General features: G+C 45.6%; 5 protein-coding genes and 1 long non-coding RNA gene across 6 annotated transcripts; 4 read left to right on the plus strand and 2 right to left on the minus strand.

Annotated features, from left to right (window-relative positions):
• The first annotated feature begins 50,365 nt into the window (after positions 1 to 50,365).
• On the plus strand, positions 50,366 to 54,174 carry LOC136516904 (receptor-like protein kinase HERK 1). Its single transcript, XM_066510405.1, has 2 exons — positions 50,366 to 50,946; positions 51,101 to 54,174. The coding sequence occupies exon 2, from the start codon at positions 51,449 to 51,451 to the stop codon at positions 53,945 to 53,947; it is 2,499 nt and encodes an 832-aa protein (XP_066366502.1). The 5' UTR covers positions 50,366 to 50,946; positions 51,101 to 51,448; the 3' UTR covers positions 53,948 to 54,174.
• A 188-nt stretch (positions 54,175 to 54,362) lies between these two features.
• Positions 54,363 to 58,823, minus strand: LOC136516908 (serine/arginine-rich splicing factor RS2Z33-like). Its single transcript, XM_066510409.1, has 7 exons — positions 58,709 to 58,823; positions 57,766 to 57,917; positions 56,324 to 56,363; positions 56,057 to 56,152; positions 55,702 to 55,892; positions 55,451 to 55,615; positions 54,363 to 54,984 (listed from the first exon to the last, which is right to left on the minus strand). Exons 2-7 carry the CDS (start codon positions 57,909 to 57,911, stop codon positions 54,864 to 54,866), a joined length of 759 nt encoding a protein of 252 aa, XP_066366506.1. The 5' UTR covers positions 57,912 to 57,917; positions 58,709 to 58,823; the 3' UTR covers positions 54,363 to 54,863.
• Positions 58,824 to 64,446: 5,623 nt separating this feature from the next.
• On the plus strand, positions 64,447 to 65,594 carry LOC136519133 (uncharacterized). The gene is made up of 3 exons (XR_010774697.1): positions 64,447 to 64,634; positions 64,718 to 65,033; positions 65,120 to 65,594. It is a non-coding gene; the product is annotated as an uncharacterized lncRNA (long non-coding RNA).
• Positions 65,595 to 73,810: 8,216 nt separating this feature from the next.
• LOC136518831 (stress enhanced protein 1, chloroplastic-like) lies at positions 73,811 to 76,264 on the plus strand. Its single transcript, XM_066512521.1, has 3 exons — positions 73,811 to 74,057; positions 74,163 to 74,323; positions 75,862 to 76,264. The coding sequence occupies exons 1-3, from the start codon at positions 73,937 to 73,939 to the stop codon at positions 75,964 to 75,966; spliced, it is 387 nt and encodes a 128-aa protein (XP_066368618.1). The 5' UTR covers positions 73,811 to 73,936; the 3' UTR covers positions 75,967 to 76,264.
• Positions 76,265 to 78,458: 2,194 nt separating this feature from the next.
• On the plus strand, positions 78,459 to 79,673 carry LOC136518409 (NAD(P)H dehydrogenase (quinone) FQR1-like). Its single transcript, XM_066512067.1, has 2 exons — positions 78,459 to 78,858; positions 79,007 to 79,673. The coding sequence occupies exons 1-2, from the start codon at positions 78,836 to 78,838 to the stop codon at positions 79,629 to 79,631; spliced, it is 648 nt and encodes a 215-aa protein (XP_066368164.1). The 5' UTR covers positions 78,459 to 78,835; the 3' UTR covers positions 79,632 to 79,673.
• Positions 79,674 to 101,111: 21,438 nt separating this feature from the next.
• On the minus strand, positions 101,112 to 103,686 carry LOC136516430 (fasciclin-like arabinogalactan protein 2). Its single transcript, XM_066509824.1, has 2 exons — positions 103,185 to 103,686; positions 101,112 to 102,260 (listed from the first exon to the last, which is right to left on the minus strand). The coding sequence occupies exons 1-2, from the start codon at positions 103,536 to 103,538 to the stop codon at positions 101,367 to 101,369; spliced, it is 1,248 nt and encodes a 415-aa protein (XP_066365921.1). The 5' UTR covers positions 103,539 to 103,686; the 3' UTR covers positions 101,112 to 101,366.
• Positions 103,687 to 144,179: the final 40,493 nt, after the last annotated feature.

Raw genomic sequence — 144,179 nt, forward strand, 5'->3', positions numbered from 1 at the left:
TCAGTGACTCAAGCAACCACGGCGGTGCTACCCTCACTGACCGGCCACAAAATGCATCGATGGTGACGCTCCGATGAAACAGACCTCACCAAAACGATCTTCTACTTCCCACGAACCGAACTCAGCTATTAGAAAGGAACAAGGTGCACAAGAGACACCTCCACGCCGGGCATGGCGGGCTGAGCACGTCGGTGAACGGCGTAACCACGGTGACGATATAGTAGGGACTAAAGGGAAATGGTCTTCACATTCAGGAGCTCACCGTGATCACGTAGGTAGACTCGGTGAAGGCAGAGGCGCACTGGATCGATGGGACCACGTGAAACCGAGAATGGCGGAGCTCCGGCCGGACTCGGGGAAGACGATGTCGCACGGTGGCGCTGGACTTCCAGGAGCAACACGACCAGGCTCGGGAGGAGCAAGAAGATGAGGTGGAGCTTCTGGCCAAAGCAATTGGTCCTAGGCACTACGTCGAGAACGAATGGCGCGAGCGCGGGCAAGACACCGGCGGCGAGCAGTCGACGGGAAAACTCCGATTGACGACGACGTACTCCTATTTATAGCAAGATGGAGGGCGTACGGTGATGACAGCACACGGGCGAACTCGCCACGGAGGTTTGGGCATGTCACTGCGCATGAAAGCGGTGAAATCCGATCGGCGGTGACCTCCGCGTGGCGCCGGCGGTAAGCAGAGAGGTGGAGATGATTTTTGAAATAATTACAAAACTGCCACTGCTTCCATTTTTCAAATTACTCCCAAATTTTCTAAAGAAGTTGAAAATCTCCAAAAATGAAAGTTGTTCAATTTTTCAAACTCTACAACTTTGCTTCTAGAAATATTTTCAAATTCTGCCTCCATTTTGAAATTTGAATTTGGGGTGCATTTGAGCATTTGAATCATTTCAAAATTACTCCAAATTTTATATGTAAACTTGAAAAACTTTGAATACCAAAGTTGATCCTTATAAAATAATCTCCAACTTTGCTTTTTGCCTCAGCCCCAAATTCCTCATGGATTTTGAATTAGTTAAAAGGGGCAAAAAGGACTTTTATAATTTGAAAATGAATTCAAATTTGATTTGTCTTCCTTTTACTTAGATTTTGATTTTTGACCAGTAACATGGCCCATTAGGGTTATTTGAGTCAAATGACACATGGCCTCACATGAACACATGAAATTTGACCCTTGTGGTCATGATCTATATTTAGGGTTTTTGAAACACATTACATGAAATAACAACATTATGAAATAAACCTCATTTAGTGAATGCATTCAAAACTTTATACTATATGAATGCTTTGCAATGCACATGATGACATGTCAAATTTTTGTATTAGGTCAAAACACTAGAGGTGTTACACAACATACACTTGACAAATGAAGATGTGCCCATCAAGCTTATTGGTGACTAGTGTGGTGTTGACCTTCCCAATGATGAAGCCCTTCTCAATGAGGAAGTCCCGAAGGTGCTCATACCAAGCTCTTGGGGCTTGCTTAAGCCCATATAGTGCCTTGGATAACCTATAAACATGATTAGGATATCTAGGGTCTTCAAACTCGGGAGGTTGATCAACATAGACTAGTTCATTTATAAAGCCATTTAAAAAATCACTTTCCACATCCATTTGATAAAGTTTTATTTCATGATGTGATGCATATACAAGGAGGATACGGATGACTTCTAATCTTGCAACCGAGGCAAAGGTCTCTCCAAAATCCAACCCTTCAACTTGAGAGAACCCCTTTGCAACTAGTCTTGCCTTGTTCCTCACAACAACACCTTGATCATCTTGCTTGTTTCAGAACACCCACTTTGTTCTAATGACTCTTACACCTTTTGGCCGCTCTTCAAGAGTCCAAACTTCATTGCGAGTGAAGTTGTTCAACTCTTCATGCATGGCATTTATCCAATCCGGATGTTGAAGAGCTTCTTCTACCTTAGTTGGATCAAAGCAAGAGACAAAAGAGTGATGAGCAATAAATGAAGCAAGTTTTTGAGATCAAGTCATTACACCCTTTGATGGACTCCCTATGATGAGATCTTGTGGATGATCTTGAAGTAGGGGTGTATTTCTTCTATTGACCACTTGAGGGGGGGGGGGTTGTGGAGCATCAACATCTTGTGCTTATACCACCATTTGTTTATGGGAGACATGAGTATCTTCATTTTCTACTCTCTCATCTTTGACATCATCTTGTGGCACACTTGATGAAGAAGGTGGATCAATCACTTATACATCATCTTCATCATCTTTAGGCTTGATGTCTCCAACCAGAATGTTCTTCATAGCCTCCCTCAATGGTTCATCACCTACATCATCAAGATTCTCATGTGCCCCTTGGGAGCTGTTAGATTCATCAAATTTCACATCATATGTTTCTTCAACCAAGCCGGTGGCATGATTAAATACTCTATATGCTTTGGACTTTGATGAGTAACCAACAAGAAAACCAATATCACAACGTCTTTGAAACTTCCCTAGGTGTTACTGCTTCTTGTAGATGTAGCATTTGCAACCAAACACCCTAAAGAAGGAGATGTCTGGCTTCTTCCCATTGAGCAACTCATAAGGTGTCTTGCCAAGGAACTTTTGAAGGAATAGGCGGTTTGATGCATAGCATGCGGTGTTGATTGCTTCCACCCATAGAGCTTCGGGGGTGTTGTACTCATCAAGCATTATTCTTGCAAGAGTGATCAATGTCCGGTTCTTCCTCTCAACTACACCATTTTGTTGAGGAGTATATGTTGCAGAGACTTCATATTTGATTCCAACTTCATCACAATAAGCTTCTATGTTTGTGTTGTCAAACTCTTTCCCATTGTCACTTCTTATCTTCTTGAGCTTCACTTCAAATTCATTTTGTGCTCTCTTAGCAAACTTCTTGAAGCAAGATGCAACTTCGGATTTGTCATGAAGGAAGAATACCCATGTATACCTTGAATAATCATCAACAATCACAAGACAATATAGATTTCCTCTCAAACTCTTGTATGTTGTTGGTCCAAATAAGTCCATGTGAAGGAGTTCTAGCACTCTTACGGTTGACATGAAAGCTTTTGTTGGATGAGTATTTGCAACTTGCTTGCTGGCTTGACATGCACTACAAAGCTTGTCCTTCTCAAACTTCACATCCTTCAACCCTCTCACCAAATCATTCTTCATAAGCTTCTTGAGTGAGCTCATCCCAACATAAGCAAGTCTTCTATGCCATAGCCACCCAAGTGTTGCTTTGGTGAATAGGCATGTCTTCAAGTTTGCATCTTCGAAGGTGAAATCCACTAGATATAGGTTATTGTATCTAAATCCTTTGAATATCACTTGTCCATCATCCTTCTTAGATACAACAACTTTCTTCTCGGTAAACAAGCATTGGAAGCCAAGATCACACAATTGCCCAATGGATAGCAAGTTGAAGCTCAATGAAGCAACATATAACACATTGGAGATTGAATGATCATTTGATATTGCCACTTTACCCAATTCATTAACCTTGCCCTTTGAATTATCCCCAAATGTGATTCTTTCTTGTCCATCTACTTCTTCATCTAGTGAGGTGAACATACGAGGATCACCAATCATATGTTGTGTGCAACCACTATCAATAACCCAATGACTTCCATCGGTCTTATAGTTCACCTACACATAAGAGATCAAGCTTTAGGAACCCAAACTTGTTGAGGGCCCTTCACCTTCTCAACAAGTGACTTTGCCACCCAAATTTTCTTAGGCCTATTCTTGTTGGGAGGACCTAAGAACATCACTATCATCTTTCCACTAGAATCCTTTCTAAGCATGTAGTGAGCATTGAAGGCAAAGGGTCTAGCATGCTTGGGCAAGGGTTGTGGTGGTGGAGTTTGGCACTCATGAGCAAAGTGGCCTTCTTGTCCACACTCAAAGCATCTCTTTGGCTTTGGCTTTGATTGCTGTTGTTGAGCTTGAGCCTTCTTCTCTTTGTTTACCATGTACCCAATGCCACTTCTATCCATCTTCATGACAGTGTTCATTAGGAGCTCACTTTGAAGATATTTGCCACTAGTGAACTTGCTCAATCTAATCTTGAGATGCTCTTTTTCCAACTTGAGCTTCTTGTTCTCTTCCTTGAGTGCATCACTACTTTTATCTTCCCTGAGTGCAACCTTGTTTCTTTCTTCCTTGAGTTTCTTATTTTCTTCTTTTAGCTTCTCATTCTCAAGAATCAAGTTGCCATCATGATCAGGAGTTTCTAGCACAATGGTGTTGTGGGTTTTGAACTCTTCAAACTCTTTCTTTAGCCTTTTATTGTCATGCTTGAGCTTGACATACTCATCATAGTCATTGCACTCAACCACTTGCTTGCCTTTGCCATAAGATCCTTGCTCAATGCTCTCATCAATTAGATCATCACATTATGTAGCTATATCAATCTTAACAATATCATTAGTGGCATCATGTGGTTCATTGGGTAAAAATTCTTGAGCAATAACAAGGGTATCATAATTAATCTTAAGAGTAGTGTATTCATCTTTTAGCTTGTTATGGCTAGTGATGAGCTCTTTGTGCACCCACTCAAGTTTATCATGTTTATCTTTGAGCTCTTTCTTAGAAGATTTGAGCTCCTTGAGTTTGGATGACATAGCATCATTTGCTTCTCTAAGCTCAACACTAGCCTTTTTGTCTATCTCACATTTAGCTAAAAGAGAATCATTCTTAATTTCAAGCTTTTCATTTTTAGCTCTAGTCTTTATGATGATCTTAGTGTATTTATTTAGTAGTTTAGCAAGATCATCATAACTAGGTGACTCATATTCATCATCGCTATCACTATCACTATCATCATTATGAGCATGATCATCACCACTACTATCATCATCATGTGATACCTTTCGTTCACCTTTGGCCATAAGGCATAGGTGTGTAGAGGATGATGGCGATGGTGGTGGTGAAGACAATGAGTCAATGGCAATGGCGGCCACCTTCTTGTTGTCACTTTCATCATCAGATGATCCACTAGATGAATCAATGTCTGTGAGCCAATCACCGACAATATAAGCCTTTCCACTCTTCTTCTTCTTGTGGAAGTCCTTCTTCTTGCCATCTCTCTTCTTGTATGGCTTGTTCTTTTTCTTCTCATCTTCATCTTCATTGCTTGAGTCATCTTTCTTGCCCTTGTTCTTGTTCTTAAACTTGTCTTTCTTGGGCTTTGTGCATTGGTGAGCTAGATGACCAAGTTTGCCACAATTGTAGCAATCCATCCTGGAGATTGGCTTTCTTCTTGAGCTTGTGAAGAACTTCTTCTTCTTGCCATTGAACTTGATGCCACTCTTGTTGAGCTTCTTTAGCATCTTGGCAGTCTTCTTCACCATGAGGGCAAGGCTTTCATCATCAACTTCATCTTCACTTGAGCTCTCATACTCAAGTCTTGCCTTGCCCTTCTCTTGGCTAGCTTTGAATGCTAAGTCCTTATCTTTCTTCTTGGTAGAGGATGAGACATCTTGTGGCGTGATGTGCATGTACATTTCATGAGCATTGATCTTCCCCAAGATTTGTGTCGGTGCAGTGGCGGAAAGATCACCTTGATGTAGTACAGTCACAATATGCCCATATTTGTCAATGGGGAGGACACTCAAGATCTTTCTTACAACATCAGATGGTTGCATTTGAGTGAGTCCAAGCCCATTGACTTCCTCTACAAGAACATTCAAATGTGAATACATCTCATTAGCACAAATGTCCTCACGCTCACTCTTCCCCAAGAGTTGAGCTTTTTCATGACAAGATGACAACATTCCTCATGCTCACTCTTGGTTCCCTCATGGAGAGCACAAATGTCCGACCATAGTGCATGGGCGTCTTTGTGGTTCCTCACCCGATTAAACACATCTTTGCAAAAGCCTCTAAAGATGGTGTTTCGAGACTTTACATTCCACTTCTCATAATTAACCTCATCGCCTTATAGGTTAGTAGCATCCCGAGGTTTTAGGAAGCCTTGTGAGGTGGCTCTAAGTATGCCAACATCTAGAGCCTCTAGATACGCCTCCATGCGAATTTTCCAATACGGAAAGTCATCTCCCTCAAAGATAGGAGGAGGTCCATCCCCATAAGACATCTTGCTCTAAGCGGTTAAGCCTAAAAATGTGAGCATGAGGCTCTGATACCAATTGAAAGGATCAAGATGCCCAAGAGGGGGTGAATTGGGCAAATTCTAAATTTCTTCGCAATAATTAAGTCCTATGGTTAGCCCAATTAACCCCTTGTGCCTAAAAAGTGTTTCTAAGTGTTCTACCGCACAAAAGACTTGCAACCTAAGTTCCAATCCTACTCTAGCATGGCAATTCTAAGAATGTAAAGACATGAATTGAATTGCACAAAGTAAATGCTCAAAGTAAATGCTCAAAGTAAATAGAGAGGAAAGGACGCGGTGATGTTTTACCGAGGTATCGGAGAGTCGCCACTCCCTACTAGTCCTCGTTGGAGCACCCGCGCAAGGGTGTAGCTCCCCCTTGATCCGTGCAAGGATCAAGTGCTCTCTATGGGTTGATTCTTTGACACTCTGTCGTGGTGAATGACCCACAACCGCTCACAACATGAGTTGGGTCACCCACAAACTCCGCCAGGTGATCACTAAACTCCCAATCACCACCAAGCCATCTAGGTGATGGCGACCACCAAGAGTAACAAGCACGAACTCTCACTTGACCACGACAAGCCTAATGAGAAGGTGGATGCACACTTTGCTACTCTTGATCTTCACTAATGAGGTCTCTCTTGGATTCTCAAATCTCAATCACCTCACTAGGACCTTGCTCTTCTTGGCACTCTCTAAGGTGTTTAACAGCTGTTGGAATGAGCAAAAGTGACTCCACACATGAGTGGAGCTTCTATTTATAACATGGGCTGAAAAACAAACCATTATGTGCCTCTACGGGGTGACCAGACGCTCCGATCATGTTGACCGGATGCTCCGGTTAGTACACCCTAAACTCCAGGGTTTACAGTGTGACCAGACGCATTCGGTCATGATTTACCCTCTCTAGAACCTTACTAGAAACGACTGGACGCTGGATCTCAGCGTCCAGTCACTTGACCTTCTAGCGTTCGGTCACACCAAATGATTTCACCTTAGTTAAATGAACTGACCGGACTCTGCACCAGCGTCCGGTCACACCAAAGCCAGCGTCTGGTCAGTATTTGACCCTCCATTCACTTCCAACTCTCGATCATACGTGAATGAAGTTTGCTCCATTAGATCTTAGGCATATGTAGGAGCTACCTAGCACTAGTTTTAACAAGTGTGCACCACACCTAACTCACTAGACTCACCTAGGTCAAGCTACCCATCCATACCCCCCTTAATAGTACGGCCAAAGGAAAAACAAAGTCCTAAACTACTCTAAGTGTCTCTCCAACTCCAATCGACACTTAGAACTAGTCATCCTTAACCTTGTTGTCCATCCTTTGAAAACCGAAATGATTTCCATCATAGGGGCATGACCATCTCCATTGCCCAATCGATCTCCATTACCATGATCTAACTTAATTGCCTCTACAAAACACACGTTAGTCATAGTAATCTTGTATTGTCATTAATCACCAAAACCCAACTAGGGGCCTAGATGCTTTCACATGCAACCTATCATAGTTCATTTGCATGAAAGTAAAGCACTAGTAGCAACATTATTGCATGTCTAATAGGATTCTACGAGGTTGGGTGGGATGTGGCACCTATTGACTGATTATCTTCGAGATCCTCAGTGTACTCATAGTTGTTCACCTCTAAGTCCTATTGTTGTTCGCATGTCCTTCCTCCAATGGGTTCAGGTCCGATCATTGTTATCCTCGATGCAACTACCGCAATAGAGCGACAAACAAGACAAAAGAGCAATCAATCCCTAAACCAAGAAAGACTGCAAATAAAGAGGCAACAACACTTGGGAAGGTCGAATAACACCAAAAGAACACTAAGAGAAAAGGACTTAGCCCTCGTGGAGGAAGTCTGAGCTTTGGGCTGGAGAGAAACAGAAGTGGTTGCCTATTAAGTACAAGCTCGAGTCACAGCCTAGCAAGTACTTCTCGGGCTGATCGTGTCAACCTGTATGGCTTCACGAATAATGGCTTAGACCCTAGCTCGACTTAAGAAAACACCATGAAAAAACAAGGCTAGCCCTCATGAAGTGAGTCCGTTTTCCTCGGGCTAAAAAAGGGCAAGGGAGAAAGTTGGCTAGGCACGTCCATGTCACATTGTTGGTAGAGAAGGCACTCTAAGGGTTCATCGGGTCGACTCGCATGGTTCCAAGAACATGATATAGATGCTAACCTCGCTAACTAGAAGTGACAGCCCGGTCTTTGATACGATCATCATGGTTAAAAATGGGATCGAACAAAGTGGGCTAAGGGGAAAAGGAAGCCATCCTGGTCTCTCTCAATTCATACGCCATTATAATTGATGAGAACCAAGAGAGGGTGGAATGGGGGAGAGAAGAGAAGGGAGGTGGTCTACTTCTTCCAATCCACACACCATGGCAAGAGACGGGGCATCGAAGGGAGCGACACACAAGAGAACACGAGTGCCCAAACTACTTGAAGGGTACCATGACCTAGGTGCACTAAATGCACTAAGACATCCCTAGGGTTCTTAGCAGTGTGGTTGTCACCGCAAGAACAAAGGAAATGCTATGTTCTAAATAGGTACAAGCATAGAAGGGCTTAAGCACGACAGAACCAAAAAGAGGGGGATTCGGGATTCAACTTTATTTGATCCACTCGCCATAGCAAACGATAGGAATCAAAGGAATGGAATCAAGAGAGCAGTAAACACCAAGCAAGTGAAGGGCTCAATCCACATCTTACTAGATCGACGAGGATTGAGAACAAGATAGGAGAGAAGAATGGTATCCACACTCTTTCGACCAACTCGTCATGGAACGGACTAAGGTTGGAAGAAAGGAGACACAAACCCCATGGTCTCTCGATCCACACCAACTCATAAGGCTCCACAACCTAGATGCACTTAAATCAGCACAAGGCTATTTCTATGGTCCCTACCAATGCGGTTGTCACTGTGAGAGCCAAAGAAATGCCATGGTCTAGGTGACGCAAGCATATGAGGTGGTTAGGAGGAAAAGAAGAGCAAAAGAGGTAGAGCCCGATGGTCATGGCAAGGCAATTCATGGCCATTAGCTCCAGTTACATGAGTTGGCACCCATAAGTCCCAATGGTCGTCCCCTTGTTCATCTCTTATAGACTAGGTCACGATGGGCTCATCATGTGCGGGTAGGAAGTGCACCGATATTGAGTCCATAGTGGCCACGCCCTAGAGCCATAGGAGGGGCCGACGATCATGGAACTACAAAGTCAACTAAAAATGAGGGGTCGAGTTACACTCGACATCATGGCCATGGTGGGATGAACCCATGACCAAAATGTTCGAACAAGGTATGACCCCTCGACCGGCTTGAAGGCACGGTCCATAGACAACAATGAGCAACACACAAATAAACCAACGACACAAACCACAAAATGGAGTAGCACATTTCCGTAGCACAAGAGATAGACACCCTAGCATAAGAGATAGACCGGCATGAAGGCACAACATAGGCATATATAGATAGATCATATGCAATGAAATGAAAAGTGGAAGCTTTGTCGATGTCGAAGATGGCATCAATGGGGTTTCAAAAGGTTGACCTTGGAGGTGGAGGGCTGCGGCGGCGCATCCGGGCTTCCTACGGCCAACTATAGCAGGCTCTGGCCAGTGGTGGCCTACTGCTCAGCCAGCTGTGGCTAGCTGGATATGGCTATGGCTAGTTGTAGGCATGCTGGTCATGGCCATGAGCAGCCGAGAGGTGGCTATTGCTGTTGGACATGGCTGCTGCGGTGAGGAAGGGGTCCGGCAAGGTGGTGGCTAGGTGGTAGTAGTCTAGCACCTCCTATACCTGGTTTTGCAGCTTGATGAAGCAATAGTGAGGCGCAGGGAGGTGGTGTAGAGGAAGCAGATGGCCAACAATGCAGGTAGCAAAAGCGTTGGACTCCGGAAGCATGGATGACAGGGTGCACGGGTGGCTGTAGGATGCCGAGGAAGCGGTTGTGGTAGGAGCTCATCATGGACGGTGTAGCTACCCTATAGTAGTGAAGGAACGTGGCACAAAGGCCAGCCTTAGATAGGATCAACAACGAGGAAGGGGGAAAGGTAGGGGCTTTAGGCCATAGTGGCTCACCAATGGAACGTCGGTGAGGTGCTAGGTCGCCGGGGTGACTGTGTCGTTGCCGAGGCATGAAAGGTGTCAACTTGATGGAGTAGAAGGCAAGGTCGAGGTGGTGGAGGGACGTGGTTGGTCAAAGACTTAGACATCACAGAGGCGTGTCGAGGTGCTGGTTGAGGACGACATCGGTGTCGTGGTTCTAGATGTGACCAGGCGAGGTCCGTGCACGATGTCATAGTTTGGCTCGATGGAGGGGTTCGGCACGATGGCATTCGGTGAGGTGGTGACTGGCTCAGCATCGTGATCTTGGTCAGAGACAAGGTAAGCTCGGCGTAGAGCAGGAACGACAAGGCAGGCTTGGCATCATGGGGCTTCCATGTTAGGGTGGTGAGGTCATGTTCTCGATCATAGACTTTGGGGTGCAGCGACGAGGAGGAGGTACAGTGTCAAAGACGGTCACCATGGTAGCGATGACGTCGTGGTGGTGGCATGCCCGGTGGTGGTCTGGAGGTGGAGGCATGACATTGGGCGACTCTGCACCGTGGCATTGGTGGGGAGGCATGGCATGGCTTCTGCATCGGTGGTCCTCAGCATGGGGGTCAGGGAAGGCCATGGTCGGTAGATGAGGTCGCATTGCTGGGGCTCGGTGGTGGCACTGTGGCGAGGTGAGAAGGCACGACCGGCAAAGTGGCAGCAGCGGCCATGACTAGCTAGAGGAAGAAGGGGAGGTGAGAAGGCACAAGCTGTAACATCCTAATGGGCCAAAGTGGGCCCAATTCAATCCAGCCATGGGCCGGTGGCACTGTAGCAGAACATGGGCCGATTACTGAGCCATGTATGTCGGGACTGGACGTTACATTTGGTATCAGAGCCGACTCTCGAGGTTTCACGGGCACATGGGGACGACTGCGCGAGCATGTTGTGTGTGTGTGCGTGGGCCCATCGTGGACACGGCATGGCATACACATGCACGGCACGGGGCCACACAAACGTGTTGAAGAGAGGAGGATCCTGGATTAAATGTCCCGAAAGGGTAAGCTGATCTGGCATTCGACGGGGACGTCGAATCTTTAGGGGGGGTGATTGTAACATCCTAATGGGCCAAAGTGGGCCCAATTCAATCCAGCCATGGGCCGGTGGTACTGTAGCAGAACATGGGACGGTTGATGTAGCATCCGAACTTCGGGGTACTGTACACCGAGCACTATTCATCCGAAACTAGGCCAGCCGATTTCGGTGGTACTGTTCACGGGTTACTGTAGCACCGCGGAAAAAACACTGCGCAGCCAGTTAGTACCCTACTGGAAACTCTGAATTCGCTGGATCGACTTAAATACCAGGGCCAGGGACGCGTAGTAACCTTCGGTTAACCGTTTTGAACGAAGCGAGGACGAAAGTTCAAGCGGGTTGCTACGCGGGTGGGACCACTCCTAGGAAGAGTGGGCCTGGGCCATGTATGTCGGGACTGGACGTTACACAAGCGGTGGCTGTGATGTTTTATAGCGTGAGCGGCTAGGGCTCCAAGGGCATGGATGGTGATCCTTTGCATCTATACCAAGGCGGGGTGCGTGGCGAGCATCCATAGGTGGTGCTAGGCATGGATGCCCAAAAGCAATGCAGGTGCACATGGGGCTTCTCCCGCTCGGTGATGGTGGTGCCTGGGGAGCGGGGCACTCTCTAGGGTTTGGCAGGGGCATGGTCGGCTTGGGCTTGCAGGGGCTTTGTTTGGGCCTACAGGGGCTGAGTGGGCTAGCGGGTTGTGGCTTCTGCATGGGCCAATAGCTGCTTGCTAGGCTCACTCAGGGAGGAGGGAGCTAGGCCTTTAGGGTGTGGGGGAGGCCTAGTCCAAAGTGGAGGGCTAGCTAGGCTACTACGCCAGTTGGGCCAATGGGAGGAGAAGGGGAGCATGAGCTAGGCTGCTTGGAAGAATAAGGCTAAGGCCTAGGTGATGGTTTGGGCTGGCGAGTGAGGGAATGGAGGGAGAGTGAGTGGGCCAGCTAAAGGAGAGGGTTGGTTGGGCCAGATGGGAAGAAAAGGAAAAGGGAATTTTCCTTTTATGAATTTTGACTCACGGGATTTGATAGAAATTCAAAAGGAGATTTGAGGTGGATTCAAAGAGATTGAGAATAGTTCAAGGGGAGAAAGAAAAGGATTTCCCAATTCCTTTTTGGAGACAAGAGATAGAGGGTTTTTCCCATTTTGCTATGATGATTTGAGAGGGAATTCAAAGGGGGATTTAGAAAAATTCAAGGAGAGAAGGAAAATGATTTTTCCTTTATGAATTATGATTCAGGGGATTTGAGAGAGAGTTCAAGAAAAGGATTGAGAAGGATTCGAAGGGATTGGAAGTAATTCGAGAGGAGAAGGGAAAGGGTGTATCCTAATTCCTTTTTGGTAAAAGGTAGGAGTGGTTTCCCATGTATGATTCGACAAACTTGAGAGATTCGAACGGGATTTTGAGGGGACTTTGCTATGGCTTTGTGCACTCCAAACAAAACACAAAACCCAAAACTAATTCAAGAACAAGGCACACACCTACAATCAAATCTAGATGGATGCAATGGTTTAGTGGTAAATCCTTCTAGGTTTGACTTAGCGACTACATGATTCACACACTGCAGGAAATTTTTTAAAAAACTCGTATTTTTGGTTGCACGAAAACCCGGTTTATTACAGTTAGTCTTTGAGAGCTTGCTAGTTTGGTTAGTGTAGCTCTTTAGTTAGTCTTTGAGAGCACACTAGCTTAGTGAGTAGTGACCTAGCTTGTATGTGATAGTGATCATAGCAACTAGAATTGTTGGGTAGGTGGCTTGCAACCCTTGTAGAGCTAGAGCAAAATTGCATTAAGCCATTTGTTATACTAATCAATTGCTCTAGTGCTTTGTAGAGATTTTAAATGGGCTATTCACCCCTCTCTAGCTACATTAGGACCTTTCAGGGTATCAGAGCTAAGGTCACCATTTGATTGAAGGCTTAACAACCTTAGTGTCAAAAGATGGCTCAAATTGTGTTCAACCATGTGGGGGCAAACCATTGTTCTTTGATGGTACATGCTATGACTATTGGAAGAGAAAGATGAAGATATATCTTGGTTCAATCAATGACCAAGTGTGGGATGTGATCGAGAGTGACTATGTGATTCTTGCTCTGGACAATCTCACCAACACCGACAAGGCCAACAAGCAATGCAATATAATGGCTCTCAACACCATCTACATTGCCATTGATTCCAGGATGTTTGAGCAAATCAAGGATTGTGAGAAAGCTAGTGAAGTGTGGAAGAGATTGGAGACCTATGAGGGCACACCGGCGGTGAAAAGTGCCAAGCTATACATCCTCAAGGACAAGTTGACAAGCTTCAAGATGAAGGATGATGAATGAATTTCAGAGATGTTCCATAGATTGCAAGTAATTGTCAATGACTTGAAGGCTTTGGGGGAGAAGATCAATGATGATGATGTCTCATCAGTTCTTGATGTGCTTACCTCCTAGATTTGAGACATTGAGATTGGTCATCATTAGAGGAGGATTGAAGCAACTCACCCCTAACCAAGTACTAGGTGGTGTCATGACACAAGATACATACCATGTGGAAAGGGAGGGGGTTGACAAGGATTAAAAAAAGGAAGATGAAGACAAGAAGAAGAAGAGTGTAGCATTTAAGGCTAGCTCATCATCCAAGAACAAAGGCAAGTCAAAGAAGCAAGAATCAAGTGATGACGAAGATGCTAGTGACATTGATGATGAGGCCATGGCTCTCTTTGTGCGCAAGTTTAGCAAATTCATGAAGAAGAAGGGCTATCATTCAAGAAAGAGAAGAGATAACAACAAGAGCAAAGAATATGTAAGAAGATGCTACAATTACAAGAGCCCGGACCATATTGCGGCGGATTGTCCCTACAATAGTGAAAATGATGAGGATGAGAAGAAGAAGCAAAAGAAGGAGAAGAAAGAGAAAAAGATGACCTTCCAAAAGAAGAAGGGTGCTGGCTATGTGGTGATGTGGGATAGTGATGCTTCTTTGGAGGATGATGACTCAAGTGATGATGACAAGACATCCAAGAAGAAAGCACTTGCAAGCATAGCCATCAACAACAAGCCTTCCATCTTCGACACTTCATCAACTTGCCTCATGGCAAAGCCCACCAAGGTAAAATATGATGATGATGCTTGTGAAAGTGATGATTGTAGGAGTGATGACAATGATGATGATGAGGGGGACTCCAAAGAGGCTCTCATGGACATGTTGGAGAATGCCCATACATGTCTTGAGATGAAGAGAAAGGAGTGCAAAGAATTGTGCAAGAGGATCAAATCTCTTGAGCAATCCTTTGATGAGCTCAATGCTACTCATGAAAGTCTAAGGGAAGACCATGAGAAGCTTGGCAAAGCTCACTCTAAGCTTAAAAAGGCTCACTTCTCTCTTCTCAAGCAAGTCAAGGAGGAAGAAGCCAAGAAGGAGCAAGTGATTGTTTCATGTGATGTGGGACTAACATGTGATATTCTTGATGAATCTTTTTATAAGCCCATTGTTGTAGCACTAACACTTCTACTTCACCTTTGAGTGATGGTTTCACTTGTGATGCCTCACTAATGGTAGAAAATGAGACCCTTAAGAAGGAGGTGAATGAGCTCACTCGTGCCTTAGGCAATGTCTATGGTGGAGATGCCCGCTTGCTAAAGTGCTTGGGTAACCAAAGGTTTTCTCTCAACAAAGAAGGATTAGGCTATACCCCCAAGAAAGGCAATGCAACCTTTGTCACTCCCAAAGCTAGCTTTGTGAAGGGCAATGGTTGGTTTTGCAATAGATGCAAGCAAGTTGGGCATATAGACCAATATTGCAAGACTAACAAGAACAAGCAACCTAATGTATCCTCAATTAGATTTGATTCTTGTTACATACTTGTTAAGGGTGCCAATGGTGTAAAGGCTAAGTTTATTGGTACACCAATTATGGGCCCAAAGAAGAAGATCATTTGGGAACCAAAGACCTTGGTAACTAACGTTCAAGGATCCAAGCAAGTTTGGGTACCTAAAAAGAATTGTTCTTTCTTTGTAGGTCAATTATAAAGCCAGAGGAAGGCATTGGATGCTTGATAGTGGGTGCACACAACACATGACTAGTGATTCAAGAATGTTCAATTCAATCAATGAAAATGATAGCAATTAGATTGATAGTATCACATTTGGTGACAATGGCAAAGGCAAGGTCAAGGGACTTGGTAAGATTGCAATATCCAATGACTTGAGCATTTTCATTGTGCTACTAGTAGAGAGCTTGAACTTTAACCTATTGTTGGTAGCTCAATTGTGTGATCTTGGTTTCAAGTGCATATTTGGTGTGGATGATGTAGAGATCATAAGTGTAGATGGCTCTAACGTGATATTCAAAGGATTTAGATATGAGAATCTATACTTGGTTGATTTCAATTATAGAGAAGCTCAATTGTCAACATGTTTGCTCACTAAGTCTAGCATGGGTTAGTTATGGCATAGAAGGCTTGGTCATGTTGGCATAAAACAATTGAACAAATTGATTAAGCATGATCTAGTTAGAGGCTTTAAAGATATTGCATTTGAGAAGGATAAGCTATGTAGTGCATGTCAAGCCAGAAAGCAAATTGGAAACACACATCCTAAGAAGAGCATGATGAGCACATCTAGGGCATTTGAGTTGTTGCACATGGACTTGTTTGGAACAACCACATACACTAGCATTGGTGGAAATAAAAGTGGATTTATGATTGTGGATGATTTTACTAGATATACATGGGTGTTCTTTCTTGTTGATAAGAGTGTTGTGTTTATAACCTTGAAGACATTCATCAAGAGAATTCATAATGAGTTTGAGGCCACCATCAAAAAGGTGAGAAGTGACAATGGAAGTGAGTTCAAGAACACAAGAGTTGATGATTTTTGTGATGAGTTTGGGATTAGGCATCAATTTTTGGTCAAGTGCACTCCACAATCAAATGGCCTACTTAAGAGGAAGAATAGAACTTTGATTGATATAGCAAGATCAATGTTGAGTGAGTATAATGTGAGTCATTCATTTTGGTCCGAAGCAATCAACATGGCTTGCTACTATAGCAACCGGCTCTATTGTCACCCCATGATGGAGAAGACACCATATGAGCTCTTGAATGGAAGAAAGCCTAACATTGCATACTTTCGAGGTTTTGGTTGCAAATGCTACATATTGAAGAAAGGCATAAGATTAAGCAAGTTTGAGAAGAAATGTGATGAAGGTTTCTTGCTTGGTTACTCAACTACTAGCAAGGCATATAGAGTTTGGAATTTGGCTAGTGGTACTCTTGAGGAGGTTCATGATGTGGAATTTGATGAAACCAATGGTTCCCAAGAGGAAGATGAGAATCTCGATGATGTGAGAGGCACTCAATTGGCTAATGCAATGAAGAAGATGGATTTGATGACATAAGGCCTAGAGAAGTGATTGAAGTTGAAGATGATAAAGATCAAGTGCTCGCTAACTCAAATGTGCAAGTTGACACAAGTCAAGCTAGTTCATCATCTCAAGTGCAAGATCAACAAGTGGCTAGTACATCATCTCAACCAAATGACCAACCAAGTGCAAGCAATCAAGTTCAAGTCCTCCAACCGACCAATGTGGCAAGAGATCATCCCTTAGACTCTATAATTGGTGATATCTCAAGAGGTGTGCAAACAAGATCAAGATTAGCATCATTTTATGAGCATTTCTCATTTGTGTCATCCATTGAACCTAAGAAGATAGATGAAGCTTTGAAGTATGTTGATTGGGTCAATGCCATGCATGAAGAGCTAAACAACTTCAAAAGAAACCAAGTATGGGAATTAGTTGAGAGGCCTAACGATCACAATATGATTGAAACAAAATGGGTCTTTCGTAACAAGCAAGATCAAGATGGGATAGTTGTAAAAAACAAAGCAAGATTAGTGGCTCAAGGTTACACTCAAGTTGAAGGTCTTAACTTTGGTGAAACATATGCCCCGGTTGCAAGATTGGAAGCAATTAGGATCTTATTAGCCTATGCTTGTGCCCACAACATAAAGTTGTACCAAATGGATGTAAAGAGTGCATTCTTGAATGGCTACATCAATGAAGAAGTCTATATTGAGCAACCTCCCAGTTTTGAAGATGACAAGAAGCCCAACCATGTTTACAAATTGAAGAAGGCTTTGTATGGTTTGAAGTAGGCACCTAGAGCATGGTATAAGAGATTGAGGGATTTCCTACTCTCTAAAGGGTTCATCATGGGCAAGGTTGACACCACTCTCTTCACCAAGAAGATTGGAAAAGGACTTATTTTTATTGCAAATCTATGTTGATGACATTATCTTTGGATAAACTAATCAAGATTTTTGTGAGGAGTTTGGAAAGATGATGGCAAGTGAGTTTGAGATGTCTATGATTGGATAGCTTAGTTACTTCTTTAGTCTTCAAATCAAGCAATTGAAGAATGGTACATTTATGAGTCAAGGCAAGTACATCAAAGACATGCTCAAGAAGTTTGAAATGAAAGATGCAAAGGCCATTAGTGCCCCTATGGGGACAAATGGAAGCTTAGATAGTGATGCAAGTGGCAATATGGTGGATCAAAAGATGTATCGGTCTATGACTAGAAGCCCACTCTATATGATCGCATCAAGGCCGGATGTGATGTTTAGTGTATGCATGTGTGCTAGATTTCAAGCCTCACCAAGAGAAAGTCCTTTGAAGGCAACCAAGAGAATATTGAGGTACTTGAAGCATACACAAAATGTTGGATTGTGGTATCCCAAAGAAGCAAAGTTTGAGTTGATTGGATATTCGGACTCCGATTACGCAGGATACAAAGTTGAGAGAAGAAGCACATTGGGCACATGTCAACTATTGAGAAGATCACTTATTTCTTGGTCATCAAAGAAGTGAAATAGTGTTGCACTTTTAATCGCTGAAGCCGAATACATAGCCGCCAGTAGTTGTTGTGCACAAATTCTTTGGATGAAGGCCACCTTAAATAATTTTGGAACCAAGTTCAAACAAGTGCCATTGCTATGTGACAATGAGAGTGTTGTGAAGCTCACCAATAATCTAGTTCAACATGCAAGAACAAAGCACATAGATGTCCGCCATCATTTTATTAGACATCACCAACAAAAAGGGGACATTTCAATTGAGAATATGGGCATCGATGATCAACTTGCCGATATCTTCATCAAGCCACTTGATGAGAAGAGGTTTTGCAAGCTAAGGAATGAATTGAACATACTTGAGTTCTCAAATATGTGTTGATGCACCCCCATTATATGACATGCTTGATTGACATGTCATTCATCCATAAAGGACTTGTTTAATCCATCTAGTCATTCCTCACATGTCTTAGGATCTATTTACACCAAAATTTGGGAAGAGAAGAACATGGGAACTCGAAGCTTCTAAGATTGTATCATCAAGGGATCGATCAGATGTGAATCGACATCAGCCGGTTTTGATGCGGTGTCAGAAATCGGCTATTTTATAGATGATGTCAGCAGATAACATCAACGGATTATGTACAGATGGCGTCGGGGGAGGAAAACATGTTGGACTCTACAAAAAGGGAAAGATTAGGGTTTAAGTTATCTTAAGTTAGGAATGTTTTCTCTTATACCAAAGATTGTAATGAGTCGTACTTGAGTAGGATTCATGTTTAGGTTTCGAGTATAAATATTGGACCCTGGCTATTGTAAAAAACATCCAATCAATCAATATCAATTACTTTTTTTGGCTTCACGCCAACCCTTAGGAGTAGGAGTATTGTAGATCTCGGCGAGTTCTTCAACAAGTAGGGCTGCATCGATCCGGTCGACCTCCATTTTGTCTATAAGTACCGTCATGGCTTATACTTTTGTTTGTAAGGCTGCATCGATCTGGCCAACCTCTTACGAGCTCTAGTATAAGTTAGTTATCGATCCTTATCTAGTTCAAGTATGGCTGTATCGGTTAAGTTTGACCTCCATTGCTCGAACTAGATTAAGGTCAAGTTATCAGCTCTACCTAAGGGTGGCATTCTTCAGGTAGATTCATTAAGTTACCGATCTTGTTGATGTTCTTGTCGTCTTTAGTTTCAGCAATATCAACCTGCCCGATCGAGATCGATCTAGGTCAGCCTCACATCCTTTTAGTCCATCGTTTATTTTGTCACATTGCGATGGTTCTTACTTTAAACAATGGATTATGTTTTATCGACTGTTCAACTTTGATCTTGATCATGCATAGTACGCAGCTAAGGCATGTCTTATCTTGAGAAGGTTTACTAGCTAGTTGAATCTGGTCTATAGCTTGCTATTATGGCTATAACGATCCGGTCGATCCCCACTGATAGCACTTTAAATCGGAGTATGCTAGTTGGTAGATTTGCTTTCGACTAAGCGTGACCTTAGCTGTTTGCTATGCCTGCATTGGCTAAACAGCCAATTGCCAGTACTTTAACGCTTATAGTGTGTCTTCATGATTATGTTAAATGTAAATAGATATGTTTATTTTAAAGGTTTGATCTGTTATCTTTATCATGGCTGCCATCGATCCGGTCGAACCCCACTGTTAAGGGTAATAGGTTAAATTTGATGAGTTTATAGATCTATCCATGTTAAACAGTTGATTGTTCACATATTGTAATCCCTTTTCTACCTAAATCGGCTATTTTAGCCTATTCGCCTGTGCTTTCACAGATATGGCGTGCTTTCATGAACCTATTGAAGTACGATCAGTTCTATAGATTTTCTAGTTCTAGATTACTATCATCATCATAGCGGCATCGATCCGATCGAACCTCACTGTTGGTGGTAATGAATTAGATCTAGACAGTTCATAGGTTTGTTTATATTAAATAGTCGATTATTTGCAAGGTATATCCCTTTTTACCGAATTCATTGGCTTTATACCATGTATTTGATCAAATCTAATTTAGCCAGTGATGTATCTTTGACACATACATGTTAATAGCTTAAGGGAAAGAGTCATTAAAACTGGGTGCATTGTATTTGTTACTATAAAATCAATCATAAATCACAAGCGTTATCGTCCTTAACAGTCGATTTCTTCTCGTGTCGGCTATTTAGTCGATTTTCCCGTCTAGCTGCTCCCAAAGCGGCACACTTGGAACTATCTGGGAAAAACTAGCATGTTCCACCCTAAATTACTGATAAACTTTCTCTTCTTATCAATTGTAGGTCAAATTGACTGGCATGCCCTTAGAAATTCATAGGATCAACTGGTCCTGTGATGAAGCTAGGAAGATCTCCATATCGTTCTAGCTTGCTGCGTGTCCACCCGACGCGGCTACCACATTTTCACACTGACACGCATTCTGGCACACCTAGTGGGACCCCACAATCGTCATGACAGCTCACGATAATAGAGACATTCTTATGGTACCTTATGAAGACCTACCTAATGAGGATAAAGATATCATCAGTAAAGCTATAGAAGAATTTCAGAACAAGTGTCTGTTGTCCTACACCAAGACATGTGACAACAAGGTCATCCAAAAATATCCACTACCAAGAGTTTTAATGCATGAACAATCAGATACAGATGAAGCTGATGATAGGTGTTTCTTCATAGATGTTGTAAACAAATCTATTCATGATGCCATGTTGAACCATAATACAGCTTTCTTGAACACATTCCACAATACCATGAAAGAGGTGTTTCATGGATGTCCAATTGATCAGGTTGGACCAGCTTATTACAACATTCCACATCTATCGACTCAGGGGACTAATCAAGCCAGTACTAGCCATCAAGAAGCAGCACTAACTAATAATGATGATGTCCAGGCAGTTCAGAGCTTATCTAAGCAAGTTCAGGGTACCGCTACTAATCAGATGCAGTATAATCCTGGATCGTCAGTGCAGCATATGCAATAGCCGATGGGGCAAGTTTAGAATCAAATGGTTAATTTTGGCACAGTAGGCCAAATATCATCGTCGGCTCAAAAAATAGCACCATCAGTTCAAAGAATTCTTAGAGATACTGATCCCAACTCTTACAATCAGAAGCTGTAAGCAACAAATTAGCAAAGAACTCAACAGATAGAAATTCCACAAGGATATCATTATGGAACATATTACAATACCCTTCATATGATTCCAAATCTAGGGTATCAAGGTACCCAAAATTTTAATCCACAGATGGGTCAACAATTGCAAAGAAATCTAGATTCAAATGCTGATGAGTTGTTGCTCAGAGTGACTGAAATGATGAAGAATCAGTTCAGTTTGAAACCAAAAGGGCAGACCTTTTCGTACAAACGTCCATATCTAGAGTGGTATGATTTGGTCACTCTTCCTATAAATTATAGGCTCCTGGAATTTGCTAAGTTCACTAGTCAAGATAGCACAAGTACAATAGAACATGTCAGTCGGTATTTTACATAGTTGGGTGAAGCATCCATTGAAGAGGCTCATCGAGTTTGTTTCTTCTCCTTGTCCCTGTTAGGACCAGCCTTCACTTGGTTTTTATCATTGCCGGTTAATTCCATTATCAATTGGACTGACCTAGAGAAGAAGTTTCATACATATTTTTATACTGGGATAGGAGAAAAGAATATCACAGATTTGATGACCATAAGGCATAGAACTAATGAATCGAGTGCTGAGTTTCTTCAGAGGTTCTGAGAGACCAGAAATTTGTGCTTCTCATTGAATCTAACTAATGATCAGCTAGCTGCTTTAGCTGTTCAAGAAATGTTTCCAACATGGAGGGAGAAGCTGCTTAGGCAAGAGTTTGACAATTTAGGTCAGTTGGCTCAATGAGTGGCAGCACTCAATAGCCAATTCTAGAATATGCACAGAGATACCCGATTCTTGAAGAGTGCCACAATTGTTGAAGCCTATAATCCATATTCAGTTGATGATGATGATGAGGACGATGAAGAAGAGATTGCTATGGCCAAATGGAATTGGGGCAAGAAGACAGTGATGGTGCCAAATCCTTGGGGAAAAGGAGTTGAGGAGAGCTATGATTTTGACATCACAAAATCAAACAAGTGCTTTGATTTCTTGCTTGAGAGAGGACATATCAAATTGCCCAACAATCATGTTATGTTATCTCCTGATCAGTTGAAGCATAAGAAGTTCTGCAAGTTTCATAACGCTACTTCTTATTCTACTAACGAGTGCAGAATTTTCCAGCAACATATATAGTGGGCAATTCAACAAGGGAAGCTTAAATTTGATACACCTCGGAAGATAAAAGTCAATGATAATCCTTTCCCAAGAGATCAGAATATGATCGATGTTAAGTTGCTCAAAGAAAAAACTAAAGTCCTAACATCAACCAGGGCAAAAGAAACTAGAACCGTCGATCCAAAGATGCAAATATCGACTAATGAATATAGAGAGATTAAAAGGTGTCATGACCAACAGAAGAGCCGATATGAGCAGGGAGAGATGTCAAGGAACGGGGTGATAAGGCCACATGTTACATCTTGAATTTTGTTGAATAAATGGCAATGGCAGAAAGAAAAGGATTATCAGCATTGGTTAGAAGAGAAAGAATACTAACATTAATAAGAAGAGGAGAGGTATGAAAGAAAACAAGCTGAATCACATTGAAATTGTCCTTTTTCAGACATTGCTTGAATAAAGGTTTAAAATTGCCTACCAGAAATTATTGCCTAGAGTTTAGGCAATCTCAAGCCAAACATCGGTCTATCCGTGCTCAAAATGAGTATCATCATAATAATATGGATCGACGCTTAAAAAATAGAAGTGTTCACGATCAGCTTGAGAAGCGAGTTGTTGATCAAAACTGGGATGATTATGAAAAAAAGGGTGATGAGGAAGAATATGTTTGGCAGGAAGGGCAATGGTGTCTAGGAGGTTTGACAAGAAGCCAGAAAAGAAGGGTACAATGCCTAAGGAACAAAGAGCTAGAACAGGCTCAGGCATCTAGTAGACCTCAAATGTGGCGTGCTAAACAAACAGCCGATAAGGGTCAACCACCGGCTAATATTCAAATGGTTTTTTTGTTGCAATCAGAATTTAGAGCTCCACCAGACAAAGAAGTCTATTTAGATTTTGATGAATCAGAGTATGAGGAAATAGTTGCCAAGTTGATAGTCATACAGCAAACTATATTCGATAAGCCAATGAAGCATTGGCACTTAAAAGCTTTATATGTAAAAGGTTTCACTGATGGGAAGCCGATGAGCAAAATGTTGGTGGATGCAGGTGTTTCTGTTAATCTTATACCTTATACTACTTTTTGCAAGCTTGGCAAGGGACCAGGAGATTTGATTAAGACTGACATGATGCTTAAGGATTTCAGAGGTAATGCATCCAAGTCCAGGGGGCAATAAACGTCAAATTGATAATTGGAAGTAAGACATTGCTCACCACATTCTTCATCATTGATGGAAAAGGTTCATATAGTTTACCCCTTGGTCATGATTGGATTCATGCAAATTGTTGTGTACCACCGACTATGCATCAATGCCTGATTCAGTGGCATGGAGATGATGTTGAGCTAGTTCATGCTGATGATTCTATGAGTATAGCAACAACTGATCCAATGTATTGGGAACTAGAAGACTTCAAATGTTTTTCTGGCAAGCTATGGGAAGGAGGCTTCATTAAAATCAATGATGAAAGCCAATAGCCAATCCAAGCAGTCAGCTCTGAGAGTTTGTTTTAATGAATAATCTAATAGATGGTATAGATGGTAAACTAGGACATGGCTTTACAACGGTCGATGAATTAAAGGAAATAGATATTGGCTTTGGAGATAAGCCTAAGCCAACGTATGTTAGTGCTAAGTTGGATCTTGAGTATAAGCAAGAGTTGATAGATTTATTAAAGGAATTTAAAGATTATTTTTCTTGGGAATATTATGAGATGTCTGGTCTAAATCAATCAATTGTTGAACATCAGTTACCAATTAGACCTGAATGTTGGTTGTTTAAACAAGCTCCGAGGAGATTTAACCCAAATGTTCTTGATGATGTCAAAAAGGAGGCTAAAGAATTACTAGGAGCGAATTTTTTTCGACCGTGCCGATATGTAGAGTGGATATCGAGTGTTGTTCCTATGTATAAGAAAAATGGGAAGTTAAGAGTTTGCATCGATTTCAGAGATCTGTACAAGGCTACACCCATGGATGGTTATCCGATGCCGATAGCCAATATGTCAGTAAATGCGGCAGTCGGGCACAAGGTTATTAGTTTTTATGGGCGACAATGCAGAATATAATGGCTAAGGAAGACAACTTTTAGGTGCCCTGGCACAATCGGCTTATTTGAATGGGTTGTAATGATCTTTGGTCTAAAGAGTTCTAGTGCAACTTATCAAGAGGCAATCAATGGAAATGTTTGAAGGAATATTATCCTAGCATTTGGATTAATATTTGACAGCTGATTTATTCAATCATCGGCTCTAATAGCCGGTACCAGAATGGTATCGCCTTTAGCCCAAAAATTACCCCAAAAGAGGGAAAAGCCAATACGATATGTATCGCCTGTAGAGCAAAAAAACAACATAGAAAATATTATGGTATACACAAGACATTACAAAAAGTGCACTAAGATACGATCATAGAAAAATAGAAGACTTTATTCATTGATTAGTTTTCCCTAAGTACAAACTAGTCAAAGACATTGTTTATCACATCCTGAGTGGATGTAATGTCCACGATGGCCTCCACCATATCGACGAAATCCTTGATCAACTCCTTGTGCTCCTCAAGGCCATCATCCATAAGGAAACCAGACTCCATGGTATGGAGTTCATACCTAGTCTGACCCTACGCCACAGCCAGCGCCACTGATGCACCACGACAGACGCCATGGAGGGTGATCTCCTAGACATGGGCCAGGATGTCATGGAGGCGGGCATTGATGAAAGGGCCCCGAGCATTGACGGTCATTGTAGCCGCGTTCGCCACTAGTTGGAGGCTCTCCAACTGCACCGTCAGGGCTGGCAATCACAGAAATAAAGAAGATATCAAGGCAAAGATAGTGAAAATTAGAAGAAGAGTTTTCTTGGAGTTCATCTTACCTGCCACCATGGTGTCAGACTCGGCCAACCGCGCTCGAGCAACACTGGCCTCTTCCTTGGCGGCAAGGAGGGTAGCTTGAGAAGCCGCAAGGCAGATCTCAAGCTGGTCGTTCTCCCAAGTTGCTTTGGAATAACGGTCCAGGGCCGCCCTCCACACCCAGAGGAAACACCAGGCGTCATCACCATTGTAAGAATCGAAGGAGTTTGATGACGAGTCCAGCGTGGAGGTGACATCGGATGCAACATTAGAGGGCTCGCCAGCACTTTGGGAAGTGGACGAAGGCTATCATTCAGGACAAACCTATAAACAAGTTAGAGAGATCCATTGCCATGAGCAGAGGATGTCAATCTCACCTCATACGATGGAGACAATGGCTCACTGGCAAGTTCTCCTCTAGGACCTCTTCCGCCACACGCTTGCCCTGATTGTCCTCACTAGCCATGCGGTTTGGTTAGATCTACTAAGAGGAGGAAGAAAACTGCTACATGGTTTATGAAGGAGGAGAAGTGCAAATAACAGAGTCAGATGCAAGTATAGATGTGTTTGAGGCTAGAGCCCTCAGCTGGTGTTTATAGCTACGGAGATGGGATGGTAGATATCTCAAGATGTGTGAAGAGTAACTGTAATTAATAGAAGGCAAAGTGCCACCTCACTAATGATGAAGGGAATGTGGCATTGATAATTGAGGATAGAAGATTGAGGAGTTTTCTTAATGAAGGCCCTATTTCCAGACTTAATTGGATTAAGGTCAGAGGTCTAGAATCGGCTATTTTTAAATTGGCTCTTTAGCCGAGACAAGAAATACAATAGATCAATGGGAAATGTGGTTCTCATTAGTTTCACACGAGATATATGTATTACAAGTAGTGACATCACAAATTCAAAGCATCCCGGATTGCCTTCAAAGCTTTCAGCCGAATAGCATCAACCTCTTCAATATGTTGCTTGTCTCCTTTAGATGAACCAGGAATGTTCTCAAGGCTACTACAGATGGCTTTGTCTTCTTTGACCCTGGTCAGCATCTCTTGTTTCTTCTATTTGATGGCGTTGGGGATCTGAACCAAGTTGGACTCATGGCAATTGATGGCGGCCTTCATACTTTCTAGTTCTCTCTCAAGTTCAGCACGCCTAGCTCTCAACCGATTCAACTCTGGTTTGATTCTAGAAGAGGAATTCTTTAGATTGTCAATCAGTTGCACTAGCTCCCTGGCTTCCTATTTATTGGAATACTTCATGGTCATCAAAGCTTCACGGTCAGATAGATTCATCTAAGCTTTTCTCACCTTCAAGGCTTGATCTTCGATGATGGATAAAGGAGTCAGAGCTTCGATGAGATCTGAGGACAAATTATCCCTAATAGCTAAGAAGATTCTCCTCATTGAATCTGCATCTTGAACCAAATTGGCTATATCTTTCTCGAGCATTGGCAATATGTCCCTTAGCCGATTTTTGGTCTCTTCTGATAAAGTCTCTTGGAGAGAGGTGGCAGATGAACTGATCTCACCCTCATCTATGTACTCTTCAAAATTGAAGGAGTAGCTCAGAGCTAGAGAATGAAGTGCCTACATATGAGCAAAGGAAATCTTATTAAAATTATCAAATCAGTTGATAATAAGATAAATGGTGAAGTAGATACAATACCTTTTCTGGGGTAGCTTCTATCTGAGGAGAAGGAACAGCTAATGATGCACCAATGGTGTCTGGTTGAATCAGCTCTAAACTTTCAACATTGTTATCTACAAACATCAAGGGAGATTTTTTAATTCATGATTGTTGCAGAAGGATAAAATAGATATGTGATTTTTCTTACCATCAATTGTTTGCTGGACTGGGGAATTAACAGTCTAAGTGTCAGCGTCAATCAGGTCACCTTCTGCTGATGGACTATTCATATTCTGTTCTTGTGCGGATACTTCCTCAGGGAGTGAAGTGGAAGGGTTCACATCTTCTACTATCTTGGAAGCATCAGTTGTTTCAACCGGAATTGTCTCCTTTTGAGGATCAGTCGATGAAGGTTTGGTTGGTGCTAATTTAAATGCCTAGGGCAATAGTTCAGCACCCAGAGCATATTGGGATGCAATAGTTGATAACTATAAGAAAAGAATCAGAATTAGAAGTTGAATATCATTTTGGGAAGAGGATGAATTGTTTTACCTGAGCAGTTGATGGTCTCATTCTGTGAAGTCTTTTCTCAGTAGAGGTTTTCTAGGTTACCCCTTGGGCTACCTTGTATTTTGAAGATTGATACGTTACGATTGTAGGAGCAGCCTAGGTTTTCATTAGCTTCTTCAGTGTAGGTGCAGTTGATCCCAGTCTTGAGGCTGGATATGGCAGATAGTACTCTATGGCATGCCCTTTTCTATCCACAATTGGGGGATTGAATTAAGCATCCTACAAGGGAGTTCTGTTAGATAAGTTGATAGAAGGACTTTAGTAGATGATCTTTATGGAAGGAAAAGAGTTAGCTAGTTACCTCACTGTCGGAAGCAAAATCTTCATCCAGAGCTATGCAGCTAGGATGAACTAGCCTGCAGAAGAGGTGGGAATACCACTCTTGCCACCAGGAGTCAAACAGGTTGGAAGAGAATGTGACTCTTGTCTAGTCATGCAAGCAAAAGGAGGGAAGATCCGATCCTAGTTGAAAGACTTTGGAAGCTTCTATTACTTCACTGATACCTTCTCTTGGCTTCAATGTATTCTTGAAGAAGAGTTGAGGAGGTAGTTGACCAAGGCCGAATTGACGGGACACAAAGCAAGAATTATAGAATTCATAAGTTGGAAGATTTTCTAAAAGGAAAGAACCAGTAGCCATTTTGTCACGTCCATGGCGAAACTCAGTTGGTAGTACACAAGGTTTGATGATGCAACTAAAGATTGTTGCAGCTATTTCATCTGAACAACCTGATTCAAACTGAAATTTGACTGGCAGAACCAGTTCATTATCATCATCTTCATCATAAGGCAGCCAAGTCAAGATGTTTGCATCAAATCCTCTGTAGAATTTCTTGAAGAGATGGCCAATGTTAATAGCAATTGTAATGGCTGATGCAGCTTCACCATAGTTCATGCACTGTCAAACTCTTCCTCCCTTCCCTTTGTAATCTTCAGCAAAGTTGGAAGAAGGAAAGCTCAGATTTCTAAGATTAGGTCTTACAATCCTGTGCATATACAGGTTCAGCCACAATTGTATCAACCACCAAGGGCCACTAATAGTATGCACTAGTTCATTCTTCAGCAACTGGACAACTACTTGGTGTATAAGATGATAAGCAGATCCTAGCAGGTATTTTCCAAGGGGGATTTTATTGCCAGTTGCTAGATGTTATGCCAAGTATTTATGATTAAAAGTCAGACCACAAGACGACCCATAGAAGATGAATCTTTCTAACCACATGTTCAGAAAAGCCACATGTTCTCTTTCGCTAACAGTCGATTCATTCCCAATATGGTTCTAGATATAACTTGCCCATTCCGTGTAGTCTGATATTTTGGTTAGTTTCTTTGACCTAGCACCTAAGAATTCATATGGCTACATTGGTTCTGTTATTCTAAGGCTAGTCAACATGTAAACATCGGCCAAAGTAATAGTCATCGGACCGTGACCAAAGACGAAGGCATTCAAGGTGTTGGACCAAAAGTAAGAACCAGCAATTAGGAGTGAATCATTTCTCTCAATTCTTGATAGTGAAAGTGTCAGTCATTGGCTTAAATCGTAAACTTCCCAATCTCTGCCCTTTTTGTCTAACACTCTACAAAACCAATCTCTCCTTCCCTTAGGCATTTTGGGCCAGTTTCTAAAGGGGGTTTTAGTGTTCCAAGAGGACAAATCTACTACATATTGTTTGAAGGGGATTCGGTTGGTTTCTTGACTGATAAAATCAGATGGATCAGGGTCACCCATAGGCCCAAGATAATAGACATTGGAAGCAATAGCCAATGGAATCAAAATCTCATTCCTCATCTCCTAGAAACCAGATAAAATAGATTTGAGAAGAAAGGAAACGTAGGGTAACAACTGATACTTGGAAGACAGGAAACTTGAAAGCATACCTCAGGGATGTGGTCGTTGGTCGCCAATGCAGCCAGGATGAATCCAAATCTGAGGAAGGTTACTTGAATAACAGCTTGACAGAGCAGAGGATGTGCTAGGGTTAAGTCTTTGGTGATGGCGGCTTTGGTTGTTGAGGCTTGCTCGAGAAAGAAAAGGAAAGCAAATGGGCTGAGTAAGTTGGAAATGATACTGTTGAGGTATTATATAAAATTTGGACCAAGAAATCAGGAGTCATGAGTATATTTCGGAATGGACGGTTGCGACATGGTGAGCAGGTAAATAGAAATTTTGGAATAAAATCATTTTTATCCCAAAATTGGGGGCCATATGTTTACACCAAAATTTGGAAAGAGAAGAACACGGGAACTCAAAGCTTCTAAGATTGTATCATCAATGGATCGATCATATGTGAATCGACATCAGTCGGTTTTGATGCGGTGTCAAAAATTGGCTATTTTATAGATATGTCAGTAGATAACATCAACGGAATATGTACAGATGGCGTCGGGGGAGGAAAACATGTCGAACTCTATAAAAAGGGAACGATTAGGGTCCAAGTTATCTTAAGTTAGGAATGTTTTCTCTTATACCAAAGATTGTAATGAGTCGTACTTGAGTAGAATTCATGTTTAGGTTCCAGGTATAAATATTGGACCCCGGCTATTATAAAAAACATTCAATCAATGAATACCAATTACTTTTTTCGGCTTCACGCCAACCGTTAGGAGTAGGAGTAATGTAGATCCCAGTGAGTTCTTCAACAAGTAGGGCTACATCGATCCGGTCGACCTCCAGTTTGTCTGTAAGTACTATCATGGCTTATACTTTTGTTTGTAAGTCTGCATCGATCTGGCCGACCTCTTTGGAGCACTAGTATAAGTTAGTTATCGATCCATATCTAGTTCAAGTACGGTTGCATCGATTAAGTTCGACCTCCACTGCTCGAACTAGATTAAGGTCAAGTTATCGGCTCTACCTAAGGGTGGCATCCTTCGGGTAGATTCATTAAGTTACTGATCTTGCTGATGTTCTTGTTGTCTTTAGTTCAGCAATATCAACCAACCCGATCAAGATCGATCGAGATCAGCCTCACATCCTTTTAGTCCATCGTTTATTTTGTCACATTGCGATGGTTCTTACTTTAAATGACGGATTATGTTTTATCGGATGTTCTACTTCAATCTTGATCGTGCATAGTATGCAGCTAAGGCATGTCTGATCTTGAGAAGGTTTACGAGTTAGTTGAATCTGGTCTATAGCTCGCTATTATGGTTGTAACGATTCGGTCGATCCCCATAGATAGCACTTTAAATTGGAGTATGCTAGTTGGTAGATTTGCTTTCGACCAGACGTGACCTTAGTTGTTTGCTATTCCTGCATCGGCTAAACAGCCGATTGCTAGAACTTTAATGCTTATAGTGTGTCTTCATGATTTTGTTAAATGTGAATAGATCTATTTATTTTAAAGGTTTGATCTGTTATCTTTATCATGGCTGCCATCGATCCGGTTGAACCCCACTGTTAAGGGTAATAGGTTAGATTTGATGAGTTTATATATCTGGCCATGTTAAACAGTCGATTGTTCACATGCTGTAATCTCTTTTCTACCTGAATTGGCTATTTTAGCTGATTCGCCTGTGCTTTCATAGATATGGCGCGCTTTCATGAACCTGTTGAAGTATGATCGGTTTTATAGATTTTCTGGTTCTAGATTACTATCATCTTCATAGATGCATCGATCTGATCGAACCTCACTGTTGGTGGTAATGAATTAGATCTAGATAGTTTGTAGGTTTGTTTATATTAAACAGTCGATTGTTTGCGTGGTATATCCCTTTTTATCGAATTCATTGGCTTTATACCATGTATTTGATCACTCTAATTTAGCCAATGAAGTATCTTTGACACATACATGTTAATAGCTTAAGGGAAAGGATCATTAAAATTGGGTGTATTGTCTTCATTACTATAAAATCAATCATGACCCACGAGCAATACAGTCCTTAATAGTCAATTTCTTCTCGTATCGGCTATTTAGTCAATTTTCCCATCTGGCTGCTCCCGAAGTGGCACACTTAGAACTATCTAGGCAAAACTGACATGTCCCACCCTAAATTACTAATAAACTTTCTCTCCTTATCAATTGCAGGTCAAATTAACTGGCACGCCCTTGGAAATTCATAGGATCGACTAGTCCTGCATTGAAGCCAGGTAAATCTCCAGACCGTTCTGGCTTGCTAAGTGTCCACTCGGCGCGGCTACCACATTTTCGCGCCGATAGGATCATTCATGAAAATCAAATGAATTTGATGATTGTATGGTACCACTATTGCTTGTATGCTTGAAATGATCTAGTGGTAGCATATGACATATTTGTGGGCTTGTGAACCTAGTGTTTGATCTAGAAAATGAGCTATATATGTTTAATTCAACATGGTGCATGATAACCCTTATTTGGAGGTGTGAAGAAGCTTACCCTTGGATCAAACTGGGTTAAATATCTTTTGCAAGTGATCTAGCTTGAACCAAATTGGGCAAATGATCCTCACTCATCATGGTTTCACACAACCTATCTAAAATTTGAGCTCACCTTTTGTGGTCATCGATGACAAAGGGGAGAGAAATTCACAAAGATGGCAAGAGATAGGGGAAAAACAAATGAAATGATATTGTAAGGGGATCAATTAAAATTTGAAGCACACAAGTAGGGGGAGAAAGGTCATAAACTTATATGTTGCATTTGTATGTGCATTACATATGTTTGCTTGTATGGCATAAGTTCTTAAATTCCCTATCCATGCTTGTGTGGTGTATGCTAGATTATAGAAAATGATTGATGAAATGAAAACTAGCATGCATAGGATGATAAGTTAGATGTGCCTTGCATGTTTTACAAGTGGTACTAGAGCCTTGCTTATAATGTTGATCTCACGAGGTATCTAGTGTTCATGTTTTGCAAGAGCTATCTAACTAACCATGGTGCTAGGATGGTGTTCAAATGGCAACTCCGATTGGTATCACGCTTCAAAGGTCCATTCTTTACACCTTATCATCTATTGGTAGCTATTACTCTCCCAAACTTCCAATCCATGCATATGTGCAAGCTTTCAAATCCAAACTCTTAGCACATATGTAGGGAGAGCTAATACTACCAATTTGGGTTGATGAAACTTGTCTATAATCTTTACACATGGTAATATGCTTGAGCAAGCAACATGAATCCAAAAAGATTTCATTGAATATCTTTGTAAATAGGTTGTCATCAATTACCAAAAAGGGGAGATTGAAAGCCCTAGTTTGGTTTTGGATAATTGATGAAACCTAGCACTAACCTTAGTCATGAGTGGTGATATGAGCTAGGTTGGTGCAATCCAAGGGATTGAGCAAGATGAGGTCCATGGAGATAGATATGGACATGTGTTGATGATGATCAAGCTCAAACTTGGAAAAGAAGAAAGAGAAAAATAAAAACCAAGAAGATCAAGGAAAAGGTATTTGATAGGTTTATCGAGTGTTACTAGGTGACATGATTCTTGCATATGTATTTAGGAACCTAATGTGCTAACTTTGACCCTTGTAAAATGCTAACACACGTGCACACAAGTTCTACACTTTGTGGTTAGCAAGTTGGAAGCAAGGGCGAAGTGGTTGAGGAGATAGAAAAAGAAAAGACGGCATCGGCCCCTGACTAGACGCTGCACCGGACGCAGGACCTGACCCCAGGCAGCATCTGGTCACTGGCAACAGAGAGGGCGTGGCTCTTATTCATGATCGGACGTTGGTGAGTTCATGTGACCGGATGCGTAGGGCGTGCGTTAGGTCAAGCCTAACATACGCTGACGTAGCTGAGCTGTTCTCATGAAGCATTGACCAGACTCACTGGCATGTTCGGTCACCTAGGACCTAACATGTCCAGTCAAGAAAAATCATCCCTGGTACCTTACTGGAGTCGATCTGATGCTAATGAGTTCTTGAGTCTAGTTGATCAAGTGGCACGTACGGTCATCGGTGTGTGTGAGCACACGAAGGCGGCAATAGTCAAATTTAAATGAAGGTCATGTGGCGCGCTGTGGCTGGCTAGCAAGTGCGACTAGATGCACCAGACCGGACTCTAGGGTGAGTCCGGTCAAAGCTTTCGGTCACCCTTGAGTTGTGTAATGGTTGGATTTTCTTGGGGTCTTTAAATAGACCTTGGTCAGCCCTTGGCTCACTCTCTTGGCATTTTGACAAACTTGACATCCTTGTGAGCCTAAGCAAACATCTCTCGCTCATCTCCATCATTGATTCATCATCATAGTGAGATTGGGAGTGATTCCAAGTGCATTTGCTTGAGTTATTACATCTAGTGGCACTTGAGGATCGTTGTGGCTGTGGATTTCTTATTACTCTTGGTGGTTGCCACCACCTAGATGGCTTGGAGTAGCGGAGGAGCTTTGGCATGTGTTGGTGATTGTTCATGGCTAGCTCCGGTGATTGTGAGGGGTCTTGTACCTTCCCCGATGGAGAGCCAAAAGGTAACTCTAGTGGATTGCTCGTGTCATTGAGTTACCTCACTTATGGGTAGGTTCTTGCGGTGTCCAATTGTGTGGATGAGGTTCGTGCAACACCTCTTAGCCGTCAAACCACCAAGTGTTGGTCGACACAACAGGGACTAGCGTGTCGGCAAGCATGTGAACCTCAGAAGAAAAATTAGTTGTCTCTTGCCCTTTTGATATTCTCCCGGTGATTGAATTGGTGTTCATCTTGTGATTGCTTCACTCCTCTATGTGGCGGTGTAATCACCCTACTCACTCATTTACATTCCTACAAACAAGTTGTCAAGCTCTTTAGTGTAGTTAGTCTTTGGGAGCTTGTTAGTTTGGTTAGTGTAGCTCTTTAGTTAGTCTTTGTATCGGTGTTTTGTAAACTGGACTAGTAAATTTATACGATTGCCACGCTGCTCTAGGAAGATGATGGTAGCATCCAATAGACATGAGGATTTATACTGGTTTAGGCCAGAGCCCTACGTCTAGTCTCAGAGAAGATTGAGTGCATGTTCCTCGCTTGAATGCTCTGAAGTTCTTATAATGGGGAGTGCAAGAATGGTGAAAGAGGTAGAAGAACCTATGCTAGACAAGGGGCAGCCCGAAGAGAAGCTTCAAGAGCCCTACTGCTATGTTGAATGGATGGAATGGTAGAGGATGAAAAATGAGACCGTGTTCCTAGATGGGTGCCCTGGCTGCCCTTATATAGAGTTCGGGGCCAGGGCTCGTTACAAAGAGGAGGTTCCCCTGACCAAAGGGTTGAGAGCTTGAGGGAGGTCCTAGCTAACTTGACTTCCAAGATACGCCGTCTTCTAATGCTCGCCCGGGCATGGCTATCGTCATGGTCTTGTGGCTATGTTGCGGCAGGGTCGGACGTGGTGCTACTATGCTAGTCGTGGTAGCACTGTAGCCATGGTGATAGTTCATCAAATGTCCTGTGCAACACGGTGTCCATTATGGTCTTCGTCATTGTCTCCAGGTTCCCCAGGGCATTGTACCCGTAGTAGGTAGCCACCGTGGGTCATTGTTTGCCTGGTCGCTTTGTGGGGCTAAGGGCCACGACCCTGATCGTCGGGGTCAGGGCTTTCGAATGGTTAGGACGGCCTCCTTGCTGAGACCCTTGTCATGGCTACCATCCCATAGTGGGTAGGATCGTATACCTACCTGGTTGGACCGTATTCGGCCGGTGGTCATTGGACCTGTCATTTTCACCCCGAGGCAGTATTGTCTTGTTCGTGCAGCGTGGCATGGGGTTGGCGTCTGACCGAACTAAGGTGACTGTTGTCGCCTTGGTTCTTGTAGGGCCAGTGCGTCATGCTTGCTCCTATCAGGGCAGGCTCACACTTGCAAGGCGCGACCTCTTTCCATCTCTTTCGATGGTCGTGATGGAGAGAGGTCGCATGCCTTGCGAGTGTGGTGAGACCAAGGTGGGTGGAAGGGGTCATGGATAACCCTAACCCTAGCTCCTGGCCTGACCTGTTTGGCTATCGTCGGGACTCGGTCGTTTGGGCCTTTGTCTGTTGTTGTGTTGCGAGCCATGGGGCCCGCTATCTAATCGATACCGTGAGACACCCCAGGGTTATAACTCCGATAGTAGCCCCCGAGCATTTTTGTGATCGTGAAGTGATCATGAAAGCGCTGGTGCGCGCATACGTCGTGGCACGGACTCACGGTCGAAGCTTACTTAGGCTTCATCGCTCGGCTCCCTACTAGTCGGTGTATTCAATGTGGCGAATGGCCATCATGTTTCGCTTTGTCAGGGCATCCTAATGATATGGTACTCGACTGTCGTGTCTATGGGCTGTGCATCAGGATTTGCGTTCTAGGTAGGACCGAGTGGTCTCGTCGATGTTGTACCAGTCCTGCCTTTAGGAAGACCTTGATTTTCCTGATCTTTCATGCCTCCTACTGCTCGCCACATGGCAAGGGAGTCCTAGGCTATTCAATCCGCTCTTAGGCTTATAAGTGGGGGCCTTCCTCCATCTGAGCTACCTCTGGTGCCAAATTTCTTTTGACCCCTTCGAGGGGTTAAGCTCCGAAGAGGGAGAGAGAAAGGTCTTTGATGGGAACCGCATGGTTCTCGGGCATGCGTCCTGCTGGAGACCATTTGTAGCGGCTCGAGGCCATCATTGCTAGTTCCAATAGTTGATGCTAGAGGGGATTTTGCGAGTTGGAGGGTGAGGGGCAGTATGGCCACAGTGTCAGGTTATTCGCGACATCGGTGTGTGATCTCATCACCATTTCTTGCTCTGAGCCTAGGTGGCTCGTGTGGTCAAAATGGGCAACGGCCAGTGTCTCTCCTAGCTCCCCTTGGAGGCCTACGCACTGGTTGCTAGCCCACCTAGACTATCGGTGGGACGGGAGGAGGATGAAGCAGTGCTTCCCCGTCACTCCACCCCTGTTAGATGGGGTAGGATGGCGACGCGGCTGCACTGCTATTGTCGGTCACTCTTTCCTCTGAAGCTAGAGGAGTTGTGGTGACACTCATGTGCGTTGTCCCTCAGAGGCGCGATGCTGTCCCTGGTGACGTTTGGTCTTGGGTTGTCAATTGGCATCACCATCAAGGTGACACCTTTCATTGACGTTTTAGCGGCGCTGCTGCTTTTGTTCCTACTGGAGGAATTTCCTTTTAACGCTTATCGCAGCCTACGCTATGAGCCCCCAAGTCATGGGATTAGGGTCATTCCTTTGACCCCGGCTCGTTTGGAGAGGCTATTTTGTCCTGGTATTTTGGGGGATCATTGCCCCGAACTCTTTCTACACTGTCGTGAGGTTTCTTGTGGTCGTGCATTGGCTCATAGGTCTTGGACCTTTTTGCTTTTTCCATGTGACCAAGTTGTGATCACGTTTTGGGTTTTGCATTGCACGTCACCCCCCCCCCTCTTGCTCCATTGATCTCTCCTAGAGAGGTCATGGACCCCTAATGGTTTATGAGTCTCTAGAGCAAGCCTTAGGCCTAAGACCTGGGACGTAGGGAGGAGTTAGCCATGGCTTGGCCCTAGCTTCCTTCGAGGTCATGGGGACCCTACTCCGTTTTTCCCTAACGTCCTTGCCGACCCCAAAGGTCATGTTGCCTTGTTGAAGGTGGGTTTGTTTTCGCCCCACACAGGAAGAGGCATGTCCACCGTAACCACGTGGTCAGAGCTGTGCACCTCGTCGGGGTCTATGGGTGATTCGAGTGGGACCCGATATCCTCCCCAATCGATGTGGAGTTTAGCTGTGCCTCACGTGAGTGTCCCATAAATCATCGACTGTCAATTCCGTTGGTCCCCAACCGCCTCCACAGCTGTCAGAGGTCAAGATGCCTCCCCCCAAAGGGGGTCAACCCAGGAGACTTCAAAGCGGACAACTCGAACATAGGGAGAGATGGTCATGTGGCTCCACACCACCGATTAGAGCCACGGGGGCCCATCTCCTCCCTGTCCCTATCCCTTTTGTGGCCTCGAGCCCTTCTAAGGACCAGCTCAAGAGTGAGTTTCCTAAGTATGAAGCGGGGTTGTGATTGCGGCGGACCGCTTGGCACATGATCCTCGGGGGGCAGTCGGCCTCCATGGTTACATCGTGGTGTGATGGTGATCACTCGCGAATGGCCGTGTAAATTGAAACGATAGGGAGAAAGTGGGGGTGTGCGTAGCTTACTTGATTCACGCCGTCGCTTAGGCGACCGTCATTCTGCCTCCCTTCTGATCGCTTCACCTGCTCTATGGGGTTTTCCAAGCGGTTAGTAAATGTAATCGTGCGTGCGTGCGCTTTGAGTGCCCGTAGTGGTTACAAATACACTTGGAGCAGAACTACGAGAATGCATTCGTCTTGAGTCGCCTGCCCCTCCACTTCCCTATTCCTGCTCTTGCTCATCTGGAGTTCCCTCCTTGTCGGTGAGGATGAGTCATGGCAAGAGGCCGCTAGGAGAGCCGTCTGGTGACAGCGGGGCGTTGCCACCTATCCGTCCTTGCCTACGTGATCAAGCGTGGCTATCGTCATGGTCTTGTGGCTATGTCGCTATAGGGTCTAACGTGGTACTACTATGCTAGTCGTGACATCACTATAGCCATGGTGATAGTTCGTCAGCCGTCCTATGCAATGCGGTGTCCGTCATGGTCTTCGTCGTCATCTCCAGGTTCCCCGGGGCATCGTACCCATAGTAGGTAGCTACCCTGGGTCATTGTTCGCCTGGTCGCTTCGTGGGGCTGAGGGCCACGACCCCGATCATCGAGGTTAGGGCTTTCAACCGGTCAGGACAGCCTCCTTGCTGAGACCCTTGTCGTGGCTCCCATCCCATAGTGGGTAGGACCGTATACCTGCCTGGTTGGGCCGTATCCGGCCGGTGGTCATCGTACCTATCATTTTTGCCCTGAGGCGGTATTGTCTTGTCCGTGCAGCGTGGCACAGGGTTGGCATCTGACCGGGCTGAGGTGACTGCTATCGCCTCGGTCCTTGCAGGGTCAGTGCGTCGTGCTTGCTCCTATCAGGGCAGGCTCGCTCTCGCAAGGCGTGACCTCTTTCCATCTCTTCTGGTGGTCGTGACGGGGAGAGGTCACACGCCTTGCGACTTGCGAGCTTGGTGAGACCAAGGCGGGTGGAAGGGGTCGTGGATAACCCCAACCCTAGCGCCTGGCCTGACCTATTTGGTTTTTGCCAGGCCTCGGTCGTTTGGGCCTTTGTCTGTTGTTGCGTTGCGAGCCATGCGGCCCGCTATCTAATCGATGCCTTGAGACACCCCGGGGTTATAACTCTGACACTTTGAGAGCACACTAGCTTAGTGAGTAGTGACCTAGCTTGTGGTGTGTGATAGTGATCATAGCAACTAGAATTATTGGGTAGGTGGCTTGCAACCCTTGTAGAGCTAGAGTAAAATTACATCAAGCCATTTGTTATACTAATCAATTGCTCTAGTGTTTTGTAGAGATTTTAAATAGGTTATTCATCCCCTCTAGCCATATTAGGACCTTTCAGAGGAAGGACAGTCGTGCTGGGATATGTGGGAGTGATGTGGCCCCACCTTGACAGGCTCTAACGGAAGCTAAACGGTTATCCGTCCCATATTTTTGAATCCCTTGAACCAAACAAAAAAAATAGAAACGATCCAATCCCTTCCACCAAACAACAAACTAGTTCGTCCTGCCTAGAAAAAAAAGGTCAGAACCATCTCATCTTTTATAGTCCCAAAACCAAATACAACCAAGTTAAGCAAGCTGAAGGTAATGTTTCTTGGCTCTTGAACGATGCTTGCTGGTGATCAACTAACATCTATTTCTACGCTGCTTTACAGATGGGTTTTTGTTTCTGCAGGAGCAAGGGAAAGGGAATTGTTGGATAATGTTGTGTTTGCTTCCTATAATTTTTAAAGCAAGTAACAGTTTTTTGGAGTAATTTTCTTTGCTGAACACTTGGAGATGCTCTTAGCGGACACGATTTTGGAGCATCCTATAAAAGGAGTGCAACAGTCGCAGGCTGGAGTCTTGCAGAGACTAGAATAAAGATTCCATTTTCTAAAGAAAAAAAAACTGTGTTTCCCAGTACTGTCCTCGTTTCTTCATTCAAAAAAGAAGAAAAATAAAAGGCACAAGCAACAAAAAGGGCCACCCCCTGCAGAGACAAATTGAATGTGTATGTGTTGCAAATCTTCATGATTCAGTTATTGAGGCAACCAGGCTGCAATATACCTGTAGCAGGACGGAGCCCGAACCATTGTGATCATATGGATTTTTGCAAATAACCGTGCTTGCCGCACGGTGATAGCCATGTCCATATACAAGATTATATGTAACCAAGATGATACTTGCGCCGGCGATGTGGGATTAATACTAAAAAGCTCCTAATAATAATATAATACCCGTGAGCGTGTGGGACGCGCTGAGAAGTACTCGGCGTCGTGGACGCTCTCCTTGCGCTGCACGGGCGCAGCCGCAGCCGCAGCGCATGAATTGGACTTGGCCCGACGTGGGTCGCCTTTCCTTTCAAATCTCTCCAGAGAGGTCTCTGCTTGCAAATGGCTTTTCCAACTGTAGACAAAATGAACTTGTGTCGTTGGCTGATGATGGGCTGTCACGGACCACAAAAAAAAAAATACTAACAATCATGGATGGCGCCATGGAGACAACAAGAGTGCATGGTAATTGCAAAATTGAAGCTGCATGGGCCCTCCCTCTTAATGAAATACGGGCCGCAATGGACATGTTCGAGGAAAAATTTGCATGGGCCAAAAACTCAAGATGCTCAGGTCGAGGAAGAGAAATTTCTGTGCGATTTTGTCGAGCTCGATAGCCATTTTGTCCATATCTATAGCTTTCATGCCGAAAGGATTTATTTCAGATGACATCTTGCTAGCTTATGAAATTGTACAGCTTCCATAGTTGAACTTTCAACGGAAGACAACTCGGTTTTATAGTTTATTAAATTAGGGTAAAATACATCTCTCAAACTTTAACTCACAACATAGAAACCCTAATTTATAAACAGCATGAAAGAAAATAAAACGAAAACTAAGCTTTGAGCATTGACAATGCAAACTCACAATTAATAAGAAAACCGCAGCACTGCTTCTTTCGGTATATGCAAGGTACTGTACTTGGAAAGCTAGTATTTCAATCAGCGACGGAGCCAGGAATTGGAGGTAGATGATAAGCAAGCTTCCATGGTCAGGTTTATCGATCTTAATAATCATAGTCACATATTAGGACAGCACTGTTATGCAAAAAAAAAAAAAGATTACATCTCTAGTCACATATTAGGAGTTTCCACATTCAGATTTTCAGCTTTAATAGAATTAGTACTTGAACCAACAGGCTTAAAGAAACTATGAATTGTCCTTTTCCTCTACATAACCTAACCGAAAAGAGAATTTGACTATTTGAGATACAAATCAAGTGATAAGATTAAATAAATAAACAAGTGTTGTTTAAGAAGAGGAAGGGTGGAGGCGAAAGGCAGCATGCCTGGTGTCTGGGCGGCTGGGCCTGGACGTCTGCCCGTCTCGGTGGCTCGGAAGCGGAGTCTCGCCGAGTGCTCGAGTCGCCGTCTGCCCGTCTCGGTGGCTTGGCCTCTGCTCCTGCCTCCTGCTCCGTCCTGCTGGCTGCTGCTTGCTGCGTGTGGTAGACGAACAGATGAGGCCTCTCTGTCAAGGAACAAGATGAACAATGCGGATGGAGTACGAAGAGTCGCGCGTAAGCACTGAAATTTTAATACTTAGGCCCCGTTCGCTTGTCTTAAAAATGGTTTGTTCGGCTTCTTTTTTTTTAATCGGAACAGTATTTTTCTCTCACAACAATTCAGCCGGAACGTATTTTTCAGTCAGTTTCAGCCAAGTTTCAGACCAGCGAACGGGGCCTTAATGAAGGATTACTGGGCTGTTGCAGTTTCGTAGTGTATAATCAACGGAGCGGGGTGAAGCGCAGACGATATCCCTAAGTGTTATTTTGAGTATCTATACTAGTAGCGTTTTGGACGACATGCAACTCTCCCAGGTTACGAGTATCAGTATGTTTGTTTGCAGCGCTGCTACAGTGTTTTATGAGAGGAGACCGTCCGAAGCCCGAACAGGACCTATGTGACTGATCCTACTGGCGGAGCCCGGAATTCTGCAGAGGGGACAACCAAGTACCATCATAAATGAAACTAAATATAAGTGATTAAGGGCAGTCCCAATGGTGTATTGATGATGATTTCTATCCTCATTAAATGACTTCACGTAGGCAAAACGCTGACATGGCAACGTAATTAACGAAGAAAGAGAGCAAAAAAATCCTAGAAATAGTTTCCTCATGAAGAAATCAGGTCTTCTCTTACCCAATGCACCAAGAAACCATGAAATCGCTATTGGGGAGAAACCATCAGTTTTTAGGAAGCTCGTGCCGCACTCCTATTGGAGGAAGAAGATAGAGTTGGGAGAGAGAAAGAGAAAATAATTATTACTCATAGAAACCATGGGTTGAAAAGCAATATTTTTTGGTGCGATATCCTATGTTATAAAAACTACTAGTTTCTTTCATTGGGACTGCCCTAATCAAACCAAAATGATTTTATAAATTATCGCTAAGTTACCTTGATCACTGCTTACCGATTGCCTAATAGTGATAGGTCTTTGTAGAATTGTAGTTTTATAAATTATCGCTAAGTTACCTTGATCACTGCTTACCGATTGCCTAATAGTGATAGGTCTTTGTAGAATTGTAGTTCGTAGCCCAGCTGGGCTCCCTGTTCGTTGCAGATTCGCGGTTGCACTGTGTAGCTATGCGGTTGCGCTGTAGGGAAGAGTGAAGAGGCCATGAGGATTAGTGATTTTTTATTTCTGGATTGGGGAATCGATCTAGCTTTTGAGAAGACGAGGAGGCAAGGCAGCTATGAAGGGTGCTCCTGCTCCGTCTCCGTTCCGTGCGAACTTGTCGTGACTCGTGAGTGGCGAGCGGAGCGGACTCGTTGTGTATTGTGTTTCCTGGGCCTCGCGAAACTAGCAACCAGGTCCAACTAAATGCAAGCCCATGTAAGTAAAAGCAAGTAATCAAATTAATTAGATCCAACACAAAGAAGCTACAGTAGGAGCGTTAAAAAAATCAGCAACCTTGGGGGCCATGGCCCCCCTGCTCCGCCAATGGCGAGCTCGTACCTTGCAAATTAGCGACAGCACATCAACTTGAACAAGGAAAAAGATAAGCCCAAGTCTTTTAATCTTTGTGGTGTTGGCTCAGGAAGAAGCATGCTATTGTTGCCATCCAAGAACTGCCCGGTATTGTCAATAGTGGCTAAGGCATTTGCCTCTGTGCAACTGCCCTAGAGTCATCATCGTTGAACACATACTTATGATGTTGATTCTTACTATGTGTTTTCTTTTCTCCCATAACCAATAGACCACGAGGTGCATGCTCATCTACTGTTAGCTCTAGTGGTTCTAGTAACTATTTCATGTATACAGAAACAAAACAAGGATTGTATGCAAATGCAAATGATTGTTTTGCCTTTCTAATAGCATAGAATTCGAATACTCGTCTTCAATCTCAAGCTCCTCCTAACCTTCTCCCATGGCTAAAATTTCAAGGAGGGTTGTGCAGGCTCTATGGGCGCGGCCACGGTAGGGGGGCGCAGCCGAACAGCCCCGGTGGTAGATCCGCCCCCGACTGATCCTTTTGTTATCCTTTCCAAAAGAGTACAATTAATTCGAAGATCCAGTCAAACTATTTTAGATTTAACTAAATTTATAGAAAATGATATCAACAATTATAATTCTAATATAAGTGTTGCTATAGCTAGATATTGTACTCCCTCCGTCCTCACGAAGAGTGTCATTCTTGTTTACTGATAAGTAAAATATTTTGAACTTTAACCAAATATATAAAAAAAACTATTAATACTTATGGTGTGTAATTAGTATTATTAGATAAATTGTTGAATATATTTTTATAATAAACTTATTTGGAAATACAAATGTTGCTAATTTTTTTCTACAAGTTAAGTTTTAAAAAGTTTGACTGACGATGTGAACCTATAGTGACACATTTTTTGGACAGAGGGAGTACACTTTTAGGATGGAAAGAGTACATGATAGATAATAACTTATGGAGCACTGCATTGATCTTTGTTCAAGTTTAGTAATATAATAGCACTTCCTCTGTTCTAATTTATAGGTTATTTTGGCTTTTCTAAACAATAACTTTATTATGTATATCTAGGCATATAGTAAAAACTATTGTATCTAATTAAAAAGTCAAAACGACTTTATAATTTGTGACCGAGTGTGGTAATAAAAAAAAATACTAGGGCTGAGCATAATTTTGGTGTTCTAGTGTATATACATATCTCACGAGCAAGAAAAGAGAGTGCGGGAGGTACAAGAAAAGAGAAAGAGGACGTGCAACGCTGAGTGTAGACGACTTCCCTTGGATTGATGTAAGCGTAGGTGGCTCGGAACTCGTTCAATCGATCGCACTGCTCCCTACACGTAATGTAAAAACAGAGGAGAAGAAAGGGGGCAGCCGCGCACACCGCTGTAGCCATCTGCCATCGCATCGCTGCATGGCTGACTGGCTGTGGACCAGCACGGCAGCACCAGTACTGTACGCGTCACGCCAGCTGGGCGCGACGGCGACGGGCGTCTGTCTGCGACACGCGCACGTACGCCTCGCCTAGTAGCTGGGCTACCACCCTAAAGACACCCGTAATAGTTAGAGTTAGTTAGGCCATGTCCAACACTCCACGGTGTATGTTAGCCCCGTCAGTACACTTAGGTTTGGATGTCAGACGGAGGAAAGAACTAGAGAGAAAGGTGCTTCGCAGGGTGTTATAGTCTCCAGCAGAGACACATGATAGAAAGAGGACTAGTTGAAATCAACGTAGTATGTGAGTATGCGAGAGAATAGTGGACCCAGAAATGAAGATCTATACTGCCTGCGTTGCACAGTGTTGTAGCCTCAAACTTGCTTTGAGCCAACTTTTCTCCGTCGTGTTGGCCCTGCTCTTATTAGCTCTAAGTGAATTTCTCTAATAATGTTACTTTTAAGCACGGTAACTTTTAATATAAATAACCTCATACGAGACTCTCACGTAATCTTAAAATACGTGCAAGAGCATAGCTCTCGATAAGTGCCAACTTTTCTTTCTCTTCTATTAAAATATAAGAAAAATGTTTAGAGCTGCCGTAAAAGTCGATTGTTGGAGCTACCCTAAGGTAGTCAGGTGGCGTTTGGTTCATGAAAAATAGAGGTTGGGACATAGAAATAAAAAAAAATGTTTTCATATTTATGGCCTGTTTAGATGCCAATTAGAAGGTCTAAACATTAACTAATCATGGTCTATCAAAAACTAATAGACGCTAATTGATGAATAGAACTCATTACAAAAAAATAAAATTTTAATCAGTCCACATTTTAGAGATAGATAATATTTTTTACTTAACTTAGCCCCCTTTGGAATGGAAGAAAACATAAGAATTTTGAAGGATCCAAATCCTATAGGAAAAATTCCTATCAAGCCCTTTGAAATAAAGGAATATTTCTCAACAATTCTCTTAAAATTACTATGGATCGAGCCATTCTAAGGGTCGGTTTGATTTACATGATTTTCAAAGGAATTTTAAAGGAATCAAATTCCTAAACTTATACACTGTAGTAGTGTATGGAACAGAGGATTCACGATTTCCTTTCCAAAGGAAAGGTTCCTGTGCTTGTACGTTTTGAAGGAAAGAAAGAATCCACTTCTAGCTCTTGGTTTCTATTCCTTCAGGAAGTCCGAGGCTCATGCGCACTAATGCTGACTTGCTGTTGCTGGCTTTCACGGAGACACACAGCCAAACACTCACTAATTGGAGACACACGGTCTAAGTAATTTTGTTATCCACTAGCCCCTAAATTCATGTGCTGCTCATATTCCTTTGTTCCAAACACCAAATCCTCTAGAAGTCCTGTGTTTTCATTCCTCAGTTGTACACATGTATTCCTTCCCTATTCCTGTGTTTTTTTTCCCATTCCTCTGTGTTTGTATTCCTTGGTTCCAAACAGGCCCTAGAGGAATTTCGGAGGAAACTGAACATGAGCTCCCCCTCATTGTTCTGTTTTCTATGATTCTCATACATTGCTTCCAAAGACATATTCATAAACTTTTCTCCATTCTGAAATCCCGTGTGATTTGAAGTGTTAGGGCATTTTATTTCTATATTTTTTCTATTCCTATGTTTTGTAAAGGGAGTCATAAAAATTTGACTTGTTATAAAACGAGAGATGAGTTTGATCTATCTCCTCCACTTCTGTTTTACACCTCTCATTCAAGCGACCCCCGAGCACCCCCTTCGGGCGACTCGGGGGCCGACACCGTCGGCGCCCAAGGGCCCCCCTCCCCGGCTTCCATCCGGCCGCCGTCGTTGCCCTCCGGTGTGCGACGACGGCGGCCCGCGGTGGCAACGAAAAAAGGGCTCGGCCACAGCATCCCTCCCTCCCGCTCACTCCTTCACCACCCCTCCTTCAACTCTGGCCACCAGGTTCATCTCCGTGCGAGGAAGCGTGGCCTGCCGGGTGGATCTAGGCCTCCCGAGGCTGGATCTGGCGCCTACACCTCCTAGCGACCTTTCTTCATCCCGCTTGGTGTTGCAGCAGTGTCCCCTTGGCCTCTCACGGTGGCCAGCCAGATCCGGACCAGAGCCGATGACTTGCGCCCCTCTAGTGGTGCGGCCACGGCCAGGGTGTCCACAGTGGCCACGTCTAGGCGCCCAGGCGGGCCTCTCTACGCTCTAGAGGCAGCCTAGGAGGCGTCGCCTACAGGTGGTCGATGGCCAGGGCCATGGCCGGACCCCATGGCGGGGAGGGCCTGTAACTGGCTGCCTGCTAGCCGGCGTTGGAGCGATACGGCTGCTGTGGATGCCGGGCCTTGCGGTGCCCATGCTTCATCACTGCCACGGGTACCGTCGTCGCTGGAGGCGTGGTTGCAGCCCCGCCCTAGACGCCCTAGTGAAAGTGCAATCAAGCTTTATTTGTGGGTTTTGGTGATAATAACCACGCAATTAGAGAACTAATGGGATTTAACGAAATGACAAGCAGGGAATTTTATATTCGAAGATGCTACACGAAACGGAGGAGCCCCCACTTACAAATATAGATGGCTTCAAATTCAAAAGAGGTTTAAGATTCTTTTATATCTTGAATTTGAGTATAGGAAAAGCCGTACTATAAAGGGGGACACAATGCTTAAGCTAATATATGCTACCAAGTGCTCAAACAACCACAAGCATCCTCAGATTCATAGCCAAGACAGTCTCCACTTCACTATTACCCTTGTTGTCTTGCGTGGCGCGGTACTATCGCACTTGAAGAGAGGCGCTGACGCACTTGAGTCGCGGCACAAGGAAGTTAGCGCCCACGCTGACTTCCCCAGATGGCTCGAGACATGTTAAACGTTCTCGCCCGGCCCCTTGGGTGCGGGTCCGTCTCGCCCGACCCCTTGGGTGCGGGATCCGTCTCGCCCGACCCCAAGGTCGCGGACTCCGTCTCGCCCGACCTCTAGGCCACGGGCTTCGTCTCGCCCGACCCCTTGGGTGCGGTGACTGTTGTGGGCTAGGGTATATATATACCATTCCCTTTCCTCCCCAACGGCTATCTGCGATTTAAGTGACCGTTGGGGGCTAGGGTATATATATACCTTTTTCCTTCCTTCCGATAAACCTACCTCTTCTTCCTCACTTGAGCACGTCCAAAGCAGAGCAGGAGCTCTCTCTCTCTCTCCCTCCATTGTTGACCTCAAGCCCTCAAGCAAATCCATTGATTTCCCCATCAATCCTTGAAGGAAAGGGTCCCAAACTCGATTAGAGAGCAGCTCCATTGATTTTTCAACTCTAAAGAGCACTTGATTCACGTTTTGGCCGGTGGTTGTGTTTGTTACTCTTGGAGCTTGGCTCCTAGCTAGCTAGAGCATCGCCCGTGAGCTTGCCAACTTATGTGGCAGTCCTGGGAGATCTGTAACCATCTCTTAAAGCTAGTAAACTCACCCTCATCTCAAGAGTTAAGTGTCTTGACTTGAGAACGAGGAATAGCTGGAAAGCTCTAAGCCTTAGTGGCTAACCTCAACAACGTGGAGGTAGGCAAGCCTTGGTGGCGAGCCGAACCACGGGATAAATCATTGTATCACTTGTGCTTGATTTACATTATTTGCATAACATATTGTGGTTAAGATGATTTCTAGGGTTTTCAGTCGATCTACTTGTGTGTGGTGTTTCTACCACTTCTAGCTCTTGATCTGTGATTGTCATACCTATAGTAAACTAGGAAATTTCTCTGATCTAAGTTTTCGTTCATGGACTTTGAACTGTGACTCAAAGTTATCTGCAAGTGCGGTAGTGCTGTTGTTCAGGTCCGGCAGTGCCGCCCTCTAGAGCGGCAGTACTGCAGGGTGAATTTGATAAAAGTTTGAGTTTTTGTTTTGACAGGCCTATTCACCCCCTCTAGGCCAACTAGATATCCTACACCTAGGCACATCGACCTCCCCTTCCTGTGGTGTGGAGAAACCATGCTTGGGTTAACACCCTGCCCCGCCTTGCCCTGGGCCAGTGGTGGTGGCGGTGGCGTTGTGCGTGTCATTTTCCTTCTTGAAGGCGTCATCGAAGCTTCTGCTCACCATGCCAGGGATGGTAATGGGATGAAAGTCCCCGTGTGCTCCTTTCAACGATTATGGCGTCTGCGGACGTCAGTTCCCTTTTTGAAGGCATCGTTGGGGGCACCTGCCATGCTTGCTCCTTCCGCCTCCTTGCCTAGAGTTGCTCCTTGCTGTGCTGTGCCTGATTGTGCTTCATGCTACTCTTCACTTTGGTTTGTCCATTAGTTAGTTGGTGTTGCCGCAGTCGATTGCTTCTATGTAGCGGATGCTTTGTTGCTATCGTCGCTTCGGTCTCCCCTCTCCGACAAATTCTTTGCTACTGTGAGCGTGATGGCCCCCCATCAGCGGATGCTTTGCCGCTTTTGATGGCCACCGTGCTACAGTTCTAGAGGATGCTTTGTCGCCGTGGTTTCTTCTCTAGCGGATGCTTCGCTGCTGTGGTTGTTCTGGCGCCCTTGGCGGATGCTTTGCCGCCGAGGTTGATCGTCGCCTGGTGGATGCTTTGCCGTCGTGGTCTCTTCTCTAGTAGATGCTTTGCCTCTGTGGTCGTACTGGCGCTCTTGGCGGATGCTTTGCCGCCGAGGTTGTTCGTCGCCCTGCGGTTTCACTACACTACTGGATACCAATATGTTGTCTTCATGTATTAGGCTCAGTCGGTCAGGGTCTTGAGGTCGAGGGTCCCCCTCGTGTTTCTTGCTGTTCGTTTGTACCTGTGGGATTTCGTTGGTAAGGATTACTGGCGAGTCCTATGTATCGTCCTTGTAACATTTGGTTACCTTTCCTCTTAATGAAAAACAGGTTGAACACCTGATCTAGAAAAAATAAAATAAAACAAGAGATGATATGTGCATTTTTATGTGAGACGGAGAGAGCATGTTTATTTTGCCACCTTCTTTCTCAGTCAGGTGGCCCCTTTACATCTGACTAATAATGAATATACGGTCCTGACGCAACCTACGGGATATGCGTACTGCGCGGATGCCGTGAATCCTATCGTATCGTATCGGGATAGGAGGGCGTTGGTGAGTGGTGTATGGTTTACTCGATCCATCCTGCCGAGCGCAACAGAGTAGATGGAGCCATGGAGGGAAGACGGCCGGCCTGGTGCATGCACTGATGTGCGAGGTGCACCTGAATTATGAACCGATATTATGTGCACCTGGATTAGTTAGCGTCGCCGACCGTGTGCATATGCATATAGCGCGATCGTGTCGGGGTCCAGAGCAGCATTGGCCCCCTCCCTCTCCAATGGCATCGGGCGTTCGCGGGCGGGCCCGTGTCGTGTGAAACCGCGGCTCCTTGACGACCCCACCCGACCACCTGGCAAGTCGGACGGATGTCCATCCGATCCACGCTTGCTTTTTCTTGTTTTTCTCACCAACTCCACTCGTGTTTGGTTGGGCCGCTGCCGCTGATGGTCGAGGCAAGGCTTTACCGAGTTACCGTTGGGTCCACTACGGCTACTGTCCACGTCGCGTCGAGGCCCACCCGGCTGTTTATCAGCTTGGCTTATGAATCATGAAATAATATTTTTTTCTCACAATAAATTAGTTTTAATCTGCATGGCTCGTAGCTGTAGTACAAACCATTGTCGTCAATAGCATCGCCATCACACGCAGGCACGGCGACGGCGACAACATCGTCCATCTTCTTCTTTTCCGCGAAAAGGAATGTTTGGTACCTGGATTCCTGAAAATGGTAGCAAACTACGTTAAACTCTATGAATATTCGGTATATTGCGAAAAGGAATGTTTGCTCGGTCTCGATTTGATTTGATACAACCTCTAAAATTACACTTTGATCATTAATTTTATTATAATATATAATCTATTATAATAACAAATTATAAACATGATCATTATAATAATAACTTATGGCGATATTAAATTAAAATCGTGATCATGAGGAAGTGCTTCTAAAAACAATTCTAATGTAACTGCTCTTTTATTATTTAAAATTTTCTCATAATTTTATACTAAATATTGATTACATAAAACTATCAAAAATTAGTTTTTAAAATACGTACATGTCTCATCCACGTCCGTAAGTACTCCCACCCTCCACGGAAGAATAATATTCTCGTTTTTCAAAGAGTCAAACGGGTTGAATTTTGACAGAATTTACATAAAAATACTAATATTTTTTATACAAAATAAGTATTATTAAATTAGTTACAAAATATAATTTTACAATAAACTTTTGTAACGATATAAATGCTAGTACTATTTTTTATTATAACCTTAGTTAAATTTAAGCCTATCCATAATTGCATTCTATTATAAAGGGAGGGGACTATTTCGATAGCAACGGAGGACCAGTAGCACAGCACCAACCAACTGCTGGCCTCACCCATGACTCAGAGATTGCCCGGGCCCACGCACAGCACAGCTAACCGCCCCCAACTTCCACCATCTACTGCTTCGCGGACCCATCTCCTCTGCCGCGTGGGCCCACGTGCCAGGTTAATTAATGACCCCTGCCCTGCCCCGCCCCGCCCCGCATTCACTTCCTTCTTCTCTCCCCCTGCTACGACACGCCACCTCCGCAAAACCGCCGCTCGTCACCCTCTCCACCGCCGTGCGCCACCGGCAGCCAGCCGGAGAGGGAGGAGGGCTGACCCGTTCCCGTCCCTCCACCCCGCGACCTCTTCCTCCTCTCGCCCGTCCTTAGCCTAACCACTACCACCACCGCCGCCATAAACAAAAGCGCAGGCAGGCACGAGCGCAGGCGCGCGGTGCGAGGCGCGTCCGCGTCCTTCCTCCACCTGTCGCCTTCGCCTTGCGTGCTCCCGGCTTCAAGAAACCGCCGCACGCCAGCCTGCACACAGCACAGGTCGCGCGGCCCGCCTGGCAGCCGCCGCTTTCCATTTCCTTTCGCTTCTCCGCTACCGCTCCTACCACACCACCAGCGGCGCGGGCCTCCGGGTCGTCCGGCCGGATTCATTCCCCGGGCCGTGCGTGCAACCACGCACGCGCTTGGGTTTCGCTCGCCGCCGGAAGGCTTCGGCTCTGCGTGGCGGCGCCGCCGACCGGAGGGTTTTGCTTCTTCAGTTTCCGCTGTGAGGAGAGGACGCGCCGCCTGCGGACCGCGCGCTCGGCAGAGGTGAATTTCCGCCACCCACACTTCGTGACTGCGATTCTCAGATTGTGTTGCGGTTTCTCTTTGTTTGAATTGAAATTGAAATTGAACCCCCTGTCCCTGTGCTGGTCTGCTGGACAAGAAGAAACTGACAATTTCGTGCCCAACTGTTGCGCAGATCGACGACTTCTTGTTGGGGGACTGGAAGCTCTCCTCTCACTGCCTGTCCTTCACCAAGTTCTCGCCTGGCGAGTGGCGACCAAGGTTGCCCCTTCCCTTACATTCTTCACCTCAAGCCCCAGCCAAATTTCAGCTTCCGCCTGCCTTTCCTCCGATTCCCGTCTGTCCTTTCAATCCTGAATGGTCTCATTGCTTCAACGCTCTGCTTGCGCCTCTGAAACAAACTAAACATCTCTCTGCTTCCTCTTACATAAAGCCCTTCCAGCCTGCCTGTCTGCATCTTCGTGCAACTCATGACCCCTTCATCCTTGTAGCCCAAACCTGCAACTCCACATCACAACTCGCCATGGATAGCACAGCTGTTGGGGTCAAACTGGTTGTGCTAGCCCTTTCTGTGGCGATTTGGGTTTCTGGCACCTGCAATGCTGATTTCACCCCTGCAGACAACTACCTCATCAACTGTGGCTCCACGGTCGACGCGACTGTCGACCAGAGGGTCTTCGTGGCTGACACTTCTGGGCCGGCCATACTGACGACCCCGACTCCGAGCACCGCTGCGACCACCTCGCCGAATTCGGTATCGGGGTTTGACAGCGCCATGCTGTATCAGACTGCTAGGATATTCGTCGTGCCGTCGTCCTATGCCTTCAAGCTCAAGAGCCGTGGCCGGCATTTTGTCCGCCTTCACTTCTTCCCATTCAAATACCAGAGCTATGATCTCACCACGGCAATGTTCAAGGTGTCCACGCAGGACGTTGTGCTCCTTGACAATTTCACTGCGCCCAGTAGTTCTTCGCCGGTGTTCAAGGAGTATTCCCTCAACATTACCAGGGGCATGCTCGTCCTGACATTTGTGCCTCTTGGGAACAACACGCCGGCCTTCGTCAATGCTATCGAGGTCATTTCTGTCCCTGATGATCTCATAACTGATTCGGCACTGAATCTGGAACCTGTCGGTCAGTATCTCGGGCTGTCAACGCAGCCTTTGCAGACATTCTACAGGATCAACGTGGGGGGACAGAAGGTGACTCCTGAGAATGACACGCTCTGGCGGACATGGGTTACTGATCAGAGCTCCTTCTTAAATTCCACTCCCACTATACTTCACAATTTCCCAGGAAAGCTGAATTTCCAGAACGGATTGGCAACAGAGGAGGATGCACCGGACAGTGTCTACAATACTGTGAGGCGGTTGAATAGCTCCATGTCCAATATGACATGGCAATTTGATGTCGATGGCCGTTCAAGCTATCTCGTTCGGTTCCATTTCTGTGACATTGTGAGCAAGGCTCCTTATCAGCTCTTGTTTGATGTATATGTGGATAGCTGGTCGGTGGTGAGAGATCTAGATCTCTCCGATAAAGCATTTGGCAACTTGGCTGCACCATTTTACATTGATGCTGTCTTGCTATCAAGTGATCCATCTGGTAAGCTCAGTGTCAGCATTGGGCCTTCTACCGTAAAGATAGCAGCGCCGGATGGTATCCTGAATGGACTGGAGATCATGAAGATGAACATCAGTACAGGGTCTGTTTCCGTTGTGCAACCATCACTAGGGGGAAAGAGTCATCTCGGTGTCATATTGGGTTCTGTTCTCGGAGTTGTGGCTGCTGTCGTCATTGCTATTGTTGTCTGGATCTTCTTCAGGAGAAAAAACAAGCCGCATCCACCGCCAACAAGTCGGCCCTCAAGTTCTTGGACACCCCTCAATGATCTTAGCTTCCTTACCACAGGCAGCCGAACCAGCCGGACGACTCTTACATCTGGAACTTCGGGTGACACGAGCTACCGAATTCCTTTTGTTGTGCTGCAAGATGCGACAAATCACTTTGATGAGCAGATGGTCATTGGAGTTGGAGGCTTTGGGAAGGTCTACAAAGCAGTGATGCAGGATGGAAGCAAACTCGCAGTAAAGCGGGGCAACCAGAAGTCTCACCAAGGGCTGAGGGAGTTCCGGACGGAGATAGAACTGCTGTCAGGACTGCGACACCGTCATCTTGTGTCGCTCATTGGTTACTGTGATGAACACAATGAGATGATCTTGGTGTATGAATACATGGAGAAAGGAACTCTGAAGAGCCATCTGTATGGCGGTGATATGCCGCCTCTCAGCTGGAAGAAAAGACTGGAAATCTGCATTGGAGCAGCAAGAGGGCTCCACTACCTTCACACCGGTTTTGCCAAGTCAATCATACACCGTGACGTCAAGTCAGCAAACATCCTCCTCGATGAAAATCTCTTGGCCAAGGTTTCTGATTTTGGCCTGTCAAAGGTTGGGCCTGAATTCGATCAGACGCATGTCAGCACAGCAGTGAAAGGGAGCTTCGGATACCTTGATCCTGAGTACTTCCGGAGACAGAAGCTGACTGACAAATCAGATGTGTACTCGTTTGGTGTGGTGCTGCTCGAGGTGATTTGTGCGAGACCGGTTATCGACCCAACTCTTCCAAGGGACATGATTAACCTCGCGGAGTGGGCTATCAAGTGGCAAAAGAGGGGAGAGCTTGATCAGATTGTTGACCAGCGCATCGCTGGGACAGTCAGGCCTGAAGCACTGAGGAAGTTTGGAGAGACGGTGGAGAAATGCCTTGCAGAGTATGGTGTCGAGCGTCCTACCATGGGGGATGTGCTGTGGAACCTGGAGTTTGTGCTGCAGCTGCAGGAGGCAGGTCCAGACATGTCCAACATCGACAGTATGAATCAGATCTCTGAACTCCCTTCAAATGCAAACAGAGTAAGCTCCCTGGATATCAGCACTACAGATCAAAGCCACATGCCGATCGACTACTCCGAGATGTCGACAAGTAACGCCTTCTCGCAGCTAATCAATGCAGAAGGAAGGTGACCTGGATAGGAGTGTTCCAGTCACTGAAAAATACAGAAGAAAGGTGAACTGGATAGAAGTGTTCCAGAGTCACTGAAAAATGTTGAGTTACAAAAACTAGAGAGAGATGCCTCTTGCTTGACTATTGTCTGTCCCTTCTCACATATACAGCACCAAGTTATGAATTGCATTGAAATTTACTTGCCTCTTGTAACTACTTGTGTTCTTGAAGGGTGAGTAGCTTTGTTGCAGTCTCAGTGTGCTGGTCTAATTTTTTGCTCATGTAACTCTCTTTTGCTCAATATTTTTTTGATCGGTCGCTGGTATCTTTTGCTCAATATGGTTGTACCTGTTTTGTCACGACTCACCAGCCGGCCTTCATTCGCTAAGATAGTTCGTCAATATGCTTCAACGTAAATACAGCACACCATACGCCAATGGCTGAGGCTCGCAACTCTGGATGGCCTGAAGTTTCAGTTCACATATTCAGCTAAAGTTGACGCACAGATGCTAGCAACTCAAGAAATGCATACGAATGAACAGAGGGATTAGTTGAGTGCATGTCATCGATTGCTTGGAAATTAGTTTAGTGCAGGCACCATCATCAAAGGTTACAGAAACCTAATCAAGTGCTGGCAAGATTCTACACACAAACACCAATCTGCTAAACTCTTCAGACATCAGGTCTCATTGTCTCGGCATATAACCAACATTCAGGAGAGCTTCACTGAGAATTCACAATCCCAGCTTCACAGGAAGGTACACACACCGCTCAACATTCTTCCGGTATCAAGTTCATGCCTCAGCACATAGTCACCAAAAAAGTTCAGAAGAAATGTTTGAGAATTCACAACCCGAGTCTTAAATTTCCGGGTCACGGACACTTCCCCTGAGCTTCACCTCTCATGGGGCTACTACCATGATATGAACCATTGCATTAAGCTCGCTCCCTTGGCGGGGAGCTCCTCCTGGGGCTGCGGCTGTAATAACCAGAGGTTCTTGGTGGCAATTCTTCACCATCAGCCTTAAAGTTGTTCCTTCTTGGCGAAAGCGACCGACTGTTAGTGGGAAAATTTAAAGTTAGGAATATTTAGTCAAAATCAAACATCATCAAAAAGGAATTCGAGGACACATCTTTTCCTATACTTTGCATTGTATAAAGTAATTCAGCAGCCCTTTTTTCCTTGCAGGGCAGGTTTTTATTTGGAAACTTTTGTTTACATATAATGCAGCTGTGTTTCACAGGCAACAAGTATAATACTATAATCAGTTAACTTCGGCATTACTTAAGCATCAGATACCCATTAGACAATTGAGAAGATTGGTCAAATCGATGTATATTTCCTAACACATCAACATATATAGCACAAGTGGAACACAACAACTGTAATTTCCCTCTTGGCAGGCCTCACAGTAGCATTATATTCCACACTTCAATTGCATCCATAACAAGCACAAGCAACTATGCATTACACAATTGCAGCATATAACCGCACGATAACCATCCAAGGTTTAATGCAATACCTGTAACTCCAGCTTCTGCCCCTCCCACGAGGATAATGAGATGGAGACCTCGAGTAGCTTCTTCCTCGGCCCCTTCCATGGTGAGGAGATAGAGACCTTGAGTAGCTTCTCCCTCGGCCCTTTCCATGGTGAGGAGATGGAGACCTCGAGTAGCTCCTCCTGCGCCTGTATTGGTGAACCTTACAATCAAAACGTGTAGATACTTAAAGAGACGGGAACATGCAAGGTAGCTAGGGAGTTCCAGGAAATACTTCAGATCCTTAGGACTGTTCTTGCAGTTTCTTTCTATATGGCCCAGTTCTCCACACCGAAAGCACCTATCTCTCCAGTCACCAGCTTTGCAATCACGAACCCAGTGCCCATCCATTCCACAGTTATAGCAGCGGCCAGGAAAAGGTGGTCCTCTGCCATCTAGAGGAACACCTCCTGGACCACGTCGGGCCTAGGGAAATCAAACAAACATGTTACTTAGACTAGGGAAGATATCAACCTGGACAGTAATTCAGTAAGGCTCTAGTTTGGCTCCAAAACACAAAACAAAGGCATAGAATTTAGCAAAACATTCACTTTGTAGTAAGAGAACAGTGATAAACAGTAGCAGCTTACCCCTCTAGCAAATTCAACAATGATGTAACTCCCATCAAATCTTCGGCCATCAAGGTCATGCCTTGCATCATCTGCATCCCGAGGATCACTGAACTCCTGCAGTAAGATCCAGCAAACCAAGACACAGGGGTGGCCTTAAATGTGAAAAACATAATTAAGTACCGATTATTAATCAGAAAGGTTACAGGAGGACATCTTGCAAATTTAGGGAGTGACAATTTTTTTTTTTTTGAGGGAAGCGGCAGGGGAGTAGCTAATTTTACTTACAACGAAGCCAAAGTCCCTCTTCAGATCCACATTGCGCAATCTGGGAGAATGGTTGGCAGAAACAGTAATGCGTCATGATTCAAGTAATGAAAATGTAACACCAGCCAGTTGTCAAACTGAACACCACTTTGCCAAGTGTTCTTTTCATAAAAAATGGATGGCAGAAATTTTAAAAATATTGCCAAAATCTGCCTAAAATGTGGGCCAGAAGACACCAATTCCACCAATGGCACACTCTGACCACGGACACTGAAGTAGGGTGACAGCCCACAAACCTTCAACAAGATTATTAGTTAAAACTCATAAGAGATTGTTGTATGTGATAGAAATTTGACAATGGAAAAAGGGAAACAAAAGGCCAAGCAATGCAGCAGCATTAATTAAAAAAAACAAATGCTGAATCATCCATGAAAGTAATACCAAAACCATAAAATTTTGTTCTCCAATTGTTAACAAAGACAAACAAAGCAGAATCAACTCTGTTTATACACTTTACACGATGATGTGCATTCATGTCACAATTCATAATAAACAGTTAAAACCTATTTGCAGCAGGCATAACAGGCAGCCACAGCCCACAGTCACTAGAGTTCTATTAGGAAGAAGAGTCTTCGTCGAGGTGAATTTGGGTGCCTATTTTCTTCTTAATATAAAGCCACATAATTCCTCCTAGGCTGGTCCTTTTTTTATGAGGAACATATCCAGTAGACCAGAAGGGAATATATATATATATATATATATTGTGAAGCACTCATGTAGCTACAGGAAACATCCTTTTTATTTTCTACTAGTGAGCTAAATAGAGCATGTGAATAGGCATAAAGTTAAAATGTTACACTATTAGTAATAAGAAAGTAGCAGTTTATAATTTTGGCTACACCAATGATGAAGAACCAAAAGTTGTACTCTTAGCTAAGCGCTCTGTCTTCCTTTCTTGTACAGCTGCTCTAGTTTAGCTCTGCTGCCCACCTCAGGCATTCTTCCCTTTTTGTTTCTTCCTGTATAGAATTGTTGGAGTCCTTTTTGTTTAATAAAAAGTTTACAGTGGGGGCCTCCCCTGCTGTATTTTCCGGTCAAAAAATACAAATTGCAAGTCACAGAACAAATAGCCTGAGCAAATTGCTTGAAGCTTGAGAGTACATATATTACTCCCTCTTTTCTTAAATATATGATGTTTACGACAAACTAATAATTAGTTCAAAAGCTAATTAGTTCATTTTTTGAACTAATTAGCTTGTCCTAAATGTCATATATTTAACAACAGAGGTAGGGCTTTTCTATAATAATGTGACTCGCTTTCAAAATCAGTCCCAACTGGTGCAGATCATTTGCATATAATGATGGATTTCCATAAGACAGGCAAAACCAAGCAGTTGAATGACATTCAGGAGCAACTCCAGCCACAAATACAAAAAGGCAAAGCTCAGAACTACTTTACTCACCTCCCATATTTGCTGAAAAGGTCCTCAAGATCCTGTGTCCGGGTATGCGGAGAAATTTGGCCCACGTACAACTTGGTGTTACTTCCATGTCGACCATGGCGATCATATCGATCGTTGTAATCATATCGGTCATCATATCGAGGCATTATGCACTGCAAGACAATAAAATGTCAGGTTGCAATACCTGCACAGAGATCATCTTTGACACAGAAACATGCAAATAAACTTGCATGGACCTGATTGATACAATAGACCTCAATATTGGACTAGTTTTCCCTAATCATGCTCCTACTGTGGAAGATCCATACATAACACACATGAATATACTTCTATAAATTTGAAAGGCCCCCCTTTCACAATTAGTCTCCCTGCTAGGAACAAATTTACGTCAATCCTAGAATGCTCTTGGCAAAGGAAAAAGAAAAGAAAAGAGAATGCAGCATAAAGACCACAACAAATCAATCCAAAAGACGAACTTTGAATGATCAGACACAAATAAAACGTACAGCACAGAAACTAATCAACTCTCATTTCAGATGATTCCAGAAACAGCAAAGACTACACGTGCCGCAAGCCCGTGACTAAACTAGTGGAACAATGATCATACTTTCATACATCCACCAAATTCACGTCCAAGACCCTAAGACAAACGGCAAACCAACAAATGATGCAATCAAAACCCTAATTTTGCATGATCCCCTGTCACAGTTAGGCCTTTACCAGGGACAAATTTCCCTCCATCCTAACACGGTCTTGAAAGGTAACCCAAAAAAAAGCTGCATTTTACCAACTAACCAACGACAAATCCGCGGAAAATTAAGCCACGGAGAACAAGCGGCAACTGGAAAAGCGAGACGAGCCCACTCGGCAACTCCCCGTGAATGCTAGGCGGTGTACACGAACGAGAGGAATCGAGAGGTCCGAGGCGGTGAAGAGCACGCACCTCCCGAGGATGCGAGCGGCAGTGTCGCGGGAACCCTAGTCGGCGATGAGGAGGCGGCAGCGGCGACGGCGAGGCAAAGAGAGGAGAGTGAGGCGGAGCCGACAGCGTCCCGGGGGTTTATGGCTTCAACTTTGAAGGGCCCGCGAGCCGCGACTGACATGGGCCGGTACATGGATAGATTGTCATTTCTTTCATCCAACCTTTTATTATACTAGATGAGTGTCCGTACGTGCAACATAAATTGAATAAAATGTTGGTTAGTCAAGTCAAAATCAAGAATATATTAATTTAATTTTTCACGTGTATTATACCATGGTAATGAATTTGAAATAAAAGCTAGGCTTATAGCTCGTTGTCTGAACTTGCCCAAAATATGTATACTCGGACTTACAATATCCTAGCCCGTATGAGACATGTCAACAATTTATTTTTTGGGGAAAAATATTTGTTGTCAACACGCAACGTGAAGGACGAAGAACGAGATTTGGATCACGATCATGATCATTGCATGGTGATATTCCAATAAATTTCCTTGTCTTCCCATAATTCTCTTTCCGTTTTATTCCATTTTATTTACTTGCCTTTCAGTGTCTCCATGCGGTGATTATTTGTCTGTCGGTGATTCCGTGAGTTTTATTTCATTTTATTTACTTGTCTTCCAGTGTCTCCATGCGATGATTATTTGTCTGTCGGTGATTCCGTGAGTTTTATTCTATTTTATTTACTTGGCTTCTAGTATCTCCATGCGGTGATTATTTACCTGCCGGATATGGATCGCATGAGTGTTTTGGTCCTGCTGGGTAGATCCTTCCAATGTCTCCATGTGATGATTATTTGCTGCCGGGTATGGATCGCATGAGTGTTTTGGTCCTGCCGAGTAGATGTTGGCAATCCGTACGTTTTAGTTATAAAGATTTTGTTTTCTTGGGAAGTTCGTTTCTTATTATTCCTAGATATTTCTGTTTTCAAAAGGACATATTGCGATTATTGGGTGGTTTGGGCGGCTACCTCGCCCTCGCCGCTGCCGGAGGTGTCGGCCGGCTGCTCGACGAGCAATAAGGAGGACGATGGTGGGGCCATCCCGCCACTCTCACCCTGTGGGGCACCGGTGGTGGCGCGGACACCAGGCTCGAGTTCCCAGCTATATGCCAGGCCATGTCGTTAGTGCGGTCCATGGTGTGCGAGTTGCTCCGCATGCTGCTGCCGATGTCGTTGCGGTTCAACCGTGCCCGTAGGGACTTCGTTGCCCTCATGGTGGCGCGGGCTTGGCGTGTGTCGACGCAAGCCAGAGCCGCGGGGGGAGGGGGGTGCAGGCAGAACCGCGTTGCTAAAGGGTGGATCCACGTGGAGGGCGGTCGGGTTCGGCTGGGGTGTGGGTGTTGGCTAGTTCAGCGGTTGGGGCTTCTACCTCCCTTTTCCCTGGCCCTGTCCTTCCTGCCACCTTCCTTCTCCCTTGCTGCTGGGCATATCTGCTTTCTGCTGGCCAGCTTCGGCTAGATGCGGCGACGGGCAGCCTCTATGGCGGACTTCGTGCGACGCTTCTCTTGGCCAATTGGCGGTTGGTGTTGCCCGTCATCCTTCCTCGAGGCGACGGTCGTGCCTTCGTTGCAGCTCCTCGTGTTGGCTTAGGTCACCGTGGCTACTCTCTCTGGCTTCTCAGTGCGGTGGGCGATCCCTTTGGTTCTCTGCTTCCGTCTCCTTGATGGGTCGGGGGTGTCGTCTTATGGCCGTACATGCAACGAGGATGCTGGTTGTACGTGTGGTGGCATCGGGTGTCGGTGGGGATGCCGACAATCATCACCGGCGCTTTCCTACAAGACTAACCCCTTTTGTGGTGGGCAATGGTGGGCCGCTGTAAGTGGGTGTGAGAGATTATGGTGAAAGCTTGGACGGTGACATCTGCGGACGTCGCTTCCTCCTTGGAGGCGTCCTTTTCGTGCTTCTCTTGTCCGGCTAGTTTTTGTGGGTGAAACCTTTCTATGTTGGGCTTGCATCGTCGGTATCTTTGGCATTGTTTCCTTCTTTAGGGCGTCACAAGGCTTTTTCCACTTTCGCTCCGTTGTTTCGCTCTTGTCATCTAGCCATGGTTGTGTTCGGCATCAACGCTTTGGGTGGGTTGGTTGCCAAAGTTAGTTGTTTTTGCTAGTTAGTTTTTAGGGTTGTGATGTGACGTCCAGAGTTGCTTTAGTTGTTAGACAGGTCTAAGTACAATGAAAGCTTCTTCCTTCTTCTCTTCACTAAAAAGCGCCAAGGCAACTGTGCTGGCTCTTTCCTCGCCCCAAGTGTACACGATCGTCGCCGGCACCTGCCCTAGGCCACACGAAGGAGCTTTCGCTGCCCTACTCCCCATCTCCGTCATTTCGCCTCATCTCCGCACTCCGTTACTCTCCCTTCTCCGGTGAGCTCTTAGCAGCTACAGGTCTCTCGAGCCGCCCCTTGACCTTGGATGCTTTCATTTGAGAGCTTTGTTTGTTGTGACCGTGTGGTAGGAGGCGGCACAAGGGCCTGTTCGGCTGCTATTAAAGTCGGCTGATAAGCCGCCTGAAGCTGTTTTGTTGTGAGAGAAAAATACTGTAGATTCTAGCTGATAAGCCGGCTGATAAGTTCAAGCAAACAGATGGTGGACAGCTCGCTTCCACTGCTGTCCGATTGAAGTTTGATGTGTCATTAATAGCTCAGTCTGATTTTGCACCTTATGTGCCTGATTTTAGTTTGTTTCCATTAATAATTATGACCAAATATAATATCTAAACAACTTTAGTTTAGTCTATTATACTGAGTCTTTATCTTAGATCTCTTACCTAAAGGCTAAGGGCCTGTTTGGTTAGTTCCTCATAAAGTTTAGTCAGCTAAATCTAGTCACATTTAATCATTTTTCACACAAACACTATAATTAAATGGGACTAAATAGGCTTTAGCCATCTAGTCACCAAATTATTGCTAGAAGGGACTAAAAGGGATTAAACCTCACCTTTTAGTCACTTTAGAACCAAACATCTAGCCACCCAAATCAAACAGCCAGTCACTAAAATTTAAGAGGGGGAAACCAACAGGGCCTAAAACTATATAAGTAGGATGAGTAGTGTCGAACTTAAGGGCATATTTGAATACCATGGGTTAATGGTTAGCTAGCTAATTTTAGTTTAAATTAGCTCTAAACAAAAGAGCTAATAGGTGGACAAATTTCTTAGTCAAGTCTCTAATTAGTTGCCAGCCAACTAGCTAGCCATAACTAATTTAGGCTAATTTTTAGCTCCACTAATAACTAGTCACGTGTATTAAACATATAATTACTGGCCCATCAACTGAATGAGCTTATCTGAGTATCGTATTGAGTTGTACGGTTTTCGGGCCTAGTTTTCATTAAAAAAACTGAGCGGGCACTTATCTAATTGAAATCAAAGCAAAGCTTTTGCCGTCCTTTTCTTTTAAAAAAAGTATCATATTTTTTGTTGTGGTTTGAGATGAAGGGGTTGTTTAAAATTCATGTCACATCGAATGTTTAGATACTAATAAAGAGCATTAAATATAGATTAATTACAAAACCAATTACATAGATGGAGGCTAATTTACGAGATGATTTTTTAAGCCTAAGTAATCTGTCATTAGCACATGTTACTGTAGCACCATGTTGTCAAATCATGAACTAATTAGGCTTAAAAGATTTGTCTCGCAAATTAGTCGCCAGTTATATAATTAATTTCGTAATTAGTTTTGTAATTAGTCTATATTTAATACTCTATGTATGTGTTTAAATATTCGATGATAGGAATTTAAAGAAGGTACAAAGCCGAAGTCCAGCAACTGGCGAGGGGTTCCAGAATAAGAGCGACCTCATTGATAGGTGCCCAGAAGAAGTGTAGGAGAGCGTTCGGATGGACCTGAAACAGAGGCGGATGAGGACCGAGTGAGGAAAAGCGGTCCAACAGGCCTTGTGCGCTCGTGAGACGCAGACACGCAGTACGACGAGATCCAAAAGCCCTTTTTTTTTATGTCTCTCATCTAGGTATAATTGTAGCATATGTTTGTATACACGCACATTCACTCAACATACGCACACCACCCGTGTATAAATAAATCTACAACTACACTTAGATCTGAAGACTGCGTCCTTCTTGAGATCACCAAAATCTACAGATTTCGTAGACAACGGGCACATCGTGATCCCATTGTGACATCACGCACGAGAGGCATACGCTTAAACCGGTCCAAGCCAAATTTATTTGGGGGCATGCCCCGGTGAGACACCAGAGTTGCGATCCCAGAGATCGAACTCGGGCAGGCAGCTCTCACACCGGAGAAGCTAGCCACCGAGCTACGCGCCGAATTTTTTACAATTTAGCTCTTTTTTTGAAAGTTTTTCACAAATAGATCCTTGGCGGAAAGAATTCAGAAAATGGACCCTTAGCTCGGCGCCATTTATGCTGGCGCCAAGCTCGGCGCCACCGTCTCTGGCGCCGAGCTCCTAGGCACGGTCGATGCCCTGCTAGGGGGCTCGGCGCCAGAGTGACTGGCGCCGAGCTCGGCGCCATAGATCTTGGCGCCGAGCTCGGCGCCGTAGTGAGTGGCGCCGAGGTCCCTGCATTTAACCCTAGCCCTAATCTTCTTGCCTGAGCGTTCTTCCTCTTCTTTCTCCTCCCTCTCGGGTTTTTCTCTCCCCACTTCACCCTACCTCACGAATCGACATATTGGACCTTAAAACCTTGATTTGATCCGTAGATCTTCGAGAGCAAGGTATCCTCGCTCACCTCCTTGTTTTTTTTCGCATCGATTCGGTATATATTAGTCGGATTTTTGAACCTAAGAATCGTCATCACTTAGGGTTTCATTGTATCCCTCAATATATGTATTATACAACCGTAGGTTGATTCCAAGGCGTGGAAAAAGCTAGCAAACCTAGGCGCATGTAGTTATGTTATGGGTTCATTGTTGTGGATCAAATGAGAAACCCTAGGTTTAGGGTATAATGTTAACTGCTTTCGGTTCTTAGAACGAAATTGGTTGTATTGTAGTTATGGTTCTCATTGATATTTATTTGTGATGTTTTGATTTATGTTTGTTAAATTACATCCGTTTTGTTAGATGCAAGAAATGTTTCGGGAGGAGTTTTGGCGAAAACGGGGTCGTCCTCGAGAATTATACCCCGACGCGTCTAGCAAAGATGCCCCCGTCCCTCCTGACCTTCCTGTCCCTAACTGTGACTGTGGTTTCCCGGCCCATGTTTTTCAATCGAAACATCCGGACACAGCCGCGCGTTGCTTCTACACATGTAGTCGGTTTAATGTAAGAAATTGTTTGCACTATCCTTTTTCTTTATTTGTGTAAGTATGGTACTAATATTTTGTTGGAATCTCGTTGTGTAGGACCATGAGAGGTGCTTTTTCTTTCAGTGGATCGATGGTGCAGACAAGTTTGATCCTAGGTACCTCTTTTTCGACGATTGGTTTAGAGGGAGACATCCACGTGAGCACTTCAAGCGGTGGGTTCCACCCCCCTAACCCTCCGGCAATGACGGCTAAGGAGAAGCACCTAGCCACAGTTAGACGACTCGAGGAACCTCCTCTGTGCGATTGCGGAGATCGAGCTATGATAAACCCTGAGAATACGTTGGAGTTTGTGTGTCCAAACAAGCATGAAGTAAGTGCAAAGTGTATGTGTTAAAATCTTGAGCTATATGTGTTCATGTACTAATGTCTCATTATTTAGGTGTTTTCAATGGCTGAAGTGTCGTTTCAAGGAGTGGTTGTATGGTCCTAAGAACCAATGGCCGGAAGAACCGCGGAGGGTTAAGGAAAAGAAGAAAGAAAGGGTAATCTACAAAGCACCTCCTGTCATGTGCGAATGTGGTGTAAAATCCAACTATGGCCTAGTCCCTTCGGAGCTTGGAATAGGCCATTATTGCGGCCATATGATTGAGTATGATGAGGTTCGTTATTTTTCTGGTAAACATGAAATCGTATTTTGTTTGTTTTGCTAAGACATATATGATATAATATTTCTTTTGAACAGAGCACTAGGAAATGCAGTTGGGAATGTTATGATGGTCAAGCTAAGTTCTTGGATGAACTGAAGAAGAGGCAACTAATTGCACGGAAGAGGGGATATGGACCTGACTACGTCAACCTATTCGTTAAACATCACAAAGAAAAGATGCGTGAGTTTGCTAGACAGCGCGGTATTTGTAACCCGATCGATGTTGGGCTTAACAAATGGGGATTGGAGAGGCGGATGACGTTAGAGGAGGAGAGGGCAAGGAATGAGGCAAGGGAGGAGACAAGAGTACAGATGCAGGTCTTGAACGAGCATGTTGCTACATTATGTGCCAGTGAGTGCTTGAAAACCTTTTTTTCGTTGCCTGGTTTTAAATGTAATATAATCGCGTTGCTAACTGATTGCATTTTATACATGAAGGGATTGGTTGCAGCGGGGAACATGCCACAGAGGTGGCTCGTGCAAGGTATGAGGAGAAGAAGTTAGATGACCATAGATCATGAGCTGGTCGCACCGTTCAATCACCGATTGTGTTGTCTGATGAGGGAGACGAGGATGCGGACGACACTGCCAGACTGAGTGAGCTCATTGCTCTAGCAGAGGCGGGCATACAGGCGCAAGGAGGCTGAGGACGACACTGGCAGACTGAGCGAGCTCATCGCTCTAGCAGAGGCGGGCATTCAGGCGCAGGAGGCTGACGACGACACTGGCAGACTGAGCGAGCTCATCGCTCTAGCAGAGGCGGGCTTACAGGCAGAGGAGGATGACGACGCGTTCTTCACTCAGGCCTGCAGCGGCCGCAGATGAAGCGGAGGCCGCTTACTACAAGCGACAGGCAGGTCAGAGCAACGCAGTTGAGCCTAGCCACAGCAACAGGGTTGTAGTAGAGGACTGGTACTCGGATGATGAGTTGCTTACTCAGTACGTTTCAGACTGAGGATTTGGAAGTGCATTTGCCCCTATGTCTACTAGTCGGCACGTAGTTGTAGTATTAATATGTTGTGTAATGTGGCATAGTATCGAACTTTTCATTATGTGGTTGTTTTCATTATCTATGGTCTTAATATTCTGCTTAATGATACAGGACGTATTTAAATTTGAACACGTGCTGCAAAAAAACTTAACGACGTACGGCATTATATAAATCAACACACGAAACACATTAAATGGCATGTGACTACATAGTACCGAACCTGGGTATAGAGTTTTCTTTGACTAAACCTAACATGCCTTAGGTAATTAAACCATGCCTTAGGTAATTAAACCTAACATGCCTTAGGATAATTAAACCTAGGGTACATGTGAAAAAGATAAAGTCATCCTAGTAGTGTGGCCACATAGCAAATTGTGTTGCACCTTCTCCATAGTAGCCTCCCGTTGTTGTTGTTGGTGGTGGCGGGGGTGACAGGGGAGGCCCCTTGTTCTTATGGTTAGGGCAGGTGCAATATGGATCATTGCAGAGTGCCTCCTGTGAATCGGCACCATTGTTGTTGTCGTCCTGTTCGTCGTCCTTGTAACCGCTGCTAACTTCCCTTTCTAGATCGAAGATACAGTCCTATAGGTAGTAGATGTACTCCGCATACGGATAAATAGGTCGAGGATCGACCCACCTACTGAACCCACAGTTTTCTTCGGCCAAGGAAGACTACAATAAGTATGTCGTGTAAGTGATATACAAGACAAACATATTGAAGAAACAAATAGTAATAGCAATTACCCATGCTCGCGGGCATTTGAAGAAACGACGACCTCCATCTATTCCCTCGGTGAACATCTGCACTAGGCAGTCCTCACCATGCATGCATTTTGGCCACTCTTCTTTCCTTTCATCGTATCCTCTCAGTGGTGTCTCTTTGGTGAAATCACTTTTGCTCTCAACTGGGAATCTCTCATAAAGAGCTTCCTCAAAGAAATCGGGACCAAGAGGACCCTCCCACCCCCAGGTAGTTTCCTTCCCCTTTCCTCTCCCTCTGGACGACCCTCCAGACATTGGTACTGCAACGAAAGCAAATGCTGAGGAGTGTTCTTCTTCCTTGTTGTTTGTGTGAATGAGAGGGAGTGAGTGGTTATTTATAGGTTGAGAGGAGGAATGGAGGCCTCTCAATGTGCCATGTCAGCGATCTGTGTGCCTCTTCACCTTAGCCCTTGGATCAAACAGTCATAAGATGGATGGTGGAGATAGAGTGGAGTTGTGCTTCCTTGCATGCCAGTACTATATCAGTGATATGATAATTCGATGCTGTCCGTGTATCTGAAAAGTCTATGTTTATTGTCTGAAAAAGCATAGATTCGTTCACTGTTGCTTGGTAATCCTAGATTCATCTACAAAGCGTATGTACAATATTTCCTGGATTATACACGTTCTAATAAATATATAGTTAATTCTGTGTACTACATTTGTGCCTTTGTACAAGTGTAGTATGATTAAAGGTTCACTGGAAAAAATTCGCAAGATACGGTCTTGTATTAGGAGCATCCACAGTTACAAACAGAGACATCAATATATATTCCAAACATTTAATCATCCAAGGAGCATAATGCAACCACAATGAATATCACAACCAACATAATATGTCATGCAAAGTCCAAATAGTCCACAATGTCCATACAGTCCTGAATAGTTACAGAAAAGTAAATACAAAATCCATAATAGTTCATACTAACACCTACCACATCCCTCACTGCCTCCTACTCTTGCCCTTACCCTTGTGACCCAGAGCGCTGGTGCCTGGAGTGTAAGGGTCACGCAGGACGGCGTCGCCTAGTGCCTAGAGGCGGTGTAGGATGAGTCGAGGGAGCGTCATGGAGCTGAGAGGGGCCAAGCTCATCATGCCTCTTGTCCACATCATCGTCGTCGTCCTCCTCCTCGTCCTCGTCCCCGTCCCCTGTAGCTGCTTGACTAGAGGAACCCAAGCCTCCTCTTCCTGCGGAAGGAACGTATACGTCTTGCGTCGTGTCTGTCCTGCAACCACAACGACCAGCCAGCACGGCGTAGACGACAGTGACAGTCCTCTGTTGTACAAAACTATGTTAACTGAAAGAATATAATGTATTAATGATATGTTTGAAAGAATATTTTAAATCTTACGTCTAGGAAGCCAAGTATGTAGTCGTCATTGACTCTCGGCCGAACGCGCTCGATCTCTTCAACTGAGCATTTCAGTGTATTGCCCTACAACAAAGTTCTCAATAATAATACTTCTGAACAGATAGCATTTAGTTTTGTTTTCTTTTGTACAAGAATCTAACTTATTATAAGGGTTATACGGCTCGAAGGTTGCACTAACTACAATAGATAACTCCTAATGTCGGTCCAAGAACGCCGAATGTATTGTTATGTAACTCAACGTAAAAAAATAAGGCGATTGGCTTACCACTCTGTCCAAGATCGGTCCTGCCTCCACCTGCCTTCCTGCACGAGTCGACTGGTCGTACGCCGTGTCTTCATCGTCGGAGGACTCGATGTCGGCGTAGTCAGCTTTCGGTCCACTGTAGCCTCAGCCTGCACCGTGTCGCACGCTGGTACCAAGCTTGGTACCGCCTGAACTCACGGTTCGTGTGTGGCTCGTTGTTGTCAGTCCACGTTGTCGTGCATCTCCTCCCATTCCTCAATGTAGGACTGGTGGTGCCTCTCCCAGTCAAAAATCTTCTTGTTCCTCTGACGATCCAACCTGCACGTATGTCATCGTTACATGAATCCATGTACGTGTCACCATATTAATAGAAATGGACCATCATCATGAGACATTTGAAATATCAAAACACTTACTTGTGTAAGTCAAAGCCAGTCGAGAACAGAGCCATAGGCCAAAGCTGTCTCACTCCAAATTGGCGTGCAACCCTATCTGGCAGGTGGTACTCGACAGCATAGAAGCAGATTAGAGGGCACCTCATCCTATAGAAGTAGTCGTCGGCCCCATAGACGTTGCTCAGCTGAAAAGGAAGTGCGTCCTCTCCACCATACGGCTCCCACTCCACCTGCAACATGTCCAAATAAGATGTTAGATGGTATACTAATCCTTTTCAAAGCAGCATGGAAAATAAAATTTACTTACACTAGATGTCGTCAGCGTATCTAGCTCGTTCATGTACTCAATGTACGCCCGGTCTATCCTCGTGTGCGAAACCCTGACCTGGTCCCAAAGGTACGCCCACGTCGGCTGGCGACTTGGAGGCTGACCTTGGAACCACTCACGATGAGCCAGAACCTCTAGACGACCAACTAGAAGACGAGCCCACATCCACAGTTGTAACAGGTACACGCATCCACCAAGTGACGGGTTGGACGTAGATCGATGACACCCCTCGCACAGCTACCGGTATAGAAAACACAAGACTGCAGAGCCCCAGCTGTACTGACCCGCCTGGTCCCAGTCACTGAGGCAGTGGATCCACATCTAGGACGCACTGTCACCCGTGGCGTCAGGAAAGAGAACGCAGGCAAAAAGGTGTAGGATCCACGCCCGACAGTAGTACCCAACCGTCCTCATCTGCCTCCTCGGGGCACTGTGCGAACTCTACACATAGCTAGGAGATGGGAACTCCAGAAGTGCGAGCCCCTTGCTCGCCAAGCTCACGCCCAAGGAAGGCCTTCACTCATGCTCTCTAGCCCTCTGACCTGCACTGCCCGGTGACTGGGTTGCCATGAATCCTTAGGCCTAGCATCTTCTGACAGTCCTGGAGCAAGACTATCATCTCCCCAAAAGGTAGGTGGAAGCTGTGAGTCTCCGGCCGCCACCTATATTTAAGACAAAGCAAGATTACTTGTCAAAAAGTCAATCGCATGAACAAATGGCCATGAATGGAGGCAATGATTCACTTTAATACCTGTCTACCAACGCAGTTATCGCCGCTGAGTTGAACTTGGGCAACCCACGACGAACCTAAAAGGAGATGACATCTAGGCCAGCTCTTTGCAGGAAAGGAGTGTACCTGTCGTCGTACCGAATGTCCAAGAACCCACTGTGGGTCCTAGAACGAAGGTGCAGAAGGTCCTGCATCGAATAAAACATAGTCACATGTTACTTCACGAACACATGTACGAATAAAACTTATAGATTATTACCTGCCCCAGCGCAACGAGACGTCCTCGGTGGGTCGCCTCGTACGTCGGGTCGAGCAGGTGGAATTGCTCCATCCTACAAAAAAGTGAATGAATTAGAATTCCAATATACAATGAAACATGAACTTATAAATGTATAAGTAATTGACACAAATACAAGCATAAATTGAGACATGCATAATTAAATATATGAATAAGACAAATATAAAATAATACTATAAACCAATAGTCCTACCTCACTAATCTACCAACGGCAACTTCGTGAGTTGTGGCCAAGTCTACCGCACTTGCCGCACTCGTACTGCTCGGGATCAGTAACAAATGGAGTTCCTCTCCCACGCCTAGTTCTTTCGGGTATCTGATCCATAACCATCCTGTGCCTCAGTCCTCTGCCTTGATCCACGCTTGTTCCAACGGTAAGCTGGATCCGCAATGTACTTCGGCCCATCATATGGAGGCCACTCTCCAGGGTCCCAGAAAGGCACGAAGCGGGGGCTCCATGTGTTCACAAGCGTGTCGACACTGAACTCGTGAGGTATCCTCCTCTCGATATTATAGTTGCGATGCCTAGCTGCTGCCACCAAATGAGAACATACAAAGTGGTATTGCCTTGGTTTACCACAAGTGCACTTGAAATCTTGGAGGACAACCACATGTATCCTCGACTCTCGGACCTCGCCGTCGGACGTTGTACCGCCCCTATGCTCGACCTAGATAAGTCCCTGTGGCATGGTCAAAGCATGCAACCTCATGTGTGCCAGCCCTTTCTCTTGCCTTCTCTAGATGTGCCTTTGGTTTCGGAGCCCATATCTCTCCATCACTCCGCAACTGCAATGCATGGGCGTGTCTATCGTTGAACCAGGCAACAAGCTTATAGAAGGTGAATTGAACGATTGCATTCACGGGCATACCACGTATCCCCAATAGCAACTTATTGAATGACTCTGCCATGTTGCTGCACTGAAACTCGTACCTCCAGCCACCGGCGTCGTGAGCTCTCGTCCATTTCTCCAAATCCCTCATCAAACCAGTGAGCCATTGTCTACCTTCTGCATTTGATGTGGTTCTGACCTGCTCCAACTTTTCCTTAAAGTACTTGTCCTCAAGCTGTCGAGCAGCCTCCTAGAATAGATCAAAGTTACCCTTGACACCATCCTTCCGAGTAGATTCTCGGCAAGGTGCCGAGTACACCAACGATGGTGCAACGGTGCATACCCCTCTATCTACTCTCGCACGGCATTAAGTATGCCCTGATGCCTATCAGATATGACGCCAACCTCCCTGCCAGGCCCAACCACGTGTATCCGGACTAGCCTCAAGAACCATCCCCAACTGTCATTGTTCTCCTTCTCAACCAAGGCAAATGCCAAAGGAACCAACTTGTTGTTCGCGTCACAGGATATGGCTATAAGAAGTGTGCCCTAGTATTTGCCAATCAAGAACGTACCATCAATGGAGAAGACGGGACGACAGTGCCTAAAGGCCTCGACACACTGAGGGAAGCACCAGAAGGCACGGAAGAATATCTACCTCCCATCCTTCCATGCATTAGGTTTTGGGATGTACTCATAATGCATGCCAGGATTCACCGCTTTGATTGCATTGAAAAGAACTGGCAGCTGCTCATACCCATCCTCCCAGTCCCCATATATCATCTTCCACGCTCGCTGCTTAGCCCTCCATGCTTTACCATAAGTTATCACATATCCTCCATACAACTCTTCAACGGTCCTGATAATTGTCCTCACCTTCATGTTGGGTTCTCCCTGCAAAATTCTCATCAACCGCTTGGCAATGAGGGTAGATGTCAACTACCGATGCCTCAGTGTCAGCTCATGGTCAGCACAATTGTGTGGCCCGACAACTTTTGTGATCTTCCATTTTTCGGTTACCTGTTGCTTCCTTGCACAAACCCTCCATGGGCAGCATTCCTTGTCACATACAACTGTGTAATGGCGCTCCACATATGAATGCAATACCCTGTAAGGCCTCTTTCGTATCACTGCAAAAGCCTACAACCACCTCTTCAAAGCAGGGAGGTCATTGAACACCCTCCCATTCTCAATTACCATGTTAGGACCGGCCTCGGGAGCTTCTAGGAGCTCATCATCATATCCTTTTGCAAACGCCTGATCGGAATGAGCAAGATCGCTGAACTCGTGAACTCTAGGATCAAGACGGTCGGAAAAAATACGCCTCATCATCTCAACGTCACTCTCCGTCAGCTCTCCAACAGGGCGATCATCATCAGAATCAAGAGCCCTAGCCATCTTATAAGGCTCCGAATCATGCATAATTTTAACACTATTTGACCCACGGAATCCATCTCCAAACTGCACTTGCGCAGCAACAGGGGGCACATCCACATTCTCAGGAATGTCTCTTGCAACATCATTATAGAAATGAGAAAAGAATAAAAGAAATAGATGTAAGGAACGGGGTAAGCTCCCAAAAACCATGCGGTTAAGACACTTACTCGGATGATTCTATGTCAAAGGGATCTCATAAGGAGGATCTGCCACGGAAAAATGAGTCTGACAACCATCTCCAAATACCGCATTGGGGGTAGATTGAGCATCGAGAACCGTAGGTGCAATATGTACATGCAGGTAAGGTTCCGAAATGGGAGGGTCGATGTATGCCTGATGATCCATTGTTGGGGTAAACCCATGAGGGATGGGATCAACTAACACCCGACGCACAACCACGTCCAAACATTGTAGCTGGCTCTTCATAGCCGATCTTACATAGTTCTCCCACTGATCCGCACAACCAATTGAGATCATTCGCCTGAAGATGTTTGGAGGACAACCTAGGTGCAGTACACCATCAACTGCAATGCCATCATCTCCAAGGCAATGCAGCTCCTCCCGAGCCCTTGCAACCATGTCACTAAATGAAGGCCTATCATTGAATAGCACATGTATGCTTTGTATGTCAAGAAACTCAACATATCCATAACGATCGCTTTCAACGGTGCCTCTATGATATATGGTCACTAGGTTATCCATCTATTTCAAACAAGTAACGAAACATATTTCCTTTAGTCCAAATTAGACGATAGATAGTACCTAACAAGTACTTTCTAACTACAAACTAAGTAATCAAGATAATAACTACGAATATATTTACAATATACTCACTAAATAGCTAGATCATAGGTAGATAACTAAAAATTTAACTATATATTTAAGTAGCTATCTAACTATATCTATGTGCCTATGTGTTTATGTTTCTATCTATCTATATATATATCTCACTAGATCACTAACTAAGTCAACTATCTGAGTCATCATATTAACTAATAAATAACAAATACCAACTAAATAGGTACATTGCATATTCATAATTTTTACCTGTCCGGGCCGGCGGACGATGGGCATGGATCAGGCCGAACATAGACGACAGCGGTGGCGCGGGGCGAGCGCAGGATGCCCGGGGCTACGTGCAACGAGTCCGGCTCGACGGGCGCGGCCTAGGGCCGACGGTGGAGGGCAAGGCGTGGCGCAGCGTGCCAACGGGCTCGGCACGGGGCGGGGGGCGCGGGAGCAGGCGTGGCCTCGGAGCGGCGAGGGGCGCGGCGAGGACGGGGGGCGGCCTCGGCGCGGCGACGGGCGCGGCGCGGGGCGGCGGCGTGGGGTCGGCACGGCGAGGGGCGCGGCATGGGCCGCGAGGGCAGCTGCGGCGCGGGCTCGGCGCGGCGCGGCGCGGGCGCAGGCGCGGCGCTGGCTCGGCACGGGCTCGGCGCGGTGGCGCGGCCGGCACGGTGGCGGCGGTGGCGCGGGCAATGGCGTCGGCGTCGGCAGGGCTAGGGCGCGAGAGGAAGAAGAGAGAGGACCGGCGCGGGCTCGGTAGATATTTTCAAGCTCGGCGCTAAAGTGACTGGCGCCGAGCCCCCTGGCAGCGCATCGATCATGCCCAGGAGCTCGGCACCAGAGACGGTGGTGCCGAGCTCGGCGCCATTTATACATTTCCTAAATTTTTTCTGCCAAGAATTTATTTGTGAGAAATTTAAAAAAAAAAGAGTCAAATTATAAAAAATTCGGAGCTACGCGCTCGTTCTCAAGAGCCCATTATTGGATGGCAGACGATAAGGCACGCGCGCAAGCCACCGTGGATAAGAATCGAGAAGCTTGCGCTCTCCCGTCTGCCCTCTCCGTCTCCGGCCTCGTTCCATGGCGGCTCATCCCCTCCTCTCCTCCGCGCTTATTCGTTGGCGTCTTCCCCCTGTAGCTGTAGGGGAAGGGAACCGCGTTCTCCGGCTGCGCCTGATGTCAGCACGCCCAGCTGCTCGAGGTATGATCGAAGCCGCCTCTCCGCATTGTTTTCAATCTTTTGTTCTCGTATATATACTACGAAGTAGCGTATAATTAAGCCCGAGGAATGCGGCTGCATGTACAGCGGGCGGGAGGGTGAGGTCCCTGCGCTTGAGGTGCGAGCAGGGAGCCAAGGGCGGCGGCGCCGGCGGCGGTGGGCTGGACGTGTGGCTGAGCCGCGGCGCGATGCTGGGCTTCGTCGGGGTGGTCACCGTGGAGCTGACCACTGGCAAAGGCGTGCTTCAGGTGTGGGTTGTCTTTTGTTCTTGCTTGCTTGCTTTGGCTGACAGACAGGACAATTTTGATCCGTGACATTGGCAGCTTTCCGAGGGTTTGTTTTTATCCACTAGCAATAAAAATTATCTAGCTAATACTCCGTCCGTTTTAAGTTATAAGTCACTTTTGACTTTTTTTTAGATTAATATAGATTTTATTATGTATATAGACATAATATATATATATATATATATATATATATATATATATAACAACTACTCTATAGCTGGCTACAAAATAACCTATTCTGTAGCCACCTTGAGTTACTATAATTACTATGTTAATTTATGAGATTATAGTAACTTTTTACTAAGTGGTTTACTATAACGTTATGGTAAATATCCCTATGTGTTATAGTAACCCAACTATAGTAAATATATATTGACATTATCGTAAATTAGTATATAAAATTATGGTAAATGGAGGTGGCTACAGAATAACTTATTCTGTAGCTGGCTACTGAATAGCCTCTCCCTATATATATATATATATATATATATATATATATATATATATATATATATATATATATATAGAACTACTATCCTATAGCTGGCTGCAGAATAACTTATTCTGTAGCCACTTTGAGTTACGATAATTACTATATTAATTTACGAGATCTACAGTAACTCCTTACTAAGTGGTTTACTATAACGTTATGGTAAATATTCCCATGTGTTATAGTAACCCAACTATCGTAAATATGTATTGACATTATGGTAAATTAGTATATAAAATTATGGTAAATAGAGGTGGCTACAGAATAACTTATTTTGTAGCCGGCTGCTGAATAGCCTCTCCCTATATATATATATATATATAGAGAGAGAGAGAGATATATATATATATATATATATATATATATATATATATATATATAGAGAGAGAGAGAGAGAGAGAGATATGCAGGGATGAAAATGGTACGAATATTTTTCGATCGTATTCGAAACCGAATCCGTTTAGAGGAGTTGAGATCTGTCCATATCCGAGTCCGGATATCCAACATCCGATACCGTATCCGTATCCAAATACTCAAATCGCATATTTATGATGTCGATATCCAATCGCATCATATCCGACATAGTTGACACTATCCGTATTCGAATCCAAATCCGAACAAAAATATGAAAACAAATGTAATATCGGTGATATCCGTCCGCATCCGATCCGTTTTCACCCCTACTAGATGCATATCAAAAGTCACGTACCTAAAAAAATTAAAACGACTTACAATTTAGAACGGAGGGAGTAGCTAATAGCTGCTAATTTTAGAAGGAGCTGTTTGGATATAGGTGGTTGAATAGTAAGTTGAAGGTGCATATGAACTATTAGCAACTCTAAACCTGCTAATAAAACTAATAGTTATCAGAACTGTAGCTAATAATTAGTAGGTCTGTTTGGATTCACTACTTCTAATTTTAAATGCTAATTTTTAGTGCTAATGATTCGAACAATCCCTAAATTCTCATTGTTGATTAACGGGCTAATTAATTTTTTGGCTGCCGCAGAACGTGGGATTGACCGCGCCGCTGCCGACGCTGGCGCTGGCGCTCACCGGCGTGGTCGGCGTCCTCACGGCTTTCCTCATCTTCCAATCTAGCTCGCGGGACTGATGGACGAATTGACAGAGCTGCCGGCACCTTCGTAGGTCCCAACTCGAAAGAAGGCATGCATATGTCTATCAGGGTCGTGTGCCCTGTATGTCTATGCAGTTGTAGTTGTGTTCACAGAAAGGGGAGGAAGTTGAGGGAGTAACACAGTGCGAAAAAGATAATTAATTGTTACCAAATGTATTTTTAGTACTCCTACTTGAAGGAGTAAGGCCCTATTCGTTTATCTTATAATTCTTCTTTTTCAGCTTGTTTTTTCAGCAAGAACAGTGTTTTTCTCTCACAACAAATCAGCCGGAATAGTGTTTCGGCTTGTTTTTTCAGCGAAGCGAACGGGGCCTAAATTGCATTTTTCATCTGTTATATATGGCTAATTAACACGCTAATTGGCTAATTAACACGCTATTCGTAGTGGTTGTAGTGTTTGTTGAGTACCATTATAAATCTCTCCCAATTAGCTAATTAACACGCTATTCGTAGTGTTTGTTGCGTACCATTATAAATCTCAGTTCATCTATTGCTGGACACCACACGCATTATAATGTAATTTTTGGATGTTTGGGAGAGATAAATGCGTGTTGTTTGGGAGAGATAAATGCGTGTTATTTAAAAATAGTATGGATAGGCATATGACCACGGAGAATTTTGTAGATTTTGATGAAGAGAAGAGACCTGTTCCCTAGATATAGGTCCCCAGATAAGGTTTATATTCAGTGTTGTCAAACAATCATATTCTTCTTTTCCACCATTCATTTTTGCAGCCATGTCTGTTTACCCATTTAATGAGATTTGTACAGCTAGATTTAAGTATTCAAGGCACTTATTAACCATTTACTTATTTAGTATTGGTGTCTCAGATTTATTTGTTCTTAAACATTGTATTTATTTCAAGTCTTGAACTGGTCATATCCCTTGCGACCTCAAGTTTATGACAGCTATAATTTGCAGGACATATCGATAATAGTATGCAAGTTGTTGATCCATCCCCTTTCGATGTTGTGTAGCTAGCATCATATTTTGCTACAGTGGAGAAGAGGAAACATGAACAGAAATTGGATGCCACATCATGCTTGCTTGTTCAACCAAGCAGGCTATTCATTATAGCTGTTTCCTTCTTGAAATAATTGAGGACTGAACTGAGTGATACTACGGCAAATAATCTGATTGTACACTTGATTACTTAATCTGCAACTTGCATATGTTGATTAGGCAATCGACCTCAACACATCAGTTTTGGTCTAGCATTGGTTCTGATTGTGGTTCCTTTCTTGAGGGTTCTGAATTGTTTGGTTCAACAAAAGGAGAATAAGAATATGTTTGTCCTTTGTACTTCGACATCTTGTGATATATCTGGACCTAGCTTTGACATTAGCGAATCAAACAGGTATCTGCATTCCATCAGCTATGTCATTTCCCTATATGTTTCTCAGTCTCAGGACGGCGGCTTGCAATTGATATGTAATAAACTTTCTGTCCATATGCAGATAAATTAAGATCGTGCTCAATTTCTTCAGTACGATTTCATCAGCTCTTGACAATGATGAATCACTAACCACCTCTTGGCCCCATTGTATAAAGTTTCTGAAGGATTTGCTAGGAAAGTTGTTAGTGGTATGTTAATATTCCTATCTTGGTATTGTTCATTATTCGTTTCAGCAGATAGGAGATGCATACATATTCAGTCTAGACATGTTCAATCTGTCCGAGCTTATCTGAGTGGTTTAAGATAAAGTTGAGCAACTGGCCGAGGCCCGAAGAGGTCCAGAATAGGTGTAGGTGACCTGATTGATGTTGAGAAATTTAACGCTCTCGATGGAGCTCCGCCATGGCTATGGAGTTCTTCCGTCCCGACTTGGTCTGCCGCCTCCAGGACCCGACAAGAGGGCTAATAGGTGATTAGATTTCTTAGCCAAGTCTCTAACTAGCTGTTAGCCAACTAGCTAGCTATCCATAACTAATTTAGGCTAATTTTTAGCCCAACTAATACTATCTTCATCCAAAAAAGAATATAACTATGGGTTACGTGCCACGTAGAGTGATTCACGTTTGACCAAATTTTTAATAAATTATATTCACATTTATGGCTCTCAAATTAATGTATTATGAAAACACATTTCACAATTAATTAAATTGTTTTTAACACACAATTAATTAAATTATTTATTTAATCTATAATTGGTTAAAATTAAGGCACTAACACGTGACAGTGTACTAGAATTACATTGTTTCGTATATTAAACATGTCCTAGCGCACGTGGATCTGGTTTAATCAGAGCCACACCACCTATCGAAGGCTGAATCCTTTGAACTTCGTTATGTTCGTTTGGGTTTGTTTGGCTTATAAGTCGTACTTTTTCAGTCAACAAATAATCTTTTTTTCTCACATCAAATCAGTCAACGGCACTTTCAACTTATCAGTCAAGCTAAGCCCAAACAAACAGGACCCTTATCATTTGCATCTGCTACCGTACGAAACGAGGCAGCCGGACTCGACGTCAGGTCAGGATGACGCCATGATAGCGTCTGGCGCCTTAATTACTTACTACTAGCTTTTGTTGGAATTAATTAACGTGGCAAACCAAATCAATCTATCTAAGCCGCCGAGGGTTGACAACTCTCAACTCAGAGAGCATTGATGACACGGTAGGTAGCCATCGATCATCGTGGTCCAATCCAAGTCAAACCACCCCTCCTCTCTCCGGCTGCCTCCTGCCCTCCCTGCCCCTATAAATAGTCATCACCACATGAGAGCAGAGCACAACAACAGCTAACAGAGCAGGTGAGCAAGAACAGACAGTTCCTTCGACCTCAGCTCAAAGCAGAGGATCAAGCTCCTGTCCTGTGTGCAAAACATCACAAGTCAAGCAAAGCAATGGCCACCAAGATCTACATCGTGTAAGCAACCCGCAATTCGATACGCTCGCTATATTACTACAGAGTTGATATGATCGAGCAACCCCATCTCATCTGCTCCATGCACTTTATCGATCCATCACAATATGACTGACAACGCTATATATGCCCATGCATCACCATCTACCAGGTACTACTCGACGTGGGGCCACGTGGCGGTGCTGGCGGAGGAGATCAAGAAGGGCGCGGATGCGGTGGCCGGCGTGGAGGCCACGGTGTGGCGCGTGGCGGAGACGCTGCCGGAGGAGGTGCTCGGGAAGATGGGCGCGGCGCCGGCGCGCGAGGGCCACCGCGTCATCTCCCCACGCGACCTCGCGGACGCCGACGGCGTGCTGCTGGGCTTTCCCACGCGGTTCGGAATGATGGCGGCGCAGATGAAGGCGTTTCTGGACGCGACGGGCGGGCTGTGGCGGGACCAGGCGCTGGCGGGGAAGCCCGCGGGCGTGTTCGTCGCCACGGGCACGCAGGGCGGAGGGCAGGAGACCACCGCGCTCACCGCCGTCACGCAGCTCGCGCACCACGGCATGCTCTTCGTGCCCCTCGGTTACACCTTCGGCGCCGGCATGCCTGGCGTCGACGAGGTCAGCGGTGGTAGCCCCTACGGCGCGGGCACCTTCGCCGGCGCCGATGGCAGCAGGAAGCCCACTGAGGCGGAGCTCGCCATCGCCAGACACCAGGGCACCTACTTCGCCGGCATCGCCAAGAAGCTCAAGGCTGGAGCCGCGGCCCTCGCTGCCGAAGCCTCCTCAGCCTAATGACCGAAATTAATCAGTCGTCATGACTACTCAGACTGCGTTTATTTATTTTCCTGCTTTATTATTAGTTATTAATTTTTATTGGCGACACTGAGTTGTACTTGTAATTCTTTTTAAAAAAATATAGTATTACGTGCCTACTACATAACATGCTTGCTTGTTCCTAAACATAACGTCATAAGTGGCTCCAGAGACCAGACGACAAAAAAGAAAATCGAAGGGAGTTTGTGTTATCCATTAAAAAAATCTTTGGCGCACGTCGTACCAAGAACTACTCCTACATCGTAGTTATTTTTTATATTAGTTTTATTTAAGCCCTACTCACTAGGATTAATGTTTTAATTAGGCACTCAACTCACTCACTCCTAAGTCGCTTTAACTTTTTGGTACATAGAATTTGCTATGTATCCTAGACATATAGTATTATATATCTAGATGTATAGCAAAATAGATATAAAAAAAAGTCAAAGTAACTTATTGTCGGTGTAGAAAGTGACCAACACGTAAATATTTATAGTTTTGTCGTACGTTGTGATCGGAGATGGCCTAACACTTAATGACACAGGGTTTATACTGGTTCAAGCAACGTGCCCTACGTCCAATTTGAGTTGGTCGGTGACTTTATTCCTGAGCCCAGATGCTCGAAGTTTGCAGTGGGGTTATAAACGAGAAGAAGAAAGATGGAGAGTACAAAAGGTCTGGTCGGAAGGGCCGAGAGTGACGGGAGCCCCGCTATGAGCTAAGTGTTCGAGCGTGTGCTCATGGTTTGAACCTGGTGGTTCTGCTGTTGTGTAGTAGTGAACCTGATCGATCTAATGAATCTGAATCAACTTATCTGTTGGAAGAGAGCGCATCCCCTTTTTATAGATGAAGGAGATGGCCTTACAAGTGAGAGGGAAGGAGTACATTTGCTACTAAGTCTTGCTTCCTACGTCGACGGTACAAAATGATGGTAGGCGTCCACAACACTGTTGGATGCCAGATGCACGTGAGAGGTTGTGTTGTCTTCTTCGGGTATGGCAGACGTCGGCGCCTGCCATACTGTTGATACCTGGAGGCATGCAAGGGGTTTTACCATGTTCGCCTGGTACGGTAAATGCCGGCGCCCACAACACTGTCAATGCCTAGAGGCATGTTGGGGGAGCCTTACCGTATGGGAGTTAATGGCGCCCACAATACTGTAGGGGAAAATATCGACGTCTACAACACTGTTTTGGCTCTGTCGTGCTAGGGAGGTCGTAGGGTACTGCCTGCCAGGTGCGCAGGGTACGGTCCCTGGTATTGCGGTTTGACTTGTGTGCCCTGCCTTACTTTCTTCGTCCGGTCCCTGGTCCTTACCGAGCAGGTGTCCCCGGTCGGTTAGTCCCAGTCGGCTCTGAATGCGCCAGTTGGAGAAGAGCAGTGAGCAGAGGTTTGGCGCATCCCCGGTCGGAGACGCGAGTCGAAGTCAGAAGTAGTGCTTTGGCCAGGCCTTTCGGTCGGAGAGGCTGTCCGGAAGAGGGCTGGAAACCGAAGCGAGCGCTTCGATCGGAGAGGTGGGCTGGAGTCGGAGACGGGCGCCGTTCCTCCTCGGCCAGGCCTTCCGGTCAGTGATTGGATCGCCCTTCTGGCCTGTCGTTTAGGTACTTGGGCCGGCCCATGAGTTGCGCGTTGTCTGCAACGTTGCCTACTGGGCCGAGCCACTGTTGGGAAGCCGGTCCACGTGGGACCCCGGGTTTATGAACCCAACACTTATAATTTGGAACATAGTATATTTTTTATGGTATGACATGGACAAACGGTCCTCAACTAATATTAATATATTAACCACAGATGCCCAAGCGAGTTCGGTACAAGAGAGTCAAGCCCAACGTCTTGCGCCTGAGAACACAAGTTACAGAAGAGTGGGAGGTTTACATTTTAAATAAGTTTTACATATTTTTTTGTAACATGTGGTTTACAAAGATAATAGATTGCATATAAAGAGATTCTAGATAAGAACAAAAGAGATGATAGATACAAGATTGCTGAGGAGTTAGAGCATCTCCAAAAGTTTCCAAAATCCACTCCCAATATTAATTTTTTGTTGAAAAAAACTACCCTCCAACAAGTGCCTAGCTTAACTCTCAATCTTTTCGCTCTTGGAAAAATTGATCCAATCACATGGAAAGATATGTACCCATATCGATCTGCCAATCTGGAGGTGGATGGGTGTGAGAGATCGTGATGAAAGCTTGGATGGAGACATCTACGGACGTCGCTTCCTCTTTGGAGGTGTCCTTTTCGTACCACTTCTTCTGCCCGGCTAGGATTTGTGGGTGAAAACCTTTCCGTGTTGGGCTTGCAACGTCAGCGTCTTTGGTGTCAATTCCTTCTTCAGGGCATCTCAAGGCTTTTTTGCAGCTCTGCTCCATGTTCCGCTGTTGTTGTCTAGCCATGGTGGTGCTTCATGTTCTCTCGTTGGTGGTGTTCGACATGAACGCTTTGGGTTGGTTGCCAGAGTTAGTTGTTTTTGCTAGTTGGTTTTTAGGGTCGTGGCATCCAGAGTTGCTTTAGTTGTTAAGCCAGATCTCGGTATGGTGGAGTTGGTAGTTGGGTTGTTTTTTCGACCAATTTGGCTTAGTGTGACCAAGTAGTTGTTAGTTGTCGGTCTTTGTACCGAAGTAGTCGAAGTTGTTCGGGCTGAGTAGCGCACTTTCTCTGTTTGTGTGTTTTTTATTCGGTTTCCACTCAAAAAAATACTAGGTCGATACTCACCTTTTTCTGTCTAATAAAAATAGTGGCAAAGCTTTTACCGTCCTTTTAAAAATACTTAATACTAGTGTCTTTTAAATAAGACTTTTGACCATTCATCTTATTAAAAAAGTGCAAATATGCACAAAAAAGCTCAAAGTACTTTTAATGATACTAGAAAATATGCTTGTGTGGTGCACGGAATCCAATATGCCTTATTTGATACAATCATTGGACGCAAGTTGCTCTAACTCATATGAGCAGGCATCCCGCCTTAATTTCTCCGTCCGTTCCCTGGTCCTTACCGAGCGGGCGTCCTTGGTCGGTTAGTCCTAGTCGGCTCTGAATGCGCCAGTTTTAGAAGAGCAGTGAGCAGGGGTTTGGCGCATCCCCAGTCGGAGATGTGGGTCAGAGTCGGAAGTAGTGCTTTGGCCAGGCCTTTCGGTCAGAGAGGCCATTCGGAGGAGGGCTAGAGACCGAAGCGAGCGCTTCGATCGGAGAGGTGGGCCGGAGTCAGAGACGGGCGCCATTCCTCCTTGGCCAGGCCTTTCGGTCGGTGATTGGATCATCCTTCTGGCCTGTCGTTTAGGTACTTGGTCTGGCCCATGAGTTGCGCGTTGTCCGCAACGTTGCCTGCTGGGCCGAGCCTCTGTTGGGAAGCCGGTCCACGAGGGACCTCGGGCTTATGAACCCGACAGGAGCCCTGAGCTCCTGGACGATTCGGGTAGAATTGTCCAGAGGATTTTTGTCTTGACGGCGGTTGCGCGCGAGCGCACCCGCAGGTGTAGCCCCTAAGATCCCGGGCGATTTAGGTAGAATTGTCCAGGGGGGTTTCGTGTTGCCAGCGGGGGAGATTTTCGTTTCGTCAGCAGGTACGCGCGAGCACACCTACGGGTGTAGCCCCTGAGCCACCGGGCGGTTCAGGCAGAATCGTCTAGGGGTGTTTTTCAACGGCCGTGTGTGCGTGTTTTTTAGTTGAGATGGAGTCATCAACCAAGGCATCGTTGCGCAGCCGAGGCAGTTAGTTTTGGTATCGGGCGAGGTAGAGCTCGTGGATCCTAGCGTCGGTGCGTGCCATGGGATCGGGCGAGGCAGTTAGTTTAGGGATATTACGAGACAGAGCTCGTGGGTCCTGGCATCGGTGCGCGTCGTGGGATCAGGCGAGTCAGAGTCATGGATCCTGGCCTCAGTGCAGCCCGCATAGTTGAGGCAGTTAGTCAGTTAGTTTAGGGATCGGGCAAGGCGTAGCTCGTGGATGCTGATGGGGCAAGTTCGGGGTCGTAGACCCAGGCATTTTGGAGTGCAATCGAGGTGTAGCCGAGGGATGGGGCAAGTTCGGGGTTGTAGACCTAGGCGTTTGGTGTGTAGTCAAAGCATAGCCGAGGGATGGGGCGAGTTCGAGGTCGCAGACCCATGTTTTTTTGGATGTCTTGAGCCCCCGAGCCCTGTTGGGCTTTGGTAGAGGTCGGTTTGAGTTGTGTGCGTTACCCTATCCTCGATTTCTCACAACCAGAGGGACTGAGTTTTGTTGCTTGCCTCGATTGCTCGTGCTCGAGTGACGTGCTCAGTGAGCTCGCTAACGAGTATGATCGAGTGGAATCCGGGTCCGTCGTTCGTGATGGGGTCGACATAGCCCTCTTGTGACATTTCACTACTCCTTTACCTGCAACTTGATAGATGCCTGAGTCATTCCAGAGACTGACCTAGGTGGCCTGCTGGCCTCCCCTCGATGGAGATTCTATGGGCTTGGCGAGAGGTTTAGGATCAAACGAGAAGGTTGAGATGACTCTGTCTGCTTTAGGGTAGACTAGGCGAGGGCCGCACTGGGCTCATATGCGTTTTCTCCCCTGGCTCTGTTTGATGTGGGGCAGCCTCGAGCCTTTTGTGGGCTGGCCTTTGAACCCCGGTCGGTTATTGCTCATGTCGAATGAGGCAACTACCGCTTCGTGACACAACATGAAGCGTTGTGATGCATTTCGCTGCACGTGCGATGGTTTAGTTCCCCAGCCCCTGGGCGATTCAGGGCCTGAATCGTCCAGAGGACATGGGCATATGGAATGAATGCGTGTATGAATGCATGAATGATTATATAAAGAAATAGCTGGGTCGGTAGTGTTACCTTGATGACTCGAGTGACGGGGTTCGAAGAGCTCCAATCAAAGATGTTCAACCAGGGACCCATGCTCATCATTCGTGACGGAGTCGGCATGGCCTACATGGGGTGTCCCTTTGCTCCTTACATGTCTCTCAGTGTTTTCCTGAGCCGTTCGATCGACTTTAGGAAGCCCGATGGTCTCTCCTGGCGGAGATCCCGTTTTGGGGTTTTCCAAGTCCCGCCTGGGGATGCGGAAAGCTACCTATGTGTGGTGGTGCTTTGGTTCTTGCGCCTGGCGTGCGGTAGTGGTAGGCCATACCTAGGCCACATCTCATCTGATTAGGCACTGTTCCATTGGGCAGGGCATGTCTCATTGGTCAGGGCGCGTCCCATCGTATCCCATCTACATTAAATGGGGAAGGGAGATGGTTTTTTGCTCCATCGTTTTGACTTTCCTGATCGGCGTGCCTTCCCCAAGTGATGCGCTCTTTTTCCTTAAGTAGGAGAAAGGAGAAGTTTTTCACCCTGTTCCTTCGCCTATTCCTCATCTGTCGCCTCCTCTTATTTTCCTTGTTGCCGAGAGCGTCTTTGAGAGCCACGACGGTTCCTAGGAAAGAAAAGGGAGAGAGCGAGGGAGAGGAAAAAACTCACAAATCCTTTTGTGAACCTAGAGTGAAATGTCGGACTGGAGGCCATCCACTATGAGGGAGTCGGTGCTGAAGGCCTTCGCCGTGAAGGAGTTTCTGCCGCCGAAGGAGGTGGCACACTAGAGGGCTCCCGGGAGGGAGGAGTTCCTGCAACCTCGACCCGATGAGGTGGTTTCCTTTCTTGCCTTCCATGAGCATGGGTTAGGATACCCCACACACTGGTTCCTGCGCGGGCTCCTCAATGAGCGGGGTCTGGAGCTGTAGCACCTCAATCCGATGGGGGTGCTGCATATCACTGGCTTTGTCACCGTCTATGAGGCCTTCCCCGGGATGGAGCCGCATGTGGACTTTTTCTAGCAGCTGTTCTCTGGGCGAGCTTTGCCAGTGGGGAATCCGTCTGAGGCCGCATCAGTGGGGTGCTTTGCCCTACAGAGAAAACTGAGCATGGGGGGCTCGTATCCTACGTACATCCCCTGCGACTCCAATGGGGGTGGTACGGTGAGTGGTTTTATATCAGGAACCCGATGGAGGTGCTATTCCTGGCATTCACCGACGGTAGGCCGGATAGGCAGGATAGTTGGTCGTGGGGCCCTTCCCGTCAGGAGAAGAAGAAGGTGGAGATCATTGAGGAGGAGCTCCAGAAGCTCGTGCGCGTGCGGCCTTGATGGGGTGTGGGTGTTCCACACCCTCTACCATCACTAGGTTGCTCCATTGGTGGAGAGGGCATGACCGATGTAGAGGTACGGTGGCCCATTGAACCTCGATCATGTGTCGCGGGAGGAGCTGCTGAATGACGAGGTCTAGAGTCGCCTCGACTGGGTGCTGCAGCTGAAGCCCAAAGAGAAGGTCGATGGAAAGCCCAGACCTCTCAACACCTCGGTGGTGTCCAAACTGGTATGCTCCCTTCTCCTTACTCTGTGTTTTCCCCTTTGCTTTCCTGCTTTTTGATTTTGAGTTGCCTATTTTGTAGGGACTTGATGCTTACAAGTCCCGACCGCACCTCCCGAAGGGGCCGGAGGGTGTGGCTCAGCAGGCCGCCTAGAAGGAGGCGACGGATGCCAAGAAGAAGAAGAAAGCCGAGGTGGCTTGGTGGAAGCATGAGAAGAAGATGGAGGTCGCTCGGCGCATGAAGGTAGGGGATAGAAGGAGCGACATCGAGTCAGAGCTCAAGTCAGAGGATCCCACAGAGCTAGATGACATGATTTTCTCCAAGGAGAAGGAAAGCTGGGAGGTCGTTGTGACCTCGGCAAAGCGTCGCAACCTTGCGGCGATGTCTGCTGGCGATGAGTAGGAGGCAGAAGCACGCTGAGGTTCCCGTGCCGCAGAAGCATGCTGCGAACGTGGACACCATTGGCAAACGGGAAGCGAAGCGGATGTGGTCACCGCGCCCTCGGTGGCGTCGCCAGTCTTGTCCCTGCCTGTCGCGTGCACGGCTGAGCTAGCCAGGTGGTCAGAGGAGCGGGATTGCACCCATGCATCGCCAGGACTATTGCTAGCGTGTGACTCACAGTGGGAGAATGCCCCACCTGCTGCTCCAGTCAGGGCGTCCCAAGCCGAAGAACACGGTGACCTATAGACTGGGCAGGAGCCGGTTGGGATAGCTCCGCCCTCGGCTGAAGTGAGGGGGCACATGTCATAGCCTAGGAGCGGTGCTCGCCCTGCGGGCCCATCAACGCCAGCTCTTGGTTTCAGAGTCATGCCGCTTACCTCGCCGTATGTTTTTCTTTGTTTCTTTTCGATCTTGTTGTTGAGTCTTTTTTGGAGTATAACTGACTTATACTTTTTGTCAGTGGCCGAATGATGATGGGGTTGAGCATCGCCCCAACTCCCATGCAGGAGGTTTGGAGGCCCACCCTGCAGCATGCCATGTTGAGCGATGGGGGGAATAGGGTGGTGGCGGCGAGTCCTTCCCTCCCGAGGGTGGTGCTTCCTAGGTCAGTTGCTAGTACGGCGGTAGCGGTGGCGACGGTGCTGGCAGCGATCCCGGTGGTGACGGTGGAGGCATCGCTGGAGGTGTCCCTTGCGGCCCCTTCTCCATTGACTGTGGCAGAAGAGGAGAAGGAGACCGAGCTCCCTGCCTCACCGGGTGGAGTCAGAACGTCCGTCGGTGGCCCGTGCAACCGAGGTGGTGGAGATCCCTTCTGACGATGAAGCGGATGATGTGGTGGAGTTGCCGGCGCCATCGCGGGAACTGGCAGTGGTTCCGTCGGATGCTGGGCCCTTTGGTAGGCTAGAGGAGGGTGACCTAGAGTGGCCCTGCCCTGAGGACCCATCAAAGGTTTGGTTCATCCTTTGGGATTCCCAGGAGTGTTAGCTTTGGGACATCCTTGGGGGGAAAGGACTCGCCATGGAGTCCGATCTCGTCAAGCTATCGGTGAAGCTTGAGGACGCCTAGGAGCGGGTTAAGTCCGCCCAACAATTGGTCAAGGTCGACCTGCAACTCGCCATGAAGGTGAGTTTCCCATGTTTGTCCTTGACCTCTTAGTCTCTTGTTGGTTGCCTCAGCATGCTTGCTTCTCATTTTCGTAGGGTCTGCAAGAGATGTCATCCCGCAAGTCCTGTTTCCTCCAGATGGAGCATGCTCGGATGGCCAAGCTTTGAACGTCAGCTAGAGTCCACCTGCCATGAGTCCTAGGACCAGGGCAGCCGATGTGATCACGGTGCGGGCGAAGGAGTAGCATGCGACGGAGCGGGCGACCACCACTGAGTGGGGGCTTAAGGCGGCGAAGGTCCGCCAAGCAGAGATTAAGGCAGGGTTGCGGAAATCCCTGGCGGACACCGAGGTGGCGCTCCAAAAATCTTTGGAGACCCTTGAGTCAGAGCAGAATGCTTTGGAGTCAGAGTGGAACGCCCTGGAGTTGGCACCAAAGGCCCTGGAGTCAGAGCGAAAGGCCCGGTCGGAGGTAGACTAGGAAGTGTTTGCGCTTTAGGGCCGGGTGACGGGGATAGAGGAGGCGAATGCCCAGCTGCGTGAGCAGGTGCCCCGGTAGGCTAAGGGACTCTCCGTCCTTGAGAACTTCCGCCTCAGTACGTACCTTTTCTATTTTTTGTTGTGTTGGTTTCTTCCTTTAGCTTGTTTCTGAGCTTGTCGCTCTTCTTCCAGAGCTGGGCGAAAAGGTGAAGTCATTGGAGAGGGACCTGGAGATGGTCAAGGCAACTTTTGGCTAGAATACAGAGGCGTTGGTCAAGTCCCTTGAAGAGCGACGTGCTCTTGAGGGGGACTTGACCAGATCCGCAATGTTGCCTAGCTTGTCGTCTCGGAGGTCTTCGGGTTGGCGCCAAGTACTAGCGCACCTGCCATCTAGCTAGCAGAGGTTCTAGATGAGGTTCGGGCCCTCATCACATGCGAGCTGTTCTATGGAGCGTCGGGGGTGTTGACTTCGGTGGCGACGTACCACCTAAACCTAGACTTCGCCACTATCTGCAGTGGGTATGCCGATGACTTGAGCACGGAGGACATCCAATCACTCGGGGAGAGCTTGCTGCCGCACGCAAGGTTGGTAGCAGAGCAAGTCTCTACGTAGTGGGCGATGGATGCCCACTGTGAGGACATGGCCGGAAGCGTGCGTCAGGGGGACATCGCCTAGCCTATGGATGGCGCGGAGCCTGGGTTGGAAGTGGACATCGCTCTGCCTTCAACTGAGCCAAATGTCGTCCAGTCAGGGAGTGTAATGGAGACGGAGATCCCGATCTTCCATCAGGTGATGGTAACTATCGTTGTGGCGGAGAATGACACACCGATCCGGCTTCAGATCGAAAGATCGAACCCTGTAATCTTAGCACCATAGCTCCTCTAGTTATCAACCAAGTCACGGACCAGGTTGACCTTGCCAAGAAGGCTAATCCCTGCCTGCGCAACGAAGAACACAAGCAAGAACAAGAAAGAACGCAACCAAATTGCAGATGAATGATTAAACTCATGAAGTTGGGGTCTCACAAACCGATGAACGGCGAAACTGTTCTCAACAGATTAATCTAAGCAAAACCCAAAACCTAATGTAGGTGGCGGCTACTGATTATATAGCCTAAGTGACATCCAAGGATCCCTCTTCACGCCCTAAAGGTGTCCCAACATGTTACAAGGCCCAACGGCCCAAAAGACGACGACGCAACGCTGTGATAGATTGTGGATGTTAACTTGTTTCGATGATTCCTGTTGATTCTGATGGAATGTTGATGTGGTGCTACTTCCATTGGTTTCCTTATGAAATTATCTTTCCATCCATATGTGGATCATCGAAAACGGAGTCCGTATGCAACCTGTATGTCTGTTTTACTATACACTAGTCCTGGAGCCTAAGATGGACTCGAACTCAAGTTGGACTGGGCTTCCGGCTTAGCTTGGACGTCCTTGCTGGCCTCCTAAGGTGGTGGCCAAGGAGGAGGATGTTCAAGGGCTTCCTTGGTGGGTTCTTCAAGTCCTTGGGGTGTGCTCCCACTTGGGCCAGGGTCCCAAGGATGAATAACAAGCCCATGACGACAGTGTATCTCTCGGCAGAAACAGCAATAGAATATCTTGATGGTTTGGAGGCCTTGCCGATGTGATATTGAGATGAGACCAGATCTATTTGAAAGCTTATCAAACAAGCTTTCCATCAGGTGCTCATTGACTTTGATCGCACTCCGGATGGCTGAGTTATGGCCTTTCCAATGAAGCACTGCCGAGCTGCCGATGAACCTAAAATTCAACTTTGATGAACTTGCACATTGAGACACATTTGTACCTACATTCAAATAACGACATGTACATGTGAAACCAAGTGAATTATACCAAAAATCACTATGCAAATATAGGAACGAGCTCACCTTATAAACAATGGTCGTATCCGATGGTGTCATGTCCTCATCAGAGTGAGCAGCCCATGCCTTCGCTGGTCGCACCGATAGCAGATGCCGTCGGGCCACCCCAATAGCTTGTAAAGTATAAGTAGTTTAGTAGATACAAAAATTTTAAGTTCGTGGGGGATCCCCCGTGTAAACGTTCTTGTGTACTCAATGACTACAATCAGTTTCGTTTTTTTGTGATGGAGTCACTCCGTTTGGGGAAGCTTGTCCCTTTCGTTCCTTAGTTTTACCTTAGCATAATTTTGTTTTTTTATTCTTTCTTTTTCGTACTTGCCCATTTGTCCTGTAGGCTACAACCTTAGGAGCCTGGGCGTGGCCCACGAGGCTTAGCTGCTCATAACCGTAGGTAGAGGCGGGGTGCGATCGGTCAGAATATTTTAAAACAAAGCTACGTAAGGCAATTTAAAGGAACAAACTACCCTTTTGTTCAGGTAGGAAGGAGTTTCACCATATGATAGTAAATGAACAGAGAGGTAGTAGTGCACCCTCGTGGAGCCCTCGAGCGACCCGAGTCAAAAGTGTTCGGGTCAGGGTGCTTTTATAGGAGCAAACACTAAGTAAACAATGGTAAGACTGAATTTTAGGGGAAGAAACAACATAGCTGTTCCAAGTGTTGGTGAGAATGTCATCATTGTCATCCTTTAGTCAGTAGGCGTCCGGTCGGATCACATCAACCTTTAGTTGTCCGGATCCTTGCCCGCTACGCCCCCTTTCTTGGCCGCTGCTTCTTCGCCTTTTTCTTCCTTCGGCCCGCCAGCCTATCGCAGAAGGCGCTTGAGGAGCTCGCAGTCCTTATAGAGGTGTTTCATAGGGTAGGCGTGGTTGGTGCATGGGCTCTCCATGAGCTTGTTGAAGTGTCCTAGAATGTCCTGCTAGGGCTGCTTGCCCGTGTGATCAGCCGTGGCGACCAACGCAGAGTTGGTCGGTCGGCGGTGTTCTTTTCTATTCTTTTTCCCCCTCTGCGTGGAGGGGCTCTCATCCTAATCCTGGTGCTTGGCCTTGCCTTTTCCTCAGCCTCCATTGGAGCGCTGCGGGAGCGGTGTTCTCTGGATGCGTCGGACAAAGGCCTGTGGTCTTGGGCCATCCAGGCTAGGACTCCGGGTGCCGATGACGCTGCGAGCGTCTTGGTTCAGCCTGAGCCACTCGTGTATAGGTGGTCGGTGTGGAGCGGTCGCCAAGTCAAGACGAGGCATAGATGTGGCCTCCTGTGCCACGCTCGACGGTTGTAGTGGTGAGCAGGTGGAGCGATTCGTCTAGTGCACCCCTACTCCCCTGGTGGGGAGAGAGAGGCCACGATGTGGAGCTCTCCACCTGTTGAACGGCGACGGTCTCCACTAGTGCCTAGAGGTTTCGGTGGATCACCTGTTCGGCTCAAGAAGGCTGCGCAGAAGCATTGCCGCAGCGGTGATGTTCTGATTGGCCCGAGCAAACTGTGGAGGATCATTTCTCCTATCCATGGTATTGCGCTAGACCCAACGGGCGTGACCCCGAGTGCCTTTTGCCGGTTTATGCGCACAGGGTGCAGTGTGGTGCGCCAAGCTCACCGGCGCAGTCGGCGGCTGGTTCAGCTGTTGTTCTTGGAGCTCCTCACCGTGCTCCTGTGTGAGCATGGGGGTCTCCACACGAGGGTCCAGAGGGGTGTGAGTCTGTAAGTACTCTGTTACCATCGGTGGCTGTCCCGGAGCGTCCGCCATGGTGCACTCCTAGGACGGACGGTGGCTAGGCGCCACATCGCCGATGCTGGAGCCATCACTCTCAACATCGTCATCCATGAGGTCGAGGAAACTGGTGGGAGCATAGCTCACCATCCCCATGAATTCGGACGTGAGAGGGGGCGGCACCAGCATCCTTCGGAGCCCCCGGGCGTACGCGTCCGTGGGAGATGTGAGGCCGTAGGGGAACCGGTCACATGGTGGTCGCGGCGGGACAACAGGGTCCCTTCGGATAATCAGCGGAAGATAGAGAATAGCAAGTAAATAACAACATGTACATTACTCACAGCGGGGTTTGAGTAGAGAGTTTGCTCGGAATGAAGCGCAGATGCCTCATCGTTGAAATCGTCGTGCGTCCCGGAGCTGATGGAGGGTGCCCCTCCAACGGGCGTCAGAACGAGTGCCTCCTCACGGAGGTGTAGTACGCTGAGCCGGTCGGTGATGAAGTCCAGGCTTCCAAAGAGGAAGGCATGGGATGGCTCAGAGATGGGTGGAACCCACATCCCAATAGGGGGGAGTACGGGAAACTCTAGCGAGCCGAAGCAAGTCGTATCGCCTGAGCCTGCCATGGCGAAGGTGGCAGAAAGTGGGCTATCCGCTGACCATAAAGTGTTGAACGTACATCGTCTTCCCCACAGACGGCGCCAACTATCCGTGCAGAAAGTGACCAACATGTAAATATTTGTAGTTTTGCCGTACATTGTGATCGGAGGTAGCCTAGCACTCAATGACACAGGGTTTATACTGGTTCAGGCAACATGCCCTACGTCCAGTTTGAGTCGGTCAGTGACTTTATTCCTGAGCCCAGGTGCTCAAAGTTTACAGTGGGGTTACAAACGAGAAGGAGAAAGATAGGGGGGGTACAAGAGGTCCGGTCGGAAGGGCCGAGAGTGATGAGAGTCCCGCTATGAGCTAAGTGTTCGAGCGTGTGCTCGTGGTTTGAACCTGGTGGTTCTGCTATTTTGTAGTAGTAAACTTGATCGATCTAATGAATTTGAATCAACTTATCTGTTGGAAGAGAGCGCGTCCCCTTTTATAGATGAAGGGGATGGCCTTACAAGTGAGAGGGAAGGAGTACATTTGCTGCTAAGTCTTGCTTCCCACGCCAGCGGGTACAAGATGATGGTAGGCGCCCACAACACTATTGGATGTCAGATGCACATGGGAGGTTGTGTTGTCTTCTTTGGGTATGGTAGACGTCGTCGCCTGCCACACTATTGATACCTAAGGCATGCAAGGGGTTTTACCATGTTCGCCTGGTACGGGAAATGTCGGCGCCCATAACACTGTCGATGCCCAGAGGCATGTGGGAGAGCCTTACCGTATGGGAGTTAATGGCGCCCACAATATTATAGGGGAAAATGTCGGCGCCTACAACACTGATTGGGCTCTGTCATGCCAGGGAGGTCGCAGGGTACTGCTTGGCAGGTGCGCAGGGTACGGTACCTAGTATTGCGGTTTGACTTGTGCGCCCTGCCTTACTTTCTCCGTCCGTTCCCTAGTCCTTACCGAGCGGGCGTCCCCGGTCGGTTAGTCCCAGTCAGCTCTGAATGCGCCAGTTGGAGAAGAGCAGTGAGCAGGGGTTTGGCGCATCTCCGGTCGGAGACGCTGGTCGGAGTCGGAAGTAGTGCTTTGGCCAGGCCTTCCAGTCAGAGAGGCCGTCCGGAAGAGGGCTGGAAACCGAAGCGAGCGCTTCGATCAGAGAGGTGGGCTGGAGTCGGAGACTGGCGCCGTTCCTCCTCGGCCAGGCCTTCCGGCCGGTGATTGGATTGCCCTTCTGGCCTGTCGTTTAGGTACTTAGGCCGGCCCATGAGTTGCGCGTTGTTTGCAACGTTGCCTGCTGGGCCGAGCCACTGTTGGGGAGCCGGTCCGCGTGGGACCCCGGGTTTATGAACCCGACACTTATAATTTGGAACATAGTATATTTTTTTATGGTATGACATGGACAAACAGTCCTCAGCTAATATTAATATATTAACCACAGATGCCCAAGCGAGTTCGGTAGAAGCGAGTCAAGCCCAACGTCTTGCGCCTGAGAACACAAGTTACAGAAGAGTGGGAGGTTTACATTTTAAATAAGTTTTACATATTTTTTTGTAACATGTGGTTTACAAAGATAATAGATTGCATATAAAGAGATTCTAGATAAGAACAAAAGAGATGATAGATACAAGATTGCTGAGGCGTTAGAGCATCTCCAAAAGTTTCCAAAATCCACTCCCAATATTAATTTTTTGTTGAAAAAAACTACCCTCCAACAAGTGCCTAGCTTAACTCTCAATCTTTTCGCTCTTGGAAAAATTGATCCAATCACATGGAAAGATACGTACCCGTATCGATCTGCCAATCTGGAGGTGGATGGGTGTGAGAGATCGTGACGAAAGCTTGGATGGAGACATCTACGGACATCGCTTCCTCTTTGGAGGTGTCCTTTTCGTACCACTTCTTCTGCCCGGCTAGGATTTGTGGATGAAAACCTTTCCGTGTTGGGCTTGCAACGTCAGCGTCTTTGGCGTCAATTCCTTCTTCAGGGCGTCTCAAGGCTTTTTTCCAGCTCTGCTCCACTGTTCCGTTGTTGTTGTCTAGCCATGGTGGTGCTTCATGTTCTCTCGTTGGTGGTGTTCGACATGAACGTTTTGGGTTGGTTGCCAGAGTTAGTTGTTTTTGCTAGTTGGTTTTAGGGTCGTGGCATCCGGAGTTGCTTTTGTTGTTAAGCCAGATCTCGGTATGGTGGAGTTGGTAGTTGGGTCATTTTTTCGACCAAGTTGGCTCAGTGTGACCAAGTAGTTGTTAGTTGTCGGTCTTTGTACCGAAGTAGTCGAAGTTGTTCGGGCTGAGTAGCGCACTTTCTCTATTTGTGTGTTTTTTATTCGGTTTCCACTAAAAAAAAACTAGGTCGATACTCACCTTTTTTCTGTCTAATAAAAATAGTGTCAAAGCTTTTACCGTCCTTTTAAAAAATACTTAATACTAGTGTCTTTTAAATAAGACTTTTGACCATTCATCTTATTAAAAAAGTGCAAATATGCACAAAAAAGCTCAAAGTACTTTTAATGATACTAGAAAATATGCTTGTGTGATGCACGGAATCCAATACACCTTATTTGATACAATCATTGGATGCAAGTTGCTCTAACTCATATGAGCGTGGACCATGAATCTAGGTCATATACGGGATATGGAATACGGAGAGCGCGAGGGTAAGCGGCCATTTGAAGCAATGAGCAATTTTTCCCCTATGGCTATCCTAGTTCTTATCTCATTCCCAACTTATATTAGTTGTATAAACTAGCATCGTACCTAAATCTAATTTGTTCCTTGAGAGGCTCCTAACAATCTCCTACAGTCCTACTATATGAGGGCACCTGCAATGGTTAGAGCTAGTTACTAGCTCTAAGCCAACTGCTCTAGTAATACTAACTTTTAGCACATAGCCTTTAACATAGATAGCCCCACATGACACTTTTAAATAACTTTGAAATGTGTGCAAGAGCTTAGCTCTTGATCAAGAGCTAGCTTTTCTCTCTCTTCTATTAAAATATGAAAAAAATTCTTAGAGCTAGCTTAAGAGTCAGCCATTGTAGGCCCCTGAGAAACAATTTTAGGAGTGTAAATTTATAGTGGCAACAGAAATGCAGATAGTTTTCTTAAATACTAAGACGGTTGGGGTATTTTGTGCATGAAACACATTAAGAAATTTAGGCTGATACTTTTGTGAAGCTTTGGTGCCTTGTTTGAGGTAACTGCTTAGGAGCATGTTTCTATGTTCTGTTGGGCAATGGTCAGTGCAACTCGGCATAGATAACAAAGGTGCAGTTTCAGTAATTCATCAGATCAATTATGAGATTAAGCAATTTTTCCAGTATTAACTCTTTACCTGAAGTTGCACAGTTCTGTGTGTCTGGATTTGGTGCTAGCTTTCCTGGTGTAATTAGGAGCATGTTTCTTGGATCATCAGGAGATGGTTTGGCTGCCTTGTTCTTGCCATTCTCATCAAGATTTTTTTCACTGGGAACTGCAGAAGCATTTTGTCCAACAGAAGCTTGTGTTCTAACTGGTGCAGGAAGTGCTGCACTCGGATCGATCACTGCTGCTATGGTTGATTTATCACCGAGGGTTGCTGAAGTTGGTTTTGCAGCCCTTTTACCAACAATAGATTCTATCTAATTTGTTTCCTTCTGAATTTCATGTCACATTGAGAGCAGTGGAGATCCTATATAATGTTCTAAGATTCCTAGAAATTACACTTATTGAATTGAATCTACAGTTTGTTCCCATGGTATTTTGTCTTGCCGGCAATTCTTTTTGGTTTAAAGATTACACTTACTTGGCTTGAACAAGATTTGCATTAAGCCTGGGGCCCAAAACAGCGTATAATCCATGTGCAGTCCTTGTTTCGTGTCCTGCTACTTTCAGACGTTCCATTGTATGTTTCAGGGAAGAAGATGATACTGGTTAGAAGAATTGAGGGCTGACACATATCAAGGTTTACATTTTTAATATCTGGCACATTTTCATTTTGTTCACACAGAAATAACTGCCTGATGTTGATGACAGAACAACTTCATCAGCATGTGTCCTATATTAGTACATATACACTGAACTAAACTTGTATGCATAAATTATGTAGATTCTAGTTCTTAATTAATATTATTTATTAAGGCCCTGTTTGGCATGGCTGCAACTCTGGGTGGAGCTGCTCCACTCCAGAACTCTAGGTGGAGCCAGCTCTGGGTGAAGTTGGAACTGTCTGATGGAGGTGTTTGGCTGGGAGGGTGTCCCCAGCTCCAAAAAAGAGGAGTTTGAGGGTAGATTGCCATTCTTGCCCTGTTTATGTGGGTCCCACTGTCAGTGACTAATCTATTTTCTTTTTTTCCTCTCCGTTTCGTCTCTGTCAGCGGCTCAGCGGCGTCCATGAGGTCCCGAAGCCGGAGGCAGCCCTCGAACTCGCCGTCGACAGCGACCACAGGCACGCCGTGCTCCGCCGCATACAGGAAGAAGAGCGCCACCACCACCGTGCTCACGGTGATCCAGGCGGCCGCGAACGCGCGCCCGGGCACGGACGAGAAGCTCCGGTCGCCGTACCCGAGCATGGTCACGGTGGCGCACACGCAGTAGAAGGCGTCCACGGGGCGCATCCCTTCCATCTCCACCAGGAACGCCATCCCGGAGGCGAGCAACGCGGCCAAGAGCGCCTCGGCGGTGTAGAGCTTGTAGCGGACCTTGTTGGCCTCCATGGCGCGCAGCGCCCTGTGGTCGTCAGCGCAGCGGAGGTGGAGCGCGCGGAAGAGGAGCGCCTCCTGCTTCTCGATGAGGTAGTCAGCGGCCTTGCTGAGGAACGTGCCTACGAGGGCCACGTCGGCGAAGACGAAGGCGCAGGCGAGCAGCTTGGCGGCGTTGCTGGCCGGGACGAGGTCGTCGTACCCGACGGTCGTCATGGTGACCACGCAGAAGAAAATCGGGGTGGGGGAGAGCTCTGGTGAGGAGATTGGCGGCCACCCATGGCGGCAGGGGAGGAAGACGACGACGCGGGAGGGAGGGAGTCACTGCGCTAGGGGCTTGGGAGAAATAGAATCGAACCGTTTTTCTGTGTAATTAGTGGCAGTGGTGGGTAATTTCCCATCAACTCCACGAGGAGGTTCATATTGAGTGGTTTTGGAACTGCAAAAGAGGTGCTCCAAAACTCCACCTCTATTTGTACTATAGCTCCATGGAGTCGGCAGCTCCATAGAGTTTCGGAGTTGGGGTGTTTGGCTGGATTTTTTTATGGAGTTGCTGGAGTTTAGGAGTGGAGCCATGCCAAACAGGCCCTAAGTAGCTAATTCAAAGAAGAAAATATAACTTTTGTGGTTGTTAAAGATGTAATAACAATTTAAGATGAATAGACTGATACAAAAGATTGGCTTATAGTATGATCATTGTAGCCTGAACTAATACGGAACAAAATAAAAAAATAGAACTAGTTGGAAGTTTGTTTTCTTTCTCTTTTTTTTCAACTTCAATGGAGAACCACTTTTATTATGTATCTTTCCCCATTGAGAAGCATTGGAATGAAGAATCACCTTTTTCACTGTTCTTGTCATGGTACACATTTACTATTAACCACTTTTATTATGTATCTTTCCCCGTTGAGAAGCATTGGAATGAACCACTTTTATTATGAACCACTTTTATTCATAGTAAATTATGAACCACTTTTATTATGTATCTTTCCCCATTGAGAAGCATTGGAACGAAGAAATGAAAGTAATGGTGATCCAACCGTCATTGTACCCTTCAATATTAGAAGGTTCTGCTCATGCCTGCCTGAACAAGCAAAGAGAAGATGCTTAAAGTGTCAGCTTAGGAACAGGTGGGGATAGAGTGAGAAGATGACGGTTTGATGCTCCAGTCCAGTGATCTGCCATGAGGCATAGAGGCTGCAAGTAGTGTGCATGGTCTGCAAAGCAAACAGGATGCATGAAAGGAAGTGCTTGACATGGCGCTGATTGCAATGTTTTATTGGGGCATGCCTTCTGAAGCTTCACCTTGAAAAAGTAAAACTCCTACACCTGCCTTTCCAAGGTGCTTGTCAGATAATGAGGATCGTGTTTCTTCCTTTTGTTTTTGAGTGATCATGAGAAGCGAGAAAACATATCTGAAACCCATTTGCCCTAGTCCCCCCACCTGTGCTGAACGGCGGAACCCTAGGAGGTGCCGACCCACGGCCTCCCCGACGACGGTGGCGCCGGCCGCCACTCCGGCGCTGGCGCCCCCCGCTCCCACCTCCCCCTCCCCTCCCCATGCCCGACACCCTCGTTGGAGACACCCCGGCCGGGCCGAACCCTACGAAGCCCGACCTACGGCCTCAACTCCACCGCCGCCGCCGCCGGCACCGGCTGCCACTACGTCGCGGACGCCCCACGCCCCCACCTCCCCTTCGCCCCCTTCCCACGCCCGACACCTCCGCCGTTGGAGCGCCCCCACAGGACCCCTGCCCGCCCGAGCCGTCGCCGACGCCGACGCTAGGCACCACCGCCACGGTCAGCGCCGCCAGCAGCTGCTGCACCTTCGTGCTCTCCACCGTGGGATCCGATGCTGGGCCACCTCCGCGGGATCCCTCCCCACCGCCGACGCCGGGATTCACTTCCGCGGCCATCTCCCTGTCCCCGTCGCAGACGACGCTGGGCCACCTCGCTGTGGCCACCACCTCCACTAGATCCGCGGGTGTGGATGCCCCTGGGTTGCGCGTGGACGCCGATTCTGGCGGGCATACGTCGACCTCAATGCAACGGCCGACGAGTACGGCGGGTCCGGGTGCGGACACCAGTAGCCAGAAACCGCTGGCACCTCAGGCCTCCCACAGCCCCTCCCCTCTCTCACCGGACGCGGCCCCGTTCCATCCAGGTTGCTTCTCTAGTGGGCGCACGAAGAGCCGTCGTTGGGTGGACGACGACGGCGAGGAGTCCGACGACAACAACCCTACAACCTACCTCGACGTCGTTCGTCGCCCGACAAAGCCGGTAGATGCGTCCCCGCCGCGCACCCAAACTCGTCCGGTCATGACTCAGGGCCGTGGTGTGGTGGACGCTGGACGGTAGGGACCGGGGCGAAGACGGAGGAGACGCAGCCCACCGCACCCCCAACTAGTGCACATCCTGCCTGCTCGGCCATTAGATGGTTGTATCCCTGCCCGCCAATGCCTTGGTCACCGCGGAAGGGTCTCTGCCCCCAACGCCGATGGGTGGCGGGAGATCCTCCCATGGCAGGAGATGTAACCTGCGACCGCCTCGGTTGAGCATCGCCAAAAGCAGCTCCCACAGGCTCGGAGGATCCCCGTAGAGCTTCGCAACAGATGCTTTAACTGTCTCTCCTACTCGCACCGTGTCGCAACTTGCCGGTTGCCACGACGTTGCCTGCACTGCCACGGCTACTGCCACCTCGCTAGGGACTGCAAGCGGCCTAGGTTTGCGAAGTCGGCGATGAAGGGTGTCAACCTGCCACGACACTCTGCTCGTGGCGACCCTCTGGCCTCCTAGGCACCACACGGCGGTCCACTGAGCTCGGACGGGGCTGCGGTTGAGGCCATGGGGGCGCTGACGGCACCTGCCGCCGCCACCGCCGCCGACGGAGTAAGCCGGCGAGGGACATCAGCAGGGGCGCGCGCCTGCCGACAACGCCTCTTCTTCTGCTGCTACACTTTACTTCCTTGAGCCAGATCCGCTGGCATTGGCGTTGTGTGCGAGTGCGGGACCTCCTGTAGGGGTCGTCTCGTTCGACCTGATGTTGGAGGAGCTTGCCGCCTCGCTTGTCGTGAGCCGTCCAATGAGAGCAGCAACACCTGAGTGCCTGCCTACTCAGACCGTCAGACGTCAGCCCCTCAGGAGGTTGAAGCACCAGTGGTGGACACCTGTTCTCCGGCGACAGCTACTCAGTGGACAACGGACTTGTCTCTAATGTCGCCAGTGCAGAGGCTGCCACAGCTCACGCCACCACGGGCGGGGCCACCCGGCATCGTAGATGACTGCACCACCCCCAGCGACGCGACGCCCACACCACGCGAAGCTGGCCGGCGTCTCGCTCGGTTCACTGAGGAGGTGCAACTCAAGCAAATGTCGCCATTGATCACCAACCCACCAAGGCAGCAGGTGGCAACCACAAGTCAACCCCTGCCAAAAAGGAGCAGACGGATTGCCGCTCAGCCACTGGCACACATTCCGAGCTCCAAGCGGGGTGAGGTGCTCCTCATGCAGAGGATGGGCTTTGCACCGCTGGCAGCTCCAATTTCATCCGCGTCCAAGCGAGCATACGACGACTTATTTGCAGGGAACTTGACGTTGAGCGAAGTGGAAGCTCTGGACGAGTTGTTCCCGGCGACCAATGCTAGGACTGGTAGAAGACTCTTCTAGGATGACGGAGCAGGGTCGCGCGGCCAGCAGCGGAGACGCCCACCTCCGTAGGTTACTGCGCTGCTCTTAGTTCGATTGTTTTCTTTTATGTTATATCGAAGTTTGAAACATTCTGCTATAAGATCTCTCAGGACGCTCATTAGAAACGTGTCGTGTGTATGGTTAAACTTTTCTTCTTAATTACAATGATACGTAAATCTTTTGCATATTCAAGAAAAAAAAAACATTTGTCTAACCACGAATGTTCTAAATAGCAGGTTCAGGGAATATAGAATTATAACCATGCCCATCTCTTCCCATCTCCTAATGAAGAAATTCCCATTAACATTTCTGTTTATAGTCGTACCAGATCAGATCATCGTAGCAGCTAAAGTGACTAAATCACATAGGCATATATCCCTTTACAACCCGAGGAAGCAAGGCCACCACATGTCAATGTCTTCTTTGTACCCCTTTTGTAACTTTTCCATGAGGGTTTTGGGATAGTTTTGAGGCATGTGACTCCGAAAGCTCAAACACAGACAGGTTGAAAGCAAACAACAAACACTGCTGCACCTCTAAACTCCATATGATGACTCATATGTGAAAACTTAACCCACTCTCCAATTTCATTGGCCACTATCATTACAAAATGATCACAACAACCCAATGAACAAAATCAAAAGAGTTACATCACTCACACACACCTCTATTTTTTTTATGGAATGCGGTAATAATTATAAAAATAAAAATAGCCCTTCTTATTTTCTGCACCAACAAGGAAGGGACACGAATTGGACAAAGAAAAGAAGATAGTGTCCAAAAAAAGTTAAAACCATAGCACATGAGCGCACACCTTAGGCCGCCAACGCTATTGCCAGCGCCACGGTCATCGTCGCCCACCGGGCGAATAGGGACGACGGCGCAGCGGCGGCCTTGTCCGCAGCGTCATCGGATGAGTCGTCGGCAGACGGGCCATCTGCAGATTCGTCCGAAGGCGCAGAGGCCGCCGAACCGCGGCTGGGCTTCTTCTTCTTCTTCTTCGGCCCTGCTTCTGGGGCGGGCGCAGGCGCGAGGTCTGCCGTTTTCGTCTTGAACAGCTCCTTAGGCTGCAGGAACTTGGACACAGCATAGACGGCGAGCGGGTCGTCATCCCTGACGGTGGCCTGGATGGTGGAGGTGACGACGGTGGTGTCGAGCGTGATGGTGTCCTCCTTGCTCTCGGCCTCGTAGGTGTAGTCCTTCTTGGCGACGCTGGTGGTGGCGAGCGTGGTGACCTTGCCCTTGTTGGACTTGAGGAACTGCATGGAGTAGTAGTCCGGCACGGCGTGGTACAGCAGGATGGCCGTCTTGGCCTTGGCCGTCAGGTTCTTGAACTTGGGCATGAATGCCGCCACCGCTGCGTCCACGGGGCAGAAGACGGTGAGCGCGGTGTCCTTGGTGCCGTTGAGGGTGTCGAACACCTTGGCGTCGGCAGCCAGCAGCCCCGCGAAGCTCTTGCAGTACTTCTTGGAGAGGATGTCGGTGAGGTTGACGGGCGCCGGCGGGGCGACCGGTGCCTCGGCCTCCGGGGACGACAGCACGCCGCTCACCTGGAGCACCGAGTAGTCGTACCGGTGGCTCTCGATCTGCTTCACATAGGTGACGGGCTTCACGGTGTCCGCCGCGTCGTCCACGATGAACGACACCTTGCCGCCGCGGTGCTGCGTTATGTTCACGTACCCTGCCATGCCGGGGGCAAATCCGGATCGCTGCACATCACATCGATGAGGAGCATACGGATTAGTTCACTTAATTCAGTGCCACGAAATTAAAACAAGTGAAATTTAAACAAATTCTCTATCAAAATATATTACATGAAGCATCTAATGAAACAAGTTTAATGTTAGACTGCTCACAGCATTATTGGTGCTGAAAAAAAAAACCCTCCATATTCCACTCGTACCAATGCCAGGAGCCATATCTAGTCAGAGTGGGACCCAAGTAACCAGAACCATACCCTTGACCTCTTCTTTCAGGTTGGCTGAAAAATGCTTTTTATTTGCTCAGCACCAAAAAGAAAAAAATGATTGTGATTTTTACATCATCTGCACTCAGTGACTTTTTTTTTAAAAGAGTGCACTCGGTGACTTCGAGAACGGTAAAAATGCGAATTTGAGCTGGTCCGATTATCCAGAGATTCCATGGGGTGAAAAAAAAAATGTTACTGTTTCAGGAACCTTGTGATTTGTGTACCATGTCGCCGGAGAGGCAAACACGTGCATGTGCGTGGGCACCACTTGAAAAGCGACTTGTGGAGTTGTCACTAAAATGGATTTAGAGCATCATAAGCTAATTAAGGTTCCAAAAGCATTAGTTATGAAATTTGAGATTTTTTAAAAAAATTCAGGGAAAACTAAAGGCGTTCTTTTTTCTCCAAATAAAACAAAACTTGTAGGATTAAATCCAAATTTATGACGAAGCAGAGCAAGCCGCTTTTTTTACCTTTTTCAGAACGGCTGATTGTAGTACAAAACAGTCCAATGCTAGAAGCAAGCAAACAAGAGCTTCAAACTGTCTAATGACGCTGCACACATTTTTTCTTTTTTGAAAACTATGACTGACGCTGCAGATCTAGCTAGCAACAAAACAAACCGAACCGAGCGGCAGGAGGAATCCGCGGGTCAATCAATTACCTGGAACAAGGTTGATGCGGCCGTGGCGGCGTGCGACAGCTGCTTGAGCTTCTTGTCGTCGTAGTAGTCGGCGACGACGTGCAGCTCGAGGATGTGGCGGAGGGTGCCGAGCGAGTAGTGTCCGCCTGTGAGGTGGCCCATGTCGCCGTTGGCCACGGCGAGGACCGTGATGGTCCGGTCCCGGTTGATGTCCCCGGCCAGGTGCGTCTCGTTGAGCAGCTTGCAGAACTGCGAGAACTCGTCGTGCTTCCCCAGGATCTGCAGGATGTCGAACCCCTCCACCGCCGCCGTCAGCGTGGCGGCGCACACGGCCACCACCAACGCCGCCACGCCCAGCCGCCGCCGCAGGTCCATCGCCGCCGAGCTTTGGTTGTAACTAGCGGATGGGGGCAAGGGGAGAGCAGAGCAGTAATGGAGTGTCGGCGGCTAGCGGATGGGGGCAAGGGGAGAGCACTGCACTGATGGAGTGATGGTGGAGTGGAGCAGGTGAAGTGCGGGGTAATGTTCTGATGTAATGCCAGCCATGTGCAGCCTGGCAAGCGTCGCGGTGTATTAAATTAGCGCCCTTGGAGTTTGGAGATAATTGCGGGAATACCATCGTCGGTCGTTGTGGTAGCACTGACTACTGGTTTCAGTAGTCGCGAATCCAGAGGAGTGTTAGAGCCGTTAAGGATAGAGCGGTAGTGCGTTTCGTAACGCAGTCAGTCAGGCAGCCAGTGATGCACGTAGGCCAAAGTGAAATCCAGACGCAGGGCTCGGGACAACTTATCGCTCCTGCGCTTGATTTATATGACTAATTTATTTTAATAAAAAAATAATATTTTATGGCTGAAAAAGTGAGACTAATTCTAACTTATAGATCCTGTTCATTTCGCTGGAAAAATAAGTTAAAATACTATTTTAACTAATTTGTCATAAGAGAAAAATCCTATTCTAACTTAAAAAAACAAGCTAAAAAAATAGATTATAAAAGAAACGAACGAGCCCATAAGGTCAAGTGAATAAAGCTTGCTCTTCCACCGACACACCCCGGATACTCTATCCTCCCCTGGGAATCTGGGATGATCGCGGTGGGTAGGACGTCGTCCTTTCAGCTGGACCACTGGAGCCTGGAGCGTTCCGCGTCGGATGATACGACGTCCAACAATGGCTCATTAATGTCATTATGTTCATTCTGTTGTAATGACTAATTATTGATCGAGACTAGGGCCACGTTTAGATTGTAAATATTTTCAACCTGATGAATAGTAATACTTTCGTCTTATTTGACAAATATTATCTAATCGTGGACTAACTAGGCTCAAAAGATTCATCTCGTGATTTTCAACTAAACTGTGCAATTAGTTATTTTTTTACCTATATTTAATGCTCCATACAAACGGCTAAAAATTAATGTGATAGAGAGAGAGTGAAAAAACTTAGAATTTGGAGGTGATCTAAACAAGGCCTAGAACGATTTCGTCTTCCACAACCTCTAGGCTCATCAGAGAACAGCTCAGTGAGACAAAGCATATAAAATGGTTCGTATTTTATATAAAATAAAAGGCACAAATATTTCATATCCCTAATCTTGATGTCTAAAGAACTCCAAACGAGAGATGATGAAAATCAACATAGCAATAGTTCTAATTGGTAATATTTACAACACTCGGACAAAATGGGATATTAGATAAATGTATGCATCAGCCAACATACCTATTTTACCATGTATAACATGATAAAACACAAAAAGATGAGAAAACTATCATGTAGTCACAAAGGTTTTTTTAGGGGATAATCACAAGGGTTTTTAGGGCATGTTTGGCGGAGCTTCTCTCCGGCTCTGGCTCTAGCTCCTTCAAACAAGCCCTACCAATTTTTTTTTTGTCGAAGGAGCTGTTTTTTCAGTGAAACAGCCTTGTGGCTCCTCCAAAACGGCTTTGGCTCCTCTGAAGGAGCCACTCACGAGGAGCCCTGCCAAACACCTGAATAACTGTGAGCCATTCATTTTTTTTCCGAGCTGACGATTACATTCATCTATTATCCTCATGAGGTAATAGAATATTTATTCAGTTATTTTATTTGTAAATAAAATAGAATAAATAAAAAAAGTTTTAGATTTAATATCTTTTTTATAAATTTGATTGATGCATGCGTGATCTGGTGGGTGTGATAAATATTTTTTATTTTGTAACTTTGGACTTGATATATTTTGATTGCAATTGAATTTTATGTGACTTGATACACTTGATTTGCATGTGCGCCACGCATGATTACGTGTTGCCGTAGGTTGTAGAAACGTGCATAGCATATTAGCATGTGATAGGGGATTACGTGTGCGTGTGCATGCGTGTTACACTAGTAGACTCGAGCTCAGCACTGGTGATCCTAGAGGCATTTCTATCGACGTGTGAACCCACCGCTAGTATGAAAAGCTAGTGGAAATTAAAAATACTACATGCAGTTATTAAGATAAGCCAGTGTTAATAACTTTGTACTGGCGGTTCCTCTAAAACAACCGTCAGTAATAATAGTATTTACACTGGCAGTTTGTTTAAGTGAGCTGCCAGTGTAATTTTTTAGCATAGACGGTTTACCTAAATTTGTCGTCTCTGGAATAATTTTTTCAGAGGCGGTTTATTAGCAAAACCGCTAGTGAATTATTTTTAAAAATTCAAAATTTAGCGCCATATATTTTTCGCCAGTGAATTGTTTTTATTTCCCCGCCATATATTTCCCGCCAATGAATATTGTATACAAATTAAAATGAATCCAAATAGAAATTATAGAAAATTATATTTGTATGCACCAAAAAAGCAATATTTGTTGCAGTCTACCAAAGTCATAACAAGCTAATAGTGTATACATAAAACAAAGTTTCTTCCACTCATAGCTAGCTTGGTTCCATGACGTACTACTCTAATAATCCTCGTGGTTTAGCTCTAGCCGAGCAATATCTACGAGATCTCGGTAATGTGGTCGAGCTAATTTCGACTCTAGATCAAAATACTTCCCATCGTAGTGAATTATTTCTTTCACGATGAACCATTTTTTTGGTCCGTCTCTCTCTGACTACCGGACAATAAAGATTTTCTTTCTTCCGTTATATATGTAACCCATGCGCATTCGAGCTAAATTAGAATAGCTTTTGTCTAGCACGATAAAGAGTCCAATTCCAAATCATATTCGATCCATCCTCATATGTGTTAGAATAACTCAGCCTCTAGCGATGATACCGAGTCCGATTCGAATATATACGTGTCACATCACCATGTACGAGTACACCAATGCCGGCACGGACGAGCCGACGCACCTGTATCTAAACGCGCTTCTACATGGACCCGGTGACGAAGACACCGAGGGAAGGCACGTCGGAGGTCTGAGGTGATCAACCTCACCCTCACGGACGATCACCACCTGCTGCACGTGCACCTGGCGGTGTTCGCCGTGCCCAGCAGCGTTCGCTGCGGCGGGTCAGGGACTGCATGAGACGCTGGAACGACGCACGCGCGTGCGGGCTCGACCGCCACCTAGCCGGCAGGCGGAGGCACGTCGTGCCGTCGCAGGAGCGCGGGTGGAAGAACGTCTTCAAGGTGCCGCCCAGCGCGAGGAATGCGTAGGATTAAATTATGTGCTAAGCTAGCAGCCCATGACCTTCTTCTTGTCAATGTTGGGCCTGGACACGACGGTGCCGTCGTTTCCGGCGAGCGATTTGTATACTTGACCTTCCCGGTGAAGCTGGTGCACTCATGAGACATCGTGGACGCGATGAGCCGCTGGATGTAGTTGGCTACCTCGTGGCTGCTTTTGCCGCCGCTTCACTATTATATCTTTTTTTTTTAAGGGCGGCTTCAGGTGATTTGTAGGGGCCGTTTGGTCAGCCGTCTCTACCATACCGTCTCTACAAATCATATATTTGTAGGAGCGGTTCTCAGACCGCCCTTACAAATCGATTTGTAGAGACGGCTGGTGTTACCAGTCGCCCCTATAAATTGATTTGTAGGGGCGGCTGATACTCTAACCTATAATACCTGTTTATAGAGCGGTTTAGTTTAAAACCGCTCCTACAGTACATTTTTCTGTAAAAAAAAATCAAATTTACAATTCAAATTTGACTAGAATATATATATATATATATATATATATATATATATATATATATATATATATATATATATATATATATATATATAATTCAAATCTGACCACAAGCACAAGAGTGTGTTGGTCCTGAGAATTTCTACCTAAGTAAACGTTACAAGTATGTATACAAACATTAATGGCTCTACATGCACCCAACAATACTGATATGAAGTAACTGGGCTCATGCACACTGGACAGCTCATGCACACCTACAAAAATATAATTAACTGATTAACTTTACTTGATAGTAATCACACCTCCTAAGTAACTGGGCTTGTAACACAAGTTAGTAAACTATGGTATATAACTGAAGAGAGCCTAAACAAAATCTTAAAAAAATAAATAAGATAGTAACCTATGGAGCTAAAGTGTTGTTCCCAAATTCACAAAAACTTAAGCACTGTTAATGAGTTCCAAGTTATTTGAAGCCGCAATTCAGAAGAAATAGAAGTAAATAAAATATGGGTATACAACTAAAGCCCTCAGTGTATGCGCCTAGCTGCATTAAAAAAATGTGGGGCTGAGCGCTAATTGAGAGAACAAATGGCCTAGTTATGGAACCGTAAAATTCAGCTCTAGATCATGTACCCCTAAATTCCTTGATCTACATCATTTTTGGATAGGAAGCAGAAATAGTGATAAGAATTATAAGGTATGCAAGCAAATAAAAGACCTTCAATTTTACGACCAAAGACATATATACTGAAGTAAATAAAAAACAGTAAAGAAAATTAACCTTTGGACAGCCGGTTACTAGGCAACATCCTCAGCTGAAGAAAGCCTCAAGCCATGTGCAACCTCTAATTTAGCAACCTTCATACATAAGACACATGCACAAGAGAAGTTAGTTGCCAAAAAAAAGAGCTCTTCCATAACTTCACAAAATCTACCTGCACAAGCCTAGAGCAGTAGAGAAGAATGACAGATAAACTATTACACATATAAGTTACGTGAAAATCAACAAACTTATTTGTAACATAAGCAAGAATAAAACCGAGAAATGAAACTAAAGCATGTAATTGTTAATATAGGAAGTAAAATCTTCAGTTGCTGAATTGCAACATAACCAAAACCTGTCCGTCACAAACGTCCTGGATAAATTTGCCGACCACTGGACCGAGGGTCTTAACAAATATCTGCCTGAACTTTCAGTACATATTTGCACTATATGACATTTCATGCCACCGACCAGCATTATTAGTAGCCCATTTGGTAATGGTAAGCCTTAGATCTAGGTCCATCTTAGAGTTCAATGTTGCAATGCGCCATGGATGCAGCCTATTATTAGTAGCACATTTACAAAGACCATTAAGAACTGCCTAGTTTCAGCTGAATTTTTCTACCAAAAATATCTCCAATAATATGGTATCTAAAAAATATGTGATATTCAAATGCACACATGAAGCACCCTTTATTTGCATAATACTACTATAGATCTTTCTCTCCATACAAAGAAAAAGGAAGTTGCATCTGGTGTTCTAATCAATATTCCAAGTTAATCAAAGATAGCAAGTTGTAAATCCCAAAAATAATATAACCAGATTGCTTGCAATTTAATAGCGCAACAGTTTGCAGAAACATGAGTAAGATGAAGAGGAAAATTACTACTTACTTTCGTAGGCCTCTTTGTGCATATCGACAACTTTTGATCTAATTCCTTTTCTGTAGTGCTCCCAATCAATTGGCTGGGGTTCCTACGAAATAATTGAAGAAATACTGAGAAGACCACCCCAAAAGGCCAAAAATCCATAAGAGATGGCACATGATTTCAATGTTGCCAAGAGCATACAAGTATCAACCAAACTCAACGCACAACTACAATGAAGTAGGACTACGAGCATTTAACAAATAAGAGGACTATCTACTTAATAAGGTCCATGCTGTTTGTCTTCTTAAACTGGCAAGCAAATATTGCTTGCCAATGTGTAACATAAATCTCTGCAGTGCTGTTGATGGAGATCAAAACAATATATAATCATTTATACCAATTGATTACATGCATCAGAAGCAAATCAGCCATTGACCTGTATCATTTTTTTTTCTATTGGTACTTATAACAAGCATACTGAGATACAATTATGAAAAGCAAAATAGAATCAGAAGGTATTTGGGCAGCCTTAGTGCAAAATGGAAATTTTACCTAGAACATACTACATTCGGCATTGTTTGATTCAGTATTAGAATGTAGTACATATACCTAGGTTTTATCTTGCCTATAGAAATGCAGGCGAAAAGACCTAGGTTTTCACAGACCTATTGAAACGTGTTGCGGTCTACACACATATGTGAATCCAAATGTTTTCCTTAAACATTCAATATTAGCTGAACACACATGACAGCTGATGTAGAGCTGTTATTCTAAAAATGATGAAATCTCTTAATAGTAGCACGGAAAAGGCGTGGGATCTAATTTGCTTGCTATGAGGACTTGGGAGTGATGCCATGATGCCTATGCTGACCAAGATGGCAACACCTAAGTTATATAGAGATAACTTAGACATTACCAATTTCGAAGCATGCTAAATTCAGCCTCAAACATAAAATTTGAACAAGCTGGTAACAATAGTGACTACCTGCTTGGCTTGAAACAAATATGGTCCACCCAAAATAAAATACACTCAAGACAACCACCAAGTCGGATGAAGCAAATAGCTATGTGAGAACTAAGAGCTGTTCTAGATTTAAGTAGTAGCTAAGTAGACATTAACGGTATGCACATCAAGATACACCAGGAAACTTGCAGCCAAATTTGTAGCGAAAAGATGAGGACAGGCAGCTAGAGTTTCCTGTAGCACAAGTGAACAGTTCGTGTGCATATAGATCGCCGTCCATAGCGAAGGGGAGCGAGCCTCCGCGAACGCTGGGAGAGGGAGATCTGGTAGGAAGAGGTAAGCAGAGAGAGGGGGGACCAAACCGAGGAGGGGATGATGCGACGAACGGCGGGAGCAGCCTACGCCAGGGGGCAGCTACGCGCCGCGGTGAAAGCTCTAGTTTGGTTTTGGTTAATTGATAAAACCCTAAGTGCTAACCTAGTTTATCAAAGTGATCATGAGATTGGTAGCACTATTCCAAGTGATGAAGCAATGACAAAGATCTTGACAATGGCGATGGCATGGTTATGATCAAAGGCTTGAACTTGGAAAAGAAGAAAGAGAAACAAAAGACTCAAGGCAAAGATATAAAATGTAGGAGCCATTTTATTTTAGTGATCAAGACACTTAGTGAGTGTGATCACATTTAGGATAGATAACCATACTATTAAGAGGAGTGAAACTCGTATCGAAATGCGGTTATCAAAGTGCCACTAGATGCTCTAATTCATTGCATATGCATTTAGGATCTAGTGGAGTATAAACACCCTTGAAAATATTTGTGAAAATATGCTAACACATGTGCACAAGGTGATACACTTGGTAGTTGGCACATTCGAGCAAGGGTGAAGGAGATAGAGATGATAGAGGGTCAGTCTCGCTATTTTTTAACTGACCGGATGCTGGTCTCAGGGGGACCGCCGCGTCCAGTCAGGCGTGGCAGTAATGACCTGGCGTCGGTCATGTGACCGGACGCTGGGCCTCTGACTGACCGGACGCTAGAAGGATGCGTCCAATCAGAGCTGACGTAGCTACACAGATGTCAGAGTAACTGATCGGACGCTGGGTGTGTCCGGTCAAGGTCGACCGGACATGTCCGGTCAAGTTTTGCCGTCTTTGGGAGCTTACTGGAAATGACGAACTCTGGGTGTTCGGCATCCGGTCACTTATGGCAGAGCGTCCGGTCATGTCATGACCGTTGAGATCAGACGACTCCTGTTGAACATAGGATGACACGTGGCCGCCATCAGGCGACCGGATGCTGAGCCCTGCGTCCGGTCAGTAGGACCAGAGCATCCGGTGACCCCGATCAGTGCCCAGTGAAGGGGTACAATGACTCTATTTCGTGGGGGCTTCTATTTAAGCCCCATGACCGGCTCTAGCTCACTCTCTTGCACATTTTCATTGACATAGCAACCTTGTGAGCTTAGCCAAAGCACTCCCACTCATCTCCATCATTGATCCATCATCTTTGTGAGATTAGGAGAGAATCCAAATGCATTGCTTGAGTGATTGCATCTAGAGGCACTTGATATTCATGTTGCACTGTGGATTTCGCTTATTACTCTTGGTGGTTGCCACCATCTAGACGGCTTGGTGCAGCGGTGAAGGATCGGCACGAGTTGGTGATTGTTTGTGGCCGCCTTCGGTGATTGTGAGGGGAGTTGTACCTTCCCCGGCGGAGTGCCGAAAGGTAACTCTAGTGAATTGCTTGTGTCATTGAGTTACCTCACTTGTGACTTGTGAGTAGGTTCTTGTGGTGTCCAATTGTGTGGACGAGGTTTGTGAAACACCTCTTAGCCGCGGAACCACCAAGTGTTGGTCGACACAATAGGGACGTAGCGTGTAGGTAAGCACGTGAACCTCGGGAGAAAATTAGTTGTCTCTTGTCATTTGCATTCTCCTGGTGATTGGCGTAATCTTCATCTTGTGATTGGTTCCTTCCTCTACATGACGGTATAATCACCCTACTCACTCATTTATATTCTGGCAAACTAGTTGTGACAAGCTCTTTAGTGTAATTAGAATTGAGAGCTTGCTTTGTTGTTTTAAGTTTATCTAGTGGAGCTCTCTAGAGTAGCAAGATTGAAAGCTCTTAGTGAGTAGTAACTTTATAAGTTGTGTGCCTAGTAATCATTGCAACTAGAATCATTGGATAGGTGGCTTGCAACCCTTATAGAGCTAGAACAAGTTTGTATTTTGCTATTTGTCATACTAATCAAATTGCTCTAGTGGATTTGTAGATTTTTAAATAGGCTATTCACCCCCCTCTAGCCATATTAGGACCTTTCAAGTGGTATCGGAGCAGTGGTCACCGTTTGATTGAAGGCTTAACAACCTCGGTGTCAAATTATGGCTCAAGTTGTGTTCAACCATGTTGGGGGCAAACCACCATTCTTTGATGTCACATCCTATGGTTATTGAAAGAGAAAGATAAGAATGCATATTGGTTCAATAAATGATCAAGTATGGGAAGTGACCGAGAATGACTATGCTATCATCGATCCCAAAGATCCCACCAACCAAGACAAGATCAACAAGCAATGTAACATAATAGCTCTCAACACCATATACAATGCTATTGATTCCAAGGTGTTTGAGTAAATCAAAGATTGTGAAAGAGCAAATGAGGCGTGGAGGAGATTAGAGGAAACATATGAGGGCACACCGGCGGTAAAGAGTGCCAAGTTGTACATCCTCAAGGACAAGTTGACAAGTTTTAAGATGAAGGATGATGAGAGCATTCCGGAGATGTTCCATCGATTGCAAGTCATTGTCAACGACTTGAAGGTATTGAGAGAGAAGATCAAGGATGATGATGTCTCTCATCGATTCTTGATGTGCTTACCTCTAAGATTTGAGATGTTGAGATTGCTTATCATAAGAGGAGGATTGAAGGACATTACCCCCAACTAAGTACTAGATGATGTCATGACACAAGAGACATACCGTATGGTAAGGGAGGGGGATGACAAGGAGGACAAGAAGGAAGAAGAGGACAAGAAGAAGAAGAAGAGTGTAGCATTTAAGGCTAGCTCATCATCATTCAAGAACAAGGGCAAGTCCAAGAAAGAATCAAGTGATGATGATGATCTTAGTAACATTGATGATGAAGCCATGGCTCTATTTGTGCGCAAGATGGGCAAATTCATGAAGAAGAAGGGCTATGGTGCAAGAAAGAGAAGAGATCACACCAAGAGCAAAGAGTATGTGAGAAGATGCTACAATTGCAAGAGTCCTGATCATGTTGTAGCAAATTGTCCCTACAATAGTGATAATGATGAAGATGAGAAGAGGAAGCATAAGAAAGATAAAAATGAAAAGAAAGAGAAGAAGGAGAAGAGAATGATCTTCCAAAAGAAGAAGGGTGGAGGATATATAGTCACTTGGGATAGTGATGGTTCCTTAGATGGTGATATCTCTAGTGATGATGATAAGAAATCTATCAAGAGAGCTCTAGCAAGCATCACCATCAATAAGAAGCTCTCCATCTTCGACACTCCATCAACATGCCTCATGGCAAAACCTACCAAGGTAAAATATGATGAGAGTGATGATGATGAATGTAAAAGTGAGTCTTGTAGGAATGATAATGATGATGAGGATGAGGAATATACCAAGGAGGAGCTCTTGGACATGTGTGAGCAAGTGCACGCTTGCAATGAGATGAAGAGAAAAGAGTGCAAAGAATTGCACAAGAAAGTAAAATTTCTTGAGCAATCCTTTGATGAGCTCAATGCTACTCATGAGAGGCTAATGGAAGCCCATGAGAAGCTTGGCAAGGCTCACTCTAAGCTTGAAAAGGCTCACTCCTCTCTCATTGAGCAAGTCAAAGTGGAGGAAGCCAAGAAGGAGCAAATGATCATATCATATGATGTGGGACTAACATGTGATCTTATTAATAAATCTATTTTTGTTGCTCCCACTAATACTTCTTGTAGCAATATCACTTCTACTTCACCTATGAGTGATGGTCTCACTTGTGAAACCTCACTAATAGTGAAAAATAAGATCCTCAAGAAGAAGGTGAATGAGCTCACTCGTGCCTTAGTCAATGCCTATGGTGGATAAGCCCGCTTGCTAAAGTGCTTGGGTAGCCAAAGGTTTTCTCTCAACAAAGAGGGACTATGCTATACCCCTAAGAAAGGTAAGGCGGCCTTTGTCACTCTCAAAGCTAGCTTTGTGAAGGGCAATGGTCAGTTTTGCAATAGATGCAAGCAAGTTGGCATATAGAGCAAAATTACAAGACTAACAAGAACAAGCTACCTAATGTATCCTCAATCAAATTTGATTCTTGTTACATGCTTTATAAGGGTGCCAACAGTGTGAATGCTAAGTTCATTGGTACACCAATTGTGGGGCCAAAGAAGAAGACCATTTGGGTATCAAAGACCTTGGTGACTAACCTATAAGGACCCAAGCAAGTTTGGGTACCTAAAAAGAATTGATCTTCTTTTGTAGGTAAATTATAAAGCTAGAGGAAGGCATTGGGTGCTTGATAGTGGGTACACATAACACATGACCGATGATCCAAGAATGTTCAATTCAATCAATGAAAACAAGAGCAATGAGTTTGATAGTATCAAATTTGGTGACAATGGAAAAGGCAAGGTTAAAGGGCTTGGTAAGATTGCAATATCCAATGACTTGAGCATTTTCAATGTGCTACTAGTAGAGAGCTTGAACTTCAACCTTTTGTCAGTAGCTCAATTGTGTGATCTTGGTTTCAAGTGCATATTTGGTGTGGATGATATAGAGATCATAAGTGTAGATGGATCTAACTTGATATTCAAAGGATTTAGATATGAGAATCTATACTTAGTTGATTTCAATGCTAGAGAAGCTCAATTGACAATATGTTTGATCACTAAGTCTAGCATGAGTTGGTTATGGCATAGAAGGATTGGTCATGTTGGAATGAAACAATTGAACAAGTTGATTAAGCATGACTTAGTTAGAGGCTTGAAAGATGTCACTTTTGAGAAAGATAAGCTATGTAGTGCATATCAAGCTAGAAAACAAGTTGGTAACACACATCCTAAGAAGAGTATGATGAGCACATCTAAGGCATTTGAGTTGATGCACATGGACTTGTTTGGACCAACCACATACACTAGCATTGGTGGAAACAAATATGGATTTGTGATTGTGGATCATTTCACTAGATATACATGGGTCTTCTTTCTTGTTGACAAGAGTTATGTGTTTGCAACATTTAAATCTTTTGTCAAGGATATTCACAATGAGTTTGAAACAACAATCAAGAAAGTTAGAAGTGACAATGGAAGTGAGTTTAAGAGCACTAGAATTGATGAGTTATGTGATGAATTTAGAATTAGACATTAATTCTCGGCCAAGTATACTCCTCAATCAAATGGGCTAGTTGAAAGAAAGAATAGAACCTTAATTGATATGGCAAGATCAATGTTGAGTGAGTACAATGTAAGTCATTCATTTTGGGCCGAAGCAATCAATATGGCTTGCTACTATAGCAACTGACTCTATTGTCACCTCATGATGGAGAAGACACCTTATGAGCTATTGAATGGAAGAAAGCCAAACATAGCATACTTTCGGGTATTTGGTTGTAAATGCTATATATTGAAGAAATGTACTAGATTGAGTAAGTTTGAAAAGAAATGTGATGAAGGTTTCTTATTTGGTTACTCCACTACTAGCAAGGCTTATAGAGTTTGGAATTCGGCTAGTGGTACTCTTGAGGAGGTTCATGATGTGGAGTTTGATGAAACAAATGGTTCCTAAGAGGAAGATGAGAATCTAGATGATGTGAAAGGCACTCAATTGGTCAAGGCAATGAGAAATATGGACATTGGTGAGTTAAGGCCTAGAGAGGTGATTGATATTGAAGATGACAAGAATCAAGTGCTCTCTAACTCAAATGTGCAAGCTAGTGGTCCTCATGATCAAAACCAAACAAGCACTAGTAATGGCAATATGCAAGATCAACAAGTGTCTAGTTCATCATCTCAACCAAGTGATCAATCAAATGCTAGCAATCAAGTGCAAGTGCTTCAACCAACCAATGTTGCAAGAGATCATCCATTGGACACCATCATTAGTGATATTTCAAGAGGTGTGCAAACTAGATCAAGATTGGCTTCATTTTGTGAGCATTTCTTATTTGTGTCATCCATTGAACCTAAGAAGATAGATAAAGCTTTGAAGGATGTTGATTGGGTCAATGCTATGCATAAAGAGCTAAACAACTTTACAAGAAACCAAGTATGGGAGTTAGTTGAGAGGCCTAAGGATCATAATGTGATTGGAACTAAGTGGGTCTTTCGAAACAAGCAAGATCAAGATGAGATAGTAATAAGGAACAAAGCAAGATTAGTGGCTCAAGGTTATACTCAAGTTGAAGGTCTTGACTTTGGAGAAATATATGCCCTGGTTGCAAGATTGAAAGCAATTAGGATCTTGCTAGCCTATGCTTGTGCTCACAACATCAAGTTGTACCAAATAGATGTGAAGAGTGCATTTCTCAATGGGTACATCAACGAGCTTGTGTATGTTGAGCAACCTCCCGGTTTTGAAGATGAAAAGAAGCCCAACCATGTTTACAAATTGAGAAAGGCTTTGTACGGATTGAAACAAACACCAAGAGCATGGTATAAGAGATTGAGGAATTTCCTACTCTCTAAGGGATTCAAGATGAGAAAGGTTGACATCACTCTCTTCACCAAGAAGCTTGGAAATGACTTGTTTGTAATGCAAATCTACGTCGATGATATCATTTTTGGGTCAATAAATCAAGATTTTTATGAGGAGTTTGGCAAGATGATGGCAAGTGAGTTTGAGATGTCCATGATTGGAGAACTTAGTTGCTTCTTTGGTCTTCAAATCAAGCAAATGAAGAATGACATATTTGTGAGTCAAGGCAAGTATATCAAGGACATACTCAAGAAGTTTGGAATGGATGATAGTAAAGCTATTAGTACACCAATGGGGACAAGTGAAAGCTTGGATAGTGATGCAAGTGGCAACATGGTGGATCAAAAGATATATCGGTCTATGATTGGAAGCCTACTCTATGTGACCGCATTAAGACTAGATGTGATGTTTAGTGTATGCATGTGTGCTAGATTTCAAGCCTCACCAAGAGAAAATCATTTGAAGGCAACTAAAAGGATATTGAGGTACTTGAAGCATATACAACATGTTGGATTATGGTATCCCAAAGGAGCAAGAGTTGAGTTGATTGGATATTCGGACTCCGATTATGCGGGATGCAAAGTTGAGAGAAAGAGCACATCAGGCATATGTCAACTATTGGGAAGATCACTTGTGTCTTGGTCATCAAAGAAGCAAAATTGTGTAGCACTTTCAACCGCCGAAGCGGAGTACATTTCGGCCGATAGTTGTTGTGCTCAATTACTTTAGATGAAGGCTACTTTGAGTGATTTTGGAATTAGGATCAAACAATTGCCATTGCTATGTGACAATGAGAGTACCATAAAGCTCACCAACAACCCGGTTCAACACTCAAGAACAAAGCATATTGATGTCCGCCATCATTTCATAAGAGATCACCAACAAAAAGGAGACATTTGCATTGAGAGTGTGGGCACCGAAGATCAACTTGCCAACATATTCACCAAGCCACTTGATGAGAAGAGGTTTTTCAAGCTAAGGAGTGAATTGAACATACTTGACTTCACCAATATGTGTTGATGCACCCCCATTATATGACATGCCTCTCCTTCGAGCAACACAAGGTATAAATTGATTGGCATGACATACATCCTTGCTAAGGACATGATTAGTGCATCTAGACATATTTCATATTTGAATAGGCTCATTTATGAAAATCAAATGAATTTGATGCTTGTATATTACCACTATTGCTTGTATGTTTGAAATGATCTAGTGGTAGCATATGACATGTTTGTGGGCTTGTAAACCTAGTGTTTGATCTATAAAATGAGCTATAAGTGTTTAACTCAACATGGTACATGATAACCCTTATTTGGAGATGTGAAGAAGCTTGTCCTTGGATCAAACCAAGTTAAATATCTTTTGCAAGTGATCTAGATTGAACAAAATTGAAAAATAATCCCCATTTCACATGGTTCCACCCCAACATATCTATAATTTGAACCTATCTATACTTTAAGCCTTTGTGGTCATTGATGACAAAGGGGGAGAGAAACAAAGATAAGTGACAGGGGGAGAAATAGTGTAGAGTGATAAGATATGACAAAGGAAGAGGATTAATTAAAATCTTGAGCACACAAGTAGGGGGGGCAAGCTCATGAACTTGTATGGTGCATTTCATATGTTTGCTTGCATGACACAAGTTCTAAATTTCAACATCCATGCTTGTGTGGTGTATGCTAATTGTAAATTTGCATGATGAAATGAAAATCTAGTATGCATAGGTCATCTAATGATTTCATTCCCATGAATTTACAAGTGGTATCTAGCTATCAAGTGGTATCTAGCTAAAGTAACTAGACTTATGTTCATCATATGGAAACTAGACCCTTACTTGTAATTTTGATCTCATGGGGTATTCTAGTTTTTATGTATGTCTAAGTTACTAATGGTGCTAAGGATGGTATAATGGTGCACTCCGATTGGTATCACGTTTCAAAGGTCCATCTCTTATACCTTAGCATCATTTGGTAGAAATTGTCTCCTATATTTTCTATCTAAGCATATGTGCAAAGCTACAATCCAAACTCTTAGCACATATGTAGGGGGAGAAATTGCTACCATATGGAGTTCATGAAACTTGTCCATATCTTTTACACATGGTAAATATGCTTGGGCAAGCAACATAAATTCAATTAAATCTTATTTCATATCTTTGTATAAGGGTTGTCATCAATTACTAAAAAGGAGGAGATTGAAAGCTCTAGTTTAGTTTTGGTTAATTGATGAAACCCTAAGTGCTAACCTAGTTTATCAAAGTGATCATGAGATAGGTAGCACTATTCCAAGTGATGAAGCAATGACGAAGATCTTGACAATGGCGATGGCATGGTTATGATCAAAGGCTTGAACTTGGAAAAGAAGAAAGAGAAAAATAAAAGGCTCAAGGCAAAGGTATAAAATGTAGGAGCCATTTTGTTTTAATGATCAAGACACTTAGTGAGTGTGATCACATTTAGGATAGATAGCCATACTATTAAGATGAGTGAAACTCGTATCGAAATACGGTTATCAAAGTGCCACTAGATGCTCTAATTCATTGCATATGCATTTAGGATCTAGTGGAGTACTAACACCCTTGAAAATATTTGTGAAAATATGCTAACACATGTGCACAAGGTGATACACTTGGTGGTTGACACATTCGAGCAAGGGTGAAGGAGATAGAGATGATAGAGGGTCAGTCTCGTTGTTTTTCAACTGACCGGACGCTGGTCTTAGGGGGACCGGCGCGTTCGGTTAGGCATGGCGATAATGACCTGGCGTTAGTCATGTGACTGGACGTTGGGCCTCTGACTGACCGGATGCTAGAAGGATGCGTCCGGTCAGAGCTGACGTAGCTACACAGATGTCAGGGTAACTGACCGGACACTGGGTGTGTTCGGTCAAGGTCGACCGGACACGTCCGGTCAAGTTTTGCCGTCTTTGGGAGCTTACTAGAAATGACGGACTCTTGGTGTTCAGCGTCCGGTCACTTATGGCAGAGCGTTTGGTCATGTCATGACCGTTGAGATCAGATGACTTCTGTTGAGCACAGGATAACACATGGTCGCCATTGGGCGATCGGACGCTGAGCCCTGCGTTCGGTCAGTAGGACCGGAGCATCCGGTCACCCCGATCAGTGCCCAGTGAAGGGGTACAACTGCTCTATTTCGTAGAGGCTTCTATTTAAGCCCCATGGCCGACTCTAGCTCACTCTCTTGTACATTTTCATTGACATAGCAACCTTGTAAGCTTAGCCAAAGCACTCTCACTCATCTCTATCATTGATCCATCATCTTTGTGAGATTGGGAGAGAATCCAAGTGCATTGCTTGAGTGATTGCATCTAGAGGCACTTGGTATTCGTGTTGCGCTATGGATTTCGCTTGTTACTCTTAGTGGTTGCTACCATCTAGACGGCTTGGTGCAGTGGTGAAGGATCGGTACGAGTTGGTGATTGTTCGTGGCCGCCTTCGATGATTGTGATGGGAGTTGTACCTTCCTTGGCGGAGTGCCGAAAGGTAACTCTAGTGAATTGCTCGTGTCATTGAGTTACCTCACTTGTGAATAGGTTCTTGCGGTGTCCAATTGTGTGGACGAGGTTTGTGAAACACCTCTTAGCCGCGGAACCACCAAGTGTTGGTCGACACAACGGGGATGTAGCGTGTTGGCAAGCACGTGAACCTTGGGAGAAAATCGGTTGTCTCTTGTCATTTGCATTCTCCTAGTGATTGGCGTAATCTTCATCTTGTGATTGGTTCATTCCTCTACACGGCGGTATAATCACCCTACTCACTCATTTATATTCTTGCAAACTAGTTGTGATAAGCTCTTTAGTGTAATTAGAATTGAGAGCTTGCTTTGTTGTTTTAAGTTCATCTAGTGAAGCTCTTTAGAGTAGCAAGATTGAGAGCTCTTAGTGAGTAGTAACTTTGCAAGTTATGTGCCTAGTAATCATTGCAACTAGAATTGTTGGATAGGTGGCTTGCAACCCTTATAGAGCTAGGGCAAGTTTGCATTTCGCTATTTGTCATACTAATCAAATTATTCTAGTGAATTTATAGATTTTTAAATAGGCTATTCATCCTCCCTCTAGCCATATTAGGACCTTTCACGCGGCCAACGGCGGGGTTCGTGTGCGCCGCGTCATGCCAGCAGGCGGCCACCACCAGGCCGTGGCGCAGTTGTAGCGCACACCGGCGGCGCCGTCACCAGGGCGTGCTCACGTGGAGGTGCCCGCGCTGGGGTCAGGCCGGTGTGCCACCATGTCGAGAGAGAGAGGTAGAGAGGGAGAAGGATGGGGAGAGGGAGTGGAGGCGCGGGTGGGAGAGGAGACGGGGCACGAGTGGCGGAGGCGGTGCTCCGCGAGAGGAGCGTGAGGGGAGGCCAGGCGTGGGAGGGAGCTGGGCTTTTTTTGTGAGAAGGGAGGCATCAATTTATTTAGGATGAATTGGGGCGACGTGGCTCGCTGCTAGCCAAGGAAACCAATTCCGGGAGACATGGCTCGCTGGGTGAATTTGGGGTGATGTGGCCACTTCGAGAGATATAATGATACATTTTATTTTGTAAAATAAAAAAATATATTTAAATTTTGAATTTGTGAACTTTAAATTGAATTTTAAGACAAAAAATGATCTAAAATGAAAATGTTGGAAACATCAAAGTTGTAGAACTCATCAAGATGTACAACTTATATATTGGTCATCTTTTTATTTGACAAAATTTGAAAAGTTTAAATTTTGAATTTCAATAAATGACAACTTCAAACAAGGTTTTGAAAACTTAAATGATTTCAAATAAGAAAGTCATGAACATAAAAGTTGTTGAACACATCACTATCTACAACTTTTATTTTGATCATCTTTTTATTTGACAAAATTTGAATAGTTCAAAATTTAAAATTCAATAAATGACAACTTCAAACAAGATTTTGAAACCTTAAATGATTTCAAATAAGAAAGCCATAAACATAAAAGTTGTTGAACACATTACTATATACAACTTTTATTTTGGTCGTATTTTCATTTGACAAAATTTGAATAGTTTAAATTTTGAATTTTAATAAATGCCAACTTCAAATAAAATTTTGAAACCTTAAATGATTGCAACTACAAAAGTCGTGAACATAAAAGTTGTTGAACTCATCACTATCTATAATTTTTATTTTAGTCACTTTTTTATTTAACAAAGTGTTAGGAAACATTGCTCACTAATTCACATATCACTCATAGTTTCATGAACTATATGAGAGACATGTTGATTTGTGAATAATATTTACTATCACTTTATTAGATGAAGAAATAACCAAAATAAAAGTTGTATATCTTGATGAGTTATACATCTTTGGTACTGATCACTTTTTCAGCTGAAATCATTTGGTGTTTTAAAATTTTGTTAGAACTTGTAATTTTTAAAATTTAAAAATTTAAATTGCTCAAACTTTATCAAACAAAAAGAATGACCAAATCAAAATAGTAACTTGATATGGAACGATTTTAGAAAATTTTAGGAAAAAAAATCATCACATTTAGAGTTCGTATGAGGGAGAAAGACTAGTTACAAATTTTACCCAGAGATTAAAAAAAAATCACGACTGTTCATGATGATCAATGATGAACAAGTGTGATTTCTCTTTTTAATCTGTGGCTGAAACTTGTAACTAGTTTTTCTTCCTCATACTAACTTCAAATGTGATATTTTTTTTTCTAAAATTTTCTAAAATCATGCTCTGTCATTTTAGTCTGGTTATCTATCTTTGTCACTAATTTTGGACAATTTAAATTTTGAATTTCATAAAATGATAACTTTAAACCTGATTTTCAACCATTAAATGATTTCAGCTGTAAAGGTGATGAATATAAAAGTTGTTGAATACATCACTATCTATAATTTTTATTTTGGTCATCTTTTCATTTGACAAAATTTGAACAGTTCAAATTTTAAATTTCAATAAATAGCAACTTCAAACGAGATTTTGAAACCTTAAATGATTTCAACTACAAAAGTCGTGAACATAAAAGTTGTTGAAATCATCACTATCTACAACTTTTATTTTGGTCCCTTCCTCATTTGACAAAGTGTTAGTAAATATTGTTCACAAATTCACATATCACTCATAGTTTAATGAACTATATGAGAGACATGTTAATTTTTGAATAATGTTTACTATCACTTTGTCAGATAAAGAAATAATCAAAATAAAAGTTGTATATCTTGATGAGTTATATATCTTTGGTATTCATCATTTTTTCAGCTGAAATCATTTGGTGTTTCAAAATCGTGTTAGAACTTATAATTTTTATTAATTTGAAAATTTAAATTGCTTAAACTTTGTCAAACAAAAAGAATGACCAAATCAACACAGTAACTTTATAGGGCATAATTTTAGAAAATTTTAAGAAAAAAATCGTCACATTTGGAGTTAGTATGAGGGATAAAGACTAGTTACAAATTTTATCCGGATATTAAAAAGAAAAATTACAACTGTTCATGATGATCAATGATGAACAAGTATGATTTCTCTTTTTAATCTGTGGCGGAAACTTGTAACCATTTTTTCTCTCTCATACTAACTCCAAATGTGATGGTTTTTTTTCTAAAATTTTCTAAAATCATGCTCTATCGTATTAGTTTAATCATCTATCTTTGCCACTAATTTTGGATAATTTAAATTTTGAATTTCAGAAAATAACAACTTCAAACCTGATTTTCTACCATTAAATGATTTTAGCTGTAAAGGTAATGAATATTAAAGTTATTTAACACATCACTAGCTACAACTTTTATTTTGATCATCTTTTCATTTGTTAAAATTTAAACAGTTCAAATTTTAAATTTTAATAAATGACAACTTCAAACAAGATTTTAAAACCTTAAATGATTTCAACAATAAAAGTCGTGAATATAAAAGTTGTTGAAATCATCACAATCTACAATTTTTATTTTGATCACTTCTTCATTTGATAAAGTGTTAGTAAATATTGTTCACAAATTTACATATCACTCATAGTTTCATGAACTATATGAGAGGCATGTTGATTTGTGAACAATGTTTACTATCACTTTGTCAGATGAAGAAATAATCAAAATAAAAGTTATAGATCTTGATGAGTTATACATTTTTTTGTATTCATCACCTTTTCAGCTGAAATCATTTGGTGTTTCAAAATCTTGTTAGAAGTTGTAATTTTTTTAAATTTAAAATTTTGAATTGCTCAAACTTTGTCAAACAAAAAGAATGACCAAATCAATACAGTAACTTGATAGGCCATGATTTTAGAAAATTTTAGGAAAAAATCATCACATTTAAAATTAGTATAAGAGAGAAAGACTAGTTACAAATTTTATCCAGAGATTAAAAAGGAAAATCCGAACTGTTCATTATGATCAATGATGAACAATTATGATTTATAGAGGTGGCTGGTGATTGAGCCGCCCCAACAAATTGCAACACTGAGGGCGGCTGATGAGTGAGCCGCACCTACAAATCGACCCATTGAAGAGGCGGTTCGTATCATCAGCCGTCCCTATTGTGCTATTTGTAGGGGCGGCTAGTCTCGTGAGTTTCAAGTATACCATCTGTAGAGACGGCTCTACCGTTCTTAAAAAAAATTATTTCGTTGCTATAAATGTTTTTTTAGAAGTACATGTTGAGGAGCGTGACCACCACATACCCGGGGCCCCGGTTCATGAAGAAGTAGAAGAGGGGTCCAGCCCCTTCCACCTGCGCACTGTCGTCCCGTGGAACATGCTCATCTGGTTCTCCATACGTACGATCTCGTCCGTCAGCTCCATGAACAACTATGACAAACAGAGCAGGAACGGTTCGCAGCACGTCGTCCCCTCGTAATAATAAATATATTTGTATCACTAAGTTGGTGACGTAGTTTTAATTAGGAATAATATTTTTTATTAACTGAAACTTAACCAGTTTGCTATCCAATCTAATCTAAATCATGAATCTCTAAATTGTACGCATATATCCTTGCAATTCTCGACTAGAGCTGCCATATGAAAATCGTTAACAGATAGACCATATATATACTTGACACGACAGAAACTAACTTTTTGATAGCTTTAAAAAGGAATTAAAATTACATATTTTTATAGATCCTCGTAGAAAGTGACGAGACTCAATATTTAATTATACCGACACATGCATGGATAGTATGAAAATCAAAGTTAAGTTACATTTGTGAGAAAATATTTCTAGACTTACAACAGGAGATAAAAATTATCGGTTATATTTTATTCTGATACAAAATTATTAGGACATTGTCACATTATTACCAATATTAACACATGTGATGGATGCCATGCTTATCATAAAATACATATAACTATAAAATTTTATAGAAAGAGTTCGTAGCATTCCCATCTTCGTTTTTCATTAATGTTTAATACTTTTTTTTTCGTTGCAACGCACGGATATATTTGCTAGTTTATAATAAAATCTCTTTAGTTTAATACTTCCTCCATTCTAAATTATAAGATATTTTGGCTTTTTAAATACATTACTTTTACTAATATCTAGACATGGTGTATATCTAAGTGCATAGCAAAAGCTATATATCAAGAAAAGATAAAACGTTTTATAATTTAGAATAGAGGAAGAATTAGCTCATCTCCTTCCTAAATTTGGACAATTCTCACCCTAAAAAAAGGGATAAGTCTTGACCCCAGATGTCCAAATTTTTGTATATGGCATGCACCAATAAATTCCTCATGGTATCTTCATTTCCAAGTTCCTATGCACTAATATCATAATACACATAGAGCTAATACAACGGTGTGTACAGTGTCGATCGTCATAGTCCTGCAACAAAATGATTTTGTTTACAACAAGCACTATTTTCCCTTTTTTCTATTTTTTTTATTTACAAGAAACCTTTCTCTAACACGTAAAAGCTTCAAGAAAAGATTTTGAAAGACAGAACCTAAGAAATGTTTATACATCTATATACAACTACTTGAATTCGCCTCGCTTTGATTTGCCAAGCACTCAGCAGAAGATGGTCGTGCATGAATACACAGCTGCACAGCTACTAACTTCTGAAATGATCCCACGGCATCCAAAAGGCAAGCTAAATGAGAAGTTAAAATTCCCTGACTCCTTGTTGATCAATTCTGCATGTCAACAAAGTCACTTGTTGTCTGACAAGAAACCATCATGTCATTGTTAAGTGGCTCATTAAGCACATAGTTCAGTCTTCAAAATTCCTCAGCGCCAGTATCCAGTAAGATCTGCTCAAACAGCATAGCCAGAGACACACGAGTCTGCAGAACAGCATTGTGAGTCATCGCTTGATCAACAGCAATCCAGCATGCTTCAGATAGCAGTGTACATCCAACACATGCATCTGGGAATACAGGCTTCTTCGCAACTCAGATTCACCTAAAGTTGAAGTTCACAAACCAAAACCTGACACAATTGATGCTCAAGGTTACAATAGCCTTCAGAAGCGCAGAGAGGATTCTTCACAGAATACCAAATCCAGCCAAAATTCTTCAAACGTGATGAGCAGGACTACAGAGAGCTTTTCTGAGAACGCAGAACCTAATCCTCACACAAGGTAAGGTGCACAGTAACGACCTTCAGACACGATGTCTGTCATCATTGCTGTAACCATTGGGGATAGGGCTCCGGCTGTCACCATGATATGAACCACCACATTTAGCTTGCTCCCTTAGTGCGAGGCTCCAGGTGAGTCTTCCGGCTGTTGTCCAAATAGATCTCAGATTCAGATTTAGGAATTATGAGAGAACAGCTTGGTCCTTGGCCAAAAAAATTATATTAAAAGAAAATGTAATGGCTTAGTTTTTACAATGACACTCCTTTCCCTTTTATAGGAAGGGGGACTCATACTTGTTACAGCATATTCAAACTACTAAAGTAGATGTTGAACATATTCCTAACATAAGGCTTAGAAGCTAAGGAAAGTAAAAGTGCAAGAAAAGTAAGATACAAGTGTTTTAGCACTAGGCTTATCTATTAATTCTCTCCCTAAGCCTTGTGCCGAGCACTGGAGGTGATCTGCTGTAGCCCATCCTCTCCCTCATCTCCTGAAACTTGGACTTCCCTAGTGACTTGGTGAGAATGTCAGCCAGCTGATCAGTAGTAGCAATGTGGCTGGTCTTGATGCTCTCATCCTCCAAGCAATCTCTAATGAAGTGATACTTGATGTAGATGTACTTGCTTCTTTCGTGAAAGACAGGGTTCTTGGCCAGAGCTAGAGCAGACTTGCTGCCCACCTTTAGCTCAACCACATCCACCTTCCTGCCAAGGAGCTCTGCCAGCATCCTTGACAGCCATAGCGTCTGAGTTGCTGCAGTGATGGTGGCGATGTACTCCGCTTCACAGCTTGAGAGGGCCACCATCTTCTGCTTGAGGGACTGCCAGCTGACCAAGCAATCACCGAAGAAAAATATCATCCTGGTTGTGCTCTTGTTCGTGTCCACATCACCAGCGAGGTCGTTGTCGCAGTAGCCGACGAACCGCACCGTGTCGGGGGCCCTTCATAGTGAAGACCATAGTCGAGGGTGCCCACCACATAGCGCAGGATTCGCTTGACGGCCTGTAGATGCTCCAACTTCGGCCGCTCCATGAACCGGCTCATGTACCCAACGGCGAACGCGATGTCTGGCAGGATATGGACCAGGTAGCGCAAGCTCCCGATCAGCCATCAGTAATGAGTTGGATCGACCTCCTCCGCCGTGCTCTCCCGACTCAGCTTGAGCTTCTCCTCCATCAGGGTGTGTGGGCCGGATTGCAGCCTGTCATGCCGCCGAGCTCGAGGATGCACTTGGCGTAGTGGGTTTGGCGGAGGGTGATCCCACAGGCGTCCTGGCGCACTTCGACGCTGAGGTAGAAGCAGAGGAGGCATAAACCTTCCATTGGTAAGTTGGATCCTCAAGCTATCGAAGCATATTTATTATTAGCTACTCATCATGGCAAAAAGGATATAGGTGTGGAGTCCATCCGAACATGATTTGAGTGATCTATTTGCTTATGTTGATTCTCATGACATGTGTGAGGAGGAGAATAGAGTGTCGAGGACCAAGAAAGGTGAGGAATCAAGGAGAAAAAGTTGTTAGCTTAATCCCATGTCCCATGGTTGCAAGTCAATCGATAATCGAGGAGATGTGAAGATGACAAGTTGAAGAGAAAATCTATAGGTGTATACAAGGAGGAGAAGAAATCCGCTTGCACATTGTTCTTCTCTTAGAGATGTGGATGACGGTCATGAGAAGCAAGCATAGTTGGTGGAGTAAGAACAAATTATAGTTTTTGAGGATGAGGCTTCATTAGCAATAGAGGGAGAGGAGATTAGCTCTTCTATTGACTTGCCTATTTATCGGTGTTTCGAGTAAACACCAACTAGTAAATTTATATTTGTTGCGCGTTAGGCCCGGATGGTGTGCTAAAGGACACAAGGTTTATACTGGTTCGTGCAGAATGTCTCTACGTCCATTTTGCTGCTGCTCGTGTTATTAGCACTGGAAAAGATTCGTAGTAGGGGGTACAAACGGTCGAGAGGGATATGTCCCAAGTCTCTGATAGAAAGGTCGAAAGGGTGCTGAGAGCTCAGTTGCTGCTTAGTTGTGTGTTATGTAGTAGGTGGTGTGTAGGATTGATCCATCCCCTCAGTGGGGCGCCCTACCCTCCCTTTTATAGACCAAGGGGAGCAGGGATTACAGATGGAAGAAAGAGAAAAAAACCAGAGGTAGAGAAGGTCCTTCGAAGGCGCCGGGTCTTCCTTTTCCCTTGAGCCTGCCCTGCTGATATGGTAGACGGTGCCAGGGATAGCACATTCGTCGATCCTAATAGGGCCATGCTCTGGCTTTGTTCAGCAAGTGGTCGCGTCCCATCCTACTCTGGCGGACGGTGCGGTGTGCAAGGGTGCCGAGACATGACCCTACAGGGAGCAGATGGGGAGGTGACCATACGTCTGTTACTATAGACGATGTGGGTTCCCTTCTGAATTTTAGTGGTTGTCGTATGCTTATGTCAGGGTCCGTGTCCGAGGGCTGATGGCGGCGCCCACAACACTGTAAGATAAAAGTCGGCACCTACAACACTGTTTAGGCTTTATCATGCCTGGAAGGGCTTAATGTGCCTGTCCCGTCATGTCCTGATGGTACTTTCCCACAAGCGTGCAGGGTATGGTCATCGGTACTACAGTTGACCTGAGTGTCCTATCTTACCCTGTGCTCGTCATTATGAAGGAGCAGGGTGCAAACGTCGGGCGAGGCGGAGCCTGCCCTCGGACGTCGGGTGAGGTGGAGCCAGCCCTCGAACATCGGGTGAGACGGAGCCGGCCCCAAGACGTCGGGCAAGGCGGAGCTGGCCCTCAGCCATCGGGTGAGGTGGAACTTGGCCCTAGACATCGGATGAGGCAGAGTCCACCCCTCAGGGGTCAGGCGAGGCGGAGCCAACCCTTAGGGGTCGGGTGAGGCAGAGCCAACCCTCAGCCGTCGGGTGAGGCAGAGTTTGGCCCTAGATGTCGTCGAGGTGAAGTCTAGCCCTCGGAGGTCGGGCGAGGTGGAGCCAACCCTCGGGGGTCGGGCGAGGCAGAGCCAACCTTCGGTCGTATGGGCAAGAAGTGTAGTTGTGCTCTTGTCTATTCGGAAGCATCAACGTTTGATGGTTATTAGTTCCACCTCTTTGGGTACCCCAGTATTCAGTCCCCGATAGTAGCCCTCGAGCCCTTAGGCGATTCAAATAGAATCAGTTAGGGTGTGATTTGACTTGCTAGAGGGTGCGTGCGAGCGCACCCGATCGGTGTAGCCCCCGAGCCCCTGGGTGATTCAGATAGAATCACCCGAGGGTATTTTGATTCATCAGAGGGTGCACGTGAGTGCACCCGATGGGTGTAGCCCATGAGCCCCTGGATGATTCAGATAGAATCGCCTAGGGGGTATTTCGATTCGCTAGAGGGTGTAGCCCTCGAGCCCCTAGGTGATTCAGATAGAATCGCTCGAGGGGTAATTCAGACCCTTCGCAGGTATGGCTGTGAGATTTGGTGTTTGGACAACTTGATAGTTTAAAGGGAACCCTGGTATCCCGTTCACATGTATTCATCCAGGGTTAGCTCGGTTGAGATTCGATCGTGGATCGAGACTCCCTTGAGGCTCGTGCACCTGAGGTTTGGCCGCTCACGGGCCCATCCCTCGTTGGGACGGCCCTTGAAACTATTGGGCCAACCCTCGAACTCCTAGGCCTAGGTGAGCTAGAGAAATGCTTTTTGACCCGTATCCCCTCTGCGGGAAAAGAGTCTTGGCCTGCCTGGGAAGGTGAAATGTCCGGCGCAACTTTGGTGGGAAACGATAGGGATCACGGGCGCATGTCCCACAATGTGATGTGGTGGTGTATCGTGGTAGGCACAAAGATCTAGGCAGATAGTTGCCTTTCTCGCATCCGTCGCCCCTATAAAACCAAGGGGTTCGCTGCCAGGGTTCCGTACTTTGCTTCCTCGTCTTTACATCTATAACCTCCGCTGCCAATCGCCTGAGCCTCCTGCACCCTACATCAAGCTCGCATCCAACCACCCCCATTGTCTACTAGAGCAGTGGTGTAGATCCGATGTCACCCTCCAGCGCCTAGAGGGCCTTGTTCGCCGTAGCCTTCTTTGCGCGTGGACTACCGCCGAGGAGTGGCGGCTGCCCAGCAATGAAGATGCACCATCACTGCACGAAGGCTACGTTGTGTCCTTCACTCACTTTCACGAGCGGGGATTAACCACCCCTGCCCACAAGTTCCTTCGAGGGCTATTGAATTACTACAAGGTGGAGCTACAACACCTTACTCCCAATGGGGTCCAGCACATTGCGGCGTTCGTCGCCCTGTGTGAGGGGTTCTTGGGGATTAGTCCCCACTTTGACCTATGGCGGCATCTCTTCGCTGCCACCCTCTTAAAGAAGCGAGAGCTGAGCGTGCCGATGGGATGCGCTGACATCTCGCTCCACAACAACCAGGTCAATGAGTACCCATCGATGTGTCTATCGACCTCCAACAAGGGGTGGCATTCACATTGGTTCTATGTCAAGAACGACGCAGCCACCCCCTTGCCAGTGTTCACTGGATGCCTCATCGAAGAGGTCTTAGAATCGTGGAGGATGTGGGGGGTCCCGGATAAAGACAAGAAGAAAAAATATAGGACCATCTCACCGCCCTCCAAATTCTAAAGGAGAGGGGCATAAAGGGGTCTGGGATCATGGGTGCCTACCATACGTGGAGGGTGGCGCCGCTGATGAGTCGCGCACTTCCCCTATACCTGATGGTGCTTGAAGCGTCACTCGATGGGACGACGCTTGTTGATGAAGCGCTCTCCCCCTCTGAAGTGGTGCAACGCATCAAGGAGGTGATGGAGCCTTCGAAGGACAACACCGGCGTCGTTCTTGATTTTGTGTATCCGGTGCCAGGGCGTCCCCCAATGTGGCTGGAACCAGGGTACATCGACTTTGTAAGTTCTCTTTCCTCGTGCCTCCTTTTTACTTGAATTCCCGACCCCTTGATGCTGATATTGGGATAGCGGGACCAGCCGAAGAGACTCCTCTTTATGGATAGCTCAGCTCCGCTGTTGAAGGACCCGCTCATGGCCACGGTGAATCGCACCGCGGTCGAGTGGCAAAAGAAGATGAAGGAGTTTAAGAGGAAGAAGAAGCTATAGAAGTTGCAGGCACGAGAGCGAGGAGAGGAGACAGACAGTGATGATGACGATGAGGAAGATGACGAGGTAGTCGCAAACACCAAGTGGGGTGACCTAGGAGGCGAGGATGCACTGACAGGTACCCACTCATCAATGCAGGGACCCTTCTTATTCCACACGAGGGAAGGTACGATTGTGTGGCCAGAGGAGGCGGGCCAGACCATTGGCCCGTCCTTAGAACCATCAGGGGTGGGTGAATCTACCACCGCGCCCGAGGTGCTAGTGGAGAGGAGCAGCCCTGCCGCTGTGCCTCAGGAAATAGCCAGGATAGGCAGACCCATCACCGTGCCCCAAGAGCTGGTGGGGGCGGGCGGATCCACCGCCATGCCTGAGGCACCAAGAGAGGGGAGTGGCTCCGCCGCTGTGCCCCCAGATACGAGAGAGGCGAGCCCCTCGGCCTAAGAGCAGGGGATAGGCTCAAAATGGTCCCGCCCTGATGAGGTGAAGCAGGGAACTAGGGGTTCATCCCCCAAACGTCTCTACCGTCCAACAGCGCCAACATAAGTTGCCGACTCCTCTATTATCTTTGTTTTTCTCTGTTTTTCATAGTGACTCACGCCTTTTGTTTCTTCTATAGCATTGAGAGACAGGTTAGACAGGGCACTTCCATAGCGCTAGCGCCCAAGAAGACCGTCGCCCTTTAGGCAAGGCAGGGGCTGCCGCTAGACGTCGCTCCCATTTTGGGTGGGAGCGGAGCTGGTGTCACAGCCTCATCGACTGGTCTAGCGCCGGCCATGGTGGTGCCTGTGCCCTTGGTGGGTCAAGTGAGTCAGCGAGGCCGAGGGGGCACCCTCGGAGGTTGCCGCGCAACCAGCGATGGAAGTGATGCCGCTGCCGACGTCGGGGCAGGCAGAGCTATCGACCGTACCCGTTGCGTCGACCACGACGGGCGTGGCGTAGTCGAACGAGGTCCCATCGATGGAGGCAGAGGTGATGGTGCCTATGGTGGATGGGTCGTAGCTAGAAGCTATGGTGGTAGCGCCCGAGGCAGTGATGTGTCCCGTGCTATCGGCGGCCCTAGAGACGACGCCCACCATGGGTAGGACTAAGGGGGTCATGGCCTAGGGACCCTCAGACATCGTGGCGGTTGCCAAGGAGACTGGCAGGGAGTTGTCCCTGGTCCTACCATCAGAGGGCCACCACCCACCCATGAGAGATGAGCCCTCGCTCTGGTGGGTGAGTCTGTGGGACCCGTCGTTGGAACTTTTCACCCTCGATGATGCCATAGAGGGCATGGAGCGGGAGAAGATCAGCGAGGGGTTCACGACCATGCTGGAAGCTCTAAACTAGGCCAGTGGAACCCTTCGAGATGTAATCATTCCCACCGATCGGGTATTCACTTGGTCTTGCCTCTCGATCTCTTTTTTCTTCACTATTTTTGTTTTCTAACCATCGCCTTTTTTCTATCTCTTATTGCTCGCAGCCGGGAGAAATCCCGATTCCTTCATGAACACAAGGAGGATTAGGACTGCCTCATTGATGAGGCATGGCTACATAGGGATGTGACCACCTAGCTCCGCTAGAGGGTGGCTGAGTTGACTCCCCTTGCCATAGAGGCGGGCAATCTTCGACGGTGGAAGGCCGAGGCCCGCCGGGATGCGGAGGACGCCGAGAAGTCTTTTGATGAACTGATAAAGAGGGCACGACGAGATCAGGAGGAGGTCGCTAGAGTGCGGAAGGAGCAGGATGAGCTGCTCCAGTGGGATGCCGAGACCCGCCAGCGGATCATCGACCTCCTGGCTGAGGCCGAGAGGGAGCGGGATCTTAGGCTGGTGGCCAAGGAGAGGTCCACGGCCCTGGAGCAGAGGGTGAAATTGGACACCGAGGTGGTCACTTGGCTATGCAAGGAGCGAGACGAGCTATGCCAGAATGCGGAGAGGCTTCACTTGGAGCACAGCGCGACCTGCGGGGAGCACGACCAGGCCGTCCGAGAGCGCGATGAGGCGCAATAGAGGATCAGCTCCCTCTAGGCCGAGCTGGAGACCGCAAAAGCCTAGAAGCTGGAGGCCGAGGGTGCCGCTGTCGGACTAGCCATGGATCTCACCAACGTGAGGAGTCTTCTTCAGGTGAAGAGCGACGAGCTCAATATCCTGATGGTTGCCCTTGGCATAGTCTATGACGATCTGTAGGTGGTGCATGTGGAGGGGACCAGCTCACTCGTGGCCCATGCCATAGATATCATGGCATGGGTGCGCCAGCTAGAGAAGGAAGCTCTTCGCTCAGGGATCACCCAAGCCTTCACCGTCGCCCACTCGTATTACGATGACAACATAGATTTTGAGGCGATGAGCCTCGTTTTGCGCCTGGTTATGAACCCTCCAAGCTAGATGACATAGAAGCGATGGTGACTCCTTTTGTGGAAACCCTGACGAGCAAAATTGAAGATATGGTTCTCCCCGAGATGGGGTAGTTAGTCAAACGAGTCTGATGGACATTTATCTATAATCTGTGGACAAGTGTTGGCACTTTCATTTTTTTAAAACAGATTTGCAACTTTGTTTCATTAAACAAATTCGCAATTTCATTTCCTTTGATTGAACTTGCTTTCTTCCTTTTTTGTATTCGAAAAAGGTGCTTATGCAATCCAACCCTTCTGTTCGTTAAGACCATAGGGACCAAGGTGTATAAGAGGGAAATTTTGATTATGCTAGTGAACAAAGTTACCATAGCCGTTGGGGTGTGGGGTTTTTGCAGTCTTACCAGGCACGCTCAGTTATTTGTTCCCACAAACCTTGCCGCTAACCTTAACATGAGGAAGAGGTCCGACGCAGCGACTATTTTGAAAAAAAGAAGGTATTTATACCTTTTCCAGCCCCTGAGTGAGATCCAACCCCTTGCGGTCACTGGGGCCGGATGTTACTGGAGACCGAAGCGAGGGTAGCAAACTTACTCTTGTATTTGCACGTAAGCCTTACTTAGGATTTGAGCTATTGTTCTATGACCGTGCGTTCGGTCTCATTGCAAGTTTGGCCTTCCCTGAGTCCCCGCGCGTGGTGGGGATTCGGTCAAGGGTCAGCTCATTTTGTGACTGTCGTCCCATCCATGGTTTTCATAACTAGAGGGGTTGAGGTGACGTCACTTGCCTCGATGGCTCGAGTGATGGGCTTGATGAGCTCGCTAACAGGGATGTTCAAACGAAATCTAGTCCTGTCGCTCGTGACAAGGTCGGCAAAGCCTTCAGGTGGCATTCTGTCGCTCCTTAACCCGCCTTATAACAGCCCTTCAATGGGGATTCTATGGGCTCGGCTAGAGATTGGATTGAACTAGAAGGTTAAGATGACCCTATCCGTCTCTATGCGGGTTGGGCGAAGGCCACTAAGGCTCATCTGCATTTTGTCCCCTGGCTCTTGTTCAATGCGAGGCGGCCTTGGGCCCTTCGTGGGCTAGCCTTCGAACCTCAGTCTCTCGATCTAGGATCAAGCGGCTCAAGCCCCCGAGCCCCTTGGGGTCTGATAGGGGTCGGCCATGTTTCACACATCACCCCATCCTCGATTTCCACAACCAGTAGGGCTAAGCTAATGACACTTGCCTCAATGGCTCAAGTGTCACGCTCAATGAGCTCGCTAATGGGCTTGTTCGTGTGGAATCCTAGTCCATCATCCATTGCTGGGGTCAGCATAGCCCTCATGTGGCATTTCACTACTTCTTAACCTGCCTCTAGGTAGATGCCCAAGCCATTCGATAGGCTTAGGTGGCCCGTTGGCCTCTCCTCGATGGAGATTCTATGGGTTTGGCTTGAGGTTAGAATCGAATGAGAAAGGTCTAGATGTCCTTGTCCGCTTCTGAGCTGGGTCGGGCAAGGCCGCTAGGGCTCATCTTGGTTTTTCTCCTCTGGCTCTATTTGACATGAGACAGCCTCGAGCCCTTTGTGGGCCAGCCTTTGAACCTCAGTCAGTTGTCGCTAATATCGAATGAGACGACTACCGCTTCATGACACGACGCGAAGCGCTGAGGTGCGACAATCGCATATGCAATGCTTGAATATATGGAATGAATGTACGATGTAATGGAAACAAAAGCGAGGGTCGGTGATGTTACCTTGGTGGCATGAGTGACGGGAAGCTCTTACCGGACATGTCCGTGCGGGGTTTGGGTCCGACGTTCGCGACGGGGCCGGTGTGACCTACACGAGCATCGCAAATTTTTTTGTTTTTGTCTCTTGGTGGCGATCTGAGCCATTCGATTGACTTAGGTGACCTAACAGCTTCTCCTTGAAGGAGATTCCATAGGTAGACCCCTCTGAACCCTTCTCGAGAAGGCGGATGCTAAAGCTAGGGGTGTGGGGACAAAGAATTCGTTTACACTGGTGAACAAAAAATGTCATAGCCACTAGGGCGTAGGGTCTAGCGGTTCATCCAGTTTTACTCAAAGTTTACACCCACACACCATGCCTATGGTTTTTTAATGTAAGGAGGGGTCAAGTGAAGAGAATGTCTAAACGAGTAGACACTCTCGGTAGCCCTCGATCGATGTCCGCGCCCCTGCCGTTGTTGGGGTCGAAGGCTCGGTAGTAAAATTGACACGCAAAGTAAGTAAATAAAGGTGCTTATCTTTCGGCGGCCATTCGTTCGGCATCCACCTGGGTGGTCCGATCGATCTAGGAGGCCCATTGGGCTCCCCTTGATGGAGGTTCTGTCGTTGGGTCCTTCCAGGACCTGCCTGGGGAAGCGGAGAGCCACCAACATGCGGGTGCGCCATGTTTCTCACGCCCAGCATGCGGTAGTGGTGGGCCATGCCTATGCCACATCCTGTTTGACCAAGTGCCATCTCATTGAGCAGGGCGCATCCTGTTGGCCTAGACACGTCCCCTCAAATTCCCATCAGCATTAAATTCTCATCTGCATTGAATAGGGGAAGGTAGAGGGTTTTTCGTCCCAACCTTTCGCCTTTCTTCAATTGTTGCATCTCCTCCTTAAATAGGGGGAGGGAGGGGGTTCTCGTCCCATTCCTCTGCCTATTCTTGAGTTGCTACCTCTCCTCCTTTCTCCTTTTTGCTGAGCGCATTTGGATGTCGTGGTGGTTCCTAAGTGAGAGAGGATAATGCGAGGGAGAGGAGAACTCACAAATCCGTCTGTGAATCCAGAGGGCGATGTCGAGCTGGAGGTCATCCAACATAGATGAGTTGGTGTTGGCCACCTTCACCGAGAAGGGGCCACTTCCACCGAAGGAGGTGGCGCACTGGAGGATGCTGAGCGTCGTCGGCTTTATTGTCGTCCATGAGGCCTTTGTCGGGATGGAGCCGTACAGGGACCTCTTCCGATGAATCTTCTCTGGACGAGCCTTGTCGGTGGGGAAGCTGCCTAGGACTGCATTGATGGGGGGATTTGCCCTTGTAGCTGCTTAGATCGGCCAGTTCATTAAGTTTCATGAGATGTCAGAGAAACCCATCAGTCATGGTGGCTATTCTTTGGCAGGTAGGGCCCCCATCCAGGTGCTGTTGTTGGAGTTGTGGCTGATCATGATGGCGTAGTCCCTAGATGTCCTAGCGAAGACACCATGGTCACCGACGTGGTGCTCGATGTTGCAGACAATGGCACCCTCAGGGATCCTATGGAGTGGTAGGACGTTGTCGATGGAGAGCGTGGCGTGACGACCATAGTAGTATTTAGAGTAGAACTGGTTAGAAAATGTAATCGTTTAAGTTGTGGGGGAGCCCCCATGTGAACAGTCTTTTGTATTCATGAATACATCAGTCCCTTTTCAAGATGAAATCACTTTGTAAGCGATGAATTTGTGCAAAAATGAACTAGTTCTAAAATTTTGTTACGACAAACAACTTTTCAGCTCTTCTACCTCTTTTTGTAAAAGAGGTTCAGTGCCTTCCGACCCTTCCCATAGTTAAGGTCACAAAAAGCTCAGAGTGTGGGCAAGCCAATTCTGATCACACTAGTGAGCAAGGAGACCGTAGCCGCTGGGGCGTGGGTTTCCCGTAGTCCTACCAGTTATACTCAGAGTTTGTTCCTGAAATCCTAGCCCTTAGGACTTACCATGAGGAAAGAGAGAAAACACAGAGAATGTTTGTAAGATAAACGTACTCATACCAGCCCCCGAGTGAGGTCTGACCCCTCGCACTTGTAGGGGTCGGATGTCACGAAAGATTGGGGATTTTTTGTGACAAAACTGATAAGAGAAAGTATGCGTTTAGTTAGGGGTAAAAACGATGTAGCTGCTCAATGTTCTAGGTGTTGGTGAAGACCTCGCCGTCGATGGTTTTCAACTTGTACGCACCTAGCCGGAGTACTTCTGTGATGACATACGGCCCCTCTTAGGGTGGGGAGAGCTTGTGGCAGTACTTGTTGCTTTGCACGAGGTGGAGAACCAGGTCCCTAATGTTGAAGGCTCGGTCCCACACCCGTCGGCTGTGGTACCATCGTAGCGCCTGTTGGTACTTGGCCGAGCGGAGGAGGGCAACATCACGAGCATCATCTAGCTAGTCCATGCTATCTTTGTGGGATGCCTCGGCTCCCTGTTCGTCATATGCTCTGATCCTTGGCGCTCCATAGTCGAGGTCAGTTGGGCGGATGGCCTTGGAGCCAAAGACCATGAAGAAAGGCGTGTAGCTGGTGGCTCGGCTAGGAGTTGTTCTTAGGCTCTAGAGTACCGCGGGGAGCTCAGTGACCCAACGTGTGCCAAACTTGTTCAACCGGTTGAAGATCCTAGGCTTGAGGCCCTGTAGGAGCATGCCGTTTACGCGGTAGACCTACTCGTTAGTTCGGGGGTGCGCGATGATGGCCCAATCAACCCTGATGTGGTTTTCATCACAGAATCAAAGGAACTTCTTGCCGGTGAACTATGTGCTGTTGTCCGTAATGATGGAGTTCGATACTCCAAAGCGATGGATGATGTCGAGGAAGAACAATATGGCTTGTTTGGACTTGATCGCGAAGATCGGCCAAGCTTCTATCCATTTCATGAACTTGTCTATGGTGACAAGCAAGTGGGTGTATCCTCTAGGTGCCTTCTTGAGAGGCCCAACCAGATCGAGCCCCTAGACCATGAAGGGCCATGTGATGGGGATCATATGGAGTGCCTAGGCTGGGAGGTGAGTTTGTTGAGTGTAGTACTGACACCCTTCGTAGGTGCGCACGATCTACTCGGCGTCGGCTACTACAGTGGGCCAATAGAAGCCTTGTCAGAATGTGTTTCCAACTAAGGTTCTAGGTGCGGCATGGTGACAACAGAACCCACCATGGATATTGCCCAACAAATGCTTCCCTTGTTCGATGGGGATACAAAGCTGTAGGATCCCGGTGTGGCTTCGTTTGTAGAGTTTGCCCTCTACAAGAACAAAGGACTTGGCACGACGTGTGAGCCGTTGAGCTTCTGTCTTGTCCGTTGGCAGCGTGTCACGGAGGAGGTAGTCAAGGTAGAGTGTTCTCTAGTCAACTAGAGGGTCGGGCTCTGTCGCTAGATCCTCTTCAAGCTTCATGACCTTGGGGCCAGATGGAGCCGTCGGTTGGTTAGCCCCCGAGGCTGAATCGGATGGACCATCGTTGGCCTGCTCTGACCCTTCATAGCACACCGAGGGCTTGTGTTGGTCGCTGGCAAAGACACCTGTTGGTATCGGCTCTAGGCCGGATGCTGCCTTCGCAAGCGCATCAGCCGCCTCATTGAGGCGCCTTGGGATGTGATTGAGTTCGAGGTCATCAAATTTGTCCTCCAGCCATCGGACTTCTTGGCAGTACGCAACCATCTTGGCATCATGATAGCTTGACTCCTTCATGACTTGGTTGACGACCAGCTAGGAGTCACCTTGGATGTTAAGGCATCGGATGCCCAACTCGATGGCAATGCGTAGGCCGTTGATGAGCGCTTCATACTCAGCCATGTTATTGGATGAGGGGAAATGGAGATAGACCATGTACCTCATGCATACCCCGAGGGGTGATACGAAGACCAGCCCCATGCTGGCGCCCTTCTTCATCACCGATCCATCGAAGTACATCGTCTAGTACTCTTGATCGACGACCGCCGATGGTGTTTGGACCTCAGCCCATTCTACGATGAAGTCAACCAACACCTAGGACTTAATCGTTGTTCGGGAGGCATACGTAATGCCTTGATCCATTAACTCAAGCGCCCACTTTGCGGTTCTTCCCATGGCATCCTAGCTCTGGACGACCTCGCCGAGGGGGAACGATGTCACGACCGTCACCGGGTGTGACTTGAAGTAGTGGCGTAGCTTCCTCTTAGTGATGAGGACGGCATATAGGAGCTTCTAGATTTGGGAGTAGAGGGTCTTAAGAGTTAGATAGTACCTTGTTGATGAAGTACATAGTCCACTACACCATGAGGGCGCGCCCCTCTTCTTCCCGCTCCACTACTAGGGCGGTGCTGACCACTTGCGTGGTGGCCGCTATGTATATCAAAAGGGATTCTCCATTGGTTGGAGGGACCAAGATCAGGGCCTTTGTCAGAAGTAGTTTGACCATGTCAAGTGCCTCCTGGTCCTTGGATGTCCATTCGAAGCGGTCAGCTTTCTTCAAGAGTCAATAAAGGGGGAGACCTCGTTCGCCAAGGCGTGAGATGAATCGGCGGAGTGCGGTGAGACACCCTGTGACTCGTTGAACCCCCTTTATGTTCTAAATCAGGCCTATTCTTGTGATGGCTGAGATTTCTCCAGGTTGGCTTCGATGCCATGCTCGAAGACGATGAAGCCGAGCAACATACCCCTCGGGACCCCGAAAACACACTTCTTGGGATTGAGTTTGATGCCATTTGCTCGGAGTTTTGCAAAGGTCTTCTCAAGATTGGCAACAAGGTGGTCAGCCTATTTGGACTTGACCATGATGTCATCAACATAGGCCTCAATGGTCCGCCCGATGAGGTCCCTGAAGCATTTGAGCATACAACGCTGGTATGTAGCCCTAGCATTTTTTAGACCGAACGACATTGAGACGTAGCAGAATAATCTAAAGGGGGTGATGAAAGATGTCGCGAGCTGGTCAGACTCTTTCATCATGATTTGATGATAGCCAGAGTATGCATCAAGGAAGCAGAGGGTTTCGCACCCCGAGGTAGAGTCAACTATTTGGTTTATGCGCGGCAAAGGAAACGGATCCTTTGGGCATGCCTTGTTGAGACCCATATAGTCAACACACATCCTCCATTTCCTGCTCTTCTTTTGTACAAGAACGGGATTGGCTAACCACTTTGGGTGGTATACTTCCTAGATGAACCCGACTGCCGAAAGTTTCGCTATCTCTTCATCGATGGCCCTATGTTTCTCCTCGTCGAAGCGACATAGGCATTGCTTCACCAGCTTGGAGCCTGGATGAATCTTTAAGGTATGCTCATTGACTTACCTCGGGATGCCTAGCATGTTTGAGGGTTTCCACGCAAAGATGTCTCTGTTAGCACGAAGGAAGCCAACGAGCACGCCTTCCTATTTGGAGGAAAGCGTGGCACCAATGCACACCGTTTTACCCTCAGCGCTCCTGGGGTCTACGAGGACTTCTTTAGAGCTTTATATAGGCTTGAACGACCTGGCCGACTTCTTGGCGTTGGGCGCCTCTTCGGTGACCTCCTCCCTAAGGGTGGTGAGCTCTCCGGAGGCGACGATTGCTACGGCGTGACCGCAGCACTCGACTTCGCACTCATAGGCGCGTTGGAAGAAGGTGCCGACGGTGATGACCTCGTGGGGGCTCGGTATTTTTAGCTTGAGGTATGTATAGTTGGGGACATGTAACACCCTAAAATTTGTCTCTTTGAAAATAGAGCTAAATTGATTTATTTATATATTTTTGTGTTCATGAAAATATAGGAAAATAAAGATTTTCATTGAATTAAAATTTATCATAGGGTGTAGCAACATTTTTGTGCATACATGCTGGTGCATATATTTTATTGTGATGTATGCTTGTTGTTTGACTTTGTGATGAGAGTGACCAAACTTTTCAAATCGCGTTAGTAAGTCGTTTATCTTTTTTGACTTGTCGTTGTCTTTTTCCTATAATCAAATTCCTTATTTCTCAGCTCAAGTTTCGTTTGGAAGCTTCCAAAAGTATTTACTTTGTAACCCAAATCACTTCTTTCAGTTTCTCACCAATGAACCAATCTCTAAAAACTTCACGAAACTTTTCCGGTTTCTTCTAGAATTTGTTCCCACTTGTTTATGAGCATAGTCTAATTTTTAGATGCTCTAAATTATCTTCTGGTGAGCCTTAAATATTTTATTTAGGTTGTTCATATTCTAAAATATCTCTGAGAATTTTTCCCAAATATTCGGAGCCTTCAGAGTATTTTTCGTGACTTAAAAATCAATTCTGGACTTTTCTAGAATTATTTTATCCATGAAAACAATTGATTCCGAAAATAATAAAATCCCTAAGTTTTTCTAATGCCTTAAGGCCCATGTCTTTATTTACTAATGGGCTTTAATAATCAGTTACGTCTATTAGCAAAGGTGGATTGTGCAACGTTAATTAGTACCATATTACTAGTTGTTGTAGATGTGAAGAGTTTTTCTCCCTATTTATATGTACCAATCCATCCCTTGGAAAAATTCCATCAAAACTACCGAATGGGGAGCTTCTGGTTCCGAAGTCCTAGCCCCGGTTGGCCCCGACGTCGCTCCGTGGCAATGCAGCTACTCGTTGATGGTGCCGCACCGTGCGTACGCGCTGACACTGCCAACGTCCATCGTCAACGTCGATTTCAGCAAGGCTAAGCCTTTGTCGTTCAACCTTCTGTTTGTTTCGCTGCAGACATATTCTGTCCATGGGATCGGCAACCTCCTTGCTCCACTGCCCTGCGAGCCCCAGCAGCATAGCTGCCGTCCAACCCACGTGCAGTTCATCGGACATGGAGTTCGGCAGCTTGTTGCTTCATTCAATGCTGTTGCCTACGTACAGTTTCTATGCAACCTGGTGTCCGACCCATTCTGGAGTTCTATCGCCCGATCTATTCCGACTTCAGCATTGCTCTTCTTTGGTAAGAAACCGTGCACGATGGATCTCTCTATTTTTTTTATCTGTTCATTCACATCACCGGCCGTGGCGCATGGCAGCACCGTGCAATGCTCTGCATGTTCGTAGCTGAATCCGATTAGCTTGATGACATCAATCGATGACATCATGTATGTTTTGTGGTCGTTTTTCATTACGAGAATAAATCTAGAAATACTATAGAAATACACATAAATATAAACACTCATCGTGAGACGTCCATTCCAGTAGCATAGCTTTGAGCCGACGTGGTCTACGTGCCGATATTTATGCGCCACATGCTTTTGTAATATATTTATTTGAATATCAAATTGGTTAATGATTATGCAAACATGTTTCTAAATAAAACCAATTTAGGGCGAGGTCGATCATTTTATATTTAACTGTTAACTTGATTAAAGTCAAATTAAATGTGTTTTAGTATATTATGCCTATGCTAAACATGGACATATCATATTCGTTTGGATAGTTTCACGTGCACTCGTCTTTCGCTAAGTTAAAGTTTAATAATTTGATCGCGTGCTTATAATTAAAATATAATTAATTATACTTTAGTTTTCTTTATTCAAATATAAATTTGACTTATCGAATATGTACTTTCACTCGCTGAAAATTCTTCTAAAGTTAGCATGTTCACGCCGTAGCTTTTCGGCTTGTTCTTCCATATATAGTTACATACCAAATTGATTAAATGTTATTAGTTTTATAATAAAAACAATATAGGTTTAACGTTCTCCTTTTATATATCAAATGTTAATTTGATTTATTAGAACATGAATATATTTAATTTATACCCCGCTTGGTCTAAACACGTTAGGCATGAATCTCGTTTAAATTCTTATCATGAATAATGTTTGTTTGCTTATAACGATTCTTCAAAATAAAATATGACTAGACTAAACTCGGTGTTTTAATTAAAAAAATCATATAAATTGACTAAGTTATATTCTGCACATGATCCTATGTAATTAAAAGTAAACCATGTGCCTAGTCTTTTCTTTTATAATATAAAACTTCCGGCCATCGACTCTTGTTCATCGTAGTTCCGGTTAGAGTGTTTCTCCCGTCTGTGTGATCGTAGCAATGCGTATGTTGGTTTTCAAACATTTTTATTGATTGGTGTATTGTTCTAATCTACTATGTTTGCAATGCATGTTTGTTCGGATGCTTGTGTGGTGTCTTGTGATCGGTCTCAGTCGGTGAGTTTTGCGTTGGTGATCTATAAGAAGTTGGAGATCAAGAAGAAGTTTACTGAAGGTTTTGGCTACAAGAAAAGAAGACAAGAGTTTAAGGCAAGTATAGCTTGGGTTTTCTTTCTGTGACCATGATCTTGAAACTTGATTAATGAATATGCTATAAACATAAACAAGATGACCTTTTAGCAATATAAGGACTTGTCTTGTAAGTGATCATCCGGGACTTACAGTACAGCTGTGAGGGCTATATGGCTCTGGCTTTAGCTCAGTATGAGGTCTTTTTCTAGCCGGCTTAGAGGATACTGCGAGTTGGGTATAGGACAGCCTCTGTCCTGTTGAGCCTAGCTATGGAAGCGGCCTTTTATTTTTTTTGGAAGGGGGGTTCCTATATCCGATGACCCTGCGGCCCTTCCCGGTTAGACAGAACCTTTGAAAGGCTTCATAGTGAACCCTGTTGGCCTTCCTTGGTAGTGGGTTAAGAGGCTGATCACCTCGGGCGAAAGGGCAAATCACGACTCACAGTGAAAGTGTACACCTCTGCGTAGAGTTTAATAAACTGGTATACTAGCCGTGCTCACAGATACGAGCGGCCTTGGAACCCTTACATAAGGGATGATGACTTTTACTTGTTAAGATGATCATTTATGTCAATTGTTTAAGATATTTATTATTCAATTATACTTGATCATGTGGTTATGGAATACACTACCTTGTTGCTATATTTGCGGAGTTCGACATGGACTCACTCTTGCAATTTCCCCCACACCTCAGGCCGG

This window comes from Miscanthus floridulus, chromosome 17, assembly GCF_019320115.1.
Source record: "Miscanthus floridulus cultivar M001 chromosome 17, ASM1932011v1, whole genome shotgun sequence".
Taxonomy (NCBI): domain Eukaryota; kingdom Viridiplantae; phylum Streptophyta; class Magnoliopsida; order Poales; family Poaceae; genus Miscanthus; species Miscanthus floridulus.

What these genes read in the sequence shown, in the direction of transcription:
- LOC136516904 (XM_066510405.1), top strand. Translation starts at nt 51,449, where the DNA reads ATGGATAGCACAGCTGTTGGGGTCAAACTGGTTGTGCTAGCCCTTTCT.
- LOC136518831 (XM_066512521.1), top strand. Translation starts at nt 73,937, where the DNA reads ATGGCGGCTCATCCCCTCCTCTCCTCCGCGCTTATTCGTTGGCGTCTT. An exon ending in AGCACGCCCAGCTGCTCGAG is followed by an intron (nt 74,058 to 74,162) that starts GTATGATCGAAG and finishes CTGCATGTACAG; the next exon opens with CGGGCGGGAGGGTGAGGTCC. An exon ending in CTGGCAAAGGCGTGCTTCAG is followed by an intron (nt 74,324 to 75,861) that starts GTGTGGGTTGTC and finishes TGGCTGCCGCAG; the next exon opens with AACGTGGGATTGACCGCGCC.
- LOC136516430 (XM_066509824.1), bottom strand. Translation starts at nt 103,538, where the DNA reads ATGGACCTGCGGCGGCGGCTGGGCGTGGCGGCGTTGGTGGTGGCCGTG. An exon ending in CCGCATCAACCTTGTTCCAG is followed by an intron (nt 102,261 to 103,184) that starts GTAATTGATTGA and finishes TGTGATGTGCAG; the next exon opens with CGATCCGGATTTGCCCCCGG.
- LOC136516908 (XM_066510409.1), bottom strand. Translation starts at nt 57,911, where the DNA reads ATGCCTCGATATGATGACCGATATGATTACAACGATCGATATGATCGC. An exon ending in TTGTTGAATTTGCTAGAGGG is followed by an intron (nt 55,893 to 56,056) that starts GTAAGCTGCTAC and finishes TGATTTCCCTAG; the next exon opens with GCCCGACGTGGTCCAGGAGG. An exon ending in AACAGTCCTAAGGATCTGAA is followed by an intron (nt 55,616 to 55,701) that starts GTATTTCCTGGA and finishes TCACCAATACAG; the next exon opens with GCGCAGGAGGAGCTACTCGA.
- LOC136518409 (XM_066512067.1), top strand. Translation starts at nt 78,836, where the DNA reads ATGGCCACCAAGATCTACATCGT. An exon ending in GCCACCAAGATCTACATCGT is followed by an intron (nt 78,859 to 79,006) that starts GTAAGCAACCCG and finishes ACCATCTACCAG; the next exon opens with GTACTACTCGACGTGGGGCC.